This window comes from Varanus komodoensis, unplaced genomic scaffold, assembly GCF_004798865.1.
Source record: "Varanus komodoensis strain SLA01 unplaced genomic scaffold, ASM479886v1 scaffold35, whole genome shotgun sequence".
Classification (NCBI taxonomy): domain Eukaryota; kingdom Metazoa; phylum Chordata; class Lepidosauria; order Squamata; family Varanidae; genus Varanus; species Varanus komodoensis.
This window is the reverse complement of record NW_025335856.1, coordinates 1,157,349-1,285,702: the sequence shown is the minus strand read 5'-3', so window position 1 is coordinate 1,285,702 and position 128,354 is coordinate 1,157,349. Positions and strand designations below refer to the sequence as shown.

The 128,354-nt window shown below is 44.8% G+C and overlaps 4 protein-coding genes across 7 annotated transcripts in view; 2 read left to right on the top strand and 2 right to left on the bottom strand.

Annotated features, from left to right (window-relative positions):
- The window catches only part of LOC123028036 (stimulated by retinoic acid gene 6 protein-like), a 31,632-nt gene extending 25,901 nt beyond the window's left edge, over window positions 1-5,731 (bottom strand). The window contains exons 1-3 of the mRNA XM_044439480.1: window positions 5,712-5,731; window positions 2,988-3,060; window positions 2,804-2,904 (exon numbers count right to left, since the gene is read on the bottom strand). Of these exons, the coding sequence (XP_044295415.1) occupies window positions 2,804-2,904; window positions 2,988-3,060; window positions 5,712-5,731 (194 nt within the window). The remainder of the gene's footprint in view (window positions 1-2,803; window positions 2,905-2,987; window positions 3,061-5,711) is intronic.
- A 2,871-nt stretch (window positions 5,732-8,602) lies between these two features.
- On the bottom strand, window positions 8,603-57,820 carry LOC123028130 (stimulated by retinoic acid gene 6 protein-like). 2 transcript variants are annotated; one of them, XM_044439669.1, is made up of 19 exons: window positions 57,638-57,820; window positions 46,098-46,173; window positions 43,409-43,509; window positions 42,131-42,270; window positions 39,620-39,740; window positions 33,622-33,667; window positions 30,466-30,594; window positions 29,190-29,260; window positions 27,830-27,941; window positions 26,492-26,639; window positions 23,966-24,041; window positions 20,630-20,711; window positions 17,891-17,939; window positions 16,930-17,047; window positions 16,004-16,123; window positions 14,427-14,590; window positions 14,123-14,275; window positions 12,321-12,536; window positions 8,603-10,811 (listed from the first exon to the last, which is right to left on the bottom strand). In XM_044439669.1, exons 1-19 carry the CDS (start codon window positions 57,640-57,642, stop codon window positions 10,696-10,698), a joined length of 2,043 nt encoding a protein of 680 aa, XP_044295604.1. In that variant the 5' UTR covers window positions 57,643-57,820; the 3' UTR covers window positions 8,603-10,695. The 2 variants fall into 2 exon arrangements, with proteins under 2 accessions (XP_044295604.1, XP_044295605.1); XM_044439670.1 differs by lacking the exon at window positions 12,321-12,536.
- Window positions 57,821-70,426: 12,606 nt separating this feature from the next.
- On the top strand, window positions 70,427-78,702 carry LOC123028035 (perilipin-3-like). The gene is made up of 8 exons (XM_044439479.1): window positions 70,427-70,489; window positions 71,150-71,345; window positions 72,768-72,829; window positions 74,504-74,569; window positions 74,612-74,777; window positions 76,261-76,469; window positions 77,479-77,607; window positions 78,337-78,702. Exons 1-8 carry the CDS (start codon window positions 70,427-70,429, stop codon window positions 78,700-78,702), a joined length of 1,257 nt encoding a protein of 418 aa, XP_044295414.1.
- Window positions 78,703-90,793: 12,091 nt separating this feature from the next.
- Window positions 90,794-128,354, top strand: part of TDRD7 (tudor domain containing 7) — a 50,432-nt gene continuing 12,871 nt past the window's right edge. Inside the window, exons 1-11 of one of the 3 annotated variants that reach the window (XM_044439577.1) lie at window positions 90,794-91,067; window positions 97,879-98,091; window positions 98,553-98,697; window positions 99,470-99,668; window positions 105,345-105,430; window positions 107,155-107,372; window positions 109,940-110,511; window positions 119,887-120,073; window positions 124,864-124,975; window positions 127,734-127,936; window positions 128,024-128,158. In XM_044439577.1, the coding sequence (XP_044295512.1) occupies window positions 97,885-98,091; window positions 98,553-98,697; window positions 99,470-99,668; window positions 105,345-105,430; window positions 107,155-107,372; window positions 109,940-110,511; window positions 119,887-120,073; window positions 124,864-124,975; window positions 127,734-127,936; window positions 128,024-128,158 (2,064 nt within the window). In that variant the 5' untranslated portion in view covers window positions 90,794-91,067; window positions 97,879-97,884. Of the gene's footprint in view, window positions 91,068-92,927; window positions 93,185-97,878; window positions 98,092-98,552; window positions 98,698-99,469; window positions 99,669-105,344; window positions 105,431-107,154; window positions 107,373-109,939; window positions 110,512-119,886; window positions 120,074-124,863; window positions 124,976-127,733; window positions 127,937-128,023; window positions 128,159-128,354 lie in introns of those variants that run through there. The other 2 variants (XM_044439576.1, XM_044439575.1) reach the window with 2 other exon arrangements.

The following is a 128,354-nucleotide window of genomic DNA, read 5'->3' as shown; positions in this document are numbered from 1 at the left end:
CATGTAGATGTTGAATAGCATGGGGGACTATGGCTCTGCGCCATGGCTGCTATGCCATGGAGTTCCGCAGGGGTCCATCTTGTCCCCCTTGCTATTCAACATCTACATGAAACCGCTGGGAAAGGTCATTAGGAGGTGTGGGCTGCAGAATCATCAGTACGCTGATGATACCCAGCTCTACCGCTCATTCTCAACTAATCCAGTTGAGGCGGTCGCTGTACTGAACCGATGCCTGGCCGAGGTAATGGGCTGGATGAGGGCCAATAAACTGAGGCTCGATCCAGACAAGAAGGAGGCCCTGCTGGTAGGTGGGTCGGGCTTCAGGATGGGGGACCTGGACCTTGTCCTGAACGGGGTTGCACTCCCTCTTAGGGACAGGGATCACAGCTTGGCAGTGCTCCTCGACCCAGAGCTGTCATTAGAAGTTCAAGTAACAGCAGTGGCAAGGAGCGCCTTCCTTCAGCTTTAGCTGATCCATCAGCCATGTTCCTACCTGGAGAAAGTCTGCCTGGCAACTGTGACACATGCATTGGTAACTTCCCGATTAGACTTCTGTAACGCACTCTACGTGGGGCTGCCCTTGAAGACAGTCCGGATACTTCAATTGGTGAAAAATATTGCTGCCAGGTTGCTGACAGAGACTGGGCATTGTTCTCATATAACCCCAGTTCTCCGTCAGCTTCACTGGCTCCCCATTGAAGTCCGGGCCCAATTCAAGGTGTTGGTTATCACCTATAAAGCCCTCAACGGCTTGGGACCTGGTTATCTAAAGGAGTGCTTGCGTCCATATATGCCCTCCCGTCCCCCGAGATCGGTGGAGGAGGCCCTTCTCTGGGAGCCTTCCGTGAAGGATATTAGGAGGGTGAGTACCCCGAGGAGGGCCTTCTCTGCGGTGGCGCCCCACCTATAGAATGCACTCCCCAGAGAAGTCTGCCTGGCGCCATGGTTATTTGTTTTTCGGTGCCAGGCCAAGACCTTTTTATTTAAATGATATTTTAATTGTTAATTGTTGTTTTTATTTATTGGTTTTAAACTATTGCCGAGATGCTCCGAATTTTTAATGTTATTCTATCTTACGTTGTTTATTTTCTTTGTAAGCCACCCCAAGGCTTTCTGCGATGGGGGCGGCATAAAAATGCTATAAATAAATAAAATAAAACTGAGGTTTTAGTTTAGAAAAAACAACTCACAGCCAGTCCAAGCATATCTATCTATCCATCCATCCATCCATCCATCCATCCATCCATCCATCCTTGGCAGTGCACTGACCGGCCATGAGAAAGCTCGAACGAGTCGCAGCTAATGAGTCGTGGCACGTGATGTCATCGCCTGGCACCACTACTCCTTTCCAAGCATGCGCATGGCCCCTATGTGCACTGTTATTCAATGCTCGGTTGCTGGGGCGATGTTGGGGCGACTTGGCTCGCGTGCTGACAGAGAGGGTTCTACGTGCCCGCTGTGGCACATGTGCCATAGGTTCGCCACCACTGCTCTATAGCATCTAGGAAGTGACGTGACCTGGCTGTCACCGCTGAGTGAGTCTCCCAAGTAATATCCGGGAGATTGAAATCTCCCATAATTACTGTGTCCCTCCCCCGAGATATCCTTAGAATCTGTCAGGACATCGTCCAGGGTCTCAAGTTGACCTGGAGGGCGATAACATACCCCCATTGTCAGGTTCCTCTCCCCAGTCACAACCCTTTAGTTTCACCCAGACTCCCTCTAACAGATCCCCACCTGCACTGCATTCTATCTCACTGCATCCTATCCCTTCCTTGACATATAAAGCTATGCCCCCACCCCTCTTTCCCTTCCTGTCCTTTCTAAACAGGTGATGCCCCTCCATGTTTACATTCCAGTCTTGCCTTTCATCTCACCAAATTTCTGTGATCCTCACCAGGTCATACCCTCCTATCCCCAGGAGAGCTTCAAACGCTTCCTGCTTATTACCCAGGCTCCTAGAATTTGGTGTATATGCACCTCAACTCCTTCCCACAGCTTCTTTTCTTTAGGATCCCCAGCCTCCTCCTTCCTCCCACCTTCCCTGATACCGGCCCCCTCTTCGTAGAAGTCCTGCCAGTTCCTGCAGTACCTCTAACACCCTGGTCCCAGAGCCCTGATCCTCTCTCCACACTTGTCCAATGTGGACAAGTTTCCGGGGGGGCCTAAACCTACCCACACCGGCTCAGTTTATAGTCTTCCGGACAAAGCTCACTAGAGCATTTCCAAAGGACCTTTTCTCCATCCTTGTGAGGTGCAACCCGTCCCTTGCCAGAAGTCCACTGGCAAGAAACCAGGTGCCATGGTTAAGGAAACCAAAACATTCCTTCTGGCACCACACCCTAAACCAGTCGTTCACTTTGGCGACCCTCCTTCCCTGCCTGGCCCAAATCCCCAGACCAGTAAGATAGATGAAAAGGCCACTTGGGCCTTTAGGTCCCTGAGTTTCTTCCATAAGGCCTCAAAGTCCCTGGTGATCCTGCCCACCCCCTGCCTATGTCATTTGTCCCCACATGGATCACCAGAAGCGGCTGGTGACCCCCGAAGCGAACAAGATGCTCCACTCTATCCTTCACATGCTGGATGCATGCAGCCGGCAGGCAACAGACCTCCTTTGATCTTGCACATGCAGGTACAGGGATGTAAGATCTGTCCCAGCATAAAAGACAGAAACAAGCTTTTTGCTAAGGTCTGCCTCAGTTAAATCTATAATCTTGTCAAAGGCTCCACGCCTCTATTTTTGCAGCTTAAAACCTGGTGTTGTGACCACACAAAATGTTGCAAAACGGCTCTCTAGACTCACATTAGGACTGCACACCTCCTGTTGAGAAGGTGACATCTTTCATCGATGGTGCTTCTCCTGGCTCTTTTTTCAAGGCAGGACAGCACCACGATTATGACAACCTACAAGAAGGGAAGAAAAGCGATGAATGTGCCGCCTTGTCCTACAACGCCTCTGCCATTTGTAGCAAGTTGGGTTTACTTACTGAGGGAAGAAGCGAACAATGGAAAAAGAGTTCCAAGTCTATTGAACTTGTGCATGTTTCATTTTTTGTCTGCCTAATCAAGAAACACAAACACAAGTAACAGTTATATCAGAAAGCTAGATGAATATTCCAGTTTCCAAAAATTATTTCAGACACTTTATCTGTACTTGGAGTTTCTGCTGAGAAAATGTAGGGAATGGCAGATTTTCTAGAGACAAATTAAGACAGTCAGTAATAAACCGTATTTGTTTTTAATTAACTCCCTTTAATTCATTCAGTCACTGTCCTTCCCATTTTTAATTTTTCCAATAATATGACTGATTTATATTCTTGGCAATAGTGGAAGTAAGGTCAACTGTCCAAAAGGGCTTACTCCTAAGTAAATGCTTCTAAGAGTGCAAGTTCAGATGGACTGTGTGATATGCTCCCAACCATAGACTGAATTTCTGGACAGGAAAGATAGGATTCTCCTGTGGTCCATGCTCTTGCTCATGATGCAATGAAGCTCAGGCTATTAATAGGGTTGTTCCATTTTGTCCTCCCTACAATCACGTGAGTTAGAGTAGGTTGAAAGACTATGACTTGGTTCAGACAAAACAAAAACCCACACTCAAGGGATTTAAATGTGGGCTGTCACTGAACTATGTGTTGTTGCTGAAATATGGCTTATTGTGATGTTTGAACCCGGCCAAGATAACAAACCAGGATAAATAACCCATCTTTCATGACCCAACTAAAAGCATGGATTTTCTTTAAGAGTCATTCATGGTTAACGAGCCATGACTTGTTAGCATAGCTGGTTTCATATAAAATGATAATTCATGGTTTAATGACAACCCATACTCAACCCTTGAGTATGGGCTGTCACGTTGTCTGAACCCAGTCAGTGCCTTACCCAAAGCTTACCCAAAAAAGTCCTCCATTTTATGACTGAGGAGGAGTTTGAATGTAGATTTCTCCAATCTTAGGTCAATATTTTGTCCTGAGTATACCAGTGCATTCAATTTAATTATTAAGAAACCCACTGTAGACGATTTTCATCTGTTTTTCTCTCCAGGCTATTCATGATCCTTCTGTGGGTGTTGATGACAAAAGACAGCATTCCTATGACTGAAGACCTGAAGAGGGCAATGGCGGGCCACACAACGCCATGCTACTCTTATTGATCGTGCTCATGGGAAGGTGGTCCACCGCTTTCATTCAAGTCTTGGCTCGGTGCACTGCATGCCAGGACCGTGTGCCCTTCACTTTACCCCTCCCTAGGCTGGAAGGGCTATCAGAGGGTGAGGAGAAAATGCTACCAGCCAAAGCTCAGTCATGAATGAGGCCTCACGTTGCTGCCTGTGCAGAAGAGCCCACAGAGGACCAGGCAGCTCCAGGATCACAAGGGAAGGAAGATGCATCTCCTGTGTGTCCCTCACCATGCCAGGAGGGGATTTTGTCAGAGGGCAGGAAGACAGGAGGCTATGGAAGTCAGCAAAGCGGCAGGGGGGTTGCTTAAAACAGCAGGGTCCGTCGCCCTGCTTCTTCTGCTGCCTGGGACAACTCTCCTGGTGGTGGGTGGGGAAGTGGGAGGAGCAGGGTGGACATATTGCTCCTGGAGATGAAAGACAAAGTGGTGCCACGCTTCCTGCTCCTCATTCAGAGGCCAACCAGGCTGGTTGCCGAACTTTATTTCAGCACGAGTGGCAGGGCTCTGTCTTGCACCAGTGCAACAGCTTAGTTCAGGGGATGATGGACAGGCCACGCAGGACGCAACCGCCCTGTTGCATCCTCCAACAGAAGGGCTTGTTCTGGGGGACTCAGCATGAACAGCTGGAGGAGGTTTTGCTGTGGCTGCCTGCTGTCTTCCAGCAACCGCCACTGCCTGAGACGGCGGCCCCACTTTGCTTAACGGTAGGGCCAGTCCTGGGAAAAAGTTCATGCTCCCACCTCCCCATTTTCCCCTTGGCTTCTGAGGCCACTGCAGTGAGGACTCAATGGACAGAACAAGTGGGCAGGAGGAAGGCTGGGGGAAGAGCACTCTGCAGAAAGGGGCCTGCCTCACCCAGCGCTGGCCCAACTGCCCATGCCAACCACAGCAGGATAGCAAGGGAGAGACAAGACATGAGGGCCGGGCCGGGCCGGGCAGTGCACAATGCACACTGCTTCCGTGTCCTCTCCCTGCCATTGCACTTACTGAGCCTTTAACTGGTTGAAAATGAAAGAGGCATTGTTGCGGGAACATGGTGCAAAATCTAAAAGGTTCTTGGTGCAACATGTTGCCCAATTCCTGACAATCCTCCAGAGCAGACCTCAACCACCCTGTGTACGTACGTGGAAAAGCAGGAGGAACATTTGCACAAGGGAATCTGGGTGGGGGGGTTGTAGGCTTTCATGCACCAATTCTTCTCTGCAGATGCCCTCACCCTCATCACATTGTTCTCCCCAGGCAGGCTTGTTTGGGGGGAACATTTGCAGAGGGACATAAATGCATGTGGTGAAGAAAGAGGCTTACGTATCCCAATCCCACCAGCCAATTATCCACTCCAAATGCCCCCTTTCCCCCTGTTGTAATTCTGAGTCCATGACCCCGTATTTCCTATGCAATATATCACTCTGCTCTTACTTCCATGATCTACTGCCAGTCCAGTTCATTGCATGAGATGCCTGCAATCCGGAACTGTTCAGTGCAGTTCAACTTGCCCAAAGTAAGTCTCCGTGTTGTTCGCTGTTCAAACTTACCACCACTCCGGGACGACCATCCTGGCAAGGCTGAGAAGATCTGGTCCACTCAGATATATGCAATTCTAAATGCACTGCACATGCCAGAGATTTTGGTGTCTCTCTGTGTCTTCTTGGTTCCACATATCCTGTACTTTTTGCTGTTACCTTTGACCATTCAGTATTGCTCAGACAGGTATGCGGCAATTCTCAGCTCCCACAGAGCTCTCCAAGGACAGAAAGCAAACATTCAGTTAAATATTTACCTCAAAATCCTGTGAGCATAAAAAGGAAGCCCACAGGTGGAGAGGTAATCTCAGGAATTATCACAATTGAGAGGAATTAGTTTTAAAAAGCCCCTCTCAGACAGTGACAGTTCAGCTGAAGTGACAGAAATTCAAATTGGGATGAAAGAGCAGAGAGGGTACACAAAATGTTAGTCTGTAGGGCTTAAACAGCAAGGTCGGGGCAGAGGATTGCAACAAGTGCTTGCATGTGTGACTAGACGTGCTGGTGTTATCATCACCTTGCATTGTCCTTCTGGAAGCTGGAAGCAGCAGACAGCACACAACAATGTAAGTCATTAAGTTTGTAATGAGAAATTAACTCTGAATTGCACCTGGATTGCAGGAGGAGGAGAATCCATGTTCATTTCACTGCGCACTGGAAGCAAGGACAATATAATTTCTAGGGCCATCACAATGACCAGATGCTAGGAAAAGCACTGCTCCTACCCGGACTAAAACACTGCACACATTCAAGTTTTTCTGGATTATAAGTTAAACTTTTCATCTCCTCCTTTGCTGTGAACCTGTGTGCTTAAGTGTCAAACTAGGATCGGTTATGGCACTACTGTTAACCCACAAACTCCATGGGGAGAGGAGATAGCCAAACTAGCTAAGTCTGTGACTGGTTCAAATAACACCTCAGTTTGAAGTTGAATGTGGGCTGACATTCAATAGTAAATTGACAGTAAAAGATGAGTTATCTTGCTGTCTGAACCAAGCCAAGCTAACAAAGTTCACCAGTGGTACATCCTTTTCATGAGTTGTTCATGAGTAACGAACTGTGGTGGGTGTAGCTGGGTTCAGGTAACACAATACCTCATATCACCCTGTCAAAACCCAATTTTAAATGAGACCCTAAATTTTGACAGCTAGCTGTCAAAATGCCTTTCCTCAAAAAATGGAGTGGGACGTCCTTTTGCATTTTCCCAAGCATCTAGTCTCAGAGAAAAGCACACACTGCACAGGGCCTGGAAGAGAGACTGGGCAAAAAGAAAAAGGATCTTGCCAATCCCTATGATCTGGACAGGCACCTGGGTTCAGACACAACAAACCATTGTGGGTACAATCCCACAAGAAGCCATGAGTTGTCAGGGTGACTTACTGCCCAGAAACAAAGCAACCAATCAAAAACAGTTCACATTCACCCCCATAACCTGCCAAGACATCCTGTGGTAGGCTGTCCTGTTGTGAACTCAGTCATGGAGAGCGGAGTCAGTAATGCGCTTCCTCTTCCTGTCATATCGCTTGTAATAGCAGCAGGTCTGAATGCTATATAGGGCTATACTGTACCAGAGGTGTTGTGTGGGGAAATATCAGCCCTCACAGTTCACGTCTAATAAAAAAAGAACTGGAAAGGGTGTTTTGCAAGGCTCTTTCAGCCAGAGGGCCAATTCCATTGGGGAAAGCTTCTGGGGCCTGCTTTATATTATATTGCGATTTATATCCTGCCTTTTTCCTACAAAGGGCTCAAGGCAGCTTACATCATCTCTCCTCCTCCATCTTATCCCCACAACAACAACCCTGTGAGGAAGGTTGGGCTGAGAGTCTGTGACTGGCCCAAAGTCACCCAGTTGGCTCCATGGCCGAGCGGGGACTAGAACCCAGATCGCCTGAGTCCCAGTCCCATGCTCTTAACCACTACACCTCACTGGCTTTCCAGTGGTGATGAGGAGCCAAAGCCAAAGAGGGAAGGGTAAAAATATCAGCATATTTTAACTTAAAATATATCTGGCCTGCAATTAAGTCATAGCAGAGACATTTGAAAAGAAATTGTACAAAAGGAAAGAAGCCATCACAGAATTTGTGGTCAGGGAAGTGAGAAGAGCCATGGGAAAGGGATGTGACCATTTTGGTACCCACCAGGAAAGCCTGGACTTGAGATAAAGACCTATCGATCAGCTATTCACTGTTATGTAGGATTGTGTCCTAAAGATGTGTTTAGATAGAAACAATTCCCAACATTCCCCTGCTAGCACAGCCAGCTTGGGGATGCTGGAACCACAGGGTTTTTTCCTGTCTAAATATCCACAACATCGTGCCCTTAGATCAGGGGTCCTCAAACTTTTTTTACCAGTTGAAAGCCGCCGATGCCGGGCGCAAGCCAGAAAGGTGGTGCTGTCACTGCGTGCAGGCCGGCGCGGGTCGTGGCACGCGCACTGAGGCGGGGGCGGGGCGCGCAGCGAGGCGAGGCATGGGCGTGCGCGCGCGGGGTGGGGAGCGGAGGCGAGGCATGGGCGTGCGCGCGCGGTAAGGGGAGCCGGGAGGCGAAGTGTGGGCGGGCGCGCGCGCGCGGTGAGGGGAGGGGAGGGGAGGCGGGGTGGGCGCGCGCCACGAGGCGGCGGCCTGCTCGCTTGGAAATCGTTTTCTCCGAGCGAGCAAACTACGCGTGGGGTGAGGTGGGTGGCGGTGGGCGCGCGTGTGGTGGGTCCAACTGGACATGGTAGGCCTTAGTTTGAGGACCCAGATGATTTAAGCCAGAATTTTATACATAATAGGAACACATCTCGAATGTACCAATATCAGAAATACAGAAAAGACAGCAAAGATTTGTGTATGTTTTTACAAGGTCCACTGTTGTCTCTCTTCACAAATATAAAGAAAAAACAGTATAAAATGCTCCTTCCCTGATATTTTACATCTTCTCAACAGTGCAAAATGTATAAAAGAACAGTATCTACCTGAGGGGATTTCTGCCTTATTGCCTTATCCTGTTTAAAAAGAAAATGTGAGAATGTCTCCAAATTAAACTTTATTGGAAAAAAGTTGTGTATCTTGTTGGTTTGTTGGTTCTATATATGATGCCTTTTTACCCATGATTTATTTGCTCAGAAAGTTTGAAATAAGTTTCAAGCTAGATCATAACATTTGGCAGCAATAATATTAATAGCAAGTAAATTGCATGACTAGGTTCCCGAAGGTTAATCAGAAGCAACAAACAGCTTTCCCTCTCTCCCCTCACCCTGTTCTTTAAAATCCAAGAAACTCAAAGATGTGATTCACTGCCTCATCTTTCCTGTCCTGTTGCATCTCAGGCAGTTGAAGATTTTGTAGGGTTTTGTTTGTTTATGTTTTTAATAAATCCCAGTATAATTTAATTTAAACATAAAAGAATAGCAAAATATGCAGGAGTAGAAATCTACTGAAATTAGACACCACATGCTTCCCAAATCAAACCCCCACCTCCAGTACTTTACAAAGTTGGTGAAAAACCTCCATGCATCAAGATACTTAATACAGTCAAGAGGAACAGAGAGAAGCATTTCTACTTGCAGAACAGATCTAGCCAGATCATGCTTTATATGGAAACATTACCTTTCTTGAATACTGTGTTTTCTACAAGGTCTGCCAAAGAAGGATTGCTTGAGGACAGGAAACTTTAATTGTTTTTCCCAATGGGGCTTTCAGAAAAACAACAATGTTTAGCAGGAGATTACAAATGGGTCCAATACTTCTTTCAGCAATTCTAGTGCTTGATCCTGCACTCCAGCAGATGTCAGGAGACCAGACCAAAACCCAAAGATCCCAGAGGTTAATTTTCTCCAGTTTTTGTTAGCCTCAAACCTAGTTCCTTCATTTCTCAGAACCTAATCCCTTCCTGCAAGACTTTCAGTATTGTGTTCTCCACTTACTCCTTCCCTTCAACTCCCCCTCCACTTTCCCCAGTCCCTTTTCTTACACTTCCAACTGCCTCCCCTTTCTATATTTCACACACTCCTTCAGTTCTCCACCTTTGGGAAGTGCAAGTTGGCAAGGGAACCTTCCATTTACTATGCTACCATCATCCAGAAAAGTCATGTACACCAGGTAGGGAACCAGCAGCCCTCCAAATACACTGGACTACAGTTCTTGTCATTCCTGATCATTGCTCATGCTGCCTGTGACTGATGCGAAGTGCAATACAGCCACTTCTAGACAGAGGTCCACAGTTTACCTATTCCTGAAGTCTGTCTTTGCAGGATGGACAATAGTACACTATTGTACTATTGTATATACACTTCCACAAAGTGTCTGCCCAGCACCACCACCAATAGATTATTGGATAACTGGATATGACTCACATCCCATTCCAGTTGAACTTAGCAGCAGAAAGCAGAAATCATTGTGGTGAGGCCAGATCCATTGACTCAGCAGGACTGGCTTCAGAGGCACCTGCCACTTAATGCAAAAACTGTGAGAAGAAATGACCTGACAGCACCTTTGTGATCAGGCAAACACCACTTCCATATCACCAGTTTGGGAAACAAATATGCCAGCTTGGTACTTTCTGGAAAACTTGTAATTTTTGTTAAACACTGTAATCTCCTTCTAGCTTCATTTCCCAAACACTGTCTGGTATGGGCAGGATGTCAGAGAAAAAATAATAAGAGTACTTTCTTTGCTGCCTAAATCCACTCAATGCTTGTATACATTTTTTAACAATTCCAGCAGACAGACAGTCGAAACATCTAGGAACAGGACATGGGTGCAATTTCATGGCTTGTAAAATACTGGAAATACATCAGTTTAAAAAATAATGCAGCAAAGAGGTAAGGAAGTAGCCCACAGTAAGTGTAAGCTGGGCGTCTTTGTCACTGCACACACGGTGGAGCTTCTCAGCAGTCCATATCCCAGTCAGTCACCATTTACTGACCCAAGGAGGCTCTCTGAAGTGCAGCCAGCCAGCTTACCCGGAGGTTCCACTCCAGTGGCAGAGTACATCTGGCCAAGCCATGCTGTGGCTACTCCATTAAATGAAACCTTAGTTTTAGCTTCCTGTTTTCCAGGAGACTGGGGTTGTTCATAAGTGTGTAGAGCACCAGCCATCTTGTCCTGGCTCTGCTTGACACCCTGAAAACTACAGCAAGACATCAGGACTTAGTTTCTAACACATCCTGCTTCCATATGACCCAAATTTGTTTGTTTACTGCTTTTGCATATCATTCACACCTAACAAATATCTCAGAACAGTTTAAATCAAAACAAATTACAGTGTAACAGTACAGAATTTAACATATGTATGCAAATAATCACAACAATATATATCAATAAAATAAAATGGAATCAATAAAAATAAAATCTATCTACAACGGCCCTTCTAGCCTTATACCCATTCCTACACCACAGGGCCCACAAGAGATGTAATGGTGTTCTTACTATAATCAAACTAAATATGCAAACAACAAATGGCAATAAATAAATTCAATTAAAATCAATAATGTTAATTTTTGGAAATAATTAAAATTGGCAATTAATAATTTGTAATTATTCCACAGTATCCTCATGTCTTTTCCCTATTCATTACAGAGAAATCAAGGGATTGAATACACAGAGGATGCATTTGGAATTAATGTTATGTGGTTGTAACAGCTAACCACACCTCAATCAACTACCAGCCATCCTCCAAGTTAGAAGAATAAGGAGCAATTAATTTTTTTTCTCTTTCTCTGTCTTTCTCTCTGTCTCTTTCTTTTTCTTAACCAAGATGAGGTTTAACAGAATATATAAGCATTCTGATAATTCAGGGGAAAAAACACGATCCTGGCATGCATTTATCAGCACTTCAGTCTGTATGAAGCAGAAGGTAAAGCTTCTCATGGCACAGAAATAAAGAACATTACCACTAATGTCTATAGAGCAAACTGTTGTTAAAGGCATAGGAGCAGAGGGTTAATGAAAAAGCTGGCAACACTAAAACCTGGTTCAGACAATCAAACTTGTAAGGGGATGCACACATGCTTCCACATTCAATTAACAACTCAGTGTTCTTTTCCTGGGATCTTCCATGATGTACAAACCTGGACTTCTGAGTTGTTCAGGGATTAAACAGCCCAGAGTTCACAATTGTCCATGGTTTGTTGCAGAGTTAATTCTAGGTTGCTTAACCCATGAACAACAGGTAGTTTTTGGGTTCAGAAATTACAAAAAACCCAGAAACAGAATGCTTTGGAGTTTGCATATTTGGAAAGGACTCTGAAACATGATTAATGATGCGTTATCTGAACTTTTACTGGACCTTAACAGCTGTAAAGTTGTCTGATGTCTCTGCTTAAGAAATTGAGAATTGTGGATGGTGAAAATTGACCTTGGCATGGTTGAGGATATTAGAGCTGGAAGTGTTTTTATGTTTATTTTGTGGCTTCTGAATTGTGATGAAGGACAATTGTGTTTTCCGCACAGCACAGACATGAGACTGAGATTTTGGCTACAAATCAGATTCTTAAGGCATTTTGCTTACGTACTTGAAAGGAACTCTGAAACAGAGACTTTCTTGATGTTCTGTCTGAATTTTAATAAGACTAACAGTTGTAAAGTTGCCTGATACCTGTATTTAAGAAACTAAGAATTATGAATTCTGAAAACTGACCTTGATACTGATTAAGCTTCAGTGCAATGGAAGAGATGGCTGTCGCCGTTCCTTCATTCCCATTTTTTATATGATGGGAGTTGCTGGATGTTTGAGTCAGGGAATTGCTTTCTTTGTTGTCCTTTTTGTTGTTTTCAAACTGATCTATAGATGATGCATTTCGAAGGACAGCTATGTCTCCCAAATAGCTCTGATTGAAGTTGGGACTTTGGGAAGCTGATACATAAAGATGGCAATGATCCCATGTTACCATATTCTTACTGTCCTATCTCATTATTAAATGTGGGTTGCAATTTTCTTACTTCAATAATGGCAGAGAGACTAAGAAAATGTATAGAAAAACAGGTTCATACAGATCAGACTGAATTTGTCCCAAAAATATATATGAAAGATACTGTACATTTTGTTATTGATGCAATTGAATGGGTCGAGAAGAAAAAAGCTGCATTTACAGTGGTACCTTGGCTCACAAACTTAATCCATTCCACAACTCTGGTCACAACCTAAATTGGTCGTGAGCCAAGTCAAATTTCCCCATAAGCTCCAATTTAAATAAGGTTAATCCATTCTGTAACTATTTTTTTTTACTCACAAAAATTTGAAATAAAGTGACAAAGAACAACAAAGATCGTGGCCATCTCCTCCCCCTGCCCGCAGGGAGACGGGTGCGATTGCGGGCGCGCTGGGGGAGGGAGACGGGCACAATTGCGGGCGCGCTGGGGGAGGGAGACGGGTGCGATCTTGGGCGTGCTCGTGCAGGGAGGATGGATGTGATCATGGCCATCTCCCCCACCCCCAAGCATGATCATGACCATCTCCCCACCCCTCAGCACAACTGTGATTGCACCCGTGTAGGGAAGGCAGGTGTGATCGCAATCGTCACCCGACATGGAGTTTGTGACCTGCAGCAAAATTTTTATGAAATTTCTGTTTGCGACTCGATTTGACCATGAACTGAGGCATTTGTGCGCCAAGGTACCACTGTATCTTTTTAGAAGTGAAGAAAGCTTTTGATAACATGTCTTGGCCCTTTTTAATGGAAACTACAATATTGAGACTGTAGCACAAGCTTTCTGAATTGGATTTAATCAATTTATACTGAACAATGTGCTAAGATTTTAGTAATGGCATATTAACTGACAGTTTTCAAATGGAGAAGGGGACATGCCAAGGATGCCCTTTATCACTTCTTTTATTTTTTCTTGTATCGGCAATTTCAGCAAAAAAGATAAGACAAGACCCCAAAATAAAAGGTTTTAAAACAGATGGAGAAAAATACAAACTGAAATGTTATGCTAATGACATAGTTTCAACAGTATATAATAGAGCAAATTAAAAAAATCTGCACTCTATTCAGGGTATAAGATCAATGAACAAAAAATTGTACCAAAATTTGCAACAAAGCAGAAAGAGGAAAGTATAAAAAAGATTTCAGGATGTGAAATAACCTCAAACCCAGTTTGAGGCAACAGTGAGAACTTTGGCAACAGTGAGAAAAAAGAAACGTGCCTCACTGTCTATAAGCCTCTCTTATCCTAGTTACAACTTTCTTAAAAATTGTGCTCTTCCTCAGGTCACAGCATTGTATACTACCTCTGAGCCAGGCTTCAAATTTGAGCAAGGGAGGGAGGATTCACAAGTCAAACCACTGCCATGAAGTGCAGATCAAAGAAGTTAAAAGTTCTCTCACATCACCTTGGGACACCTGCAGTGAGTTGACCTTCACCAACTGGAGATCTGTTCCTTAGCTTTCCCAGGATCCCTGTTCCTTTCCAACTGCTAGCATCTGTGGTACAGCTTACCTGATCCATCCCAATCCATTATGGCAACCTCTGCCATGGCTTCCCGCTCTTGTCTTTCTCTGTTCGCTCTATGAAGAATGTAGCAGAAGCAGCCAAGGATGGGGTTTGTGTGGTAGTGGTCCAGAGCCAGCATTTCAACCCAAGTACAGAAACCTGCAGTGAAACAGGGGCTCATCCAGGGCTCCAGGGCTGAAGCCATTGGCATTCTGTTTCTGGCCAATGAAAATGACAGGCTATTCTGCCTGGAAAGCTCCCCCGAAGAGCTTTTGAGAACCGCCCCGCAAAGAGAATTCCAGGCACTTGCCTTTATCGCAGGATTCAAAGCCCGCTGGCATTAGCGGCCTGTCTAACCGCCCAACCAGCCAGGCTCCCAGGATGACGCTGCGGAACAGTCGCATCAAGCAGGAAAGCAGTCCCACCACCACGGAATGGAAGAACAAGAAGTAATTGAAGTTGACAAAGGCCCTCCTGCAAGGATGAGAGATCACTGCTGAAGCATTTCACAATTATCGCCCACACCCGCTCCAATGTGGGAGCAAAACCAGGTGATTTGGGGGTGGGGGGGAACTGAACTAAACAGACGTGACTGAAGCCTAAAAATTCATTAGACACCTCCTCAATCTAAATGTGCTGAAATACTCAGGAATGCTTCGCGATTGCTTCTGGGGGTACTTTAGGAAGATCTGTAAGGCACAAATTACAGTACTGACTGAGGTGTCATCTTCTCCTGAGTGGAAGTTTTTCTGCATTTTTCTAGAGACAGGGATCCAAATTTGGCTAGGAGGCTGGATGACCTGACCACCCCACCACCCCAGCTTCTGTGGGCAGAAGGATGCCACCCAGAATGGCTTTCCCAGTCCTGTCCCTTCTCCCACTGGGTGAGGACATGGGGTAGGCGAAGGCTCCCTTGGCCTGGATTGGAGAGCTGGACAGCCTGCTTTGCTCCTGCTTGTCCTTGGCTGTATGTGCGTGGCTGACGCTCACGTGCCCCACAACAAGCAAAGGCGGAATGCCCTGCACAGAGGCTGCTCCCCAAAGGCTCTCCTTGTATCTCAGGAGGTGATAAGTCCCAGGTAGCCTCCAGGCCAGTGGGGAGAGATGTGTGGAGCCCATGGAAGAGCTCCCCGAGCTTAGTTGCCCACTCTAACCACTAAACCACACTGCTTGGTTTTATTTGCACCTGTCTGGGCTGCAGTTTGGCACTGCCTCGCTGACACTGAGTGTTTTACAGTAGTGTGCCTTCATTTATCTTTCAGGTTTATAGCCTGACTCTGGCATTCCCTCTTCTGAGGGGGAGGGGGGTGCTTTTATTTGCACTTGCTGTGCTAGGGAATGAAGCCTGGTGCTGCCTGCCACATGAGATGCTGGAAACAGCAGTACAAAAATGCTGACCAGACACTGGAGCGCCCAAGCTCTTCCTAAACTGCGAGGGAAATGCCAATGTTGCTGGCACTGCTGCTGTAATGTGTGGGTCAGAGAACAAGCTGCGGGAGAGGGCGAAGGAGTTCACTACTGAGCTTCCAAAGATCTTAACATGCAGGGGTGGAAGGTGGTGTCCTTCCAAGGCCCCCGTCATATTGACCTCTACAGGTTTGAAATCAACATACTGGTCAGGGCAATCCTACATACACTTACCTGAGAGTAAATTCCATTAAACGCAGCAGAACTGACTTTGAGTAAACTTGTATAGGACCTTTTTGTAAATAAATTCACGTGCAAATAAGTAACATGAGCGCTATGGGTAATGCTGCCTTATAAGGGTGCCCAAAGCTCACTGGCTGCTGCTTTCTTAAATATCCTTCAACTATAAATGCCATGCAGTAGAAAAAACTTTATGCTAAAAACTGAAAAGCAAGAAGAGTAACACTTCTGGACACTAACCAGTTATCCAGGGCCAACGGCTTCTGCTTGTCTTGTGGCGAAATTTTTGGCTGAAGAAAAAATCTCCCAGCAACAACAACTTGCAGCTGCCTGATAATCGTGATGATAACCAATGAAAGGCTGAAAGGCAGAAAGCAAAGGGAAATCTCTGTGTTACATTTAAAATGAAAGGAAGTGAAGATGAAGCCAGTCGGAAGCTATGTGAGGAGAATAGAGAGATGGATTTAATTGCCAGCTCCTTACTCTAAGACCCCAAATCCCTATATTTGTGCAGTCATTTTAATTGATATAGTATTTCTGTTGATTGTATCTGTTATTATTTGCTGCTTACTGTTTGTTCATTGCGTATTTTAATGATGTGAACCATCCAGAGAGTCTTTCTGGCTGATGGATGATATAAAAATTTCGTAAGTAAATAAACAAACATGCTATCCAAAAAGCCTGTTCTATCTTTGAAAAGCTATCACTGAAAACGAAACGATAAGGAAATGATGGAGATTTGGCCAGAGCCTCCTGCAGGATTTCCTCCTGCCAAAGAGAGGAGCTGATTCGAAAAAGCAACATCATCTTAGCTGTTGCCACGGAAACTTCTAAAGTGGGAAACGAGTTGTGTACACAGTTGTTTCCTGAGCATGCACATTCTTTCTTCGGAGCTTGGCCTAGGATCATATCTTAGCACAGATGCGATTTGCAGTGAGGTTCCATCTACCTCCACAAGGCAGTTTTTAAAGGCAGGTAGAAGATGGAGACAATAATCTGGTGCTCCCCAGTCCATAGTGACAAGCCCTTGGTTTCTAGCCAGGCTGCCTTGCTGATCACAACAGCAGTGCAACTGACTGGCACAGGTCTGTCTACTGGCTTATGCCCACATTTATCAGCCTGGTAGTTCTTAAAAGCAGGGAGAGCAAAGCTGTTCTTACACTTACATTGTCGTTCCCCAGTTGTTGAGAAGATTCATCCACTCCCCACGCTTCATGGGCAAGATGAAAAGATAGACAAGTATGATTACAAACACCCACTGTATCAGATGCATGATCAGATAACCTAGAAAAGAGGAGAAACATTGGCAAAAGGTGGGAGGGGGGGGAGGGAAACATCTGCCTCACTGATAATTTATGCCAAATTCCCACAACAGATATTCATATACCCCATATTCCACCCATATATGCCTCCCTTTGGTTATTATGTGGGTAAATTTTGGATTGGGAACTCCTTTATTCTTTCATATGTACCTTTCCTACTTAACCATCTACTCACTTCTTGGAATTTAATGCAAGGTTAATTAAACAGTGTTCCTGTGCTCTCCTGATAGCCATCTGGTTGATACTACAACACTGAGAGGATAAAAGAGGTTAGAGAGAAAAGATAAAAGACAGCCAGCATGGCACGGTGGTTAGGCTGTTGGACTGAGGATCTGGGAGATCCACATTCTAGTTGTCACTCAGCAATGAAGCTTACTGCGAGACTTTTAGCCTGTCACTCACTCTCAGCCCAACCTACCTTGCAGGGTTGTTGTGAGGATAAAGTAAAGCTATGCAAGCCATCTTGGGTTCCTCACAACAGGGGAAAAGGCAGCATATAAATGCAGGGTAAGAATAATTATAATACAAAGCGATCCTTGTTAACACAATGAATCTATTAACCCTTTCAACATTTGAAGAAGTGGTATACAGACACAGCCACCTACACTCAGATAAACATAAGGATATTTGTCTTGTCTTTGCTGAAACTTGCCTATGCACGCACACAGAATACACAGGTTTATTAAATCCATGTGTTGATTACAATTAATATACTTAAGCTTTATGCAATGTAGGTTTTTTTGAGGAAAGGGTTTGGTTAAAACTTTTTGAAATGTACAATAAAAACATCATAAAACAAACATACCCCATATTGTGTATGCAACTTGCCACGAAATATATTTTCCTAAAGCTACCTGTTGGTAAAAAACAAAGTGTTTTTAAAGTGTTTTTAAAGCAGGAATCCCAGAATCATAATCCAAAAGAAAACATCCATATGCAATCTAAGGGGCAAAATCAACACGACAACAAGACAGGTCAGAATCAAGTACTGCCATTTCTTTCAGGGCAGGTGGGTGGAATTTAAAGAGCAGCAGAAATGAGGGGCTGCCCTTCCTCACACAAAACTCCTGTTACATAAACATTTTGCTCCACACAAGGCTCCGAGACTGGAGTGGTATACAGCAGGAGAAGAAGGTCCTGGTAGAAGCAGCTTCAGAGGACAACATGGATGGAAGCCTGTTGTTCTCAACACATGATGTTCTTGTCATTGTGAGGAAGGGAAAGAAAACTTCAGATGCCAGAGGGAATGGCATATCCTGCATCGGTTCACCCCACCCATTTTATATTATTCACCAAAGGGACAGAGAATAGCTCAAAAGATCTGACAGACATATTGATCATTACAGAGATAATGAGTCCTTTTGTCATTCTCAGGGGAGAGGCTGCTGTCAGCCTGCCTAGATTTCCCACAGACTCCACAGAGTTTATCTTCCTTATTTATTTTAAAAATGGACTGTGAGGTGAAAGCAATTTCAACCACTCATGCCTTCAGACATTTCCCAACCTAATACACAAATGTAACACATGCTGTTTCTTAGGCTGTCACAGCCTCTCTCATAGAATCATAGAAGAATTGAAAGGGACCATGAAGGCCATCGAGTCCAACCCCCTGCTGTTGCAGGACACCATGTTATACCATCTCCATAGCTGTGTAGGAAAATGGGCTAGAATGGCTTGCAAGGGCTTGAGGTCATTTTCCAGCTCTAAATTTAAGGCACAATCCTATCGTAATGACTGTAAGCCCCTGAACTCAGAAGCTTTTGATCAACCCGTGTAGGGTGAGAGGAGGACCAGCAGAGGCACTCTCTACCTACCTGCCGTCCAATTCTCCATTTTCGTTAGATTATGAATTATGAGATGGGCTTTTCTGCCAGTATAGCCAGGGCATTTCAGAAAGGCTTCAGGATAGCTCATAATCCTGCCCTCTCCAGTCTCCTCCCTCTCTTCTCCTCAAAATTCCCCCTATCCCCTTCTCCAGGCCTGCATTCCCAACCTTTCTGTACTGGCTATGAGTACTCGTATTCCCAAATCTGAGATCAGAGCCTGTAATCAAATATCTTGTGATGGCTCAGAGGCAGATTGTCCAAAATGTCCGTAATGATTTTAAACCAGATTGTCCATAATGATTTTAAATTATTTTTTAAAACTTGGAGTTGTATCTCCAAATACACAGGTATGAAAAGGGCACAAAGTCAGCAGCTAGAGTTTATCAGGTCTTCATGGTTATCCCCTTCCACCATAGATATATTCAATATTAAATTGTAAAGAACAGCATTGCATGCTATGGTTGTTTCCTATACTACATAATGACTAGAGGTGTAGGAAACATTCAGATGAAGTTTTCATGTTGTCATCACCTATTTTATGGACATTTACAGAGGATCTGAATGAAGACATCCCCTACTCATGATCTGCCTTGTGTTTTCTGACCACCACTTCTGGCATTTCCTTAACATAGCAAACCAGTAAAGGAAAAAAAGATGGAACAGTTGGCCACCCAATGCCTTCTGATTGCTAGCATAACAAATCCCCAAGAAGCATTCATAAGCCCTTTTCAGGCATTCATTTAGAAACATGTGATTCAGCTGCATGAATGCAGAGGTAGCACCTCATCCTTGGTAAGGCTTAGTCCCATGTTGTTAAGACCATATGAGATAAGTCTCAGAGCTGCACAGGTGCCATCAAGGGGACATCACACGTTCTCACAGCCCTTCTGTGTTTGTAGATGAACTCCTGAAGAGGGCCATTGGTGAACCTAATGGCATGTGTCCTGCATAGGGCCCATAAATACACATTCTGGAGATTATTTCAGAGGAACTGAGCACAGTCAACTCTGTCTATCTTCTTATTCCCCTTCAGAAAGCAAACTCACATATTTTGTAACTCTGCCATCTGCAAAGCAGCTTTCCAAAATATAACTTTCCCTATGAGCAGCATGGCAAATTCTGCTGGCTTTTAGAAATTAATGACTAATCTTATGAATTGAAATGACTCCATGCTTTCTGTAAATAGAAGATCTTATTTTTCTATATTGCGTTTATGGCTATTAATCTTGATTCTAACTTCAATGCAGGGGCTGGAACCTTTATTGGTCCTGAGGCCAGAGACAGCCTGCCCAGGCCTAAATGGTTTGCTGGATGATGTCCGGAGGGGAAAGCTCTCTCTGCTGATGCTATCCCCCCGCATCTTAGCTTTCTTCATGCAGAGACTGGAGCAGAGGAGCTGCTCTTCCAGGTGCCTGCCAAGTTGCACGCCTTCTTTGCCTGTGTTGCACTGTCCTGACTGGGATGGTGTACAAGGAGGCTCTTGGCTGGCACATGGAGGAGCGGCTGTGCAACTCCTCTGGCACAGGAGGGAAATATTGAGGAGAGGGCCGAAGCTTAGGAGTGACGCATCTATGAAGTGCATGGGGAACCTCCATGTGCCACGTTCAGCCTGCAGGCTGGAGGTTACCCATCCAATGTACAATAGATGCAAAATGGCTGCTGACCTGAGAGAATCCAAGCAGTGGGACACTATTCAAGAATAAGGAGTGAAAACTCACCACACTGTGAGAGGATGTCAATGTAGAAGGATCTGGCAGGAGAAAGTGCTTCTTGCCCGACTGCAATAACTTAATGTGTTTTCTAAAATGGAAAGGATTTAAATGGTTTTTTAAATGTGTTCCTTGCACCGGGATACAGCAAAACCCTCACACCCATCACAGCCTCCATCATATCGTCATACTTCGATGATATCCATAAAACATGGTGGGGAGGGATGTCTCAAACTTAGTATCAGCAGATACCTCAAAACAGGATTAGGTGACCTGGGATCCTCCAAACATTTTGGACTACAAGGTAAAAGCCCAGTCCTCACCAACTTGGAGTAAGGAATAAGGAAACTGGTAGTATAAAACATCTGGTGAATGCCAAACTGCCTACTCCGCTGCAAACCATTAACGAACGAAAGCAAGCAAACTTGCTCTCTCATTTGCTCGCTCACTCTGAACCCCTTCACTGTTGTTGATATTTTCAGGGAAAAAACACTTTAAAGATTGTTGCATTGCTAAACATTCAAACACTCATGGCCTCCACCTTGAGCTAGGTACTGTTTTGTTGGGGCAATATTGTTTGTGTGCATGAGCGCACATCAATATACCTGCACACAGGGTGGGAGGAGCAACTGCATCCTGAAAGCAAATAAAATCATAGAAACATAGAAACAGAGTGAGTCAGAAGGGGCTTCCCAGGCTCTGCTCATGACATGCCTGCCATGTGCATGTCCATCCATCCAAATCATCCATTTGCAGAGGTAGCATAACTCTTGAACCACAGAGTAGCAAAAAAGGCATTGCTCTGTTGAATGGTTGTACCTGGAATTTATTGTGGAATCAGCATGGATCACCCACACTTTCCCATTTGAGAAATCCTCTGGTGTTTCCCCAAGTCCTGTTTCCATCTTTTTCCTTATTGGAAAAAGTCTGGTTTCCTGAGAAGTAGTGAAATGCAAAGCAGGCTCCAAAGAAAGAAGATGCCCTTAGTGTTACTCTCCCCTCTTTTTAAAGAGATGTTCTTTCGAACTGACCAGTGATTCTTGGGCAGGTGAGCCTGTCGTTGCATAGCATACATACAGTGTAATGCAGGGGTGGCAAAACCGAGACTTGGGAGCTGCATGCAGCTCTTTTGAGTTTATTTTGCAGCTTGCAACTCGCAGCTCACCACATGTGGGTGCCTCTTACTGCTTGCCACCAGCAGCCACAGCTCACAGGTGCCTCCTTGTCACTCTCAAACATCTGACATTTACCAAATGTGGCTCTTCAGTTGAGCAAGCCTGACCAACCCTGCTATAATGTTTCGAGAGGATGCCATTTTTACTCACATTTTTAAATCAATATTTTCCATAGTGTGGCTATTTCACAAAATAATTTTGAGATAAGAGGGAAATACTTAGTGAGAACATTACAGTGCTAGGGGTCGTATGTGTGCATGCATATGTGTACCATGCCTCCACTTGAGGAGCCCTCCTCTGAAGAGCTTGGCTCAGCCAGCTGCAGGGATGCCCTGGCACCTGAGCATGAGGTAAAGATCGGATCTGGGAAGGAAACCACACTGGCAGTGGATGTGGCCCTCTAGGATGAATAAAAGGAGTGCTCCCCCTTTCCCAAGAAGGCTCAGAATCTGAGTCAGAGATAGGAAAACCTCCCACTTGGTTTGTGTGATTAGATGCCACTGGACACATGGGAGAACCCACCAAGCTCCTGGATAACAGGCTGGCTAGAATTGCCTACAAACTCATTGAAGATGGTGTCCAACATTGTTCCAGCACCATGGACCTTTTTCCTGACTCTCTCCATTGTTGCCTGGACTTGGACCCCTGTGAATGACCCTAGAATAGAACTCGACACCAAAGCTCAACTGGTCACTGGACTGACCTGCAGGGTTATTCTGTAACGGATGCCGGCCACTCTGCAATCTCCCTGAAACACTTGACCCCAATAATTCCAAGATGACCTTAAACGACTGTTTTATTGCAAGGCTTATCCATACTGTTAAGGAGCTGGCTGAATTCCCAAGTTATTATCTGGATATGAACTGAAGCCTGTTATGAATTAGGAAAGTGTGTGTTTTAAAAAATTTGACCTTTCTAGCCACCACCATCTTAACATAGTAATTTTAATGGTAGCAACTAAAATAGAATTTATTTCATCATTTTTGCAAACAAAAAATCCCATTATAAATACAGAGTACTATCTTCCTGTTTTTAAAAGTGTGTTAGCAGTACTTAAAAGACTGATTAAAAAATTAAAGAGCGGCACCCACTGAAAAGGGTAAAGTTAATGTATACTATACTGTGATGGGTTTGACTGCCTGATAAGCCACTACAAATGTCAAAACCATGTCCTTAAAGATGGTTGAAGAGCTGCACTAAGAGAATTGGTGTAGACAGAACACAGCAGAAAATGGACAATATCTTTGGATAACATGGGACCTTTATTGCAATTCTGCATGTAGCTTACAGCAGAAGGTATATCTCCAAATATGTTGGACTTCAGCTCCCAGAAGCCCTTGCTAGCAAGGCCAATGGTCAGGAATACTGGGAGTTGCAATCCAAAACATCTGGAGATCTACTTTTTTCCCACACCTGGCTTACAGCACCACAGCAATGATTTGTTTATGCTAGGAGACATCTGGAGGCACTCCCTGCTTAGCCAAACACGGCAGCTGTTGTACGAAGGAAGAACATGATCAGCCATGATATCAATATGACAAGAGCAGGGACTGCCCTACCCACAGCACAGAGCCTCATGGCTTGGAAACTCTTAAACAACATCAGGACATTGGAGGCAGGACTAGCCCAAGATGCTTTGTAAAGGCTGACTGGAATGACAGCTGAATCTTTCTCCAGTATTGGCACTGGGATAGCGTCCTCTGAAGGCAACAGGATAGCACAGGGGTTGCAGTGCAAGCTCTGTGCCGCACAGCTCTCTCTTCCAACAGGGTGCTGCCACCTCCCAGCACCTGCAGCAATAAGATGGCCAGCCTTTTCTGCCTAATGGCAAAGCCAGCCTGGATTGGAGGACACAGTGGGCAAAGAAAGAATGCAACAGAAAATAATGGGTCACAATGGAAATAGAAGAAAGGGCAGAAATAAACGCTGCTGGTGGGTGGAGCAAAAAGGATCAGCTAGGAATCAAGGTCACCTCTGAAACAGAGGAGGAGGGAACACTCATGCAAGCTGGGGTGGAGAGGAGCTGTAGTCAGCTTCTCAGATTCAGAGGCAACTATGATTCCTCGCTGATCTGTTTTGTTCCAGCCGGCAAGCAGAGACTCCCAGTCATGACTGTGCAATAATCTGGTATTTCTGCACCAAGCCTTTATAATCCAAAGTATGACCGTACCTGTAGCAGACTAAGATGTTAAACAAGTAGGTGAGACTTGTGATGCAGGAAATAATGGTGGTGACAACCCAAACATCTGTGGAACAAGAAACTAGTATCTTTATTTAGAAATCGCTTCCTCTGTCCGCTACAATACCAATGTGGAAGTATTCTAACCTCACAGTAATTAGAATATACAAGATATTGTGATTTTATCTTGTATTTCTCCATCTGGAAAGTTTCTAGAAGACCCCAAGGGCTCAAAGGACTGAAAAGAATCCTTTCTTTCCTCCCTTGCTGCACTTTCTTTTAATCTCCAGCTTCCACCAAACCCTCTCCAAACAGCTTAATGCCCCCCAAAAGGAGCAAGCTCTGTGGGGAGATCTAGAGATCAGAGGCCGAGGACCCTGCCTCACACCAAGGAGGCTCCAAGAAGGCCTGGAGCAGAAAAGCCCAGGAAACAGGGCAGAGATTGTTCCCGATTGCCCTCTCACATTATTAGTTTCCAAATCCTTGTAAGCTTTGGCAAGGACAGAGACAATGAATGAGGCTCCAAGGGCTATAATCCAAACTGTAAAGGAGTTTCCCCCAACCTGGCTGGCAAAGGAAACCATAAGGTCTCTGGAGAGCTGCTCATGTGCTAGTGATCATCTATAAGGAGCTCATCTGCATCTGGAAAAAACAGCTTTCTGTAGAGCAACCACTGGAACATCCACCTTGGGAACAAGCAGGTCTTGCATGGCATCCTCTGGAAAGAAATCGATCCTGGGAGCAATGATGGGATTTGGCTTCGGAGAGGTTTGGCCATTCCTTGCAAGGAAGTTATTCAAAGCACTTCCAGAATGGAAGTGAGAGGAGCAGAGAAACTGCTAGAAAGGCAAGTGCGGTCCTGGGGACTTTCCTGGGTTTGGGGTTACTTGCTGCCTCTACTGTGCTGGCAAAGAGAGCTCCACATCCTCTCTGGGGAAGGCTGTGACCCAGGAGGAAGGTGTGATCTCAACTGAACAATTCTGGGAGAGAGAAATCCAGGTGGAAAAGAGTTTGCTTGGCTGCTCCCTGCGAGTTCCTTTACCTTTGGCCCTCAAACCCTAAAGAACCTTCCTAAAATAGGGATTGCTGGGGCATGTGGGAAGGCAGGATTGCATCTGGCTCACCAGTGGCCCAAGGAGAGAGGACACCCTTGCCATGTTCTGCCAACTCGCCAGTCCTGGGTTGCTCCAATGCCGTGTTATGGAAACCCTTCCCCTGAGTGCAAGCTGGACTGGCATTAAGAGTGACAGGCACATCTGGATCTGCTTGGTTTCCTCTGTTTAGGAGAACAGGGGATACCGTGCTTCTGCTCCTATTCCTAAGCAACCACAAAAATGGGTCATTGAAAAATCTTTCCCCTCAAGCAAGGGAGCCATCAAGCCCATGGCCAGTAGGATGGCAAGAGAAGAGTCTCTCCCCAAATCTTACAGGAGAAAATGGAAAGGAGATGGCTGAGTAGTACATCTTGGTACAGCTGTACTCAAAACTGGCCTTGATCTGCTTAATAAAGGCTGGATAAATGGATTCCCCTCTCATTTATCCAGAGAAGAGGGAAGACAATGAGTCCCCTTCTTACCCTCCTGATAGCTTGTGCCATAAGCAATCTGAAAGGGAGGGAGGACATGAGGAGAGATACTTGCCTTCCAAATTTCCAGACTGTTTGTCTACCTCCATCTAGGGTGTTCAGCCACAGAATCAGTAGCTGCCAGTTCCTCTTCTGAGCCAAGGTAAATTAGCTTGAATTCTCAGAGCTGATCTAAAGTGCTAGTGCCGCAAAGGCGCTGTGAGCTAAGTGGCAGATGTGCCCTTGCAGCGCCATCCTTAAATTGTCTCACCTTTGACTGAGGGATGAGGGGAGAGGAGCTAAGGCAGGAACAGAAATTCCCCTCAGGAGAAGGCTGAGGGAAACTGGGTGGGGGTTGCCTTTCTGCCCTAGATAAAGGAGTAAATATTTTCTCTAGTTACCTTTGGGAGAGGGGTTAAAAAGGCAGGCTGGTCATGCAGTTAGGCACACTGGGCTGAATCCACTTCTTGGGATGGAACAAGAGGGGAAGCTCCTCCTCTTCTGAGTCATGCTTTCTGAAGCAGGGCCCCCTCCCTCTAGTTGCCCTCTTTCCTTCAAAGAGGACAAGCGTACAAGCACTTCTCTGTGTTACCCACTTGCTAGCAGCCTCATGTATTTGTCTAAGGCAAGGATGAGGCGCATACAGCCTTCCAGTTGTTGTTGGGCTACAACTGCCATTATTCCTAGCCATTTTCCATGCTGCCAAAGACTCATGGGAGTTGCAGCCCAACAGCAAGGAGAGCCACCTTCCCCAGCCTAGCACCCTCCAGATGTGCTGGGACTGCAGCTCCCATAATTCCTAGCCAGAACTGCCATTGGTCACATGTTCCCCAACCTTGATCTAAGAACTCGGTTGATAAAAGGTTTCTCACCCATTTGTTCCTATGCCAGAGTACTCTCAACATATAACAACATTATTTTAAACTGAGAGTAATAGAAAATCATGTCTGTACCAAATGTGATAGTAGCAAATTCTTCCATAGCGCTTATGAATGTATTTTCCGTTTCATTGACCGATAGAGCCAAAATGTTGAGGGAGTCAGCCAATTCTCTGAGTTTACTATTAAGGGCCTTGAAGATTAAAAATTCGAGTATAACAAACTGCAAAAGAAAGACAACAATGGTGGGTTTGAATATTGCAACTGAAAATGATAGGATGTATCAATGTAATTCTGGACCAAAAGTACTATGAAATAACTAGCTATTTGTATACATGGAACTAACAAAGCAATTATTCAGAAATAATTATGCCCCTCTCCTGAAAGATATAAAGGAAGATATTTATCACTTTCCCCAGTCTGATGCCCTCTAAACATTTTGCACTCAAGTTCCCATCATTACCACCACCAGGCTAAGGTCAGGACTAGAGGTTTCAGCGAATGGGGCGGCATAAAAATGTTTTAATAAATAAAATAAATAAATAAAGGAAGCTGTAGTTTAAAACATCTCCAGGATGGCCTCTCCACAGAAACCTTAAAGGGTTCAATTAACATCACTAAAGCGGCCATGTAATTCTTTCAGTGGAAATCTACGTAGTTTGGTTTAGGAGGAACAAGCAGCAATGGTATTTTTGTTTTGGATAGTTTATTATAAACTAAAAAGAAGTTCAGATGATTGGAAATCATCCTCAACACATCCTGCTAGCGTCAGTCAGCAGGCAATATTTTGTTGGGCTTCTTTCAGACTGATGCTAGGCTGTTGCCAAGCTGCTGATTTCAGACCTGTGACTGATGGACAGTGGTTAGATCAGCTCATTCCCACTTTTGCCTGAAGTGGGGAAGATTGGAACAGCTTCAGTTCAGCAGCAGATGCTTCAGCAGTCCTTTTAGCCTACAATTCCCATCAGCACTAGCTAGAGTAGACCATAGTGAGGAATGATGGGCCCGCAGACACATCTCTTGCACTCGCCAGGTTATCTGCCCCTATGAATTTTTCTATTATTTTTTAAGACTAATTTTTCTATTATTTCTTAAGATTACACCGGAGGATGGTAGCTAAAGTGAAGTACTGCCCTCTCACTCCATCTTTATTTGGGTTCAAATGAATAGTTTTGTGTTTGAATGCTCAGAGCACACCTCTGCCTTTTAATTAGGTTACTAGGCAATTACTTCTATATTAGACTCATCCATTCGCCTTCTGAAAAACTCTCATTTTGTGACCAAGCACAGAAATTATTTTTTGAACAAGCAAACTACCCCCCCAACCCCCATCCATGGCAGTCATTTTGCAAGAGCACTCCTAAAATTCCAAATGTGCTTAGCAGCCTAAAGTGTTTGGGGACCCCAACTTACCGTATAAAGGCACCTGATGACAAGCACAATTGTACTAATTAATCTGGTAGGGAATTTAAAGTGAGGGTCCCAGTGATATAACTTCCTCTGAATCCAGGATTTCTGATCTGGCCTATTGGTAGGGAAAACATATACAGCATCAGGCAGAGGAATAGTATAATAGCAGAGGAAATGGAAGTTCTTCTCCCTCCCTTCCTCAAACATTCAGAACACCAGAAGAAAACTGCCATCCCTGGGTTTCTTCAGTTACCAGTTTCACGTAACATGGCATCCCAGCCTGTTAAACCATGGGTTACTGCTGAATCATGGTTGATGTACTGTGTGAATCCATCCAAACCATAGGGGACTCACACAGGGGACTCAAGGATTGTAAACTATGGATCATTTACTTAAAAAAACAAAAACAGAAACAGTTGCAAATTTAATGTGTGCCACATAAATGGAAGCAAAATGTATGCAAATTGAATGGTAGTAAAAGGAAGGTATGTTTGCCCAAGCTGGATTAACTGCTCCATTACTGCAGAAGCACAAATTTCTTCTCCACTTACTTCCATTCAGTTTGCATAAATTTCTGTGTTTTTGCTTAACTTCAGAAGGGAGCTGCTAAAAGAAGGGAGGGGGGAACTTTGTGCAAATTGGCAGGTTTCCCTTTGACAGCTGAAACAAGGAAGGGAAATGACCAGGTGAGACTATACCTGTTGGATAGCCATACAAGCGAAGTGTAAAAGAATGACAGAAGTTGTGAACAATTTTAGGGGCAATTTTTAGGGGCTGATTTTTGTTTTAAAGGACCCCAAATTGGGCTTTTTTGACATGAATGAAAAGAGGTAGCAGGGATGGGGAGACAAGCCTGGAAGGACAGGTGGGTATGTCTTGAACGCTGCTGCAGGGACTGAGTGCAAATTGCTCAGTATGCATGAGGATGGGATGGCTTGAGTGGGCCTACATGGGGTGGGGGCACCCCTTCACTCCTTCCTGTTCCACAGATGTAGATTTCATAGCCACATAAATGGAAGGGAGGTTTGCAAGTTTCCAATACCTTTCATTCACTGCCCAGCCATGAGATCTGTCTGTACTTCCCCTCACTTACTGCTCTCCGTAAGATCTGTATATATATTTCTCTGTTAAATATAGAAGTGCAAACCATACAGACCCTGAGTTTGCTCAATCAGGGACTGTCATCAGATCCCAAGGAAAAATAATATTGTGAGCTATGCAGAGATGCCAGATATGGGCTATTGTAGCAGCACATTGATTGAATGAATGAATGAATGAATGAATGAATGAATGAATGAATGAATGGCTGCAGTGTTCTTTTTCAATTAGACAGGGAAATGCCCCAAGAACTGAAAATCCTCACTGCAATGGGCGCTTCCTGAACAGGCGGTGGACATATTTTGCCTGATATCCTTCCATAAATGAAATCTCCTCCTGTGTGGGGAAAAAGAGAACAGTCACAGAGATTCCATTCTGCAGTCACAAGGCTATTCTTATTCAGCCACACAGTAATATATTTATATATTTATATGTTTTCATTTTGCTTCTGGATGGGGAAAAACTATTTTGGGCACATCTGATACGCATCATACGGACACAGAAATTGTATCAGGCTTTGCTGGTTCATGTGGTTGAAAGAAGCACTCTGGAACCGGTGAGCACTGGCACTGCAGAGTGTCCCTGGCTGGGACAATTCTCACACTCCCACTGCTGCACAGTAGCACCAAACTGTCACGGGATGTGCCCTGAAATGGACAGAAGGTACCATCTCCAGGTATTTTAGACTTTGGTTCCCAGAAGCCCCTTCCAGCATAGCCACTTGTTTGGAATGTTAGGAATCAAGTCCCAAACATCTGGAGATTTCTACCCACACCTGCTTTAGGATCAGGAAGACCAAGTCAAATGAGGACAGGTCAGGATGGCATAGTTTGCTTCCAGATGAAGCTTTTATTACTGCATCACCTTGACTCATTCACCAAATTTTGGAGGGAGCATCTGATGCTGTCTTCCATGCACAGCCCCCCCCCCAACCACAAGTCTTCTAATTGCGTCTTCCATCTTTTTTTTAACCACAGAATGGGAAAATAGTATTACTAAATATTGCTAAATAGAGTCCTTTTTCAATTAATAGACAAATGGTATATATTTTATATAGAAATTTTAGTTCTCTGTGTTCTCAAGAAGTCTTCAGAAAACTTGCAAAGGAGCTTCTAGGAAGCTCTGAAGAGAGGTTAAAAAGCCAGGAAGCAAGGCAAATGAAGAGGGATGTCATTAGATTTGGGGACTGTCAAGTTTTCCAAAACTTATTTTATGCCAGATAGAGAATGTTACTATTTTGTTCCTAAAACTGCTGACTTGAAACAGAGAAAAGCGGGTGAGAAATGAACAGCTCTGCTGGAGCTCATCTTGTTTCTTCTAATAGCATTTTTAATCTTCCAATTCTTAACTGTCCTTTTCAATCAGCTGCTGAGCTCCATTTTTGTTCCTTGGATTATAATATTATTTGGGGTAAACCTGAGTCTTTTTTTTAAGAGTAACTAGATATAGTCCAATTTCAAAGTGCAGTAAGAATCTAGAGGGACTGAATAAGTTTTTAAAAGAGGCATAATAGGAAAAAGCTACTATCAAAAGGTACTCACATTTTCAGAAGCCAACCCACGTCGAATCCTTATTTCTTTCACAAATATAAAAACAAATCGTCCCAGCAGGAAAAGGTAGGAGAGTATGGAAGGCCATAGGAAAAACATTTCGCTGTGCTCTCCCAAGACCTATGCACAGAAAGTACATTGATCCAAAGAACTTGTACACTAGACGCCATACACCTAAATACTTTGCAAAATGTGCACTGCGAAGCACACAGGAGGTTGTGCACCTGTCTACCATCATAGCACCAAGGTCATGAACCTGAGAAGACTGAAACTTGGCGTGCATGCTAAGCAGGCCCTAGGGATGCACCCCCCGAGTGATCATGTATTTCAAATGCCTTCATTTGAATATACTTAGAGATGCTCGTGTGCTTGAAGATGTGGTGACATCTTCAGCCAGCCATCAGGGGCAGACTTCCCTAGCTAGCACAAAGCTTGGCCGTCCATATCGTTTGAAGCCTGGGGAGATTAATAGGCTGTGGGACAGAATGAGAGACCTGGCCTGGCTGTGAAACAGCCCCAGCTGTTGGGAAATGGGGTGGGGATCCCTCTTTCTCGGGAGGTTGTAGGGTTCACCCTAGTAGGGGCCATGCCCAGGAAGACCAACTGCTATGCTTCACTGAGATGCAGCAAATACTTTGGGAGGGTTTGCAAGACATGTCAAGTAATGGTGGGGTTTTTACCTTTGTTGGTGTGTTGTGTCATCCGAACCCCATCAGGATATTTCCACATATATCATAGCTTGGTTTTGATACACCATAAACAGAAACAATGACCCGTTCTACGGTTCTGTGATCCCACAATTGCTTGTTGGTTGTCCAAACTGGAAACCATAACTTCTTGTGGTACGGAAGCCAGAACCATAGAGTTGCTTGGCAAGAGCAGCCCATTGTTGCTCTTGCCAAGCAGCTCATCAGAGAGCTCCACTGACAGCTGCCATTTGGCACAACTGTCAAAGATCTTCTTTTGTGGGAGGAGCAGGTGACTAGCTGATCGGCACAGAGGGAGTAAGCAGTGCTGCTCAGTGGAATCCCAATCAATGCTCCCCAAGAATCCTCTGGGCAGCAGTGCTGGGTTGGGGGCTGCATGCTACGGCAGATCTCCCATGCTGCCCCCTTGCTCACCAGAGTAAAGCTCCTCACATGCACAACAGAGTCAACAGCAGGGCAAGAGGCGGCTGGATACCAGCAAAGCTGGCGCCCAGTCTGGGCCATGCTCACTCTGGCTTGCCAGAGAGGAGTCCCCCACCTAATGCCAGCAAGGCCAGAGCAAGAAAGGGGTGCAGCAGGGAAATCCGCAAAGGCATGCGGCCCCCGCCAAGCACGATTGCCTCACCCAGCTGCTTCTCACCCTGCTCCCCACACATGGGAGAGGCTTTCCCTCAGCCACTCGTGGAGGGGGCACAGCTCCTTTTGGAAGTGCTCCCCAGCTGCTTTCCCTCACTTTTGCCTGAGTGTGGACTGGGCACCCCCTCCTGCTGAATAAGTCCCCTCTGGAGCAGGAGAAGAGGGGGCCTGGCCTGCTCCTTGTCCTCTCTGCTGAGCTTCACGGCTCATGATTGCAGCAGTCAATCATGGCCGTCAAGGTCAGGAGCCCCATTCCTCCCTCAGGGACTCCAGGGATACCACCTGGAGGATTGAAAGGGCAGAATATGGTGGATGGGAGGAGTTACCACAATGAGCCTGAACTTGTTTCAGGCACATCCACACACAGAAAAGAGGGAGGTGAAAGCTGCAAGATTGCCTGTGATGACATGCAAACCTGCCCACATGCCTGACAGTTGCTTGAAGGTGTCACTGTATCAAAGAAAAAGCTATTCCACCAGCCTGCATGAATGCTGCCATTAATGTACCTGCTTGCAGGTTTTGCAGCTCAGCAGTGGTAATGAAAAGAAATCTCAGCACCGATGAGCCTTAGGGATAAACTGCATTTCACAACAAAGCTTCGCCAAGAATCCATAGCCGGATGGTTATTTGTTTGATGGCAAAGGACCCTTAGCAGGGGAAGAGAGATACTGGAGAGGGGACTTAACTCCCACATGCAACTTTTACTGCCAGCAGCAGTTTAATCTGGGAAGTGCTGCAGAGGGGAAACTATATGAGTGAAAATGATTCATTGCTAAGTCTGTGTATGGAGGGATAACTTCCCTCCATTTCTAAGGAGCATTGCTGATTGCTGATGCTACTTGTGGATCTTCATTGCATCCCAGACACTGGATGTGCATCGGCAAGGGCTAATTCACACTTGCACCCTCCCCCCCCAGAGTAAGCTTAGCTGGTGCATGCTGACAGCAACTTCAGCCAAAGCGGAACCCCTGCGGACAAAGATGGAGATGTCGGCTTGCTTGGAAGAGCTCCAAGTTTTAGAAGTACAAAAAGGGTCATGGAGGGAAACTTCTGGTGCAGTTGGAAGCAAAAGTGGAGGAAGGAATGGAGTATTCCAGAAGTCAACATGGCACAGGAACCCTCCCTTGTGGTAGCATGTGGAATCTGTGTTATTCTACGATTTAGTGACAAAGTGGTAGAAAGGGACTTCATTTCTGACTCAAAGCCATTTTGGGAAGGGCTACAGCTCAGCAGCAGAGTTCCTGCTTTACATGCAGAAGATCCATGAATCCATGGCATCTTGAGGTAAGAGTCAGAAAGATCCCTACCTTAAACTCTGGAAAACCATACTGAACTAGAAGGACTACTAGTCTGTGTGGGTACAGGAGAACCTTCCCCAGCCTGCCATCCTGAAAGTGTGTTGGCCTGCAATTCTCCACACATCTTGCAGGGTGCCATACTGGGTAAAAGTAAACTGCAGGGAGCAAAGCAGTAAAAGGGAACTCTGTCAGTGCGCAGGGTATGCTCTTTCTCTCAATCTAAGATACACACTCTGAGGGCAGCAATTTTTCCACTGGCTATGGATTACATTTATATTACTCTTTTCTTTCTTATAAGGAGCTTAGGCCCACATACATGGGGGTTCACAGGTGTTTCTACCATCCAAACACTGACCAGGCCCAGGTCTATAAAACTGGAATAAGATTTCTCTATAAGGTATCTACAGGCTAGACCTTGAAGCCAAAGCTCCCCATTATGAGCAGTTTCATAATGTCCATAATTGTCCAAGATGAAATGTCCATGCGAATCGCATATATGCACTTACATCAATCTCAGAGCAAAGGAAAATATCTAGAAGCGTGATGGCCAACCTGCAGAAGGGAAGGGAAAGGAGGCTGGAGTTACTGGGTTCTGCAGATGGTGGCTTATTTACGCATACATACAGTATCCTGCCTTTTTCCTTTCAAGGAGACTTAGATACTTCTCCTCCACTCCATTTTATCCCCACAAACAACAACCCTCTGAGGTAGGTTGGGCTGATAGACTGTGACTGACCCACAGTCACCCACTAAGCTCCATGGCTGAATGTGGATGAGAACCCAGATACATGCTCGTCCTTTCGTTATGCCAGGCCTGTAGAGCAACATCCAACTCTCACAGTCCTCAGACTGGATCCACATCAGCATCTCTGTCAATGTTTGGCAACATTTTAGGCCAAGGGACATGATCTTTTTGTCCCGAGGGGCTGCCTCTTGTGCTGGTTCAAGTCACATGTGGCCTCTGCACACAAATGCATGCAAAGCCATGTAATCCCAATACAGATCACTTTGTCCTTGCTGCTAGCAAGGAAATCTCCTCCCAGTCTCACCAGGGGCACAGACTTGTGGCTTCCACACTCTGAAGGCCAGCTCATCATCTCATCAGGAGCTCCCCATGGGGACTTCTCTTCTGAGAGAACGTTCCCAGGATAAGTGGATGATCACAGGAAGGGGAAAGACTGACAGTAGTGGCAATTATTTATTTGCTACATTTATCTTTTCCCCTTTCCTCCAACGACCCCAATTATCCTTCTCCTATTTTGTACTCACAACAATTCTCTGAGGTAATTAGGCTGAGTCACTAGCCTAGAACCCAGATCTCCTGAATCCAGGCCCACAACATCGCATGAATGGCAGCTGGTAGAATCTGGATGGACAAGAGTAGAACTCATGGGGGCAGCAACTACTACTGTCATAAATAAGCAAGTAGCGACTGGCAGATGTAGCAGAGAGGTTATAATGAGCGCACTTTGCAGGCCAGGGTGTGTGGTGTCGTGGTTAGACTGCTGGACTGGGGATCTAGGGGCTCCGAGTTCTGGTCCCTGCTCAGCCTCTGGGTGACTTTGGGCCAGTCACAGACTCAGCCTAAACTACCTCACACGGCTGTTGCTGTGAGGATAAAATTGGTGCTGAGAGGGGGGAGGTTATTAAAGCCACCTTGAGTTCTTTAAATGAAAAAAGGTGTTATATAAATATAATAAATAATAACATTACAAAATCAGGACTAAGCATCAATTCACCACCTGCCCCCTTACCATCCATGTTTATAACAGGTAGAGGGAGGAGGAGAGTGTATTGTTAATTTCATTTCCCCTCTGAGCACTGTTTTTCCCTCCCCACCCTCAAAACCTTGTACACATACACCTGCAAATTTGGGATTATACTAAGATTACAAATATAAAATTACCATTGAAGTGGCAAGCTGGCCACAAAATTTTCATTTTTCATTTCCCTGGCTCTCCCTCACTAACTTTTGTTGATTTCTCTGACTACCATTTAAAAATAACCTGACGTTACAAGAATTCATAGGCTACAAACCCCTGAAATTTCACTGACTATTCCTTTAAAATGGCTTAATTAAACCTATATTATAGCATATCTAGATTAGACTTTGCAATAAAAATTAAGTCAGGGTACACTACTATAAGGAAACTTATAAGATTTCCTCCTGTAAATCTTATAGAATTTACTGGTACTGGGATCAAAGCAGTGCTGGGCTTCGATCTCCAGTGACCTAGCCAATCTCGCCATCAGTTCCCCAAACGTTGAATACGACTCCTTGGGTGAGTTGGGACCCTGTGTGGTGATCACCGTGTCCGGTGAGGTGGATGCTACATCCGAATCCCCCAACTTGGAATCGTAATGGAGCAGAGGACTGGAGGAGGAGTCGGCCGGTGAGAAAGGGCCACAGACGTCGATGGAGCATCCCTCGGGATCGGAGACAGTGTACGCTGGCATACCGATGGATAGTATCCATATGGTGCATAGTCATCCCATGGTTCACAATGGGCTTGCACCCATTCTCCGGAGGGACGGACGGAAGCACGCTGCTGGTACCGCACTTGCTGAGGTGGGGCCCTCGAGGAAGCCTCAGGCGAAGGCTGCGTTGTAGGCGAGCGTGCCATTGGAGGAGCCATCTGTGGAGAGTCCCAGATCTCTCTGTCAGAAATCGATCCCAGTATGGCTGCTTCCTGATGTTCTGGCGAGGACAAGATGGAAGGAGCAACCCATCGCAGGGATCCTGGTGGGATCACCTGCATTGCCAGTTGGAGAGCCAGTCTGGTTGGTGTCGGTACTAAAGCAGCCGTTGGGACCGACTGAACAGATGATCCCAAATCACGGAGATGGGGCTGATCGGCCTTCTTGGTCTTGTGAGCCGTCTTGTCTGCCTTGTCCTTCTTAGGCTTCTTATGGCCTGAGGACTTGTCGGATCCGCTGTGCTTCCTCTTCTCCTTTTGTTTGTGAGGAGACTTAGTGGAGAGTTTGCCCTCCTGCAGAGTAGCACCATCAGCCGATGGGCGGGGTGGAGGGGCAGCCAAAGAGGAGGGGTGCGCAGCGGATTGGGCCGCCAGTTGATCAGATGCGACCAAGGCCTGGTCCCAGAGAAGCTTGCGCAGGTCGTTTTCCCGGTTTTTTCACGCCTGCTGGGTGAAGGCCTGGCAATGGCCGCACTTATCCATCCTGTGACCTTCTCCGAGCGGATCAGTGGGGGACATCTTGGCCCCACACTGAGAACACTTGCGGAAAGCCACACGCTGAGCCATCGAGATTGAAAAGGAGAAGATAGTGAAGACAAGGAATGTAAGAAGAGAATAAACTTTTTTTGGTGGGGAGGAAGGGGTAAAAAGGGGGGATGTGAAGAAAACGTCTAATGGGGAGGGATGAGTAACTTGGAAATCTTAACAAGAAAGCTAAGAGAACAGAGAGCAACAGTTCAAAGGGGATCAAGATGCACAATATAGCTACGAACTGAGAGATGAAAGGCTCAAGGCACAGCAAATGGCGGTCGCAAGGAGACTGGGAAAATGGCGGGCACTCCGCCTTCTTATACTATCGGGGGGGGCGGGAGAGGTGCAGAGTTCCCACCAAAACCATTAAGCTTTTAAATCTTCCTGGCTACAGGCACTGCGCAGGCGCAGCACCCATATGTGTGATGCACAGAGGCCATGACGAAGAACTGGATAAGGCTCACTCTGATACCATTCCATAGGTCTGAGAATGTCTTGCTGGGCACAAAAACGCCACTCTAAAATTTGCCAAGTCCAACTTTTTTTGCCACGCACACTTGAAAGTAAGCCTTGAATTCACTGTTGGCAGCTGTAGTTAAGGCAGTCCATTGTTGCTTTGCTGTTTCAGCTGTTGTGTCATCAATTTAATTTCCTGAATGTGGAAGTTCAACAGCAGTCCCTATTCTGGTAGTTCTAAAATATTGTTTTTGTATAATGATAGCAGAATTCCACGCTGATAAGCCATGCACCATCCTGAATGCCAAAAGACTTCTCAACCAACTTTTCTACAACTGTTACAACCAGGGCTTTTTTTTGTCATAGAACGCACCGGAATGGTGTTCCAGCACCTTTTTTTGATGGATTTTTCCAAGTGATTGTGAATCGCCCTGTTGAGCGTAGCAGATCGGTGGCAGAAATCATTAACGTAGTGCCTGCGGGCTGCTTGTGTGTCGGCGCTGATTGTTGGCACTGATTGTGAGGGCGCTGCTCAGGTTCGGACACTGCCCGGCTTGGGATCGGTTGTGTGGTCACGTGCTGAGTGCTTACTGCCAGCGGCGACCATTGTGTAAAAGTGTGACCCCAAGACGTGAGTTCTGGCACCTTTTTTTTTTTTTTTTACCAAAAAAGCACTGGTTATAACCATATTTCAAAATTCCTGCTAAAATGTATTTCACATTCACTTAGTTTAGTTTTTTAAAGAGCTTCTTTGCTTGAAAGGCAATTTCAACCTTTCTTCTGTCAGGAAAGTTCTCTGATAACTTCATATAGATTATTAATAGCTGAGATGTAGATGACAATTTTGCAGCTTTTGTTTGCCTTGATTAGTTTGTGAAGCTCTGCTTACAAAAAAGATCCTGAGAATTTTCAGTTTTGAAACCTGCCTAAGCATATCCAACAACTTTTTGCATTTCATGAGCAGTTCTTGTATTGCAGCTTGCACGTTTACTGCTTGGGAATTTTGCTTCTTCCACATTCTTCTTGATCTTGTCTAATACAGTGATAACCCCATGTAATGTTCTTCATTAAGAGAACAAAGCATCTAGAGAACTGATGTGCTTCCAATCATAGTGGTGCATGAAGCCTTCCTAGGTGGGGAAACTTTGAACAGATAATACATGTTGCACAAGATTAATTAGGTCCCATTTTACTGCCTATATGCCTGTTCTTGAAGACCCATGAAGCTTGCATGTCCCAAAGTCAATCTATTCTTTTTCTTATTCTCTCCAGTCCAATCTTCTTTCATATTTTTCAGAAAAAGTAATTTATATTTTGCCCATCCATACAAGTGGGAAAGAACACATATCACCCTGAAACAGCTGAACAGCTTCAGTTGTAGGAGTTGAGGGAGTGATCTTTGGTCCGGTATGGCATGGGAATCTTTTGCCACTATTTATTCCAAAAATGTCCAATAAAACCACCCAACCTTTCTGAATCACCTTGCTCAGATCTTCATCAAAATACGTAACATATGACAAACACATAACAAACATTTAGCATTTCTTCAGAAATATGGTACCAGAAAAAAATACCATATCCTTTGCTTTGGTTTTCATTGAATAGAATAGAAAAAAATAACAGCTGAGCTATTTGGCTAGCTGAGAGCACTCACTTAAAAAATGATTAATGTTGCTGCAAGAGTTAAATGACATCTTCCCCATTATTAGCTCCAAATCCCACAGGCACTCCTCTGTCATAATGTTATTTCTGATTACAGAGAAAGCCATATGGATTTGTGTGGCAAGAGGTTCTTTGCAACGTTCATTATCCTGAACACGCTTTTCAGTGCTTTGCTCTTCCTTTGGTGTTTTCATTTTTGACCTTATATATGGCTTTGAACCCATCTCCCTCCCTCACTTCTTTTTCTTTTCTTTTTCTTCAGAAAGAGAAGCTCATAAGTAGAAGCTTTTATGATGTTAAAGTGGGCCAGACAGGACTAACCCTGTGATGCAAAGAGGGCAGAGCAAAATACACTAGCAAAATACATCCATCATGTTAATGAGCCAACTGATGAGGGACTGAGTACTGCTCATGCAAGAAATTAATTACAAACTGAATTCTTCCCACTAGTGTTAGCTTCACCCTGAGGAAGGTTCCTACTGCTGGCAGGGCATGGGGTGTCAAACTACAGGACTCATTAAATCATATCCTCCACCTCTGACCCTCCTTGCACCACAGTGTCTCCCCTGAACACATGGGGTGTCTGGGTTGTTTTCACCAGCAATCAGACATCTCCTTCACTGAATACAAGGGAATGGCAGTGACTGTTTCAGTAGGGGGGGGGGGGTTATAGGGTGGGGGAGGTTGTCCTGCTGAGTCTCCTGTGCTATCCGACCCTATGTTGTTTGATGATGATGATGATGATATTATTAGCATTATATCAATATTATATTATTATTTGTATATTTTATTATACATCATATATAATTTGTATTACATTGTATTATATAATTATTATTGAAATAAATACATAGAAAACATTATATACAAAGATAATAATAAATAGCATCTATCTGGGGGCTTCTGATGTTCTTATTCCTGGCAGTTCTGATCTGAAGGAATCAGAAGGAAGTTCACAGTGCAGCTCAGACCTCATGAGAAGCTGCACACCTAGCCAAACAGACAGTACTGTGAGCCACGCACCATTTTGCCACATCTGTTCCCTAGCAATGACTGCAACACTACCCTTGGGCTCCCTTGCAGCTAATGCTCCCACAATCCCTGCCATGTCTGTCAGTATCATTACCAAGCTGGTATCCCAAATTAATGCCCTGCTCACCAGGTTGCTGTGTAAAGAAATCCAAAGATGGCTCCTGTAAGCCTGTGTCTTGTTGAAAGGCACACAAAGAAAGGGTATGAGGAAATGCCCACTTCGATGGCTATGAGGAGAACCCAAAACACTGCAAAAAAAGAGAGCGTGCATTCATTATGTTCTCTGACAGTTATGCCATCTTGAGGCCTAGCATTTTCCATGTAATTGTTTGCTGCTGCTCACTTAAAGAAGTTATGCCCTGAGAACTGATAATGCTGCTTTACCTTCACAGCTTTATTTTCAATTGCTAGGGAGAAGAAATGCAGAACCAATTACCAGTGAGGACCAACCGTACATTTCTGATAAACTGGGTTTTTTTGCTACAGTTTCTCTGACTCAAAAGAATGAGCCACTCCCTGTCAGTCCAAGTTTCTGCATCCTGCCCAAACATATCAGCAATTGGATAAATCTTCCTTGCCTTGAGATGGGGCTCCTAAGCAAGTTTACAGAGTGCCCGACACAATCCGGTGGACAAAAAAATAACAGCAGAAAAAATCAATCCAGAGTCATCAGTAAGTCTGTAAAAATAGTTGGAGACTGCTATGGCAAATCTAGACAGCATACTAAAAAGCAGAGACATCACCCTGCCAACAAAAGTGCATATAGCCAAGGCTATGGTTTTCCCAGTTGCAATGTATGGCTGTGAAAGTTGTACCATAAGGAAGGCTGAGCGCAGAAGGATTGAGGCCTTTGAATTGTGGTGCTGGAGGAGACTCCTGAGAGTCCCTTGGACTGCAAGGAGATCAAACCAGTCAGTCCTAGAGGAGATCAACCCTGACTGCTCTTTAGAAGGACAGATCCTGAAGATGAAACTCAAATACTTTGGCCACCTAATGAGAAGGAAGGACTCCCTGGAGAAGAGCCTAATGCTGGGAACAATTGATGGCAAAAGAAGGAGGGGACGGCAGAGGATGAGGTGGTTAGATAGAGTCAGTGAAGCGGTTGGTGTGAGCTTGGGTGGACTCCGGGGGATGGTGGAGGACAGGAAGGCCTGGAGGAGTGTTGTCCATGGGGTTGTGATGGGTCGGACACGACCGCGACTAACAACAACAACAAGCAATGCCCCCAGTATGAATCTGCTCTTATACAGTGGTACCTTGGCTCACGAACTTAATCCGTTCCAGGACTCTGGTCGTGTCCCAAATTGGTCGTGAGCCAAGTTAAATTTCCCCATAAGGTTAATTCGTTCTGTAACCAATTTTTTTTTAATCAGAAAAATGTGAAGCAAAGTGACAAAGAACAACAAAGATCACAACCATCTCACCCCCCCACCCCAAGCACAAGTGCAGCCATCTTCCCACCCCTGCCAGCACAACCGAGATCGTGCCTGTCATCCTTGCATGCGCCCGTCATCCCGGCGGGCTGGGGGGGGCGGGGGAGATGGACGCGATCTTGGCCATCTCCCTCCCAGCACGATCACAGCCATGTCCCCACTCAGTGGGGTGGGGAGATAGCCGGGATTGCGCCTGTCTTTCCTGCAGGAGCGTGCCCGTGATCACACATGTCTTCCCTGCATGAACGCAACTGTGATCCTGGCCATCTCCCCACTTGGGAGGGGGAGATGGCCACGATAGCAGTTGCCACCTGATGCGGAGTTCGTGACCCAAGTCAACATTTTCATGAAATTTTTGTTCGCGACCCAATTTGGTCGTGAACCAAGGCATTCGTGAGCCAAGGTACCACTGTACTATGATAATCATTTGAGACCTTCTTCAAAATGCCTCTCTTGGAGGATAGCAACAAGGGAGAAGGCCTTTTTAGTAGTGGCCCCCTGCCCCATTATGGAAAATTTCCTCACTAAGGTCTGCCTGACAGCCACACTGGCAGCTTGTTGGTCCTAGAGTACATCCATCCTCTATGCATACAATAATAGAATAGCAGAGTTGGAACGGGCCAGAAGGCCATCAGTCCAGTCTCCGGCTATGGTAGGACACTAAGCTACACCATACCATTTAGATGACTGTCCAGTGCTTTCTGAACATCTCCAGTGAGGGAAAGCCCACAACTTGAAAATTTAGTGAAGTATGAAAATCAATTGCAAAGATATGGCTTTGGGAAACTCTGGATTTTAAAATAATTGAGATGCAGCGGGGAGCAGTTAAATTAATCAAGGAGACATTTATTTGAGATGGCATCTGTACAGGAACATAGCTGGTTTGACCTCTGTAAACATCTATTGTATTGTGCTGCAGCAGCCAACATGGGAACAAAAGAGTAGCTCATTGACAATTGCCCCATCTTTGGTCTGAGGAAATGAATTCCTCTTGATCTAGTCCCATGGTGGGCAAACACTGGGGTTTTCATTAGCCATCACAGACCCCTGCAATTGTGTGAAGCAAGAATATGCACAGTGCATATGCACAGTGCTAAAAGGGAAGAAAGGCATTAAATTCCACCCTACCCAAGATATTATTATTATTATTATTATTGTTGTTGTTGTTGTTATTATTATTATTAAGCATGATTAGTTATGCTTACCTTTAGCCCAGCCAGGAATTGTAACTGGGATGTACATGTCAAGAAACAGGAACATCACTTTATCTGCAGTAACACCAAATGCAAATCCAACTGACCATCGGTTGCTATACGAGCCATTCAAGTCGACAAAATCAAAGGGTCTGCAAATCAACAAAACAATTTTTGGAACAAAACTCTGGTGCACATTAGAGTAGTTACAGGCAACCTACAGCCATCCAGATGCTGTTGGGCTACAATTCCCATGACTGATTACTGGCCATGCTGGGCAGAGCTGATAGGAGTGGATTCCAGCATCATCTCAGAGCCACAAGTTCCCCATCCTCACATGAAAAGGTATGTTCCTTGTTTCAGAATGATTAAAATAACTTTCCATCCCCAAACTTAAAAGGATCACTCATTGCTAGAACTTTTGACTGGGCTTGCACAACTGGGGTAGAAAAAGAAGTTACAGAGGTTTCTTTCCCCTTCCTTACATGTGCTGGTTCATTTCCATAATTACCTGTTGGACACAGTTGAATCCAACAAGATGGGCAGTGAGGGCTTTTCCCCAGTGCCCCAGGACTCTAGAACAAGCTTTGGCTGTAGTGGGGGCTGCAATCCGCCCATGCCAACACCAGCCAACTCTCCTCAACTGCGGGCCAGAGAATGAGCTGATGCTGCAGAGCTTCCTTTTCATTTCTCTCCCCTTTCCTTCCTTCACAAGCTTCCCCTTCCACTGCTCTCTCTCCCGGTTTGATCCAAGGCCTGGCTGCTGTGGAATCATGTATCCTCTAACATTTCATGGGCACTCTCACAAACCTGAAACAGCCTTGGTGTCACAACAATCTCTGCCTGAGACTGATGCACACCACACGCAGACACAGACGCACACATATATATTAGGTTGTTGGTGGCTGAATGGTGTTGCATTTACTCTGCAATATATTGTCTTGCCCCATCTTCAGGACCTTGGGCGAGAGAGGCCTGGTCAACTCACTAGAAGAAACCTGCCCAGAACCATCTTGGAAGCATTCTCCCCCTCGGGCCTTTTGCCACTGAATGATTCTACAGTCAGAAGACTTGGGGACCAGCCCACAAAGACGGAGGCCAGTTGCCCTTGTGAGGTTTGTCCTTCCCTGATGCAGCGGTAGGAGACTGTTGTTTTGGGTGGAAAGGGTAGTTCCTTTCAAGGATGCTATACCTGTCCCTCCTAGAAGCCTATGGTTAGATCTGGAAAAATTACTACTTTCACCCAAGGATGACCCTTGCTGGATGGGCGCACAGTATTCTCCAACTCACATCAACACCCCGAAGCGTCTGCTGAGTAAGGAGAAATTTTCATCAAAGCAGCATCTTCTTGCTCTCTTTTCAAGAAAGGCCAGGACTATAATGATGATGAACTGCAAGTACAGGGGAAGCATTGAGAGGGTAAAAAAGGCATTGAAGTCTTCAGAAATTAATGCAGAATAGCAGGACCCAATAATTCAGATCAAGAAATGTTCCCCATCTACTTCCCTCCATGTTTGACTACAGCTCCCTTCATCCCCAGCCAGGGTTTCACATATGTCTGAAAAATGTAGGGGAACCATTACAGTGCTACAGTTTTGTTTCTGCAGAGACTCGATAGCATTGCAGAATAGGTAGCCACATCTCTGAGTCAAGTGAGATTAATGCTCCAACATGTTAAATCATACATGTTGTGCTACAATTATTATGGGATCTCCAAAGATTGCTAAAACCCACCATTAAAACATACCTCCATACACCCTGGCCTGATTTGCCTGATGAAAGAGCCCACATTTTTTAAATCATGGATTGTTTGGGAGCACGTGGGAATGAGGGGTACGCTGCCCTCCGAATGCACACCCACCTCCAGTCTGCTGAGCAATCCAGGAAAGCTCTGATCTTGCTTGTTCTGTAGGACAACTGAACCCAGAAATCTGGGCTGTTGAGGGAGAACGCCCAAATATATATCCAAGGGGAAAAATACCCAACAGGCATGCAAGTCTTTGAGGGAAAATATTTGGATATTCAAAAATAAGTGAGGAAGAAAATGGTATTAGTGTCAGAGGCAGACTAATTGGTAAACATCACAAGTGCACTGCAAGGGAACAGTAGATATTCTTTTCCATGGTTGTGAAGAAGGCCAGTGCTTAGCAGGGCAAGGGTAGAATAGTACAGCTTCTCTCTCTTAGCAGATCTCTGGCCTGGAATGACCCGAAAGGACCAAGATGATTAACTGCCAGCCTATTGCAACTATTCCAGGCAGTGCTGTCCTGGAGACACAGCCTTGCTATACTGCCCAGACCAAGCTGTGTTTTACAATCTGAGAGTGGAAGAATTGTTGGATGGTGCCCAGTGAAATGGTGAAGCTTGAGGCCTTTGTGTGCCTCCTGGAATGCTAATGGACTGGAGGGACTTTGCTGGCCCATTTGGACTAGACTTCTGCTTTTACTGGAATGGGAGGCATTCTCTAAGCAATGCAAAAGCAGGGGTAGCTGCTGGCTGTTGTTCTTGAAGGTGGTGTATTGTACGTTCCTGGGTCTCGTGGTCCTTTGCCCTTTTACCTAATTTTTATCCTTTTTAATCTCCCTTTCCCCTTCTATTAGATAAAGTGGTTAATTAGCTTAGGTTCTCTGTGGTTCTTGAGTTGGGTTCAGTACTGACTCCAGTGCTTAAGCATAGACTGGTAAGTACCTAATTTGGTTTCCGAAGAGCAGAGGCAGTGGGGGTTGCTGGATTTCCTCCTCCACCTGCCACATACCCAGCCTCAGCCTTGAAGCATCCAGACGTCTCAGAGGGAAAGGGCATCCCACTGTTAATCCAGGTCCTGCCTAAATGGCAGAAAGACTGGGCTGTTGTCCTTCCTTCCTCCACTGTAGAAAACCTTTCCATACAGCTACATCCTATCTTATATGGAAGGCTCAATTATTTTTACTTGTCACATCCTGTTCAAAAGTCTACACAAAGGGAAGCAGGGTGGTGAATGCTACAGCAGAGCCTGTCCTAGCTGGACCGTCCCCTGCCACCAAGGAACCTGTGGAAGAGGTCCCAGAAGAAAAAGGGAAGTAGGCAGCTGAAAAAGGACACCTCTCACCATCTGCCCTATGGGGACACTCCTGGTCACTTTTTTAAAATACTACTTATTGTGTTTTTATGCATGACTGCTAACTTAGAAAGCCAACTAGGAAGGAAGGAAGGAAACCAACCCCAACAGAAGCCTGTGAAGAGACAAGAAACTTGCACTGCTAAGCAAAGCATTCCATGTGAAACTTGCCTTGCTCTTATTTGTTTATTATATTTATATGCCACTTTTTTCCTTCCAAGGACTTCAGGGCAGCTTACATAATTCTCCTCCTCTCACTCTGACAACAACAACTATGTGAGGTAGGTTGGGCTGAGAGTATGTGGCTGACCCGACGTCACCCAGTGAGCTCCATGGCTGAGCAGGGACCAGAACCTGGATTGCTCAAGTCAGACCCACACTCCAGAAAGCTGGCCTCTTTTATGAGGTAAACATAACACTGCACGTTTCTACGGTTAGATGCAAGGATGTCTTATTGTTAGATACCTCTTGTAACCATATTGTGAAGAACTGTGTGTGTGCCATGATTCAACATCTGAGAACCACTGTGAGTAAAACTCCTTATTTCTTGGGGAAGATCCAGAAATCTTTGGCTATTCAGACTCTCTAGGTCATTCAGGGCCTTAGACTGTGCATATAGCAAATTCCTAGGAGGTGTGGATGGATGCAAGTAATTCTAACAATCACAACAGTTTCCCACAGTGTCACTCTGAGCCTGTGACAATCAGAATTTCAGGAAAGCAGAAATTTTCAGTGTGCAGAAAGGTTTCAAGAAAAGCACCCAGTGAATCCAAACATTTGCAAGTTTTCCCACATACCAAAATGGGTTCCTAAGTTAGAGGTGCACAGTTTAACTGGGAAAAACTAAGTAGTCAATTATTATCAAACAGGTAGTTTACTTACCGATGGAATAAGTGAATAATGTAGAAAAAGGCTCGACTCTATTGGCTCTATACAAGAGTTATTTTGGGCGTTTTTCCTGTAAGGTAAAAAAACCAAATATAAGCAATATTTTGCAAGAGGCAGATTTCAGCACTCTCAAAACTGTTCTCCAAACTTCCTTTTTTGTAGAAAGATCTCTGCTGGGAATAACACGTCCAGCCTTCCCCAACCTGATGCCCTCCAAATCTTTTAGAATATGATTCCTCGCACACCTTGGCCAGCATGCTGGGATTTGTAGCCTGACACACCTGGAGGGCATCAGGTTGGAGAAGCCTGGTCTAGAGCAACGGTTTTCAACCGCCAGTCCACGGACCAGTTCCAATACTCCGGAGCTTTCCTGCCGGTCCATGATGGGGCCGCATTCTACGCACCACAGACCAGCACGGGGGCTGGCTGTGTTTCACCACCTCTTCCTTGGTTGGTATTGCATTCACTGGGAGTACACCAGTGCCCGGGGGTGGGGGACAGGGAGGGGAGAGATAGCTGGGTGGGAGCCAGCTGGGAGCCGCGCTGCACTGATTTCAGTATGTTGTTCTTTTGTTGGCATTTTTTGTTGCTTGGTTTCTGGTTGGAGAATTTTTTTCTTTTTTGGGTACTGTGTTCAGAAACGAATACACAGAATATTGTATTATGTGTACGGTGCTTTTGGTTTCTACTTCAGTGATCTCCAAGGTGGTTTTCCTGTTTTCGCCGCTCCCCAGCTGTGAAAAGCTTGAAAACCACTGATCTAAATAACACTTTCTTTCACTAAAAAGGCAAGCTCCTTTCAACCAAAAGGAGTTATTTTAACAACATGAGAATGCACTGTTATTTTAAAAATGTCTCAATCCAAGCAGAATTGAGAGCATTTTACAAGACATAAAAGTCTATTGATAGCAAGTACAATACTATAGAAAAAAGAAGAATGTCATGTAGTAAACGGAGCAAGTAAAAGTAAAGCGGAGCAACAATTAACTATGAAAAGAGGCAAAAGTGAAGGCAAAATTTTTAAAAAATTAACCTTATTGTTTTTAGAGACTGAAAAGGGCAGCTTAAGAGCTGCCTTTCACACACCCCATTCTGATGGCCACTAACAGCCTCTTCTAAATGCCCAAGTAGCACCTTAGTAGGGGACCTTTCTCCTTGCCAGCCATGGGCAAGGAAAAGATGTCGAGCTGCCTATCACAATCCCCAGGAAAGAAAGTTAAAATCCAAAAAAGCCAAAGAAGGGTGGTGACAAGGGCAGGCTTGGGAAGGGTGGCAAAAATTCTTGCTGAGCACCTTGCCAACCAGTGGGTATTCTCCATGGTTACTCAAACTCCTAGAATAGTCCATGGTTCTCACAGTGGTTTGTTTCAAACGAAGACACATAATGAAAGAAGAGGTCACGGAGGGTAACCTGGGCTGGCTTTGGTTTGGTGACACAACAACCAACTGTGGCTCACTGCTCATGAGGTGTGAATCATGTCAATATAGTCAGTAAAAATGCCTGAACAAATAAAAAAGATCTTGATCTGGTGGCTGAACTTAGATTTTCAACAGTTAGAAGTCTGCCCATGCTCAGCTTTCAGTGAATTAGGAAAAAATGCCACCTCCCTTCTCCGCTTTTGCCAAGGAATGGTCTGCTGGCTGGCTGGCCCACACACGGAAGAAGCAGACAATCGGACAGCAGAATGCCCTCGATTGTGTGCACAAAAAACTGAATGGATGTTTCATCATTGAATAGCAGGAAATATAAGGGGAGATACGATAGTACTTGATAGGCTGTTCCAAAGAGGAAGGGCAGGATCTCTTCTGGATTATCCCAAAGTGCAGGACCCAGAATAATGGGCTCAAGTTACAGGAAGCCAGATTCTGGCTCAGTACCAGGCAAAAATTCCTGACTGTTAGAGCAGTAGGACAATGGAACCAGTGGCCTAGAGTTTGCGGGATCTCCCATCCTAGAGGCATTCAAGATGCAGCTGGACAGCCTAACCTTAACCCCAGCTAGGCCAGTAGAGAGGGATGCAGAGAGCTGCAGTCTGACAGCATCTGCTGCACCACTCCTTCCGCTTCCCAAATGTACAGGCACAGAGGTAAAAATTTCTCTAACAGAATATGTAAGTGAACCTTGTTTAAGCAATGAGGCATCCCAGAAATGAAGCCAGAAGCACAGCCAGAAGCTCTGGCATGCACTGGTTTGACTAAGTTTAATCCTCTTGGCTTGGAAGGGATGCTAGCTTTCTTACATTTTGGCTTGACCCGCTGATGATGTCCAGGAGGGAGTGCCTGCAGCAGATGCCCAGGGCCCGATTTCTCCCTGCAATGGCTGATGGCTCCCGACTCAGGGCAGATGAGACCTTCTGCACCCTCTGTGGGTCTGAGGGCCAGTGACTGTCATCCTGCAGTTGGTGAGCATCTGTTTCCATCCTGTGTCCATCTGGAAAATGCCTGCTTTTGAGGATGATGGAAGCAGCCAGGAGTACCCAGTCGGAAGCATAAGCCATATGCAATGGGGAGTGGGGTTTGTGTATCATTTAGAGAGGTGCAGAAGGAAGGTTAGGAGGTGCAGCTTGTCTTACCAGATATCCAAAGCTGCACTTGCCAAGGCTCGCTTTGGTGTTGGGGAAATTCAAATAAATCTTCATAGAGAACGGTTGGTTATATGTGCCTTTGTGATATAAAATCAAACCTGCAGTGTTCTTGCTCCTCTTGCCCAGAAAGAATCAGAATTCCAAGTCAGGATCCTTTGTTTCCCTGAAGCTTTTTTAGTCATCTGTTTAAGAGACTGAGACCCTAGGCACCTGCTACATTTAGTTGCAAAGTTAAGTTTGTTCCATTGTTAGCATTTCACTGCATTGAGGCTTTTGTTCTGTTAATCCGCTGGACTGCAGCAAACTGTACTGACTAGTTTCCTGCAAGTCAGTACCCACACCCAAACCCACTTGTGATTCATGTGCCTTTCCCTTTGCCATATCAATCAATCACTGATATTTACTGTACCATTAGGTCATGCCCCCTCTGAAGTTTCTTCACATTGTTTTGTTCATGAATACATTATCTGTTGGTATGTACCCATTCTTTGCTCATCATCAACCCCAACTCCTGTGTATGGGACTCAAAACCTATAAAACACTCAGCATATGTTCTGGAACTTGTAGTTGGTGCGTGTGCCTCTACCCAACAGTGCTGTTCATGAAGGCTTACCTCTGCAGAGGGGTTTCCTGGGTGTTGTTACCAATAAAACTGCTGAGGTTCATAACATAATTGTCTCCCTGTGGATCCAAGCATACATTCTCACAGGCTGCTAAACTGAGATTCCCTGACAGTGTACATTATTAGCCTTTCCCAACTTGGCTCCCTCCAAGACATCTCAGGATGATGGCACCAGTAGGCCAACCTTGCTGGAAGGCATCCAGGTGGGGAATCCAGTCAGCACAAGAGCTTTTTAACTCTTTGGATCTGGCCATTCTCATCAGCTGCCAAAAGAGCTCTAAAATATACGTTCCACACTTGATGAAATGTTCACCAGCAGGAGATTCCTTTCCTTGTTTTAGCACTATTTGCTAACTCCAGGCAATAACTAATCACAGAGAACTAGTGCCAAACAAAGTGATGACACTCCCCCCCCCCCCGGCACAGCTTCTGGATGCCCCCATGTGTCTCTCTGCTTCTCGTTTCCAGATCTGTATTACATGGATATTTGGACTGCGGCAAAGAGCAGCCAACAGGCTGCAAATGTGCAAAATCGAGCATGCACATAATTGAGCATGTTGAACACAAGGTTGTGGATTACATTAAAGCCCAACCCAAAAAACAACAACAATGCTGCAGTATTGCTATTGTTGTGAAAATTCAGATCAATCCTCGGAGAAAAAATTGCTTATATGTGCCTTTGCGTTATAAAATCAAACCTGTACCCCTTTCTCAGAAAGCAGCAGAATTCCAAGCCAGGTCACTGTTTAGTGTTGCTGTTGCCTTAAGAAGATAGCATTCTTAGCTGGACTGAGAAGCTGCTGGAGGCTAATACTTTTAGTGAGGAAATACCTGTGTTCTCATCAGCTGCAAAAAAACTGAAAAAATGATGTCCATTTGTTTCTGAATGGACCCACCTACGCATCTAGTCCCCCAGAGGCAAGCCCCTGGGCAGTGTAGATGTCAAACCAGATTTCCTGAATGGTTCCTCCATTAGACACATTTGCATGTTTAAACAGACAGACTGGCTGACCTGAACTGCCAAGAATTTACTAGAATGACCTGTCAATAAAGCAATCAGTAATGTTTTCCATGCTATTGTTACCAGTATTTCTGATCGGTTTAGAACATTATGTCATGCCTAAAGACATCAAGATGCTGTACCAACATTATCTGGAAACATAACACTCTGTATTGGCGTATGTCACTAGCAAGTTATAGAAGTGTCTGTACGTGGGCTGTGATTTGTAGTTGAGTTTGCCTCTACTCAGTAATATATTATCGTTAGCGAATGCAGGTACTGGGCCACCGATCAATAAAGCCGCAGAGGTTCAACCATTTGATCTTTCCCACAGATCCAAGTGTTCATTTCCTCGCAGATTGAAAACTGAGATTCTTTCACTATTCACATGAGCCACTGTTATCATTTCATTGCTTTTATTTCCCACTTTTCTTCCTCTTGCACGGAATCCAACGTGGCTTTCCATGTTATCCTCACAACAACCTCCCTGTAAGAATCTGTGACTGGCCCAAAGTCACCCAGTGAGTGTCAAGGTAGAGTGGGAACTCTTGCACCCAGTTTGGCACTCTTAACCACTGCGCCACACTGGCTCTCAACACAACCATGTCTCTACAGAGACCCTCCTGTGTGTTCTCAAAAGGATTCAAATGCGGATTCAGTGTGTCGCCATTTCGAACACACCAAGTAGACTCTTCCAGAGTTTTGGTCCTTACTTCAGGAATGCTAACGCTGCAATCCTATACCTATTTGCCTGAGAGTATGCCTTGTTGCACTCATGGGATTTACAGCTATGTCAATATCTACAGGATTGCTCTGCAAGAAGTCTGAGTTCTAACATATTTCTCTGCATTTCTAATCTGCCCACTAGCTAATATTCTCTGGGCAGATTACAGCAAAGAAAAATGTCATTGAACAGTTAAAAATCTAAAATACAAATATTTAATAAAATATAAGATAATGCAAAAATATCAACACCACAATAATAAAAAACTGCTGTAAATATTTAGAACTAGATCTCTAAAATGCTGGAAGAAAGGAATCCTCTTTGGGGAATGTATTCCAAGGCCCTGTGAGTCTTAAATGCAATAAAATGGGCCAAACTGGTGCTTCACTGATAGCCAATATGCTTTTTTCTGAATTAAAGGTGGAAGAACACTTCAGTCCAATAGTCCGAACATTTTAGAGCATGACAGGGGAAACCTGTGGCATTCTGGCTACCCTCTCACTCCCACCAGTCCCAGCCAATGGTTAGGGATTATAGGAGCAGTAGCCCAGTACCAAATGGAGGGCCACAGGTGTTCCCACCTCATTTTAGAGGAAGAACTTCCATTACAGCTGGGAATCTCTGCATTTAGAGCCTGAATGTCTAAGAATATGCTGGAGACAACAGAAGAGAGACCTACATCCCTCTTCAGGCCATGCATATGAGCTTCTCAGAGGAATCTTGTTGGTCAGTGCTGGAAATCAACACTCAACTAGATGGGCTTCATTCATGGTTTAGTAAATATCTGGGCCAGATTTCACTCAGTGAAAAATCAGTTCTAATCAAAATAATCTCCACTGGAAACAGTTTTTGTTTTGTTTTGTTTTACCACTAATAGGTAAATTAATAAGTAAATTAATAGGTAAATTAAATTAATACCACTAATTCAACATCAAGCTACACAGAAATCCTTTGCTTTACAACGGGGAACATTATAATGTTGCTAGGAAAAATTATTTCTCCCCAGCTAATGTGAGGGTTGTGGCTAAGCTCAGAGGGAACAGGAACATGGAGTGGGGGTGTCACATTACATGAGCATGCCTGATAATAAGGGGCAGCTGGGGCTCTGTCCTGCCCTGACCTGGTCCCACCACACCGCTTGCTCTCCCCCAACAGTCACAGTACTGCTCCTGGCATTTTGCCTGCAGTAGCCCAAACATTTCTGATTGGGTGCTCTCCAGCCAGGGCAGGCATCAAGGCTCAGCGTATCCATTACATGCAATGATTGAAAAGTCTTGTGCCATCTTTCTGCACACGTATTTTGCTCACAGACACTTAATTCTTCCTAGTGTTCCATTCAGGCTGAGACTCTGGGGCAGACGCCTTCATGCCCATTTAGCAGAGTGAATAAAACAAAACGATAGACCCAGCTGATTTCTCACATTTTGAAGTATGGGAACATGACCATAGGGAAGGGCTTAAAGCCCTTTGAGGTCAGTTATAGACTTTAAAGCACTCTGCCCCTTGTTGGAAATGAGTTAAATCTGGAGTCCAAAATTAACCTAAATGTTCCAGTAACCCCGAGCTAATATACATGCCTCAGGGGATTTGTATGAAGCTAGAAACAAAATATTTACAAGAGGGGGAAACTAGACTAGCTTTCTTGATTTTCTTATAGAATATAGTGCATACCAACACCTGCTTCCCATGTATGTAATTTATAATAATTGATTTTCTTTTTGCCAAGGAACTCTGATGGCTCACTGCTTCTTTTAAACAAAAACCTGAACTACACAAGGACTGGAATTAGGCAACTCGCATTCATAGGCTATTATGTATTATGTATGTATCAATATCTAAATCACTCTGAATGGTTCATAGCAATTCATGAACACAAATACAATAATCAAAATAGATAATAACAGTATAAATGCAATAATAACTTCCCAATATATAAAATATAAAATGGTTTAAATGACTAAAGCTGCTTCAGTTAAGATCTGACCTGTTCAAACATGCCCCATCTCATGCTATCAAGTGCCTGGGAGGATAGGCGCATCCTGGCACCAAAAAGGCAACAGTGTTGGGACCAAGCATGGCTCCCTGGGAAGAACGTGGGGCCGGGGGACCTTACCTCTTCTGCCACTGCAATCATCAGAGGGAGCCCCTCTGAGCAGGCCAGGTCCTCTAAAAGATCACCTCAGAAGCAACTTGTACCAGAGGATTCAGTGTTGCAGCCCACATCCCTTGGGGCACTCTGCCAATCAATAGGGGACAGGCTCCTACAGTTCTGACATTTGAGCACAATCCTATAGAAGTTCAGACGAGGAGGAAAACTTCCAATGTCTAAACTCGCATAGGATTGCATCCCTTGATGCCTTCTTAAACACCTCTTTTTATAATAGCTACCCTGATAGGACCCAGCCAGTGATGGCTTGTAGCACATATAAGTTTCATTGCTAATTTGTATTGCATTGTTTCTATTGTTAAGTAGTTGCTTTGATCCAATTGCATTTTACGTTCTGCTTCTTCTATGTGAAGCAGCATATTCATTTGAAAAATAAACAGTATGACAACCTAGACCACCATGCTAGACAGCAGTAGAAGCAGGAGTAAATCTTGAAAACAGGCTTTTTACTGCCTTATCCTGTATGACTGACTATCTCAAAGGCCCCTCTTCTCCCTGGTCATGCCCTCAGGCAAATCATAGCTTGCCACCAAACCAATCCTAGAAGCTCATTTCAATGGTTCGGTGGTAAACCGAGGTTTTCCAGAACCATGGTTTGCCCCATGTTGACACCTCCACACCTTCTGAAAGACTGCAGAACCTGCTTGTTTGGGTTGGCTACAGCCTCACAGGATCCAGGGGATTTGGTTACATTCTATTCTGCTCAGCTTTGAAAGGGTGGGGCGTTGTTATGTACCCACGGGATGGGCCAGCCTAAATAAACCAAGCCACTCCTGCAGTTCAACGTGCAACTGCCAAATTGTATATCCTCTCATAAGTCTGTGGGCAATTGTTCTGTCAACGACCTCATGCTTCAGAGCAGCTTGTGCAAAGGAAAAACTTTGATCCTGGGGCAACAACCTGGTTGTTGAGGTATCATATGTAGCAGTCCAAGGATTTTTTCAAGATGCAAAGGCCTAGTTCATTATCTGTCAGGATATTGGCAAGGAAAGGATAGCACTATTGCATTTGAGAACAACTTGTGTCAACTCAAAGCTCTAGGCCAGACTTGCCAGGGCAGGGTGAGTACCCGGAGGAGGGCTTTCTCTGCGGTGGCGCTCCATCTATGGAATGCGCTCCCCAGAGGGGTCCACCTGGCGCCGTCATTATTTGTTTTTCAGCACCAGGCTAAGACCTTTTTATTTAAAACTTATTTTAATTGCTAAATTATTGTATTTATTAGGATTTTAAAATTAGCCGAGAATGCACCAGGGGTTTTAAATGTTTTTTCTTCTTTTAAATTGTTATATTGTTATTGTTTATGTATGTTTTTCTGTATTTTTTGTGAGCCGCCCCGAGGCTCTGTTGCGATGGGGGCAGCATAGAAATGTTTTAAATAAATAAATAAAACGCAGGCTGCATGCAACCCTGAAGCTCCATTCTGTGCAACTTAAAGCTCTGGGCCAGACCTGCCAGAGCAGGGTGGTCCAAAACGCAGGCTGCATGCAACCCTGAATTCTGTGCCCTTCTTGCAGCTTGGCACCCTTTCTCAGTCCAGATCCCAGTGACGGCATGGGCACAATTGCACCAAACTCTCGCAGGACCACCAGGCCGTCCTGGTCTTTTTCTGAGGCTCAGGAAAAGAGTGGGCTGGGCTGGCAACTTGCGAGAGCACGCCCAGCTGTGATGCATTGCTCTAGTTGAGACGTACAAGTATATTTTCACTTTGTAGCTCAGTCCACCCCAAAGGATCAAGTACGGAACAAGTTTTCTTCATTGAGTAACATTTCTGATAACTGACACTGCCTTGGGAAGACAGAGATGTGGCTAGAAGCAGGTCAAATTCCTAACACTCCCTCAAAAGGTTGTCTCTTAGCTTTTCTGGTGTTTTTTTCTTTTTAAGCAGTTTACTTTCTTCTGAGCAGGAGTTGCCATGGAGTGTGGAAGGCTGCTTCATGGTGCCACTTATTTCCTGAATGTTTAATATGGCAGAAAAAGCCATGCATGGCCAATAGCAAAACCGATAACTCGGTTTTGTGAGGAATTAGAATAAGGGACTAAAATTTGACAGAGATGGCATAGGCAACACCAAGTATTTTTACACAGTCCACAAATAGTGCTGTTTAGTACAGGCTTGAATTCTTCCAGTGAAAGAAGCATACATTCCCACAGTGTTTTGGAAAGCTAGATTCTAGGAGCATTGGAAGCTCCCGTTCTCAGACCTTTGGTCCATTTCTCCCAGCATCATCATGCAAAATGGGCCAGACATAAAGACAACCCATTGTGGCTTACTGTGCCAGGGTTGCAATGTGTCCTGGCCGCCATTGTGGATATGGAAGCCCAAGCCGGGGCTTGTCATATCACAAAAAACCAGGGGGGGGGGGGTGCGCATGCGTGTGTGCGTGTGCAGGGGGAAGGCTTATTTGAGGGTTAAGCAACCCTCATGTATCCCCACATCAGAACATAGGTTATCTGATGACATGACAAGCAGCAGAATCCTGAGCTGGAGCTTGCATATTCGTAATGGCAGATGACATGTGTGGCACCCAGAGGGTTAATTAACCCATGGTGGGCTGTCATTTTTTTTTTTAAACAGGTCAGTTCTGGCATATGAATGGGCCTTGGGTGGAAACCGTCTGCCTTGTATCCTCTCTTCCTCAGGTACCTTCGGAACCAACACCTGCGGTAATACCAGTACTTGCACTTGCTTTAGCCGCCTTTCTCATGCAGGTTCCCGCCTTGCAAGTGCCGACGTGGCCATTCCCCTCTAAATCCTCTCAATCTACAAGCAGGTCCTGGCAGAGGTCCACAATGAACCTTCACCCTCCTGAGGACTTGGTCTAGCCAGAGGTTTGAAGAACCTCTTGCTATAATCTGGGCTTTGAAAAAGGCATTCAGTGCTTGCCACTGCTGCATGTTTTCATGAAGCAAAACCAATCTCTTCACCCCTCCCAGAGAACCTCAGGGGAAAACATGCCTCTTTTTTTGCACAATTCAAAGGAATAGGTCCCCTCCATTTCCATTCTGCTAAGGAAAATGCGGGAAGACTTTTTCATTGTATGCTGTGGATCTAGACACAAGATTAATGGCGGCTCTTGCCAACCCATCAGCTCCATTTTGAGGATCCTCAGAACCAGGAAAGAAAGTAGTACAAGTCTGGGGTCTACAGTATAAGAGGATTAACCTGCCAGGCCCTGCTCTAATACATGCACTAAGAAGTGTACACATGTAGGAGGGATGGAAAGCCTACAATAGAAATGTGTAGAACCTGATGTGGAAGCTCCTTACATAAAATAAAGGTTGGAAGCCAAAGAGAGCCCAAGAGAATAGACTCCAGCTGGCAAGGGAGTAGCAGAAGCAAGCAAGCCTCAGTTCCTTGTCCAAGGTGCTTATACATTCCTGTGTTTAATAATGCAAACGAGCACCCATTTGATTATTTAATTGAGCCCTGTCAACCTCACTCTGAAACGCACAGAATCAGAACCTACCTTTCCCATTGAAGCCTTTGGCTCCATCCCAGTTTTCCTCTACCAAATGTAATTGAGTCTGCATCCAAGTGGAAGCACTCCTAAAGGTAGAGCACCTTCACTTTCCCAGTCTTCCCTTTCATTAAGGGAGGGGAAAAAAAACCTTGGACAGAGGATCAGAAAGCACTGTACAATTCCCCCCTCCTCAGTGGATTTTCTGTGGTAAGAAGGCGGAGAGAAGCTGCTACAGGAAAACATGGAGGCGGATAGACAGGCCTCTGGTCCAGATGCCCTGTGCCATTCCATTAATTGTGGGGGGAGAGCAGAAGGAAATCAGAGGGAGTCCAAAGCCAAACTCGCTCTCCCTGAGCGCTTCCGGATTATTTATTATTTTAAGCTTTTATTAAGGGATCTATCTGCCTCATCCTTGGAATTAATTAGGGAGTGAGAGACATTAAGAGCCCTCCCACGGTTTCCACTACTTTTTTCTGTCTTGTTTTCTTACTAGGAAAAAATGTTATGCAACAGGTTACAAGCCCTCTGCCAAGAAGTCCTTCTGTCTTTTATACAGCCCCAATATATGTATATACAATTCTTATGGAGGGGATTGATTGGAACAAAAGGCGAGTTGGGACACGGTTAAGCACCGTCCCCTCCGCTCATCAGTTCAAATGCAAACTCCGAGCCCTCCAAGAAAGAGCGGGAGCGAATTGGCCTCCAGCTATGCTTCGCCTCCTTCACAGTCTCCTGCAACTCTGTTCAAGGTTGGCGAAAGCGCGGTTGGGCGCCCGGGACCCCTCGCATGAGCTGCGCCGTGGCAACTCTCCAAAGCCGCCAGGCCGAGAAGTGGCCGGCGGCACTTCGCCCCGTCAAGCGGCGCTCCTCATGCTCCGCCAAGAGACGTCGAAGGCGCCCCGGCGCGGATCGGGAACGCATCCCCGCGGGTTCGCGCTGCGGCAATCACACCAAGCCCTGCCGGCTCCTACTTACCCCATTTCTTCTCTGCACTCCTGCGTGGTCTGCTTTCCCAGCTTGCGCTTCAGGAGAAGATCGCCGTTGCATCGGCAGTCAGGGAAGGCGCCAGATCGGAGCCCGGCTGAGCCCACCCTCTCCGCGTTGCTTAGGCGGAGGCTCCCCCGGGCAGTCTGCACTATGCAAAGAGGAAGTGCTCAACAGGGCGGCACAGGCATTGCTGGTGAAGCTGATCTCCTCCCCTCGCCTCCAGGAGTACGAAGTATTCCTCTGTCCCAACTGGGCAGTGCTCGGTGTGATGGTGACGGCAAAGTGATTTCCCCTCGCTCCAAATTCTAGTGCTGAAATTAAGTGTACAGTAGGAGTGAAGTTTTGCATAGAAGGATCCTAGCCTCTGTTCAGTTTTCATACGCAAACAGTCCAGGGCTCAGAACAGGTTTCCATTTGGTGGATCTCAAGTTTCCAATTTAAAAAAAAAAAGTTCATCTCAAGCCTGAAGTCTTTTGTGAGCTAAATTTGTTCTAACATTCCCTAAAGTTGAGTCATCATGTAGAGAAAATTACTAAAAAGTTGTCGCGACGTTCTTCACACACTGACAGCCTTTCTTCCTGAACTACTTCACAGGGTGGTTATATTGAGGAGAAGGAAAGGACCATGTGCACTGCCTTTGCTTCCTTGAATGAAAGGACAGGATAGAAAATAAGCAAATAGATTAAAAACCTACTGCAGCAGAATGTCCTTTGGATGGCAGAGCTGGTGATCTATCTTGCATTCACCCGGAAAAAAATAGTGGAAGCAGAGTTCTTCAGCATCGAGGTCCAAAAAGGAATGGACAACAGATAAGTAAGCTCTATCTCTTGCCATGGCAAAGGATTGCCTGCCTTATTCTCCCCAGATGCCATCCTTTCCCCACCTTCTGAAGGGCATTCCTCTCAAGCCCCACCACTGACAGGTAGATCAGTCACTGGGGAGATCATCCACTGCCATTCAGGAAACGTGTCCCTTTTGCTTAATATCTGGACACTGGATTGAGAAAGCCAGACAGTTTCAGAGAGGCTGCTCTTGCAGAGGGTTGGAGGCAAGTGAGTTCAAATCAAATGTCTGCAGCTCTAGGTTGAATGCGAGCCTCCTTGTCAAGGCTTCCCCTTCCAATACCTTCCCAGTGATCACACAGCAACCTCTGAGTTCAGCAGCGTGCCTGCTGAAATGCATCTTCCTGTTCCGCCCACAGGTGCAACCCACCCCTACCTCAGGCTACATCATGGGAGGAAAGTGGTTTGAAGCAAGATGAGCTGTCGCGGAACACAAACTTGGCACTGGACTTGACCACACCCCAAAGCTGCTACCATGCGGTCTTACAACCAGCAGAACAACTTTTTTTCAGTAGGGCTAAACAAAACACAGCATACACAGGTGGAAAGATGCAAAGACCAAGGAATTGCCATTTAATTCAAACCAGCACATGGAGCTACAATGGGGCAGAAAAGCAAAGAGCATTGCTTAAGAACAAACAACTTTCCCTACAGCAGTGGAATGAAGTACCTCATCAGAAACAGTCAACTGAATATGTCTTTTTAACATTCAACTTATTGCAGGGAAGGAGAAAACCAAACAGTTTAACAAAAACTAAGGACTGGGATCAAATCTCTGCTTAGCAATAGATACTCTTCCTCTCCAGACAGTGTGCATTGTGATCACTCCTCTCTAGTACAGACTGAAAAAACTAAATGTCAGAGGCACAATCCACTAAAAAATTACCCTGCCCAAGCCCCACTGAAGCCTCTGTTCTTGTACAGCAACCCTTCCTTAGGAGAAGGTTATGAAGGGGAACACCTATCACACTTTGTCCCAAAATAATTCTGTAACAACCCTACGGACCCTAGACAGTGTCCGGGAGGCCAAAGGATATTTCATATTTCCAGATCCATGGTCAGAAAGAGTGCCCCTGGCTTGAAGTAGGAAATCCGAGTGCCAACCTTAGTTCCCCTAATCCCTTGTAGTCGACACACTGAGAACCGCACTGGTTGCCCTCTGGGAGTGTAACCACAAAGAGTTGGGGGGAAAGAGGGCATTTCAGGGGGACAGAGGCAAGGATGCAAGGTATCCAGAACCCTCTCTGGCACCATCTGTCCCCCTCTGAGACAGTTCAGCTAGGCAGCCAAATCTAGTAGAAAATGCAGGGCAGGAGGCTGGGGAGGCAAAGATCACCTCTACCAGCCCTCCCACTCTGCAGTGGAAGGCTGTGATCCTCTTGGAGTTTAATTACTTGAATGCTGAAGCTCAGTCTGCTACCAAGGAGGTGTGCTTAGCAATCAGTAGGTTTCCAATATGAGGTACTACTTGCAGGTCCGTTGTGTAGTTGCATAATAACGTCCACAACATGATCCTGCTGGACACAGTAGCTTGGGCACACAATATCTGAAGCCTGCTGATTTCTAAATACACTTACAGGCTTCCAGCATTAACCCAGAACACTCCACCAGATCTGTGGTCTACTGCTAAGCCCTATGATATCTGTTCAGATTCCTCAGACAAAAACTCATAACTTAAGGACTTATGTCTGCCATTGCTCAAACTACAATATCTGCTCAATGAAGCACAGGAGAAAGATTAACTGGGCCATACCAATACTACTTCAGAATGATACATTGCAGGGTAGACCCAAGAGAAACAACAAGGCATGATTTGCTGGCACTTCTACTTGCCCGCCAAAAGCACTGAAGCAGCTCATCAGTTCTCTACAGCCCACCCGAAACAGTGATCCTTCCGCCTCTCTGCAACAGACCATGCAAGACCATACAAACGCGAGCACCAGACCTTGTGGCAGGCTCAGAAGCCAACTTCGTCCCCATGTCTACTCATTACTACAGGACATCATAATGCCACCTACTAAATCGGGCTCGTACATCCACTCAGACTCCTAAGTTATGTATGCCATCATTTGCCAACAATGCTCTTCTGCATTGTACTTAGGACAAATGGCTCAACTTCTGTGCAAAAGAATAAACATACAGTCTGTGATATTTGAAAGGGGGGGAGGGCTCGAGGGGACACATTTCAGCTTCCCAGGACATTGGAACTGAAAGTAAAGTGACCATTCTTGAACAAGATTTAAAAAAAAAAAATCAGTGCGAAACTACTGAACTAAGATTCATCACTTCCATCTCAAGTTGCTTGAACTTGGACAAAGTTTTAAAAAATATATGTTAGTCAGCTCTCTTATGTAAGGATGTATCCATGATCACTGAATAATTCTTTCATGAATGGCCAAGGTTAATAAAGTAAATAACTCTATACTAATTTCTGTATATCTGTAATTTCCCTCAATCCTTGCTTTTTAGAAAGCTGCCTCCTGCCCCATGTCCATGTTTGTAACTAAGCTTCACACTTCTGATGGAGTGGCCTCTAATCCACAAAAACAGCAACCAGAACACCTTCAGGAGTCTTTCAGAGGCCATGAGATTCTAGCTCTGTTTGCATGTAACAGTAATCCCATCAATTTAAAAACCAAAGCGTACCCTCCCTGCCGCATTCCTGCCTCTTCCCCTTTTACTACTCAGCCCCAGTTAGCTCCTTTGCAGTTAGAAGAACATGCCGCACAAGCCTGTACTGCAGGGCTGTTTGGGGATTAACCTACCCATGATTTGCTGTTAGGTGGATCTCTGGATCCAGGTTTGCCTGGCACGTCCTGCAACATGCACAGGAACAAATTGTGGGTTGTGTAGTAAAAGGGAACGAACAGGATGCACGGCTGTCATCCTGTCTACTCATTCCAGCTCATGCATGACATCCATTGCATTTTAAAAGAATGGACTGTCATTATGTACAAATCAGGTCTCTGTGTTTGTTCTGCTGCAGCAAACTAACTTAGCTACCCCTTGGAATGCGCTTTTGCTTTTCATTTTATAGAGGAGCTCGATTAGCTGCTATTGCACTATTTGGTTATGGGCCTTAGTTTTGCAGCTGTTAAAAATCATTCCCATTAAGGGAGCACATTTCATTGTTTAAAAAGCAAGGAAAACAGAAAACCAGGAAGGAGCTAATTCCCATTATTCAAAAGCATCCAAAGAAATCCCCTAAAAAGCAAAATGATGAGAATTGTAAATGACAAGTTTTCTGATGCAAACCATGAAAATACCTGGTTATTCCATGATAGTGAGAGCCAGTGTGACATGACTGCCAACTCAGACTGGGATCCAGAAGATCCCAGGGTTCTAGTTCCCTCCTGGCAATGAAGCTCACAGGCAAAATCGGATCAGCATCACCTACCTCACAGGGTTGTTGTGAGGATAAAATGAGGAGGATGGCTCTATAAGATACCCTGGGGTGCTGATGAAACAGAAAAGGTGGGATATAAATGAAATGTAGTATTATAGTTCATACAATAGAAATCTTCTGTGATTAACTGTATCCATCAGCTCACATCCTTGCCAAGAGCAGGATCACTCGGTTGCCCCAGAGCCTGCAAGATACCCAGCAGCCCAGGGCAGGGGTCCTGGGGCACCTCCGCACTGGTCTTCCCACAAGTACCCCAGGGGACATTGTGGGAGCACTGAGATTGCTCCCACTATGGCAGTGCTGCTGAGGTGGGGCAGAAACGGAGAGCTCTGATGATGCTCAAAAGTAGGCTGAAGCAGTCAGTGCCGCCTGCCTACCACCACACTCAGCCTGAAAGGGCTGGTCATGGCTGCAGACAGCCAGAGAAGAGCGTCTACTTTGCCACTCCAGCCAAAAACAGCGGGCGGAGATACTGAGTATGATCCAGCAGAGGGGAGCTGCACATGAACAGCCCCTCTCTGCTAAGATCTGAAACAGGCTCCCCTGGGCTCCTTCCAAGGAAATGCAGGAGAATATGGCTCGCTCCCCATGGCAACCATTCAGAGGCAGTGGCTGCAGCTGTAACAGCCCAGAGCAATAATGGCCCCGAGTATGGAAAACGGCCCCAGAATGGCTGTATTGTGAGGAGACAGCTGGCAGGAGACTGTTTTTCCCACCCTGCATCTTTTGGCACGGCTCCCAAGCTGAAACGATTCGCAGGTGTTGTATCTTATAAAAACGTGTTAGTTTAGAATGAGAAAAGAACGTGTTAGCTTAGAATGTGGATAGATTGTGAAGCTGCCACTGTCCTTTCACCTCAACTTATCTTAAGGGAAGCACAAGACTGTATTGCTGCCATCAGACTGCTACACTGATGTTCAAGACGGATGTGTTTAATTGTGAGATCATCTTGGGCTTCAGGAGTTGCAGATTTCTAAGTCTGAGAGCACCAAAGGTGATCCACCGTAGAGGTGTTGTGTGCTGCCTGTCATTTGGGATGTCTCAGTTACAACTCTTCTGGGGTTCCTGGTGACAGAAAAGATAATTGATCTGCTCTGCTCAACAATATTGTATGTATGCTACGTCACCCCCTTTTTGGACTGCTTCCAGCTAATAATATACTGTGTAATTTAATCTGTTAGTAAATTGTTTGACCCTCATCCACTGGTGTACTTATTGCTTCCGCAGCCCAATTAAAAAAACCTCTTGCCACCTGGCAAGACAATCGGCTGGGTCTCCTCTGGGAGACATTCAGCAGGATCTGCTGCCTCTCCATGCTGCCTCCTGGAGTTCCGTGTGGGGCTTGGGGGAACAGCATCGCGCAGCAGGGAAGCGAATGACAGCAGTCCAGAAGGCTGCTTGGACACTCTGGGTTGGCTCATCAGAGCTGTAAGGATTTCATTCATTCTTGCCAACTAGCTCTACAAGGCCCTTCACCTGAGCTTACTATATCATCTGGGTTCAGAGGACACAGCAAACCCAGGGCTGGCCACAAAACCTTCCAACAAGTCATGTCTTGTTGGGGTGGCTTCATGATCACCACAAAGCCACTTGGGGAGGACACCAGGTTTAGAGAACACACTGTGAGGTTTAGCGTGTCGTGTTAACCCAAGTTAATGGGTTGGTTCACAAATAACAAACAACAGCATGGGTTGAATTCTGGATTGCTCTGATGCAAAACCATGAGTGCAGTAATAACATGCATTGATGAATTATGAAGAACCCAGAAAGGGAACTCATAGTTCATTGCTGGATATGAACTCTGGGTTGTTTAAACCATGGATAATCATTAAGTGTGACCACAGAAGTGTTTGTGGGTTGTTCTGCCAAGGTGGCAGGCAAGAGCAGTCAAAAACCTTGAGCCACTCCACCTGCCAGTGCTATTCTATCTCACAGGCATTTGTGATTCAGGGAATGAGCAGGCAAAGGAGGAGGGAAACAACAAATCATAGTTTGTTCAATAATCTGCCAGACAAACCATGGGTTAAATCAGGGGTCCTCAAACTTTTTCACCAGGGGGTCAATTGAAAGATGCCGGTGATGGGCGTGGGCCGGAAAGGTGGTGCCAGTGGGGTGCGCGGGCCAGCAAGGGGCGGGCGCATGCACACGGCGAGAGGCGGCGAGGCGAGGTGGTGCGGGCATGTGCCGCAAGGCGGGCACGAGGCACTGACTTGCTCGCTTGGAGATCGTTTTCTCCCAGCGGGCAAACCGCTGCCTCCCCGCATGCAGGGTGAGGTGGGCGGCAGTGGACACCTGGGTGGGCATGGGCATGCGTGGCAGGTCCAAATGAGCATGGCGAGCCAGATCCGGCCCCCCCGGGCCGTAGTTTGAGGACCCATGGGTTAAATCATGGGTCCTCAAACTAAAGCCCTCCGAATCTGGCCCGCCGTGCCCATTTAACCGCCCCGCCACGCAGGTTTTGCTCTCACTGTGCATGCTGGCAGACGGCTTGTTTGTGAGGAAGTCATTTTGGACTAGCTTGGAGAAGACAATCTCCTCGCGAGCTAGCCGGTGTGGTGTAGTGGTTAAGAGCATGGGACTGGGACTCAGACGATCTGGGTTCGAGTCCCCACTCAGCCATAGAACCAACTGGGTGACTTTTGGCCAGTCATAGACTCTCAGCCCAGCCTACCTCACAGGGTTGTTGTTGTGGGGATAAGGTGGAGGAGGAGATGTAAGCTGCCTTGAGCCCTCTGTAGGAAAAAGGCAGGATATAAATCAATCAATCAAGCCAGGGCCTCGCCCTGCAGGCCCTGCCCCCCCCCCACCCCCCCCCCCCCCCCCGGCAGCACCGCCTTGGCAGCCCACGCCCACCACTGGCACCTGTCAACTGGCCCCCTTTAGAAAAAGTTTGAGGACCCCTGGGTTAAATTCTCCACCAGTCAGCACTATGTTCAACTGATACATTTTGCCTCAACTGGAAGAGGTCACAATTAAGCTACAAAAAATGGATAGGAGAGAAGGCATTTACTTTCGTACCTTATTATCTCTTGTCAAAAGCCTGGGGAAAAGAGAAATTTTCACCCGGTGCCAAAAGAGACAACAAAATGGGTACCAAGTTAATAGGTCTGGGCAGCACCTATTTTCTACCTGGAAACAAAGCCAATGCTGTTGGTTAATCTGCCTGCCCTGCTACAGTTTATCTTCCATCAATTTGTCTAATCCCTTTTTAAATACAAGAATAGGGAAGTTCGTGGCCATCACCAGCACACAAGGCTATGACCACGCCACCCAGAAGCAACAGCTCCGAGACAACCTGCCACCAACTTCTTCCCTCCCTGGGGATGTTCTCATAGCCCACACTGGCAACAGACCACCGTGGAATGGTTGCTATACAAATAACCTAGAGTGAGCCCAACAGACAATTGGCTTCATCATGGTTAGTTACCCCCTCCCCCTGCAGATATCCCAGGGGGCACTGTAGGAAGAACAATTTTTTCCCACCTCCCTACATCAGCTGCTTTGGGCTCACTACCTCCTTCTTTCCTTTATTTATTTAGAATTTTTGTATGCCATCCCATCTCATAGCCTCTGGATGGCTTACATAAAATAAACAAACACAATACAAATAATACAAATAAAATCCAGATTCACCCTGGCCACAAATTAAAACCTATAGATGATATTAAAAGTTATTAAAATATTGTTTAAATAAAAAGGTCTTAGCCTGGCACCGAAAAACAAATAACGACGGCACCAGGCGGACCTCTCTTTAAGCTTCTTCTGCACAGGAGATCACAAAAATCAGCTGTCAAGCCAGCTTTTGCAATACCCAGTTTGTCAACCAAGAATTGTCTCTCCAAAGTGCTCCAGTGAGATGCTGGAAGGGCTACCCATGGTTACTCAGCTTTATTCTCTCTGTTTGTGTGAGCTACTGTGGAGATTTGAAACCTCAGCCAGGGAATGCCTGCAGAAGGCCTGCTACCAAGGCTCCAAGTACATTTAATTTTTCCTGAGGACCATCCAAAAGCTAGCTGTTGAGAGTAAACAAAGGTGTGAATGATTCTGAGCTGCAAAACCAGGTTCCTGGAGGATGCATACCCCATTCACATCTTCCCCCACAGAGAGAGATCGATAGAGTCTTCAGTTCTCACCACGCTGCACATTTTATACTTTGCCAAAGTCTTTAGGGGCTCAGGAAGTCCCACACCCTCCTCCAAACTGTGCCTGTAATTGATAGGTTATAAAAGCATCCTGTACAGACTCCATCTTGGTAGCCCCTTCACACACGCAGCACATATTTCCCGTATGTCTGAATAAACCACAAATGCTCTTTCGATTGTCCACTCCCAGCAGGCTCTCTCTGGTTTTTCCTGCTACCACCCTGTGCTCACCTAACAGGCCAAGGTCCACTGAGTAAGCAGGCAACGAAATCTATGGCTCCTTCTCATGCCTCCCTCTGTTATCTGGGGCAGATGGACAAGGAGGTTGCAATGATGAAGAAGAGCTGTTCTGGGGGGGGGGAGCTTATCTGTGGGACCCTGCTGAAGTGTGGGTCACTGGGACCCTTCCTATCCTTCACTTCAGCAGCACACACAGTCAAAAAAGCCCTGGTCATATCCCAACGGTATGTCAGGTGGGAAGGAACTGTCAGTATGCAGAACAGAGCAAATGAGCCGGGCTCTATGGAAGGAGGTTCCCTTGAGAGATCTTGGCCCCAGACCTTTCAGACCACCAAAGTTAAGCTCTGCATACAGGCTTGGGAACATAGTGATAATCAATGAAGGTGAAATAAGAGCTGAGTCCTACATATAGGCATTCAATGGAAGGTTGGAGGAATGTGAATTTGAGGATTGCCTGTGCTCCCCTCACCCTCCAAAACAGTTCTTCTCCTCATGAGGAGGAGAAGCAGGGGCACCACCACGATCTCTCAGAGGTCCTTCATTCCTGTCCTCCCCATGCCAGTCCCAAAGGCATCTTCAGAGTCAAGATGGCACAGAAGGAACCATGCTGGGTGTGATGACAGAGGGCAATCCCTCCACAGCTGAAGTCCTCAGTCTGACCTCTTAGTGGTTTTCCAAGGTTGGAGGCAGGATTCTGACTTATCCTATTCCCCCCATCCCATCCCAATGTCAGGCCACACGATTGTACCCTTAGGTACTTTTCTAAACTAAAAAGCCTATTATCCATAAGTTTATGGATCATCTTGATATCTTGGAGATTGTATTAATTAGTTTTCCATATGAAAAACATGGTCCCCTGTAGAAACACATGGAAGAGCCACCCCAGAAAAACTTGCCTGGTCAGATCTCTACAGGTTTTTTTTTCTGCCCCAGGTAGAAACCTCTTCATTCAGCTGGGCCTTGTTTAACAACTCATGCTATGTAATCTGTGTCTGGCAGTCAAAGCAATAAAGTAAGTAAATAAATAAATAAAACTGTAAAAAGTAGTACAAAGAGTAGATATTTACACAGCTGCATTAAAAATACCCACATGCAAAACAACCCACAAACAGAATACACAGAAGCACTAAAGGACAGAAAGGGAAAATCAGAATTGGAAACCAGGGACAGAAGTCAAACCACCAAGCACAAGACAAAGCATTTCACATAAACAAGAAACACCCAACATCCTCATAGTCTCCCTTATGCATCTAGGCACAAAACAAGAACTAAGAAACTCAGGTTGGAAGAGAAAGCTATAAGAACAAAAGTTACTAGTATACAAACAAAGGCATATCATAAGCAGAAGAGAGGGGGAAATTCACCCACCCAGCCACCCTTTTTAACATTCACTATTCTTTATTTAGCAGATCACCATAACAAACAGCAGGACAAAGGAAGAAATATTCTGAGCACACCTTTCATCTGTGTAAAACAGGGAATTTCAGTAGGTGCAGCTGGTCCCACAAGCTGCAGCTGCTGAAAGTTCCTCATCTGCCCACTCTTAAAAGTGCAGGGCCCCTCAGTGGTAGCTTATCACCCTGCATTGGGCAGAAATGGAGAACACAGGTAGTTATAGCACAGGGCATCAATCACTCCTCCTATAGGTACTAGGAGCTCAGGATCCTCACCTTTTTGTTGTTAAGACCTGAGCCTGCAGCAGTTTCATGAAAGGTGGAGATTCACCAGGTGCTGCTTTTCTACACACAAAGAAGGAAAGCTTCACCTGCTGAATTTTTGCTGTCAAGTGGCTTATACATGAACTGGAGCCCTGTGGGTAAAACTGTGGCTCTCTTATGATGTCCAGAACCTTTTCCCATGAAGCACTTCTCTATTCAAAAGCAGTACAAAGGGCTGGCTAGTCATCGTGCATGGAGAATTGGGCAATAAATGTGGGGCAATCGTATAAAGCACCTCAATAGACTGTGTAGACAAAGGACTCGCGATATTATATGGAGGCAACATTACAGGGCAGGGCAACTGTTCAATATTGCATTATTCTGTAGGAAGGGGTGCCATCAGATGTTCTGCCTCCCACATCATAATGTTCTCAATTTGTCCTCCTTTGTCTCTCCGTTGGCAAAATTTAGATCAGCCTTCCTAAACCTGGCACCCTCCAGAGGTATTGGGCAATACTCCCATCATCCCTAGTCAGCAAGTGGAATTAGACTGCAAGCTCCCCATGGCTGGGGGGGGGGGTCTCTCTTATGCTTATGTAACTCCACAAAATGTCATGAGCACTGATATGATCTGTGTTAAATGAAATCTCACAAAGACAGCAATCAGGATCGATGCCCAAATGTCAGTTATTACCTGGCTCTGGATTAACCAGGGTTGTGTACCAATCGAGGGTTGCCGCAGTCACACACACACACAGCCAAGATCCATTTGCAAAGATGGTTGGCCACTCCATGCCAATCCTGATCATTAGAAGAAGAAAAAACAGAAACAACCAGCCACATGACTCTGATGAGCTCAGCGGGCCTCACTCTGAGAAAGGAGCGCTTTCCACAGAACAACTCCTACTACTCTCTCCCCCTCCTCCAACACTTTTTGTATTTTTTTTAAAAAAAGCTTCTGGTTGCTTTTTGCGGGATCCATCACGGCTGGCCTGCCTCTTCGTGACGTCATCACTGGTATATAAGACCCCAAGCAGGGAGCGGCCGCCTTTGTACTCCACGTGTCCTTGGGCAGTAGAAGTGGTTGTTCAGGTAAGTAGGCGCTGAGTTCATGATAGCTTGCAATTTTAGTGTGTTTTAGCTTGAAATGTGCTTCCAAGTTGTATGGCGCTGGTTTTTAAAATGACGCTTTAAATGGATTTCATTTTAAACTTTGAATGTTTCTGTTCAAAGATATAAAGTTTTAGTGGTGAGCAAATCTAACAGCTTTGTAGAGTGAAGCCTTTATATTCAGAGGGCGCATTTCTCTGAAAACCCGATGTTGGCAACAAGTAAGGGAGAGACCTTTGGCTGGCTATTACGAGCGGTGGGCTACTAAATAAAGTGGCCCCTAGGCTTGTATTCCGATTCTACTAACTCAAGTTAGTAGGCTTGTAACTCAAACCATCATGCAAATCTTGGTCCTGCTAGTACTTTTAATAGAGCCCTTCTTATCGCGTTGAGAGCTTTTGGTCTGAAGGGGATGCATGAGATATGTTAATGGAGATAACTTTGGGGTAGAGAGCTAGTTCTCAGTAGTTTTAGGCTTCCAGAAGCGTCCCATTTTTACTCGGGGTGGCCGTGAGTGAGCTGGGAGTCGACAAAAGTCTTTGCGTTCAGCCCCTTGGTGGCCTTCAGCAAGCTTCTCTCTGCTCTGACTCCTGCTCTCGAGATAATATCGGCCTAATTTACTTTGGGGGGAGAGGGGGCTGCTAGGCTCACAAGACAATGGGGAGTGAAAGCCCCCGAGAATAACCCACGGGGAAGTCTTATCTTTCAGCCCTTGGGATTGTTCCAACCCCCCTTCCGCGTATTCTGGGGGGGGGGGGAGGACAGTTTGGCCTTGCTAGAGAGGCCTGAACCAATGACTACCTTTCTTTTAAAGTAATGATAGTGCTTTTAGATAAACAAATGTTTTTCTTGGGTGGTTCGTTTGCTCATTTGCAGTTCCATCTTTTGGCCATGAATATTTTTGCATAAGGACTAAGTACAATCTGTTGCTTCAAGGTTGTGGGAAGGCTCTATTTAGGAAAGCTTTTGTTTCTTCGAAGTAAAGAATGAGGCCTGTTTACAGATGCCGCTGAGGCTGTGTTCTAGATAACTTGGGCTTCTGATGGCTCCTGCTGAATGGATCTCCATAATCTTCAGAGCACACAATCAAACTCTTGGTGGGGAGACAGCATTCAGCTGTTGCGGTAAACAGCTGTGGTACTTTACCCAAGACTAAGTCTACTGGTCTTTAATCTTTTGTGGACTATGCCTAGTCCTCAAATGTTGCTAGAATCTAGCTGGTGCTCTTTAAGGTGCCATAACAGCCCTTGGAGTTTTTAAAAAATCAAAGATTACAATCAGGATGCTAAGTGTGTGTTCTTGCAGGTTGTGTAAGTGGTGTGATTACCAGCATTTATCTTGATTTTCTCCACTAGTGGCTGCTGCTCATCCTCCTCACCATGTCTTCTACTGAAGAAGAGACACAGGTTACAAGCCCCAAAGACACAGAACAGGAGAACTGGGTAAGTGGTCAGTGGTGTTTCTTTAAGACTAATTACTCTGAGCCAAATTACATGTAGGAGCCGTGAGCATTGCCTAACCTTCCTGTTGGGAGGTAGCTAAGCTTCAAAGGTGGCCAGAGGTGCTCCTGGACCTTTGGGTTAGAGAATGGGAAGTGCTGCTATGCCTCTGTTCTTGAGAAACTCAGCCCAAAAATTAATAGCATCTACAAAAGGAACAGTTTCATTCAGAGATGTTTGCCACACTGGTAGAGTTATTCAGTAACTCTTTATTACAACTATTGATATGTCCCCATTCAAGAATAAAATTTTCCCAAAGCAACTTACAAGAAATATTAAATCATAAAATCACAATAAATCTTAACTAATTTTTAAAAATGGAACTTGATCTTTAGAGTAATTGACAGAGTATGGGGATTTCAGCCTAGATCATTGCCTCTCAAGGAATTTCTCCCACTGGGTACTTTATCAGATTGTCAGCACAGTTTATAAATATGGCTTAATTAAGGAAGTTACACTAAGGACAGGTATGAGCCCCACCTCCAGTAATGAACTCTGGCCTTATTGGCAATGCCTTCTATCTGGGAGCTAGGAAAAATTACTAGTCTAGAACCTCCAGGATTTAATGCAGTGGTGATTCAGTCTGCTCTAACTTTTTTCTAGTGTGTCATCAAAAAGGTAGCTGAGCTGCCCTTGGTCAGCTCTACCTACGAGATGGTTTCTTCAACTTACACATCTGCCAAGGAGTCCCATCCAGCAATCCAAGCTGTCTGTGATATGGCAGAGGTGGGAGTCAAGTCTATTGCTACTTCTGCAGTGAGTGGTGCCCAGCCTCTTCTGGATAAATTTGAGCCTCAAAGTAAGTAAACATGACAAAGTACATATAAAATCCACACCCATAGGAGTGGGTCCAAGCTCTTGCTGCTTCCTAGCCTGGTCCTTTAGACTTCAATGGGCTTTTCCCAACCTGTGACTCTTAAGATGATTTTGGACTACAGATCTTTTCAAACTAAAGCCAGCATGGGGATAGTGGGTGCTCCTACAGGCTTCAAAACAAAGATAGACAGTCCAACTGAAACACAAGAGACAGATGGGCAGTTGAAACGGCATTTGGTTTGAGTATCTTGCTTCTTGACTGCAAAGCCAGGATAAAAGTTCTCCCTGCATCCCCAATTACATAGTTTGAGCCAAGAAGCCATTGCCTAGGGCAGCTTTCTCCCAGCTCACTGTTCTCCAGGCAGAGGAATTCAAGTAAAGTAATACAACACTTCTGGAAGGTACCAAGCTAATCTAACCTAATGCTAGAGTTTGCATTGTGGTCTTTGCCATATTCCTTCCCTCTCCTCTAGGGGATGCAACTTGAGTTCTTGAAGATAGTCTGCTAGATTTTCTCAAGAGTACTTCCAGGCTTCTTTCCATGAAAGGGGTGAATGTGTACACCATAAACAACAGAAAGGAAATTGTGTAAACAGCCACTGTGGGGAAAGGGCCCGAACCAGCCCTCCTAGTGTTTATTCCAGTCCTCTGAGGTTTGCCAAGTTTACCCATCCTCCTTGCCCTCAACCATCAGGCATTCGTTGTTTACTTGCTTGTGTGCAGGTTCCCCACCCCCCGCACCAATTCTAAAAGATGAAATGCTTTTATCTTATGCTGTAAATATGCCTTTTGGGGGCTGCATTCCTGTGATAAGCAAAGCTTAAGGACTTTCCTAAAATGGAACTTAGCCCTTGGATGGAAAGAGATTCCCAGCTGTTGGCCAACTTGGTATACCACCAGATGGTTTGGAGCACAAGTCTTAGTATTTCTGACCATTGACCTGGCTGGCTAAGGCTGATGAAAGTTGGTCCAAAGCATCTAGAGCTTTCTCCACCTCTGGTGCAGACCATACTGAGCTGGAGGAACCAGAAGTTGCAACCTTTATAAAGCTCTTCCTGTATACTTGCTGGTTATAACCAGAGTGAAGAACAATTTACCTGGAATAAACTGGTTAACTTGTAGTGTGCACCTCGCTTTCCTTGTCCATGTGATGTGCACATGCAGTGGTGGCCCCTGGGGCAAGCTGTCACCTGTGTGCATGTTGCATGGCTGAAATGTGTATTGCCAAATCTTTGTGACATAGTAAATGAGAACACTCCATTCCTAAACTTCTCTGTCCTACTTTTAGTGAGGAACTGCATAAACCAAATGCAAATAACTCTTGTGCTAAGCTCCAGGTGCAAGTGTTGACCATGATGAGATGACTAGCCAGAACTAAACTGCTCCTTCCCCACTTCATTTGCAGTTGCTGCTGCCAACAACATTGCTTGTAAGAGCCTTGACAAGCTGCAGGAGACTGTGGAAAAGGTAATGGCATTGTGCTGCTGGTCTGTACCAAAGCTGGAGGAACCAATAGTCTTACCTGGACTAAGTCAGCTTTGTGGGGTTGCACCTGGAGAATAGCAGCAACTGCATCCTGACACAGCTACATTTTAAAGCTGGTACTAGAAGTTCACTGATGCTTAAGAGAATGTGTATATCTTTGTGTCCATTTCTGTTGGACCTTGGATAGTTCTTTTCCATTCTGCTTCCAAACCACCTATCGGTGCTATATTGCCCTAGTTGGCATGATGTGGCAGTCCACCATTGACGATGGCTAGCCACTGGTGGTGGTGTCATGCAAACCCAACCCAGCTTACCCATGGTGGGTTTTTTCCAAGCAGCCCACATGGGCATTTCTTGAATTCTTTACTCACATTGTCCAAACTTATAACTGATGGCACCATAGACAAAGGCCTGTGGCCAGCAGCGAGAACAGTAAGAAACCAATTGCTGCTTTTCTTGAGGAAGTCCTAACCATAACCAATACTGGCTGCCTTCCTGCAACTTGCTTTTCACTTCTAATTTTTCTCTTTTTGGAGAGAACAGAGAGGAGATTACATAAGCCAGTCTGTCTGGGTGGCCATAAACATCCTCTTCAAAATGCCACAAAGGCACCTTGGAGGGGCCTCCCATTGGCCTCAGAACTTTTTTTTCCCTAAAAAAATAGTCCTGTTTGCATGAGTGCTTGTTGGCTTAAGTGCAAATGGGTGGAATTCAAGCCTCAGCTGGAGGAATGTTCAGAGGAGTGGTCACTACCAAGAAGTGGCAGGTACCTACCCCATATGTTGTCCATGTGAGACTTGAAAAGCACCTCTTCCCATTTCCTTTGACAGCTTACAGAAGATCTGTCAAGAGAAACCTAAGCCACAAGGCATCTTGGTCTGAGAAGGGAGTATTTTGGAAGATTTTTCAGCAAGCTCCTCAAGGTTTTCTTTTTCCCCCTACAGTCCCTATAAGGAAGTTACTTTTGCACTTTTCCCTGACCCTTCAAGGGCTTGGGAAAGTGTAAAAGTTTACCCCCTAGTAATTTTAAAGAGAATGCAAGTTTGACAAGTTGCCTGTCTTATTTGCAGTCCTTTTAAATGGGGTGTGTGGGAGGAATCTTGGAGATTTTGGGGTGTGGCATAGACAAATCATCTGCCAGGCTCATCATGGGTAAGTTGCTGAACTATCATCCTACCATGGTGGATTGCCATGACAGCAGGTTTGCACATAACTCCACCCGGAACTGCTAGAAGACCTTGCTGATAAATGTTTCCCCTTATGTAAACACAGGTGGGCAGAAACTGTGTCCAGTTGTTCTGGACTTCCAACTCTCAGCATCCCTGACTTCTGCCTGTATTGGCAGCATCTTTTGAGGGTTTGGATCCCAGATTTTGATCTACCTTCTCATCACACTGGTGAAAATATTACAGCAGTGAGTACCAATCCAGCTGTTGGCTCTAATGGCCAAGGGATGCTTGGAATGGTGGTCAAGACATTTGGATGTTCCAAGTTGAAGTCTGGTTTAATCCAAATGAGCATCCAGGAACTAGAGATCTTCCGTACCTACTTGAAATCTGAAAGAGGTGTTCTCTGGACCTTAATTTTGTGGATTTTCCACAATCTGACTTTCATGTGGTGCCTTCAATTTTCCTTTCCTTGGTTATTTTCCCCCAGGTGGTATCAGATGCCAAAGGCCTGGTTTCAGAGTCCTTAGGACCTGTTTATACTAAAGTCACAGAAGCAAAGGATGCCATGTCAAGTATGGTAGATGTAGCCAAAGAGGCTGCCCAGGGAAGCTTGGAGATGGCCCGGACTACAGTGATGAGTGGAGTGAACACCATGATGGAGACAAGCATGGGACAGATGGTGGCTGAAGGTGTTGACCACATGCTAGAGAAATCAGATGAACTCATAGAAAACTATCTCCCCATAACAGATACAGAGCTGGGTAAGACCATTGCAGATTTCCTCAGAATTCTCCAGAGGAATTGATTTGTCATCTGAATGTATAGACTAAGAATATTTATCACTCTTGACTGTGCTCTGCTGATATGTAAGTGCCCAGCCAGTTTTTGAAGCAAATTATATGCACAAGTTCAAGGGCACTGCAAAATGAGGTGGACAGAACACCTGTGTAAAAGAAGGCAGTTGGAAAAGATGGCCCCCTCATCACCCCCAGCCAGGGATTCCCTTTTCCTGATTGAGCAGTCTACCCCAGTCTGGGCACTGGACTTAGCACTGATTGGCCAGGAATAATTATAGCAAATTGGTGGGAAAAAGTTTATTTATAAAAGGGAAGGGAGCAGAGGGGTAAGATTTAAAAGGGAAGAAGAGAAAAGATTTTAAGGTAAAATACTAACACAGATTCATAAGAGTATGTACTGTTCAGTATATCTCCTGACAAAATAACAAAACCGAGTCTGCCCTGCATCACCTCAGTCGTGGGTCTGAAGAATAAAGGTCCAGCAGGGTCTGTCAGGCCCGAAGTCCCCAGGCAGAGACAAGACTCACTCCAAACACCTGTATTACTCCCTCCTGGGCATAGGGTAATTCTGGGGATGGCCAAGCATCTCACCTGGCATCTCCCACCTAGTCTTCATCCCAGTTGCAGAAAGGCAAGTCCTCCAAGGCAAAGGCCCTAAAACCTGGCTGGTCGATAAGTCCTGAGAATGAATCACTCAAATTCCCAACTTTTACTGTCATGAGCCATCAGAAGATGTTAACAAAAGACGAGCCAACCCAATTAACCCTTTGGGCTCCCATCTCCAGACTACAATCCAAAGTTGCCTTCCCAGCCAGTGTCTTCTAGAAGTGTTGGGTACCAAATTCTAGCATGCCTCAGCCAATGTGGGCACCAGCTTAAAATGCGGCCCAGCAGAACAGGCAGGCAAACAGAGGAGTAATGGAAGAGTTCCAGCCAATGCAAGCCAGTTGAAGTTGGTTTCAGGTCACTAGTGACATCCAAGGCCTGCCTAGCTGTAGCAGTCCCATTAAAACTGCAAATAATCCATGTGGAAGTTGCTCTGGAATGTCTTATGGCAGGCTCCTCTGGTCTCATGCCCCCTCAACATGTTGGATTCAATTCCCACAATCCTTAGCCAACATAATTGCAAGACACTCGGTTTGGGAAGGTTGGCAGGGTGACCAATGTGAGTCAACGCCTCACCTAACCTTTTAGCTTGCCACGGTTCAGAATTGGTTACGCAGTTTGAAAGAACAGTCTGGGCCAGCCAAAGCCAGGAAGTTTACATGGTACCTCCGAGCTGCAGAGCAAGGTGATGGTCCCCCCGTTTTGTTGCGTGTCATTCTATTGTCATAGCCAAAGCCTTGGAGCTGCTCAGTAAAGGGATGGGCCTCTTGGTAGCAGTGATGGCTGCTTTGACTGTAGCTCAAAGGGAAAGGAGCAGGGCTTTCTTTGGTCTCTTCTCCAGCTGCCCTTGCGGCCTCTGTGGCACTAGATGAGCAGGCCGTGGTCGCGCCCCTTCAAGTGCAGCAAGAGGAACAGAGCTACTATGTGCGTCTGGGCTCCCTCTCGGCCAAGCTTCGTTCCCGAGCCTACCAGCACTCCCTGGAAAAGCTGCGGACAGTCAAGCTAGCTGCTGAGGATATACTCTTCCACCTTGAACAAACCATGTTTTTGGTAAGAATCAAAAGGCCACATCTGACAATTCTAAGGTCAGTGAAAGGGGTTCTGTATTCTGTAGGAACTGTTGGGATCACAAGAGTTAGCTTGGCATAATAGCATGTATTTTTCACACAAACCCATGATCCTACCCTCAGTATGTTTCAGAGATGTGCAAGCCCAAATCCAGTATGCTTCCCATGGAATCACTTTAGAGATCCGTATAGAGCACAACAGCTAAAATTCCTGGGCATCCTTGGCTGCTTCCATTGATGACAGAGTTGCTTAAATGTAGCCATTGTTGACTGTCTTGGTTCCTCTGTGCACTCATTGCTGGAAATGCTAAAAGTTCAAAGCATGTCTGTTTGGAACATACAGCTAAAAGTGTCCAAGAATTACTCAACTTTTCATCACTTGTTTAACTGCTAACAAGATACTTAACTGAACTGAAACTGGGAACATGTGTTCCTGCAGCTCTCTACTTTGGTAGCATTTGCCCTGATCTAAAGTGATCAGCATTTGGAAGACAATTCACAATATGCATGTGGAAGCGGTCAATGGGATGCTCTTCAGAGTGTATTTATTAGGGTACTCTGTTAGTCCACCTACTCCAGTTTTCCACTCCCCTCCCTCAAAGTCAGCATTCTTTGTGCACTGATCTTGCCCAAACTTGCTGAGCAATGTTTGGGGTTGGAGGGACCTTCTCCATGGGAAGGTGAACTAATTATTTTGTACTCCAGCAAACTTAATTTTCCACCATGCCTACTAACACCCCCCTCCTATGCATGGATTGTGCTTTTTTTGACTACCCAGGCATTGCCCTGTGTTCTGTTCTTTTGCTGTTCTGAAGTGTGTAGTGGAACCGGCAGAAGTGGCCTATGTAGATAGCTGTTCAAAGAGGGGCTGTATCCAAGGATGGAATAGATGTGACCAGATGTGAGTGTGCTGCTTCAGAGCCAAGGGCAGCACAGCCTGTGAGCCTCATCTTCTTGCATTAAGCATTGCTGTTTCCAAAATGCTCTTCCAGATGAAGTATCTCAAAGGGAGGCTGGATTCAAAAGTTCATAATGGCCAGGAGATGCTGTTGCGGATGTGGAAGCAGTGGTACCGTGGTCCAGCAGGACAGAACCAGACTGGTGAACTGACTCGGACAGAGGTATGTTGGCAGTATTAGAAGAAATGAGGAGTTGCTTAGACCTGGGCTGGACAAAAATAGATCTCCAGGTGTTTTGGGCTTTCCAGCATTCCTGACCATTGGACATATGGTCTTTTGACAGTCGGTCCAAATACCTTCTGTCTGCCTGGTCTAAAGAACGGGAAAGGGCCTTGGCTTAGTGGTTGAGTACATTGTTCACACATGAAAGTTTTGAGGTTTACCTTGGCAGTAACTCTCCAATGTAGGCAATACCGAGGTAGATGGACTGGTGGTCTGGCTGTGCATGAGACCAGTTCCTTGATTTCACTGCCGAAATGCAACACTGGCCAATGTCTAAATAGCCCGGTGCAGACTACCTAAAGAGTTGTGTGGGGGGGATATATATATTAAATAAGGCTGGGTGAGCATCTCAGTGAAGAAAAGCCAACACCAAGGACTGGATCAGATCTCTGACCTCAGACAAGAACAAATGACATGGGTGGAATGTGCCTTGATTTCACCAGAGAGCTGGAGTGACGTGCCAGGTAGCATGGAAAGGTGAACCTAGATAGGGGAGAGAAATCGGTGTTCCCCGGTACATAAACAGGCAACACTTGTGCTGGGCATCTCTGGATCTACCCAGGTATTACACAGCTTTTGAAAAGGCCAGCGCTTTCCTTTGGTTATATTTTCAGGATAGTGTGCAATAAACATTTAATGTGATCTCACAAAGCCTCTGCTCCATAACAGATGGAATCCCAGGCTCTGAATGTGTCCCAGAACGTTGCGCAGCAGATGCAGGCTGTCTGCAAGAACCTCCTGTCTAACATGCAAGGCCTCCCTGATGCCCTCAAAGAAAAGGTTCAGATAGCTCATGATGACATGAAGGAGTTGCAGGTTGCCCTCTCCAGCACCAAATCTATCCAAGACCTTCCTGGTGGCGTCCTGAACCAGAGCCCAGAGAAGATTGACAAGGCGCAAGAAGCTGTACATGAGGTCATGGAGTATGTGACGAAGAACACTCCCCTCAACTGGGTCGTTGGGCCCTTTGCTCCTGCTGGTTCTCCTGCAGCAGAGTTACCAAAACCGGAAGAGGAGGCCAAGGTGGATGCCTAAACAAATGCTGCCTCTGTTTGGAGCTCTCAACAGTACTTACCTACCTCTCATGGAACCCATCTGTAGCTTGCAAGGATTCTACTACATATAAAAGGGGTACTAAAATTCATTGCTAATGGTCAAGAAGCAGTGACTCTTGGAGGGGGCTGGTGCACATTTTTGCACAAACATGGTGGCAATTGTCTCTTCTAGAGAAGCTTCTACTGGACCAGCCTGTTCAAAAACTAGGCAGCTTGTGGGATGTCTGTATTGGGCTGAGTGTTATTGGTAGAGCAGGAAGAACCATGTCTCCGCTGACTTTCTCGCTCAAGTTGTCGCCTACAGAAAAGGAAAAGTGTAGTACATGGGAGGCAAGTAAAGATGGAATACCTAGCTGTATCTGGGCTTTTGTATGCAAATAAAATTCATATGGCAATGAAAAGCAGTTGTAGACAATGGTCTTTGAAGCTTGAGTGCCATTTCGAAGTAGCTCAAGGGTTTAATATCTGTCCCTTTCAGCAGAATACTACCTGGTGCTTGGTACCACACCTTGTTTGTGTGGGTCCTTTTTTTGCTGGAGGGGTGGGGGGGCAACACAACTGCAAAGTTGCATTCAATAACTAGGGATTAATAGTTGCTAACAAATTCCCTCTCATACCTTGTCTTCTATGCCTCACTTCCACAAATAGAGACAAGTTCCTGATCAGTTTTTATGCAGTCATTTTCCTTGATTCAATTGCTTGCAGGCTTCCCAAGACTAACCCATGAAACTACTAAGTACAGGGAAGCCACCTCTGGCTTATGAAGGCCCTGCTACTGAATGTGCCCTCCAAGGTGTCCTGCCCTTGAAAGCCTTACTTAGATTTTTGCAAACTCAAAGCCACAATGCAACTGACAATTCGGTTGTCTGTATTTCCCAGCCCGCTACACATAAAACATTGCTCTTGGCCTGCATCTTGGCTGCTGGGTACTACATAGGAACTCAAGCTGTGCTTCTATTGGTCTCTTAGCTGTTCAGGAGGTGTATATAACCCTAGAGAAGTTTGTGCAACAATTGGTAGAGAAATTATTCATTGCAGTATTGCTGGATGTGACACTGATGCTTGAAATGTTGGTGGGAGTGTGGCATAAGTACTTGGTGAACACAAAAGATGCCACAGTTTCTTTGCACTGAACTTAGCTGCAATCTTCAGCTTCTGGGAAAGGTAGGAATGTCTTTTCCCAGCAGCAGTATTGTAATGCAAAGTGTTTGGCAATGGCTTGGTCTTTATGGCCAATTAAGAGCTATTAGTGCCTAGTAGATGAGTAAGCACCCAGCGGGTACTTGATGGGGTAAAAAAAGATACAGATCAAGGTCTCTGCCTCCTGTCCTCCACTGTCATAAGCACCTGCTTTCAGGGCTACAGGCTTGTCAAGTGACTGCGCCTGCACTTTGTTCTCATTTTCACAGCTTAATCTAGTAACAACCTGGCCCCATTCCTGATGTGGTCAGTTTGGGGGACCCTTGAACAAAGATGAGCAACAGATGCTGGGCAACCCAAAGAGATGCTGTAAATAAGGCACCTGAAGTGAAATACCGCCAAGAAGAGTGCTTCATTGTACCTGCAGTAAAATTAAAGTCTATATAACAAAGCATAAGCTTATAAACAAAATGGGGAGGGGAGGGATAAATTAAACCAGGACTGAGTGTACAAAAAATTAAGATGCATTCTGAGGATGCATAGATCAAAGAATATACAGGGAAAGGCTCCTTGCCCTGTAGCTTTTCTGTTCATCTTAGATGTGTTGGGAAAATTTGGATAAATCCTGTCTGAAAAACATTACTTCTTTGTGCTTTTTGCATTGTGGGATCAAATCCTGTCTTCCTTCTCAAAACCAAGCTGTCACTGTTTAAAATGGCATTCCCCTGCTCCTTTCTCTCACCTTTAGCTGTAAGCTATAGTAGACAGGCCATTTTAGTCCAAATATGCATCGTAAATAGTCATTGTTGGAATTCAGTTTACAAGGAAGCATCTTTTGATAGCCCAGAGGCTCCATGTACCCTGGCCAATTCAGAATGCCTAGAGTAGATAAGAGTCTTGAGTTCATGCATAGTTTCAGTAGCTTGAACTTAGATGTCTAAGCAGACCTGGAAATGGGTTCAGGCTACTGAACTAAAGTGTCAATACAGGCAATTAGAAATATTGTAATCTCATTGTTACTGTGTGATTGACTGACATTCCTTTATCTGTTCTGTATGTGATGACCTCAGAATCTTACTGTAATCTCTGCATTCTGTCATCAATTGCCCTGTACCTGTGTACCGATAAAATACCCTGCAATGGTGTTGAAGCTTTGCAGCAGAGTTCACTCTGCCTACCTGGTAATGCATTATGGTGAGTATAGACCCGCAGGGAACCTGAGTAATACAATAAAGCCTAGATGGTCTGGACGCTCGATCTTTCCTATGAACCCGAGTTTTATTCCCTCTTCTCAAATTGAGATTCCGGGATTCTGACAGATGTTACCTAGTGGTAATGTCAATTCTTCCTGCATTACACAAGTTTCCATTCTATCAAGGCCAGATTTTTTTTGAAAAGCCTTGCTTGCTACATTATCAGATGCTTGCTTTCTTTGTGCCAAAAGACTGCTAATCATCGAAGACAATAGATGGGAGGTGATGCAGACTGCAGGGTGTGTGGTTGTCCATTTCCCCATCTGCTCCCTGGTCTGATGGATGCATCTCAGCTAGAAGTTCAATTGCTGTAGGAGGTTGCACTCTGTGAGAAGGGTTAATCTGTCTCTGGCAGCAAACCTCCATTATAGTTGCCCTGTGAATTAAATGTGTGTTGCAGGTGGGGGGGGGACTTTTCATGGCTATAAATTACAACGTAGGGCTCTGGGGAAGGGAGCCAATGGCCCCCGCCAGGGAACTGCTTTCCTATGAAGTTGTGCTGATTCGTGGGAAATTTCAACTGGGGGCAGCAGCCAACAAAGAGTGGAGCCAGCACTGGATGGCTGGAGCTTTAATTGCAATTAAAACAGTGGAAGGAGGAGATTACAGAATAATAGGGAGACAGATGAAGTGCATGAATTCTGACTTAAGTTCTTGAAGCAGAAGTAAAGAGCACTGTTATAACTGACTAAAGGATTTTCACTGTAGCTCTATTTAGTGAATCCCTGAGTTACATGTGTGCACAGTTTGTCGAATGCCAAGACCATCTCCATACTTCTGGAGAATCTAGCAATGAGCATGCCAGAAAGAGCTGAATTGCCCTTTCTCAGGGCTGGATTGAAGGGAAGGAATAGAGTAGATTATATTGTGAGGAGTTAATTGACCATGCATTGGTATCATCTAGTGAACTAATCCTGCTTGTAGGTTACCAAGGAATGCAGCCCTCCTTCCATAATAAAGGCATTGACAGGAGCTGTCCTGAGGAAACCCCAGTTTGTGTTCAGCGCTGGTTGCCTGTATAGATTTACCTTGGCTGTGGGTTGTGCTTGTGATCCCAAAGGTGCGGGGCGGGTATGTTTGTGTATTCTGAGCAGCTGCTGTTGGGTGTAATAGAAGAGGCCGTGCCACTTCAGTCCATAGGTCTGTTGGCTCTTTCAGTGGGCTAAAGGGCCATGGCTAGAGGTAAAGCAGGGGGCATAAACCACAGGGAAGCTTGCCTCCAAAATCTGGTTGCACTCACTGCTGTTTTCTGTGAAATGTCCAGGGGGAAAAGGCAGTCCTTGGAGAGAAGGAGCCTCTTTTCCTGGTAGGAGGACTTGGAGGCCTAACTGAAGAAAGACTGTTTTGAAACCAAATAATTTATTAGGAAATGATAAATATGATACAATCTATAGAGCAGGAGGTACAAGGAGAAAGTGTCTCCCTTAAATCATGATAGGCCTTAAGGCCTATGGCAGTGCTAGCCTATGACGCCCAACTACGAATCACAGTGTAACATTCTGTGTCCAATCATAAAAGAGTTTATCAAATATAGAGAACCTCCTGACCGTTTGCACATGTGCAGAAGTTACTTGCAGGCTCCTCCTCATTTCATGAGAAAGGCTTCCCCAACAAAATCTGCCATGGCTTTTGTGGGGGTGGCTTACCCAAAAGCCCATAGCTTTCCTGAAGGCTGTGGTAGCTGTCCCCAGGGTTGTCATGATGTCCAACAAGGCAACCGATGGGCTACTTAATGAATTTTCCATGTCAGAAAAACAGGTGGAAGAAGCTAGGAGTGGAAGATGAAAATGGCCGCACTCCTGTAAAACTCCATGAATGGGGCAGGGTGATGGCACAACCCACCCCCTTCATTTGGAAGCACCCATTTCTTTGTGCAGGATTCTCTCTCCAAACCTCCTGTCCCCTAGAGGAAAGCATTTAAATGTGCAAACTCATCTTCCTTGTAGAATGAAGTAGCAGAGTATGTCAACAGCTGAGCCTCCTGACAAGTTTGTATGGGCCAACCCTGATTCTGCACCAGCCAAGCTCTACAGTCCAGTGACTGGTGTGTGTATGTTAAAGAATCCCCATCTCTACCTTCAAAGCCTTCTGTGCCTTTGCTCCTCCTCCCCATTTACCTTTCTACTGTGTTTCCCCAAAAATAAGACCGGGTCTTATATTAATTTTTGCTCCAAAAGGCACACTAGGGCTTATTTTCAGGTGCTGTCTTATTTTTTTTCTTATGAAAGCTGTAAGATTCTTGCCCTGAGAGTCCTCCACAATTCCTTTTTAGTACTCCACAGAATAGCTCTTTTTTTTTTGCACCCATTTTGCATCCATGCATTAAGTATGTCTGTTACAACACACAACGTATTGACGTTATTCGTGCATTGCGTCTGTACTCTGGTCATTCGGCAATAAGTCTCATGTTCTTCTGTTTACATAGGCATTTACCTCTCATCCAAAGAGGCGCCCACTGTGGTATTTACAAATACTTAATTATAATGTATATTCTTCATTTTAAATATCAATGTCAATATTATTTATATTTAATTATATATTAGCATTATGTTATAATTCAATACATCTATCATGTGTTGCGGTAGACATACTACTGTGTTTCCCTATACGTCTGGCTGACGATCCTAACTGGGGCTTATTTTTGGGGGTAGGGCTTATATTACGAGCATCCTGAAAAATCATGCTAGGGCTTATTTTCCAGTTAGGTCTTATTTTCGGCAAAGCAGGGTAGCTTCATATTCCAGTATCTTCCTTGACTTGTGAGCTTTGCTCCTTCCACTTCATCACTTTAAATTGTCCAAAGGTCTTCTGCTCCCTTCAACATGGCCTTTTCACCTTTGTTGCTCCTTAATCCTGCAATTCCCTCTCATAAAACCGACACAGTACTGTCTCCCCCTCTTCCTTCAAAACCCACCCATTTCGGAAAGCCTTCTAGTCCTCAGTCATACTTCCAACTGGAATTAAGACAATATGCCTGTAACTGAATTGATGTATCTCTTTCCCTGTCCGGCCTTGCCTCTACCTCCTAGCCTACCCCCTACTGCTTTCCCTGTGTTGAATTTTAGATTGTAAGCTCACTGGGGCAAAGCTTGTCTTTGATGTTTTTTGAGTTCTGCTATAAAACACCTACCTTGCAAATTGCCAAGAGTGAGAAAAATAAACTTGCTGGGGATGTACAATCAAATACAGTTTATTAAGACATGCGTGTGTAGGCAGTCCCCCAGAGGGACCACGAAGATGAAGTCTGTACAAGAAGCTTTTTAAATACATACAGTTTGAAGGAAGGGTTGGGGATAAGGCGGATGATAACTTATGCAGTATGCTTAGAAGCACATGGGAATAAAACAACAGGGACTTTCAGGAAGGGCAGACACTTGCATGTCCAAGGTGTGCCCCAGAGGATGGGCCTTTTGGAGGAGAGGTGGGGGAATCAGTATGCTAAAGGCATGTTAGAATAAAACAATGGGGACTGATTTGGGGTTAGGACAACACAATATAGACAGAACCTTCGGGAGAGGTAAACCATTAACCTCCAAATGCCAGGCATGCATTAGCATCGCTAAGATAGGAAGCAAGCTGTGCAACATGGATTCCTGATAAGATTAGGAGTCCCATCTTAAGTCTAAAAGCTGTTCTTAGAGTGTCAGGCTTTCAGCAGCCATTCTATGGCAAAGTTTTTGCTCATTTTGTTCTGACCATACCCATGGTGCAATAGCTAAAACAGTTTAGGGCATCACCCTTGTTTCCCAACATTGTCTGCAACCTTGTGCTGGAACTCCCAAGGCTGGGCTCCTGTCTCCCCCCCCCCCCCGCCCCACACCCCCCTTCCACACACAGCAAGAATGGTGATGGATGCCTTTCCAGCATTGCAAGTGTAGCTGAGACTGGAGGAAGGGGGGTGAACTGGGCAGGAGGCTGGGGCCAGCAGCTTAGAACGATCCCTATCAGTGCCTCAGATTCCCTTCTCCTTCCCCTTCCTAGCACTTTATCTAGATGGCGACAAGCAGCCCTCTGGATAAAATATATAGTGCAAGATGCAGCCACAGTGGAAATTGCCATGGGTGTGCCTTCACACACTGGATGTACACAAGCTCCTCTACATTTGGAGGCTTATGTGCATCGGATGGTGCCCTTAATGTGTTTCTTATAAGATGCAAAACAAACAGTGTCTTACACTCCTGGTCACCTGCCTTTGTTGGGAAGAATTTATCTCCTCACATCTATTGTCATTCACTCCGACATTTCAGGGATGTTGGAGAAATCACGTGCACACATGTCTGTCAAAAGAGCTAACCAGTGTTCTAGATACTGGTGATGGCCTGTTAGACCAGTATCTGCAGCATTTCAGCAGTGGGGTGGGTGGAGAGTCCTGCAGAACATTCAGGGAGTTTATTTAAAGTATTTTTCAATCACTTGTTAGTGCTATGCCCTAACATACAAACAAGATTGGGATTAAAGAGCAGACAGGGTAGAATGAGAGTGTACTGAAATGCATGTGCTCAGATCTTAGTCCCAGACGCATTGGAGGAACAATTTAAGGTTTGCCTGAATGCTTGGACAGGGGGAACAAGATACTAGTCAGTAGGAAGGCACTACCACAGTTTGGGGGCCATCACTCAGAAGGTTCTGTGTTGTGTGCATGCTGACCTAAACAACCTGAATGGTCCATAATAAAAAACCACTCAGGCAGATCTAAAAGTTCAGTCAATTTGATGGGCAAAGATGGTATGTCAGACAACATGCCCTTAATCCATTTGGGGCTTTAACGATGAAGAACAACACCCTGAATTGGGTCTGGAAGCATGCTGGCAACCAATGCCATTGGAGCAATAACAGTGATATTTTCAGGCATCTCTCTCTAGTAATATTTTGGTGGCAACCGTAGGTGCTGGACCATCTTCAAAGACAAATTCACATAAAGTACTTTATAGTAGTCTTGTCTAGAGGTGACCATTGATCCAAACCAGGTCCAAACAATCCAGATAGGGTTGCAACTTGCTTAGAAGGCAGAGCATGGACTAAAAGTGCTATTGGCTGCAGCTGTTTCTTGTGTTATTACTCAACCCGTGGTTTGCTGGATTGCATGCTGCTGCCGCTTTGCATGACCAACCTCTAACTGGCCAAATGGGAGATAATCATGTGACGTGTGAACCCAGACACGATGGATTATTCCTGGATTAAACAACCCATTAACTTAAGAACCAATTCTAACTTAATTTTGGGTTGTTAACCCATTATCTAATTTGCCATTGTCAAGTGACAAATGGATCGGTGAATATAGGAGTACTCCCAAGCTGCGCACTGGGTCCTTTAATAGAAGTTCAATCACATCCAGAACAGATGTTGCACTATATCATCTAGATCTGCTGACTTCCAAAACTGTTGTGTATACTCATTCTGGCAAGATTCCAAGGTGTGCATAAGAAGCTGACTGTTCTGGCGGGACTGATAACTCCAAGTCTGAGAATGAGGGGGAGTTGGCTGACCCAGACAGGGCTGAGAGCTCGAACTCTGATAATGGAAGTGTTGCTATAATAGACAGGCCTCCACCTTCAGCCACAGTTTCTCAGTACCCATCTTTGTTTGCTCAAGATGAGATAATTTCAAGGACGGCCATGGGGCCCAATGCACCTGCCTGCGGGAATGAACAGCAACAACATCCTGAGAGAGGGGATTTGGAGATGGGCAGTCTCTTGGATGGAGAACTCTGGCCTCCTGAGGAGGTGCACCCAAAGGTCCATCATCACAGCCACAGGGTGGCCAGTTGGGGGCTCACAGTGCAGAACGCAGGCATGCCCTTTTCCACAGTGCCCCTCCTTCCTGAGACAGGCCCAGAAGGGTTCATAAGCAAAGCTTTGGGTAAAGAGGGGCAGAGAGAGCTCAACATTTCACTTTGTGTATGCTCAGGGACTTGTGAATGCTTTGAGACTTCTGTGAAGAATAAAGATGCTTACAAGAAGTGCTGGAGAGTCTGTCTTGCTGGGGAGGGGCCACCTACCTAGCTCACAACACAAAGTATGCAACCTCTGCCTTTCCTGCTAATATGCCAACCGTCCCAAGCAGGCGAAAACAAAAGAAGATGGAACTGTTGCACAATGCCTTCTGATTGCCTCTGCCAGGAGCCCTCTCTCTAAAAGCAAGCATGGTCTTCAGCCAACTTACCATTTTCATGCTCCTATGTACCAGTATGCATCTTTAGCTATCCAGGTCTGAATAGAACACTCCAGGTGAGTCTCCTGATCTTTATTCCACCCTTATCCCCATCAGATACAATGAATTATTAGAGCAGCTTTCCTCACCTGGTGACCATCAAAAACATTGAACTACAACTCCCCTAATCCCCAAGGAGCATGGATGATAGGAGTTCAACACATCTGGAGTGTACCAGATGAGAGAAGGCTGTACTGGGGCTTCATCAGGCCAATTTCCTGGTCGTCCTTTCCTTGACTTCTACCAGTACAGCTCACCCGTCCTGCATTTTCTGTGCTTCATTCCCTTAAAAAAGTAAAATGCAAAACAGGTTTGCAGATAAAAAGAAGGAAGATTATTGTTTCATCTAAGGCAGTCTTTCTGCAAGAAAAAGCCAGTTCCTGGAGTTACAGATAGACATGCAGTCTCGCACATGACCAAGACCCGCTTCTCTTCAAAGCCTGAACTATATTAAGAGTTTCCACAGATCAGTACTATGCGATGTACTATACAAAGCCTGGAATCATATTTCACTGAGGGCCATCAAGGTACTTTTGACTACTGAGATGTAATTTGAGTAATTTCCCAGCTCATTTGCCAGAAACCTCCCACTCTGACAGCTGCTAAGGGAAACACAAGTGCAGGGTGCCCAAATGCAGAAAAAATGAAAAGAAACATTTGAAAAAGGACCCTATATGTCACAAAACCACAAAATTGTAATGGGAATAAGCAACATGCCTATTCTGGGGAGATGCTATTTATGTTAAATTTACTATTTTAGCCAAAGGAAAAGCAATACTCCATTTGCTACAAATCACAGAGCATTTATTGCGGTTAAGTTAAAGAAGCCACAGTTGAATCAGGTGTGTGTTACGAAGTAAGAGTCAGGAGTTGCACACAACTTTGGTGCCACAAGCCTGCTGCCGCACCCTTTGGGACATTCATGCAGAGCCCCTCAGGCCGCCTTGTTCAGACCCTGTTGCTGACTGACACACTGGTCAGTCTCCTCACTCGACACTAGTTCAGCACACCACTGAAAGGGCCTCACACGGATATCCACAAAAAAGGGGGTGGGAACATGGGTGTCAGACTCTCATCCAACAGCCCAAACCGTGGCCAGCATGGTATTAGTAGCAGGGGACACTGAAGCCCATCCCATCCCGCTGTTCTTTCAGTGTGTGTATTTGTTAAGTGAACGCTCCTTGTATGACCTTCTGTGCTCTCAGAGGTGACCATGTGCCCTACTTTGCAGGCACAGTTCTCTATTTTATTTATTTATACAAGCTTTCATATACTGTCCTCCATGGCCAAATTGGCATTCTGAACAGTTTTCAAAGTTAAACAATACAATATAATGATCAAATAACAATATAATAGCAATATATTTCAGCACCTGAGCCAAGCAACCAAAATAAGGAATAAATTAAATTAAATAAGCATAAACTAGATAAACAGTTAAATAAACAAATTAAGCTAAGGTTGCTTTTTAATCTGGCCATTGCTCTGCTTCAATTATAGAATTTTGCAGGGCTTCTAGAAGTCATCTTTTACTTGTAACCTTCCTGTGTTTTACCACTGCTTCTTCCATCTTTTCTTTTACCCTAGATCTGTTTGAGAAGGAGATAGAACAAGTATAAACACAAGAAGAAAACTATAGCAAGCAAAGGCTGAAGGAAGTATGTTGAAGCATTGCAACTTTTAAGTTTCTTATCTCCTGGGGCATTCAGTAAAAGGTAAGTTCCATCCATCAGCAAAAAGAGTTTAGAAGGGATTCCAATATGAAAGTGGTCGGTCAGAATGCACCTGTAGATTCGATACTATCTGATTTAGGCTGGAGTGGGAATGGAGAGCTAATACTAAAAATATTTGCCCCTCCTTATATAAACAATGAGGTCTTAGCACCAGGGTGAACTTTGCAGGGAGCCTATGGCTTCCACTCTGCCCCCCAGCTTCTGCCACACCTCCACCCTGTCCCCAACAACCCAGGGGACACCCCACAAGCCCTGCTCCCCTCCCACAAGGACCTACTGGCAGAGTTTCCCAGGACACACTTGGGGAAGTGTGTCTGGCAAGGTGTACTCCCTCTGTTCCAGGACTGGTGCCTGCACAGCTTCCCTCCATATACCTGGTTGCTGGGAGGATGCAACTCTGACAGCGTGTGCAAATTGGGCACATGGGCAAAAAGGGGGGGGGGGGGGGACAAAGTGTGCTGCATGGACACAAAGTGTGGCAGCAGCAGAAGGGCACTGCTCCGTTGCTCCTGCTCCTGCTACACTTTGTCGATAGTGGCTCTACAGAGCAGCGGGGGGGGGGGGGGGGTGGCAACTGAGTGAAAACATGCCTGGGGAATGTGCGGGCAATGGGGGAGTGGCAGGCAGTGCCGGAGGAATGGTGCACGGTGGGATTGATTCCCAGCCGCAGGGGTTCATGGGGTACATGCTGCCCTTTGTAGGAAAGGTGGAGCCATGCGGAAACCATGCATGAGTAGCTACCACATGAATGTGTGGACACGGGACAAAAGGTGTTCATTTACTACATAAAACCCATGAAGTCTGGCTTAGCATTATGTATGAACATAGCCGATGTCTGAATGGGTCAGTCTCTGTTTTTTTCCATTTTTTGTCTTTTGGCTGAAACTTTCTTAAAATTTCATTATTGTGGGTTGATGGACTTTTCAATGTCTTGAATCCAGGTCCCTTCTCCGAGCCCTTTTAAATTTCTGAGTGAGATTGGGCTGGGATCAGTGCATTTTGTATGCAGGCAACAAATGGTGTAGTCATGTGCCTTGTCATCCAGCTTGTTGTTGCCATTTCATGTGTCAGAGACACTCATTTTAATTTTGAACGTTTGGAAACTGATCATTATGAATGACAGATGTATCTTTAATCTCAAAAACCAACACCTCCAAAGTTTTTTAAATGTGTTATTTCCTGTTAATTTAATGGTGGATAAGCATTACAAAGCAAACAAATATGGCACAGAATGGAGTATTGCCTCCAGCAATGTATAATTAGAGGGAGGTTAAGCAAATAAGTCTTGGTATGAGAATAAGGTGACCAGTTTTATATTGTATAAAACACACCAGTTGTAGTGTGTTTCCTCTTCAGGATTCCAGCCTCTCCATTTAAGTCCCCTCACCACAGTTTTCCTTCCACTGCACCAACAATTAGTTAGCATTTTGTCTCCACAAAACACTGGGATTTTTTGGAGTTCCCCTGAAGATATTTTGATTCTGCCATAGACCTTGGCTGTCACTGGAAGCATCTGGTGCTATTTGGGCTACACGTGGCACTCACAGGCGGAATATCAGAAAAAAACAAACAAACGGGCCTGGGAAAATAGAGGTATTGTACACTCAGCCAAGCAGTATACTATTTCACGGCTAGAGGGCTCACTCTCGCTTTCACGCTCCACTCCTTTTCACTTTCGATTCCTGCAGTAGCTTGGAGTTTTAATTTCTAGAGCAATTATCTGTTGGTACATTCATTTCTTAAGAAACATTAGGCTATGCTAACATAGGAAGAGGTGTGGCTAGGCTACTAGAGAGAGAGAGAGAGATTAGGATAAGGCAGACTTTTTAGGCCGTGGGCACATTTGGAAATTTTCCTGAGCACCACCACAACATGGCTACCATGGGAGGTGTGTCAAAGCACATATGACCTGCTGGGAACAAAACAGTGTGGGGTCAGAGCCCAAGCCAGTCCTTTGAACCCACACTTTTCATCTACAACAGAAAGCCATTTCACAGCCATCCCAGCTACTGGTAAGAAAATGTTTGTTTTTTGCTTAAGTGAGCAGGTTAGAGCATTTTGGTGAGTGCTGAAAAATCTGTTGAAGGGGTTGAAGGGCTGGAAAATCTCACTAAAGCTAAATTTAGGAGTGGCCAAACCATTAATTCATAAATAAGGAACTCTTTGCAAAACTGTGTTTGAAATGGTCTTTTATACAGTGGTACCTCGTCTCACGAATGCCTTGGGTCACGAACAAAAATTTTGACTTGGGTTGCGAACTCCACACTGGGTGGCGACCAAGATCGCAGCCATCCCCCCCCCCCCCCCCCCGGGGGGGAGATGGCTACAATCACAGTTGCGTTCGTGCAGGGAAGATGTGCATGATCCCAGGTGCACTGCTGCAGGAAAGACAGGTGCAATCTCGGCCATCTGCCCTGCGGCTGTGCTGTGCCCGTCTTCCCTGCAGCAGTGTGCTTCTGACCACACACGCCTTCCCTGCACAAACGGAACTGCAATCGTGGCCATCTCCCCACTTGTGTGGGGGGTGGGGAGATGGCCACAATCGCAGTTGCTTCCCCACCCCCGAGTGGGGAAATGGCCGCGATTGTGCTGGGGGGGGAGATGGCCGAGATCGTGCTCATCTCTCCCTCCCTCAGTGCGCCGTTTGCGCCCGTCTCTTCCTCCCCTAGTACACCTGCGATCATGCCCGTCTCTGCCCCTCCCCACCCTCCAGAGCGCCGGGATGACCGGCACATGCCTGCAGGGATGACAGGTGCAATCTCGGTCATGCTGGGGGGAGGGGCGGGGAGAGATGACTGCGATCTTTGTTGTCACTTTGCTTCACATTTTTCTGATTTAAAAAATGGTTACAAAATGGATTAACCTCATTTACATTGAACCTTATGGGGAAATTTAACTTGGCTCATGCCAGAACGGATTAAGTTCGTGAGCCAAGGTATCACTGTATCCTGTTTTACTATGAATCACTACAGACAATATTGCAAACATAGATTGTACTATAAATGAAAATGCACCTAACACTCTTAGGTAATTTGGATATATTACTCAGCAACTAATTTTTAGTAAGTCATATTTTGAACTGAGCAAGACTGAACTTCAGTTATGGTGGCCTTACACTCAGACTCGCTCTCTTGACCTTCATGACTGTAGGGGAAAACCCTGGTAGAATTGCCTTTCTGTTTCCCCCTACAGAAGGCGGGTTAAATAGGTTAGAAATGAGTCTGGACCGCAGCAAGAGATTCAGGAAATGCGTCCTTAATCAGAGCTATGCAAAGGTGGAACAAATAAAACCAGTAAAACAATATTCTCTCTTTCTCTGGGAGAAGACACAGGCACTCCACACATGCTCATAGGTCCTCTTCATTCTATAAGCTCAATTAAAATCAGATTTAGTTTAAGCTCCTCCGGGAAGCATTCCCATTCCTAAGGCAGGTTTTATTGGGCTTTTGCCCTGTTCTAGTGCGGTCGGAGGAGGCCCGCTTAGCGCCAGCTCTCTTCCGGCTGCTCCTCTCCTGCCCGCTCGGCTTAATCCTATTGGTGGCCTTCACGTGCAGGGGAGAGGGCGTGCCCGCGGTTGTCGGCGCCAGGGCTGGAAGGAGGGTTCGGGGCGCCGCGGCGCATGCGCGGCCATTTTCCTCGCTGACCGCCGTCGTGGGCCGCTGGCCCTCCCGCGGGCTGGGCAGGCGCGGCAGAAACGGCTTTGCGGAGCGGGGCGCCTGCTCCGAGGGCGGGGTCGGCGAGGGGAGGGGGCGCGGCTTAGGCGGCCGCGCAGCAGCACCGAGGGAAGGGGGCGTGTGTGGTGGCGAGTGGCCCGAGGAGGGGAGGCGGCTGCAGCGGGAGGCGCACCGCACCGCAGCGCGGCGGACTCACGCCCTGCGGGACCGCCGCGGGCCTGGTGAGTCGTGCCTTCCCTCCCGTCCCCGGCTTCTGCTTGCGCTTCGCCTCCCCGGGGGGCGATTGAGGGGCCCGCCTGCCTGCAGCCGTCGCTGTTATTGCTTGCTGGCGAACGACGCCTGCGGTGTGATGGGGTCTCGGGCGCTATCCTGATCGAGCGAGAAAAATAAATCAAGCGCGTCCCACTGATTCCGGGAGGGAATGAATTAAGTCCATGCGAGGCTCTTCCATTGAGGTCAGTGGAATTTAATCTGGGATCCGTGCCTCTACTTCTGTTTGTGTCCCTTTTCTAATTTCACTGCACGGAAATGCTCCTTGCCACGTTGGGAGGACCATCCTGACGACCTTCACCCCTCATCTTTCACAATCCCTCTTGCCTCTGTCATCCCAGATTTTATTTCCTGCTTTCTCAGTTTTCTCATCTCTGCTTCAGTGTGCTGACTTTGTAAAAATAGGATATGTGGGGGTTTGTTTCTCTTATTTTGTATTTTGGTGGGGGGAACAAGGAGGAAGTAAATAAATTTATTTCCATATTTTTATCCTGCAGTATAGCTGGTTTTTGAAGGTGGCTGATACTAAATAGAAAAATTAAAGAGTATTTTAAAATTAAAATAAAATATCTCTGTTTAGGACAATGGTACAGAACTGTCTGAAAACAAGTGAATGTTTGCCTTTTTGGAACAATGTTCTTCTGTATCATAAATTTTTGTTATGTCAGCATTTGCCAGTGTATGCCTGATGAGTGGCAGGGGCATATAACAGTCTGAATTTGGGAGAATCCTGTTGGATGCATTCCAATGAATGCTGACAGTCCACTTTTCAACATCCACTGGTGTAACTTGGAGTGTCTGGGATTGCCAACATTAATGTCAGTGTGTCAGCATCTGCTGTTTCCTGGATGTTCACAGTTAAGGCATGGTAGGGTTCTGCTCAGGTGTTACATGCATGATGTCACATGAACAAGTCTCAGGATCATGAACTCCATTTCCCTCTTTCCTAAAAACTTTATTATTTGTTTTAAACAGACCAGTTATTCATTATATCCAGATTTGAATCAGTTATGGTTAGTCTTAATTATGATTTGTTTATTTATTTAGGATTAGACAACCAGGTAACCTATTGATGTTTTTGACTAGAACTCATATAAGTCTAAATTATTGTGGCTACTGGTAGGGGATTATGGAGGTTGTAGTCCATGATCCAGAGCATCTGGAGGGCATTAGGTTGCCTACCCCTGGGTTAGGGAAATAAACCAGATTCAAATTGTGACTTACAAAGTTAGTCCGTCCCCAAGCCCGAGTTTGAAATGAAAATTCTCAGTTCAAGCATACTAGATTGAGGGTAAGTAGCCTGGCGCTTTCTGATTGTTGTGAACCACAATTCCCAGTATGGCCAATTGAGGATCATGGGAGTTGTCCAAACAGCTGGAGGACACCAGCTCACTGCCTCTGATTGTATCTTACTTGCACATGATTGGCACATCCTGAATGACTTAGAAAGTATATGTGTGTTCCCATGATACTTAGAGTGCAATCCTGTGTCACCCTGACCTCATCAGGGGGGCAATAGGATTACTGAACCCTAGATCCCAGGTTGTGAAATAGGACCCTGCAGTGCCCCCAGCCCACCCACCTTGCAGCAGGCACAGAAAAAACCAAGCAAGTTATGTCAAAAATGAGGTCATAAAAATAAGAATTTCTGGACGTGTTGTAAATTTGCCACAGGTATGGCATCAGTGTGTTTAAAAACCTGAAGCTGAGTGCATATTACATGTTTTGCAAACCTTGGACTGATACAGGAAAGAAACGTCGTGTTTCAGCACCCCATGCATTTAGTTCCTGTTTTGAGCTGATTTGTAAAAATCTAGGCAGAACTACCTTTCTCTCTAGTTGTGGTAGGTTGACTAAGCTATGTGGATTTTTTTCCTTACTCTTTGTGTGTGGTATGGTAGTGGGGTATTCCTAAAGCAGGGATTGTTTCTTCTGCTAAGTTCAGTTATTGATATTTCAAGATACTTGCTTCCATCTTGAAGATTAGCATTGGCCTCTACCACATACTGCTTGTATAGATAGATAATATTCCTATTAAATTTTATAAATCTGCATGCATATGTGGTAGACATAACGTTAGACAACTGAACATGGCCAGCATTAAGTGTCCACTGCATAAACTTGAATTCCATAAACACTGCAGCAAATTCATCTACAACATGCTAATTGCTATGGTTCAGACCATTTATAGGGTGTGCTTTGCATCTATTTTATAGAGATTAGTCTCCTTACAACAGCCATGAAACATGGAAACTTTTATGATGAAAAAAAAATTGCTTTATTTACATCTGTTCTTTATCATTTATCCCCTGTAGAAATTGTCCCCTGTAGAAACGGTAATAAATACAAAGATGCAGTGTAATGATTTCTACCCTTAAACAGATATAACAGCAATAATTACATTGGGATGGATTTTTAATTAAAATCATTTCTCTTTGTTCACCCTGAATTACATATTCTTCTTCTTATTATTTCTGCTACCTTCCCCCCCCCCCCCCGCCGCCTTCTTTGGTTGTCCTTGTATCACTTGCTAGATTACAGTGCTAGAACTCTTTTATTACTTGTCAAAAAGAGATAGTGGATGGCACTAGCTCTTTATCTTTTCTTCAACTGGGTTTGCAGCGACATGGCAACCCCACTGAAGCCTTTAGAAATACTGCTCTACTGGTGGAGATGCAGATACACTAGCAGGACAACACACTTGGCACCAGAGCACCCCAGGACACTAGTGGAAAGTTCCATGGGTATCTTCTACCATTGTTGTCCTGCCAGCAAAGGCAGGCCGCAGTGGGGAGAATTTGACTGAGTGAGAGGTGACTATGGATCCTAATCATTCCTCCATTTCTCCAGCACATCCAAAAAACACATCTAATGCTATGCCAGCGCTGGGCCTGACATAGGTATTTTCTTCCATTGGAGTCAGCTGGGAGGAAAAAGGCACTGAATTGCTGCAGCGATCCACCAGGGCTATTGATGTGTTGGACCTGCTACTATTAATCTCTTCCCCCCTCCTTCCCCCAGTTGATGCTTAGGATTGCTCTGATGGCTAAGGCACTCTTCAGTTATAATCCCTCCAAAAATGCATATTTTTAGAGCATGTTAAAAAACCTCTACTTGCTCCCAGAAGAATAATCTATCTGCTAAGGTTCTGCATGAATGCTGGTTTGAGCATGTCTCCTGGTTGGAAAGAGAGAAGCTCCAGAGTAGTGACTCAGGCAAGGTGCAGCAGACAGCTACATTTCTCATACCTTAAGCTCACAGGAGCTGTTCTTTTATGATAGCTCACAAATTCCGCTCTGATAAATTTTAGACAATTTCTGAAAGAGAGGGTCGTTGAGAAGGGACATTGGCCAACTGGGATTCTCTTTTGCCTTATAACTTGAGAATGTAGCCAGGCTTCTCATGCTCCCTCTACTGTTTGAGTAGGAACATGAGACAGCAGTCTTGGAAGTATGCAAAGAATTTTATGGAAAACCGGCAAAGTCAACCTGCTTGGTTCAATAGATGGAGGATTTCCTTATCTTCCACAAGTTAAATTCTGCTTATATTGGCTACCCTGCAATGATACTTGCAAAGAAAATACTAGCCCAGCATTCTGACTAGTAAGACACCTACTTGTTTTCTGTAAATTGCTATTCAGTTTAATAGTAGCTTAGAAACTGTATGTTGGCATGCCAGGATTAAAGTCTGTAATTGAAACGCTACCTATTAAAATTGTTGTTCAGAAAATGGAACACATCAATGGAGCCAAGGCTTAGTTTCTCCTCTTTGATTAGTCTCACGGAATGTATTTGTTGAAATTACATTCCAAAAAGGTTTTGCACACCTGTTTTTATAAAAGCTTGAGAAAACTTTTCTTATGGAGAACTATACAGGTTTGTTGTTATGTTTGTATCAGATTTGGATTGGTGTAGATGTGCTTGTGCTGATTTGCATGATCTCTGGCTTAAGCTACAGTGGCTTGTTTAATCTGTGGTACATGCTGGGTGCCATTTTCCTAATAACCCACTACAGTACTGCTTTTTGTGTTGTCCAAGTTCAGGCAGCATGGCTTGTTAAGAGGAAAACTGAACTATCAAATAACCCAACTCCAGGCCATAGTTTATTTAAGGGTTGTTTCCCCCCCTCCTAACAAGCCATGTTTCCTGGGCTTAGAAGGCATGACAAGCCACGACCAAGTGGGTAATTAGGCAAATGGTGCCCAGTACAAACCACAGCTTAAACAAACCACAGTTATTTGTTTAAGCCATGGTGATTGTATGAACCTGGTCATTAAGAATGGCCTGAAAAACAGCGTGGCTAAGCGAGAATTTGAATCCCCGCTAATGTATTTAATGTAAGTTACCCTTGTCTGGTGGCCATGCTTGTATCCTTGAAGCTTATTGGCAGTAACCGACAAATCACTTGCTGAGCAAAGGTTGATCTGGTCCACCTTCTGTTCACACAATAGTCATTTAGAGTCTATAGGAAGCCAACAAGTGGGACTTAAATGTAACAACACCTTTGCATTTGTGCTTCCTATAACTAGTATTGAGAGACATAGTGCTTCTGAAATTGGAAGTAATATATGTTAGCCAATGATGGCCTTACTTTCTTCTTCCTTTTGAAAGCTGTTCAAGTTGGTGAGCATCACTATATCTTGTCCTGGTTTACCTGTACTCTGCATGAAGAATTTCATACTGTTGAATCTCCCATAATTCACTTTCATGGGATAATGAAAGAGGCTGAGCTACCGAAGCAGGGTTTTTCTCTCTTTTATTAGATGTTTGACACTGTGAAATCACTAATCAGTCATCCTGTGTTGATTATTTAGCCTCAAGTAAGTGGTTCAAAATAGAGAAGTAATGCCAACTTAAATGTAACTGCTTTTCTGTTGTAGGCGAAAATGCAGGAAGCGGATCTAGTTGCAAAAATGCTTCGAGCTGTTCTCCAGTCCCATAAAAATGGAGTACCCTTTTCGCGTTTGCAAGGCGAATATAAATCTTTAACTGGAGACTGGATTCCTTTTAAGCAGCTGGGACATCCTACTCTAGAAGGATATATAAAGAGCATTCCTGGAGTTGTTAGGATTGAAATTGGTAAATCTGGTGAGGTAAGACATTCAAACTTCAAAAGAAACCTTTAAAATTAACTTTAATTCAGACTTTTGTTCCTTCAGTGCAAAAAGTAAAAATGGTGTCTAGATACCTGTGGGCAATTATTTAGATGCTGCTGTTCTGTTATCGTGGTCTTCAACCCTTGGTAGAGGATGGGTTTAGTATCTTCTACTCTTTAGACTTTTCAGATCTTGGACCTCACACAAAAGCATATCTTGTGTATTCATGTACCTGGTAGTGTTCACCGGAGCAACGTTTCTTGTGCTACTCTGGCAGATTCCCAGACTACTGCATGACAGTGTATTCCTTTGTTTGCTTTTCCACAGTCCAAGCATAATGCAAAGAGTGGGTGGGGTTGTTTCCAATTGACAAGCATCTCCCATCACTCTGAATGTTTGAAACTACTGGTAAATAATTATCTAATCTTCTGTTGTTGTGTTTTTCCTTCTTTCTTAAGCAGGTGATCTGCCATGCTGTTGTTTGCCAAGAGACTGCAAGAATTGCTCAGCTTGTAGCCTGCCAGAGAACTTCCAAAAGAAAATCAAGCCGGCAAGTGAACTGCAGGATGAGACTGAAAAAAACTGCTCCACTCACCTCAGTAGGTAAGCTGCAACACACTGCACTGGTATATGCTTAATTAATCAGCTTTGCACTAATCACTAGCAGAGCTTCTCTATTGTGTTGGTTCTGCTTACTGCAGTGAGCTGTGCTTACTCTTGAACAGTTCATGTTATGCAACAGTTTGGCTGACCATCCACATGTGCTTCACACCTGTGTGTAAGGAAAGGGATACTGGAAAAGAAAGGAAGAACAGACATTATTTCTTGCAAAATACACTAAAATGATAAACAGGCCTATTCCACCAGCCTTGCTGAGAGGTTTTTTCCCTTCTCTGTTTCCTCCCATTTCATTTTCCTTGTGTGTTGTGTTTTTAGCTTGTAAGCCAGTGCCAGGGACCACTGGAATGTGTTTGGCTGAACAATAGAATGAAAAAAAACTAACACTAGATACATAAACAATTGTGTATATTGTCATTCTTGATTGTTCTCCATGTGTTTCATTTTATTTTATTGTATTTGGATATTTATCAGCCATTCTTCATGCTGCTTGTTAACTCCATATTATTTTGTGATGATGGGGTATTTATGGATTAAAATGTTAATTTCTTCAACACATGTATTTGTGTTTTCAAAGGGGCTATTGTACAAGCAAACTTTTAAGGCACTCTCTGCAGGAAAAAATGTTGACCTAAATGTGCTAGTTATATTTTTCTTTGTTCTGGTAAAATGAAGAACTTTGGTTGAAATGCTTCTAAGACATTGCTACTTTGAAAATAAGATTTAACCCATTATGTCTCATTTCTTTGTGTTATAGGCAAGCCAAAGGGCACCTTGAGGAAGCCAGGATTCATGAATTTTGCAGAGGAAAGCAAGAGGCCTGCAGCCCCACTACTGAGAAGCAAAGGAGGTTATGCAGCAGTTAGACCTACATCACCATATCCCATGCCGTCAGAATTTGGGATGGCTGCACCCAAAGAAGTCTTAATGCAAGGACACATGACTGTGATGAGCAGGTTAGAGCTTGTCTTAGAAAACATGCTAGTATACACTGCACTAATGCTCTACAATTGTGTACATACAAAGGAGAGAACTGTGTTCCAAATGTATACAGAAGTGTCCGAAATACTGTGTTAGCAATGTGAAAATATTGCAGAACTGTTTGAATGAAATATGCAATACTTTTGCATGTGAATCTTCTTTTAATTGTCTGTGTTCTTGTGTTTTTAATGATGGCATGGGTTGGATAGTGGAAAAAATTAGCAAAGAGAATATCTTTGGCCTTTATTTCTGTTCATTTAGCGGAAAACCATCTTGAGATTGGGTGCATGGAATTACCTGCTCAATGTTTCCTTTTTAACTACAGTAATCCAGTTTAAAATTAGTATGGCTAATTACACTGCTACACAGCTCCTAGAACGGGCTGCAAAAGTAGTGGTATAAATGATGATAGGATTGCTAATATATGCATCTACTCTGCTAAAGAAACAAGGTTCTGAGGATCAGATGAAGCGCTTATTTGAGTAGATGGTTCCTACAACATGTGGTGGCAAGGCCTTTGTCCAGTAGAACTTCTGCAGCCTCTAATTTTTGCTTCAGATTCCTCTGTGAAGTGAAATAAATGGCGGGAGATTCAAAACTGCACGTGCACAATTAAGGAATGAATGTGTAAACACTGAAAAGCTGCTCAGTAATTTAAATAAACATTTCAGTTTTCTGTGGTCCATGAAAGTTCTTTCAGACCCTGATTAGAAAGAGATGCTTTTGCTGGTATTTTCAGGAGTCTGTTACTGCAGTGAACAGCCAACTATGAGAGCTGCAGCCTGCTCATGTAACAGGGTTACTCGTAAGTGAGTTTTACTGAGTAATCGTGCACACTTATTACATAATGAGCATGAACTGCAGCCTTAATGTATATAATGAATGACATGCTAATAGCAAATTAATTGCTCTTAATTATGTTATATGCATATTCCCTGAGGCTTCTCTCTAAAATGGTAAATTTCTTTCTTCTGTCATTTGATGTTGTGTACACACACACTTAAATCCAATATTAGGTGAGCAGACCTATTTGCACAATTGGAACTTCCATTCCTCATCAAATACGTGGCCCCCAGATCTGCCCCAGAGGGTCCTTTAATGCTCTGGAAAAGATTTGGAAGGTTGCAGAGAGGGAAGGGGAAATTTGATCTCCCAGAGGCATTCACTTTGTTAATGAAAGGATATTATTTCTATGCCCAGATAATTAAACCTTCTTTTATCAGTATTGAAGATTTCAATTTATAATTTCCATTTTATTCTTTTCTAAGAATGGTGGGGACAGCTATTTGAGGTACGGAAGTTTGTAGTACCATTTCAATATTGGGTTTATTTGTAGTTTAAGTGAAGGCATTTACTATTAAAAGTTCATAAGTGTACCGTATGAATATGTAGTAGGTGAATGCTTTTCCTACCACTTATTTCCATGCCAGGGAAAACTTCACTGGTTAAATGCCAGTATGTTGGGCTCCTAGGTAAGTAGAATTCTCTTCCAGTGTCCCACAATTGATATTCTGCTCTACTTGGGTTTTACTTGGTGCCATCTTTGGCAATTGAATTTTGGGGTGGTCCCAGTGTCCTGAGGCATCTTCTGCCAACCTTGATTGGTGGCCCATCTATGCCTCTGTATGAATGTTGCTATTTGCGAAGTCGTGTCCGACGCATCGTGACCCCATGGGCAACATTCCTCCAGGCCCTCCTGTCTACCACCATCCCTCGGAGTCCACTAAGCTCACACCGACTGCTTCAGTGACTCCATCTAGCCACCTCATTCTCTGCCATCTCCTCCTCCTTTTTCCGTCAGTTGTTCCCAGCATTAGGCTCTTCTCCAAGGAGTCCTTCCTTCTCATTAGATGGCCAAAGTATTTGAGTTTCATCTTCAGTATCTGGCCTTCCATATGAATAGGATTAACCATTTGCCTGGTAACCTTGAAGTTAGGTTATTTTGATTCTCTTTATATGGGGCTGCCCTTGATGGCTGTTAGAACCTACAGCTCATTCAAAATGCTGCAGCCAGATTGTTAACAGAGACAAGGTGGTCTAAGCATACAACACAAGGGTTTTCTTAATCCCTCAATTATGGAATGGTCTCCTCAGTGAAGCTTGCCTGACACCAACATTGTTATCTTTTTGGTGCCAGATTGAGAGTGCCCTTTGTTCTCAGACTTTTAGCAGCATATGGTAAGCTTTAAATCAGGCCCTGATTTTCCTTACTGTTGATTGTTTAAAATAGTTTAGATATTTAAGATATATGTATGCATGTCTTTGTGTGGTCTGTTTGTATATAAATGGTTTTGCATTATGTATAATAGCTATTTTTAAGCTTTTCAATCATCATAATCCACCCAGAGAGCTTCAGCTAATGGATTGTATAGAACTGTAATAAAGGAAATTAAATAATGTCATGGTGGGGGAAGCATGAGGATGAAGAACAGATCCCCACATTTCAAAGATGGAGTAATGCTTGTTCCTTGTTTCTTGAACGCATGCCTTGTACTGAATCGATTTTTTGGGCTTTTTACTTCTTTAAAAAAAACAGATTAACATTTACTCAGTTGGCAAGGAGTTTTCCAACTTTAGAAAAGAAATGTTTAAAAACCACTTCACATTTAAGTCCCTCCCCCCCCAATTCTAGACTTTAGACCAATGGCATTTTTCTTCTCCTCCTCCTTAAAGCAATGCTGTTACAGACGTTCTTGCACAATTGGTCAGTTGTATTTAGGTCTTCAGTGTCTTAGATAATGTCAACTAAAAGGTTATATTCAAAGCTGAGCATAGAGAGACTTCAGACATTGACAATGACCTGTTCTTGAATTTCAACAAAACTGTACTGGTGCATCTAATTTCCGTGTATGTTGATGCAAAACAAATCAACATGATGCTGAAGTTCTGCTGATACAGTGCAATACCGCCCACACGCATGTGCACGCACACTATCCTTTCAGCTAAAACCCAGCTTGACAAGCTCAGCTGCTGTGCCATCACTTCTCCGTGTATTGTTTGTTGCTCTTCTGGATCAACAAACCATGATGCAGCTAATGTCCTTGCTGGCCCAGCCACAATGATGGACTTAGCAGAATAGTTCAGATTACTTGAATAATCCTCCTATTGTGCTATTGTGGCTGACAAAATGTATTTACTGAGGAAGCTGCCAGGAAAAGCAGCATTTTCAAACTGCAGTGTATTTGCATGGATCTGGGAAGAGTATTGAATGACAAGAGACCCTTATACAAGGTGGAATGTCTTCCTTGAAAGGAAAGGTTTCTTAAAAGAATGCACAGTGCCAGGTTTATTGCGAACATAGATAAGAGTGGGAATACCCTGCAGTAGGGGTGAATTGTATGGATATCCACTGCCTTCACCTGAAACACCTGGTGGTTGGTAGGTCCTGATTTCCCAGTTTCTCCATGATTCTGTTTCATTGTCAGCCCATCTACAGAGCAGGAGTGGTAGTGAACTCTACTATTATCAGCCACAGGTGTGTGTGTGTGTGATTTATTTATTTATGGATTTATATCCTGCCTTTTCCTTACAAAGGGCTCAAGGCAGCTTACATCTCCTCCTCCATCTTATCCCCACAACAACAACAATTTGTTAGGTTTTTGAAAGCTGTCCTAACAAATAAGTTATTTGTTATGGTTGAAAGGAACAAAATTTTTATTGTCATCTCCCTGCTGTGCAGAGATCTTTTACATGCAAGGGAATATTTAAAAATGTTTCCAACCAGTTGTCCAAACTGGTACAGTCTACTCATTCATTTCCATCCCATGCTACTGCATGATCCAATGTAAAGACAGCTGTGGAAAATCTAGCAACTGAAACTCCAGCCCTTTCCCCTTTCACCTGGAAAGAATGACTGGGGGGATTCCTAGGTTCTCCAGGCCCCTGGAGGAGGGGTCTGCTAAGGCAGCAGCTATGAGTGCTAGTTCTGGTTTGGTTTTTAATCTTACAAAAGTGACAAAAAGCAAAAGATGTAGCATAAGTCCTGCTGGCAATACCTTAATTAGGATTAGTCGGAATAGTGAGCAAGCTTTCAGGTTCTCCAGAAAAAATCAGCAGGCTGTTTGTGAAGGAAGGTGGGAGAGAGAAAGTTGGCTTGATCTGGATGCCATGAAATCAGTGTTTACTTAGTCACATGATGGAATGCAAGAACAGACTTAATTCGGCTTGGTTCTACCATGAAGCAGACAGCTTCAGGAGGTTTGGGACTGTTTAAGCTGCCCAGACAGCCCTTGGCTATGGAGCAGTATTTTATTTTTTTATTTATTTTATTTATAAAATTTGTATGCCATCCAATTCCTTGTGTCTCTGGACTGCTGACAACATAAATTGACAATCCACTCTGACTGCAAATTAATAAAATGCAACAATAAAATTCAGTATTAAAACATTAAAATATTGATTAAAATCAATCAATATTTTTTATCCAGTGCAGTACTGAATTAATGTACAAAATTTAAATTCTGTGTTGGATTGTCTTTAGAACCCTAAAAGGATCAAGTTAATTATGACTTCTTTTACTCCTCTGGATGCCAGTTTTTAAACAAACTATTTTTACAATTTTGGGATGCAGTATTGCCCATCCTCTTCTAATAGGTGTTATACAAGTTGCAGATTGCACTAAAATCACCAAGAGAAAGGAAATAGCAATGACTGCTCCCCCATTTTTAAAAATCTGAAGTCCAGCTGTTCCCTGGATCTGGATTTTTTAACTTGTCAAAACTGGAGTATTAGTTGTCACTACATTCTTTGTCTAAATGGGCCAGGGTGCAGTCTGAAACCCAATAGCACCTACTAGAACCTAATCCAATTAATAGTGCAACTCACTGTGTTTCATGAGACATGCTCCCAAGTAAATGAACATAGAATTGCTGACCAAAGTCTGCTAACTTTTGCGCTCTAGGAACTAGACTATAGTCCATGACAACTTGTAACCAAATAGATTTGTTAGTTTTTAAGGTGCCATGAGTCTCATTGTTTTTGGTGCAAAGGACTAAAACAGATGCTCTTTTGAAATCATCTTAAGACTGACTAAATGCAGGTTTTGTAGCTTCAAACACACCAGTGTTTTCTTTGTTCCCTCCCCTGTTTTCATCAGGTGCAAGAGGGTAAAAGTTCTAGAGGATTCAAAAGCTTTCTTGTTCTATGACAATTTAGTCAGCATTAAACAGAGGCAAAGTTATACTGTGGGATTGATCAAACAGAGCCATCTGGTGGTGAATATTATTTTTTAATGAAGAAAGAATGTCCTGCAAATACACAAGCTTTCAGAGTGAAGTAGTTGTGTTGCTTGTAGATGATTAGTCATTCGACTTTTTCTTAAATTCTGGAATGAAGTGAAATCTCTACTAATAAAGGCATAAATCTTGCTGCTGTGATAGGTAGATGCTTAAAGGTGTGCTTAATTATCTAGTTGAAATGTCCCTTTTTTCCATGTGTAAACTGTTTTGTTAGATGAAGGAGTCTTTTCTGGGCTACAGGATCTGTGGCATCCAACATGCAATAAAATGGTTCTCTCTTGAATAATGTGATTACTGTCCATTAATTCATACAGATATAAGACATGGCAATAGTCTTATGTTGAACATATTAGCTGATGGTATTTAAGTGTGTAAATTAACTCATAGGGGTATATTCTGCTCTGGGTTTTTCAGGCCTGAGAAACGACTAGTGCTTCCACCACGGTTTCAGAGGGAGCTTCAAGTTCATTTATCAAGAAACTTGTCCTTGGATGTGAATGGTATGTTACCAGGGCTGCACAAGTGAATGGCTGACTGCAAAGACCATACTTTCTGCTAGCTACTTGTGAAATAATTTCTATTTTGGTATTCTAGCAATATTATATGTACTTATCAACACAAATACTAGAACTGTAATTTTATTAATTCATGTATTCTCTAGATCAGCCTTTCCCAACCTGGTGGCCTTCAGAGGCATTTGGACCAAAACTCCCAGATTCCCAGCTCACAGGACCATTGACTTGGCAATTCTGGGTGCTGCAGTCCAAACGTATCTGGAAGGCACAAGATTGGGGAAGACTGCTTTAGGTCAATTGACATGCAAAGTCAATTAGTTTAATCTGTGATTAATTTAAAAATAATTGGATGACAGTCCAAAATAAGTGAACTGTTACTAGCACATTCCAAAAATAATTGAGTGCTAGTACTAGCCAGAGTAGACCATTATCCTCAGTGTTCAGCTCCCATGACTTTCAATAGTTCCTTTTTTTCAGAACTAGGTCTGTTCTTCCTTGGTAAATACATAATTTTCCTGAAAAGCTCAAATTGTACAACATTGACTTTTGTTTAATTAGCATTGGTAGCGTTAGCTTTGGTGCATCAGAACTCATGATAAACTTTACTTTTGCTGTTTCTTATCCTTCACCCAAGTAATAAGAGTTGAGTTTTTAATGTCCAGTGAGGAAATCCATAACTTGGCAATGGAATGTAGAATTAATTTACATGGATCATCAAAAAAATTAAACACTTTCTTAAAGTCAGTGAAGCATTTCTAAGCATTTCTTTTTAAACAAATTGTCTGTTCAAAAGGGGAGAGGGAATCTGTTCTTTGTGGTCTCTGTGCATCACAGATAGGGGCTTTGCATCTGCCTAGCGGGAGCTGCTCAGTGAAAGGAAGGAAAGAATCCCATCACAATTATGCAAGATTTCTTATTGTGTAAATATAATGTAAATATGTGCCTCACGCACATGCACATATTTACATAGTTTCTTTTAGTTCAGGTTAGCATTTTTAAAACCTCTTACACTAAAGGTTTGTTTGGTCTGCCCTGTGATTGGAAACACGAAAATTGAGAGGCACAAAATTGCCCAGTCATGTATTTCCCCTTCTCGCTGCCACCCCGCCATGCCCCTTGGTATTTAGTTTGGGATCCTTGCTTATTCTGATGTGTGAAGACCAGTTTGCCAAGCTTTCTCTACTCAGCTCAATGATTTGCTCAGCTTTCTGTATCGCTGCACCTTTCAAAGGGTAAGCACCTGTTCAAAACCTTGGTGAAGGTGTAGCACACCTGAGCTGTCTCATCTCCACTGCAGCTTCCCACCCCAGTCAGGAAGGAAGGAAGGAAAGAAGGAAGGAACCTTCACGAACAGGAAGGGCTAGTTACCATGGTAACAGTTGCTAGGGCCTAAGCTACTACTTGTATGTAAACACTGACAGTGCCGGGCATGTAAATTGCTGCAACAGTAATCTTCAGCTGGACATCTGAAATTACTCGAGGATTTTTGCCTCCTGAGTCTCTGTATGGACATGAAGCTAAAAACAAAGGTTTTGAAAAAGGAACTTGGTTACTGGGTTTGGGGTTTCCCATAATATCTCTCCCACTCACACCCCAGATGGAAAATCTAGTTGCTAACAGGCTTCCTACTTTTGGCTATAATGATAGTTCTGCCATATTTCTTTTTCAAAAGAAATACAGGCTTCAGGATTGTGTGCTTGCTTTTGCAGAAAATATGAAAGAAACAAGGCAGTTTATGCAACCTCCCTCTTCTTATCCTTCAAATACCAATATAAATGAAGTTCAGAAACGAATTAAAGAGATTGTGGATCGCTTCAGCAATGGAATTTGGTTATCGAAGATACCACATTTGTACAGAGAGGCCTATGAAGAGGACTTGAATACAGCCTTGCTCCCACAGTTTGAATACTGGCCTCATGTTTGTGTGGTAGGTGCCAATTTCATCACAGCAGATGAAATTTGATTTTTAAAAGCCAGATTTCTGATTTGAACCAATTCAATTAATTCAAAAAGCTGGTTTATAAGGGAACTTAAATGGAACACACACATCTTGAGGTCTACAGCAAGGTTTTCAGGATCTTCATTTTTATAAGAACAATGAGCCACATTTCAGGGATATGAACTTGCTTTGTATCCTTGCGCATGTACAGAGTGATACCAAAACTTCCTCATCCCAGTGGAGATTGAATTTTGCTGTGAAAAAGCAACACAGGTTGTATAACAAAAGGTTTTAGATTGCTTCTGGATTGCATAAAATGGGGGGTATAGAACCTTCACCTTGTAGGACAAACTCAGCCTATGCCACATGTGCAGTTCCTTCAGGGGATGAAGCGTAAGATGTCAAGCCCCACCACAGCAGGACTCCCCTCAGAAGGCATTCCTGCTGATATCTCTGAACTGATATGGGCGATAGCAGTGAGCAGTGGTGCAACCCAGCCATAAAACCCCTGCCTTGAGAGCAGTGGGTTTGAGTGGTGGTGGGGACTTGCCTGCTTCCCTCCGCATGGGTGGATCTCAGCCACCACTTCCCTACATTCCTGTTACTGTCTCCAGTGGAGATAACAGTGGAGGTGGTGGACCATAAACAGCAGCTCTTCTGGTGGGTGACTCCCACTGCCTAGTTTGCGTTACATCCTTGCTTGTGTCCCCAGTGGAGAGCAGCAGGGTTGGGAGCACAGCTTGAGCTTCCTACACACTGCCTTCAGCACAAAGAAAGAGAAAGAGAGATGACATTGGGGGTGGTGTCTTACCCCTGACATTATGTGAACCCTCATCCCAAAACAGTATTGCACTCCTGGTATACAGCCTGTGTTTGATCCTTGTTTGGGTGTGCTGTTCACCCAATTTGGGCATGTAATATATTCAGTCAACAATTGTATGGAGCAGGGCTGGCCTCCACCGTCATCTGCAAGTGGTGGCTGAGGAGGATACTCTGCTGTATGCATATGGGCGGCTCCTTTGTGACATGGAGCCCTACACACTACAGGGGTCCCAAGATGCGTAGAGCAAGCTACTCACTGCAGATAGGACACATACCTGTTCATGAGTAATGGGTCCGGGTGTTGTAGCGATGCGTCTCTACCAGATTGTTAATTGCAAGAATTGAAATCTGATATGGGAATTACCGTATTTTTCGCTCTATAAGACGCACTTGACCATAAGACGCACCTAGTTTTTAGAGGAGGGATCCATGGAAAGCTTCCTGATAATCACAGGCACGTTCCCCATCACTTCCCCATGGGCTTCATTAAAAGATGGGTTGCCATTTGAAAACACACACCGACCGGTGATTAACAGCTCTCACCTACACCGGAGGAGGGGGGCGGAGCAGGGCACACCGAGCGCGTGCCGGCCAGGTGTGGTGCAGCCAGGCCGGCAGTGTGCCGGTGGTGGTCTTCCAGGCGGCGCAGCAGCGGTGGCGGGTCTTTCTGGGCGGTGGGGGTGGGCAGTCTGTCTCTCTGTGCGGCTGGTGGGTTAAAGCCCACGGCTCCTCCTCCTCCGCACCACTCCCCCTGAGCGGCACAGCTCTCACCTGCGCCGGAGGGGGGGTGCGGAGCAGCGTGCGCCGAGCATGTGCCGGCCAGGTGGTGCCACGTGGTGCAGGCGTGCCGGCAGTGTCCCGGGCGTCGGGCACACACACATTTGCTGTATAAGATGCACAGACATTTCCCCTTTTGAGGAGGGGGAAAGTGTGTCTTATAGAGTGAAAAATATGGTATTACAGCTCATTAGAATGCATGCTTGTTCAGGAAATATAGACATTTCCAAATGGGAAATAAATGGAAAGCAATTTGAATAAATGATTTCACATTTTCTTGATTATTACGTTAATCCACCATGACTTTTACAATATAGCTAATGTTTCTTCAGGGAGTGATGTAAGATGGCAATAATCTAGAATCTTTTAACAAGGTATTTTCAAACTGCGCCTCTTGCATGTATTTTCATTTTGCATACAATGAATAAAAGTGGTAGATTCCACCTTCATTTTTTAAATTGCAGACTAATTACACATTTTGGTTATGATGGTCAGTGTGGGTAAGGAAGACTATCTGAGTAAGTTAAATTACTCTCGTGGAAACTGGATTAATGGTAGCCAACTCTCATAAGGAGGAGATCTTGCCTGTCTTAATGAAACAAAAGTCTAAAATTTTCTACTTAATCCAAATAGTAATAAGAAAATAAAGTTCTGCTGTTGGAATAAGATAATGCAGATTAGTTAAGCCTGCATTGATCTTGCAGTCTAGTTCTGTTGCATAGTTCAAAGTCATTTCATGTATGTGGGGCAGCAGGTAAGAATAATTATGCAGGGAAGGGTGAACATGCATAGCTTGAGGTGCTAAGGAAGATGGCGGTGGGAAACTGAATGGTGGCAGGGGGATTTTCAGCTAAATGGCCTGGTCACAGATGCTTCTGGAAACCGGCTTCAAATTACCTGAAATGCTCAAGTTTCAGTGATAAGTATTTTTAACTTGCACTCTTCTTCCCTCAAAGGCAGAGAAGGTATGTTCTGGTGGCCATAGAGATATACTTCTCTACCCTGCTGGAAAACCGCATCATTCCCTAAAGGGTGTCTCAAGCCAAGAAGGAAGGCCTCAGCCTCCAGTAATAAGACAGAGCTCTGAAACCAAAACAGCTGTACCCCCTGGGGACTTGAAGCAGAGAATTGCAGCCATCTTGTTGAAATATTCCAGTGGCCTTTGGGCTAATGCACTCCCAAAGGTCTACGAAGACACGTACAAAGCAACTTTGCCTCAGGATCTTCTGAACAACCTTGACTCGCTCTCGGATGTATGTTCAGTGGATTACATATCCGGCAATCCCAAAAAGGCAATCCTTTATGCAAAGTCAAAGCAGCACATCAATGAAAACCGGAATGTTAATGCCAAAGACCACAGTCATGGCAATCTGCAGAGACCAGTGGAGCAGCAGCACACTATGATAATGCGGGAGTCCCAAGAGGAGCATGTAGAGGATATAACGGTGCCTCCTTTAATTGTCCCTGTAGAAGCCTCACCATCTGTGTTGGTAGTGGAACTGAGCTCCACAAATGAAGTTGTTGTCAGGTAAGGTTACTGTCACTGTCTCTTCAAACACTGACATTATGCATAGAATGATGTGGTTTGGCTCACTGCTTTGACAAGAGGATAGATTAAGTATTTTTTTAAGGATTGTATCCATTTATGTCTTTCTTGCTGCTGAGTGAAGAAAAGGAGAGGTGACAATTTTAGCAGATTCTCTTGGAGGCCCTCTGCCTCCCTCCCAAATCTGATCTAGTTAGCCGGGGCATCTTTTGAAAAACCGAGGTGAGGCAAGAAAGAGGGAATTTGCAAAAATCACCTTGCTCTCCATTCCATTCACAGAAGCTTCTGTTGGAGCAGAGGAATGCAATACTATGCCACTCAGAGAGCTTCCATATTTCATATTTAAAAATAATATTTAAGTCTGACAGGCAGTTGCATGCATATTGCCTTAGAAGTAATCCCCATGAAGTTTGTGCAGGATTGCTGCCTGAATTTCTCTGTTAAGGCTGTACTTACAGTTCCATAAAACTGAACTTATGACCAGCTTTCAAACAATTAAAAGCTTGCTTTTCTGTGTGAAGATGGAGCCAGGGGCGGGAGCTCATTCTGAGATTTTTGACACAAGAAGCCAAATACATTTTATGTATTCTTTGAGACTTCTTATTTAACCTTACCTCACTAGGATCATCTGGTGGTCATATCAGAGTATCTTGGGTGAAAGCCAAGAAAGTAGTTCAGGTAAAGGAAAGATTCCCATCATGTAACTGAGAGAGACACAATTCCTCCTCCACCCATGCCCCCCCTCATGCCTGCACAATTTGTTCCAAGGGATTGAAGACTCTCCAGAACAGATTTTCATTGATAAAAAGGGCTGCTGGGAGAGATGGGGAGGGAAAACCAAGGAAAGTCTCATCGCATGAGTGGACTTCTTTACTCCACTCATGTGACATTGGATTCCGCCCACCTTTGTCCCTGTCAGCTCTCTGAGCTATGTAATGTGTTCAGCTGAGAATTTTCAGATTATTAATATTCCTCACTCTACAGTCCAGCAGCATGCATGGTTCACTTGGAGAAGCACGCCTTTTGCTCAGCATCTACTGTCTGGTTCCTGGAAATTTCTGGACAAGTGCCCAGTCCAGTACATAGTTACTCAAAAGTTAATCCTACTTCACTGACTGGGACTTACCGTGCATAAGATTGTGGCCTCATCTTTCTTGTTAATCCTCTTTCTTGGCATGCAAAGTTACTGCCACACCTACTCTGCAAGTAAACACACAAAACAAAAGGCATAGTGCTTCAGGATTTCACTTCTATGTTAAATAAGAATTCTAGCATACTTAATCAATACAGTAACAAGATAGTAGATATGTTTACACAGGTCATAAATAAATTTGTGTTTCACATATCTAATGTTGCAAAGAATGCTTTGGATTTGATAGCCCATGGTCTGTTCCAGCCTTCTAGGAAGTTACGTACATTCTTGAACCATACTGACAAATATGCACGCACTTGCTTCATGCACACTGTTAACTGTTAAAACATGATGAATGGCACAGGCCATCCTGATTGTCTTTTGCTTTTAAGGATGGATCATGAATAGCTGCCTGGCTACAGTTTTGACATCGTGAATGCCAGTTTTGACACCAGCTAAACATCAGTTAGCCCTGCAGTAATCACAGAGAAATTGCACATTGCAGTCAAGGTGTAATGGCCACATTCAGAAGGTCCTGTATGGTCTAGAGTAGTGGTTCCCAAACTTTTTCACCCATGGAACCTTTGTGAAGACATTTTTTTTCCTGCAGAACCCAAACTCTATCCCTGATTTTTACTAAGCATTGTGAACTTACAACATCCATCCTTCTTTCATCTGCTCCTATTGCCTGAGTGCTTTGCACATAGTAGGTTTGGAAATAAAGAGAAAGCATTTTAAATATAATGAATGAATAAAGCAATTATATGGTAGTATCTCAAATGAATTCTTTTGATTAGTCCTAACACTATGCAATCGAGTCCTAGGAATTAAATGATGTGATGCATTTCCTAGTTTGCCGCTTGGATGCCAACTGACAATTGAATAGTTGGCCTCGTGTTGTTTCATTTTAAAATCTGTTTTAACGTTGATTTTTGAGATTTATTGCAGAACCCCTACAAGACTTTTTTTCATTTTTTGCCAACTCCTAATACTATTTTTTATTTTTTCTTAACATGTGCAGTTATATTAAAAATGTAAAATAGAAAAAACTAGTATAAACAGAATGAAATAATGTGAACAAGATAAACAAAACAGACAAGATTGCCAAGGGAATTTTAAACAGATACAGTCTATATTACAATCTCCCAAACTGAACTCTATCTTCCCATACTTTATGAGAGTTTACTGAAAAGAGATCATTAATCTATGCATCAACAGATACTGCTTTCCTCCTTCTTTTCCTAACTGCCAATGAACTTCCATTAATCATGCTAAGCACAATAAAATTTCCATTTATCATTAAATTCTTCTAACAGTCTTCTATTTACATAGTTGGTAGCTTTGCTATCACTGCATATTCTGCTAATCTGTTTCTCCATTCCTCAATAGTTGGGGGCTCTGGTGATTTCCATTTAGAAGCTATTGACATTCTTGTTGCCGTAGTCATATAATTAAATAACTCTGACATATTTTTCAAAAGGGTCTCTGGGATGTTATTCAAAACCATGTTATTCTTCATGGTCTCTGTGCACCACACATATGGGCTCTTTGCGCATGTGTGGAGCAGTTTTCTGGAAGATTCTAAAGCTGATTAATTAGTATTTGGCAGGAGCCCAGCCCCAAACGTGGCTAGTGTGAGGGTGAGGCTTCCGCTGAGACCTCAGTTCTTCTTCGACTGCCATCACAAGCACATTGGGAAGGTCATCTCCGATTTACCTTGCGAGTTATACTTGAGATAACTCCTGCCTGGTCAGGTCTCTTCTTTCTTCATTTTTTTCTCCATACTGCTTGAAGCAAAAAAGAAAAAGAAAGGGTTAGAATTATTACACCAAGAACAGCGGTATACCACTGAAGCCCTATTTGTCGCACCTTGTTGGCCAGACAAGATGGCACTCAAGGTCCCATTTCACAATTGTACCATGTGCGGTAGCAAACTCTTTGTCTTTTCTGCTTGGGAGAGTTGCACGTTGTCGAATCTTGCTATCATTGCCAGGGTTTTACTAAGCAGGCAAGAAAACACTGGGCTGACCGTTTAAAAGCTGAACTTTGGAGTCTTGCCTTGCACACCGAGGACCCACAACTGTCCACCTCTGTGGCTTTTGCTCCCACAGTAAACAAGTCACTAGCCCCTCCACCAGCAAAGATGCCTATGGTGGCAAAGCAGAAAAAGGCAGAAAAGAAAGCAAAGCCACCAGAATCACTCACCCTTACTAAAGAGAAGAGGAGTGCGAAAAGCACCCAAGCACACTCGGAATCGTCATTACCAAGTGGCCTCCCATGTTCAGAAGACACGGTGCCATCCCAAGACCAAAACAAACCAAGACATTTGCTGGACCCATCTCAGCCTCCAAAAAGCACTTTGGTGTCAGAGGGAGAAATTCAAGAATCACCCCCAGTTCAGCTCGCAAAATCGGACCATCCCTTGGTACAGAGATGGGTCTCTCCCTCACCCTCGATTCCGAGTGTTTTTCTCCAAGCAACAAATTGCTAGACATCATTTTCGATCTCCTTTGGCTCAAACTTCTCATAACAAACATCAATCTCACACAAGACACCAAGGGGATTTCGATACCGATTTCTACATGGAATGATGGGGATCCATCGATTCCAAACAAGGGTCACACTGGATCCCTTTGGGCTTGGAGTACAACCCCTTACCAGATCCTAGTTCCTACAGCCCACTGCAAGAGTCTGCTTGAGACCCTGCCCACATAATATGATTTTTGGATAGGCCACTTCTGTCCTTCTTTCCTAGCCAGCATACAGATAGGACCAAGTTTCTCTCTGAACAAGGACAATACATTTTGGTTTTGATGGTGTTCTCTCCAGATCGTCATTCTGACATGCTGCCAGGTGTTACTACAACTTCATTTGATTTATCCTGGACACCAGAGGACACTGGACTTTTCACCTCCCATGTCCTCCATATGGCCCACAGCCTAGAACTTAATCCTAGGCAGGAACCTACTAGAGCGAAAGACCCAGTCTTCAAGGCCATTGATGCAGAGTCTGCAGGCTCGGGCACTATTCTGCTCCTGCCAGCCCTGCTTGATGCAATGCACCCTGAATGGAGGTCTCCAGCATCAGTAGCTCCTCCACCTTGCTGGCTTGAGAATATGTATCGGGTCCAAGAGAAAGATGCCAAATTCTTGTTTCAGCACCCTCAGCCTAACTCTATTATTGTCAAGACCACCTAGTCACATTCCAGGAGAGAACATGCCACTTCGTCAGACAAAGAAGGCAGGCGCCTTGATGCTATCGGTTGCCGCTTCTATTCTTCTGCAGCCTTCTCTATAAAGATGGCTAACTACCAAGCTACCATGGCTAGGTACTACCTTATGCTTTGGGACAAAATGGCATCCCTATACTCCTCATTACCTAACAGGGCTCAAGACCTAGCAAACGAAATAAAAAATGAGGCCAGGCAGAAGATCCTCATAACTTGACACCAGCTGGAGGGTTGTGTACATAATATGGCAGGAGCAATAGATTTTCGCCGCTTTGCATGGCTTCGATTTTTGGGTCTATCAGGTGAAGCTAAGGCAAGAATTGAGGATATGCCATTTGACGGTGCTGGCTTGTTCCACGAGACCACGGATGACCATATGGACTCTGTTCAGAAGGCTAGGAATATTGCATGCCATATTGGGCTCAATCAAACACTGCCCGAAAGGTCATATGCTTCGTGTAAGTGGTACAGATCCTCCTACACTTACCAGTCGAGGACTCCTGCCCCCACAGCTGCAAGACATTGTGCTGCCACCCAGCCTAGGTGCCAGGATCCCCTAACATGGATCCATCCATCCCGGAGGTGCCCTGACGATTTCAGGAGGCATCTCTGACTCTTTCAAACACCTTGTGCTATATCCACTACTTTCAATCAGCAACTTCAGCCCTTTTTCCACACTTGGGCTGCCATCACCTCGGATTTGTGGGTGCCATCCATCATTGCCCGTGGATACCATATCGAGTTTCATACTTTCCCTCGTTCTATGGTACCAAAACTGACTGCTCCATCACCTCCCCTCCTACAGGAAATTTCTTCCTTGTTTCATAAAGGAGCTGTGGAACTCTCACAACCACAAACCCCTGGATTCTATTCCAGGTATTTCACCATCCTGAAAAAAGATGGAGGTCTCCATCCTATCATGGTCCTCCTCTCTCTTAAAAAATATATTCAACCCCAACGTTTTAGGATGGTGTCCCTGCAGTCCATCCTCCCTTTACTCTCCAAAGGTGTATGGTTCACATAAGTTGACCTAAAAGTCACCATTTATATATCATATATCCATTGAGGAATATCACCATTGAGGAATCCTATAGACCTTTCCTCCGTTACCAGATAAATAGTAAAAAATTTCAATTCACAGTTCTTCCCTTTGGGTTAGCAACAGCACCCTGTGTATTTACCAAATGTATGGCAGTTGTTTGTGCATACCTCCGTCTCCATGGCATTCATGTACATCCTTACCTGGATGACTGGCTTATTGTAGCTCAGTTGCATGAAGCCTCCCTAAAATCCACAGAATTCACTTGCTCCCTCCTCTCCAATCTGGAAGTCTACATTAATATAGCTAAATCTCACCTTTCTCCTTCCCAGTCGATCAACTTCATCAAAGCCAGCCCCGAATTGATGCCGGTGAAAGCTTTCCTCTCCCGGAACAGACTGTCCACCATGTCCAGAGAGGTCGTCTCACTGATTGATGCCCCTTCACCAACTGCCAGATCAATCCAACACATGTTAGGCCTGATGTTCGTGGTGATTCCAGTCATTCCGCTAGCAGGGCTATTATGAGACCTCTTCAATTGTGGTTTCTGGCATCCTTCGATCAAATAACTCAACCACACCATACCACAGTCTGCCTTCCACCTCGAGTCCAGAAATCCCTATATTGATGGACAAAAAGAACCAGCATGGCCATTGGAGTCCCCTTCTCCCCTCAAGACCCTCAAGTGACTGTTGAAAACGGCCTTTCTAGTCGCTATTACCTCTGCCCGAAGAATGGCTGAGCTTGCTGCCCTCTGAATCGACTCTCCACATACTATTTTCCATAGAGACAAAGTCATTCTTCGACCTTAACCTGCCTTCCTACCTAAGGTAGTATCTTATTTCCATATCAATGAGCCTATAATTCTGCCTTTGTTCATCCAGAATCTGTCTACTCCTATTGAAACCACTCTACATTCCCTGGATGTGAGAAGGACTCTTGCCTTTTATAAATCAAGAACCCATTCTTTCAGGCAAACTCAAAGACTGTTCATCCTGTACGGTGAACCATGCAGAGGAAACCCAGTTTCCCCTCAGAGGCACTCTAGGTGGATTGTCCATACTATTCTATTGGCCTATGATCTCTCCGGCCTCCAGCTTTTTGGACCTGTCAAAGCTCACTCTACTAGAGCCACATCCACCTCCACGGCACTCTATACTGGAGTGTCCCTGACTGACCTATGTAAGTCAGCGACATGGTCAAACCCGTCGACCTTCATTAGACACTACCACCTTGATGTCAAATCCAGAGAGGACTGCACCTTTGGTAGATCCGTCCTCTCCGCTATACTTCACTGAGTGACACCACCCTCCTCCTAGAGGTAAGCTCACCAGTCACCCATATGTGTGATGCACGAAGAATAGAGAAGGGTTACTTACCTGTAACTATCATTCTTCGAGTGGTCATCTGTGCATTCACACATACCATTCCCCATCCCCTCTGATAACTCTCTTGACACATGGGTTGTTTTTTAGCGTCAGTGACGCAATCATGATGGTGGTTTCAGCTGGAATTGAGGTCTTGGTGGGAGCCCCACCCTCACGCTAGCCCTTTTTGGGGCTGGGCTCCTGCCAAATACTAATTAATCAGCTTTAGAATCTTCCCGAAAACCGCTTCATGCATGCGCAAAGAGCCCATATGTGTAAATGCACAGATGACCACTCAGAAGGACAGTCACAGGTAAGAAAACCTGTCTTTCTTGGGACTCATAGGAAACTTAATTTTGAAGATTTTCTGCATTTCAACCCCTACAAGGCTTTTGTGGAACCCTTGGGTTCTGCGGAACACAGTTTGGGAACTGCTGGTCTAGAGGATCATGACTGACCACTGTATCCACACATACATTCCTTTCTGCAGGTAGAGCTTCATTCTCAAGACCATTTACAGCATTTGCTTCCAATCCTCATCCATTGTCTCACTACAGCCACTTCCCCAGTAGGCGCAAATATAACACTGCAGTGTTTATAAAGGTGTAGAAATGCTGAAGTGCTTACAATGAACATCTTTGCCACCACCTTTTAATTGCTATTGTTCAGCCTACAGTGGGATGTCTTGGTGTCTGAACCCAAGAGGCCAATTCCTTTGCAAAGACTGCCTAACAAGCTAGTAAGAGTGGAGAAAAGACCCTGCTGCTCTTCATAACGTTGCCTTTAACATCACCAGTGATAACGCCTCCACCAGTGCCCAAGCAGCAGTTCAGAGCAACTGTCTCTGGTTCACCATGCTCCCCTCCCCGCAAAAAAGGCCCTAAAAAAATTCTGCAGTCATGTTCAACAGTTCTGCTTGCTGCAAAATGGACCTTTATGGCTGTCTAGTCCGTATAATCTCGCAGTGTCCATTGCAACTTTCAAAGGGAAAGAAAGCAGGTGACAGATTGATAAAGTACAACTTCATTTAGACCATGGGTCCTCAAACTATGGCCCATGGGCCGTATCTGGCCCTCTTCCGAGCTTTTGGACTCGGTCAGAGAAGATGATCTCCGAGCGAGTCCAAAAGCTCTGAGCCGGCGCAGGTGAACTCAGTGGGGAGATGGCCACGATCACAGTCACACTCCTGCATGTTTCTCCTCTATTACTTGTCAGCTGTCTGTAATACAAAAAATGTGCATTTTTAGAGTTGTCAGTAAACCAAAAGGAGCCACAGTGCTAAGGGTTCCAGAACAGAGATTTGGAAATGTGGGAAAATGAATGTCTTCCTTTTTTGGAACAGCTGCAGACTGGGGAGGAAGTGATGAAAAGTTGGAGGGCACTGTCAGTTCAGCACGTAAAAGCCGGAGGATTGCATTGCTAAGCAGATTATATTGTTGCCACCCTCTTTGGTGCACCTCCTTTTCCTGACCCCCCCTTTCAGATGACAGCTAAGTAATTGGCAACTCGAGCCAAATTAGCCTATACCATCTTGCTTATTAATTGTTATGTATGTTACCCCTTCCACTTCATTGTTTGCTTTGCCAGATGAAACTTAGGCCCTTGACAAGGAGAAACTGACTCACTAAAATCTGTAATTAAGAATGAACTGTCATAAAACTTATTAATTTAGAAATATGAGTTAAAGACAAAATGGTTCATAGTAACAAACATGGGAGCTGGTTTGTTATGCTCATGAAAACGTACCATGGTGTCACTTGTTGGTCAGCTCAGGCATACCCAAGCCAGTGTGTTCTGGGTTCTGTGCAGTTAGCTTTGCCTTCAGTAACTTGTATTACAGTACTGTATCTTGTTCAAGATGTTTTACTGTGTATAGAAGTGTTTCTTAAGTGTTTTACTTGCATAGAAAGGTATAATGTATACGTGTACTAAGACAAACATTTGGCTTGCTTATGCTAAATTCCACCCGTACATATGTGATCCAACTTATATGCAAATTCAACTTCAAGTTGCTCTAAGGTATGGAGCTCATTTGTAACTCAAGGACTGCCTATACACATATTGGACACCTGTAAGTGTGCACTTGAACACTTGCACAGAATGACAAAAATTTTAAAAAGATGGATACAACTTTTTGAATTTCTGGCAGCAAAAACAAAAAACAAAATCAGGTTGTTCATAGGTTATTGAGCATGACATGTGAATCTGGAGCACTAGGCCATTTAGCCACTAAATAACCTCGTGGGTAATCCATGGATTGTTGTTGGGTTAGCAGTTAAGTTATTTAGCCAGAACTCCATGCTCAACAAGTTACAGTTAAGCCCAACTGTAAAAGGAAAACAAACAATTTAAATATCCAGTCACATGCTGAGAGGCATGGAAGCAGTCAATATATTCCACACTCCCATTGTACATACTTGCAACATAGCCTCTATGCACCTACACTTACTTGCATTGATGCTAATCTATTTTTCTGCCTTAATTCTAAATTGATGACTTATGAAAAATTTGAAAAGGTTAACATTTCTGTATAGCTCACATATTTTTGTTGTCCTTTTGTCCTAACTTATTTCAATCTGAAATTCCACAGATATGTGGGCAAAGACTATTCTGCTGCTCAGGAATTAATGGAAGATGAGATGAAGAATTGGTACTCTCAGAATCCGTCAGTTGTGCAGATACAGTCTCCTAAAGTTGGACAGATTGTTGCTGTGCCTGCAGAAGAAGATGCTTGGCTACGGGCACAGATTGTTTCAACACAAGGCAATCAAATAAAGGCAAGTACAGTGGGTTCGCATAATTAAAAAATGGCATAAAAGCGAGTTCCTCGCATCAGAGTGTGCTCTAATTGTTGTTTTGAACATGTTCACTGCTTTGAGTGCTTCTTTAAGTAGAAAGGTAAGAAGAACATTCGCTTAAATAAAATAATACCTCAGACTCCCCCCATATCCCCTGATTTAGTTACCATATTTCCAGTTAACCTTGGTCTGAAAGGGAAGTTGTAAAGTGCTTCTTTTAAGTGAAAATTCTTGATTTAATAGGGAAAGAAAAAAATGTGTGTTGAGGTTACTAGGATGTATGGTAAGAACAAATCTTCTGTCTGTGAAATTGTGAAATAAAATGCATGTGTACATTTGTATATATGTATAGTGTTCAATATTATCCACAGTTTTTGGCATCAACTCGGGGACTTGGAACCTATCCCCATGGATATAGGGGCCCTGCTGTATGTATAGAGGTCAGTCTGCATGTTGGAGGGAATTTCAGCACAGACCCTAGCAAATGGTGTGTCAGACTCTCATGCATCTCCTCTTCTTGGGGGATCTCATCCTGTAACTGGTCCCTTCCACTTAAAATAATAGCCATTCTTGGCTAATTAGAAGAATAGGTGCAAATCAGTGTGGATGAGAGAGCTTGTGGACAAAGAGATGGTAGCACATTCACCTTGGCAATCTCGCTAGTCTATAGGGTGCGGGTGGGAAGTGGAGGAGCCTGGTCCTCACTTTAGGACTCTCTTGTTTATTTCTCTTCCCCACCTCTCATTGAACTCTTCAAATGCATTGGGAGGTAATATGAGTGGGACGCAGGGATAAAGAATGCATTGGAGACAATCTAGATGCACCTTCCACAGACTGGGTGCCTCCAGATGTTTGGCCTACAGCTCTCATCAGTTCTAGCATGATCAGTGCTCTGGAACAATCATAGTGGTAGGCCAAAGCATCAGGAAAGACTCAGGCTGGGGAAGACTGAGCTGCATCATGATTGCAGCAGCAGAGAGTGAGCTGATATCAGTTGTTCCGGAGAGCTGCTTGGGCACTTTGGGTAGCTGCTTTCCCTGATGGGGCCACCGCCATTGGGGTGGTGATGGGCAATGGGCGTTGTGGACGTTATGGCGTTGGGGGTCTAACGGGTCTGCATAGAAGAAGGAGGGACAGATGGTTAACACCTGTCCCTCTTTCTGGTTATTCCCCCAGCCGGCGGGTTCCAGGTAGACTTGTCAACTGCCCCCCGGGCCTGGCGGTGCTGTTGCTTAGTGCCAGGTCGGTCCAAAATAAGGTAACACTCATCCATGACTTGATCATGGATGAGATGGCTGACCTGGCTTGCATAACAGAGACTTGGGGAGAGGGGATGTCTCCCTCTCACAATTGTGCCTGCCCGGGTACTTGGTCCAGCACCGACCACGCCTGGAGGGGAGGGGAGGGGGGGTCGCTCTGGTCTATCGAGCTTCTGTTTCCCTTGTGGGGCTTCCTGTCCTCTCGAGACCAGGGCTGGAGTGCCTCCACTTGGTGTTGGGCGACCGAGACAGATTGGGGATTCTGTTGGTGTACCGTGCACCCTTCTGCCCAACAGACTCCCTACCTGAGCTGACGGAGATCGTCTCAGACCTGGTGCTGAAGACTCCCAGGATGTTGGTCCTGGGGATCTTCAATTTCCATGCCGAGACGGTTCTAACCGGGGTGGCTCAGGACTTCATGGCCTCCATAATGGCCATGGGGCTGTCTCAACACGTCATAGGCCCGACCCATGAACGTGGACACACTCTGGACCTGGTTTTCACGACGGGGCAGGAAGAGGATGATCTGAGGGTGAGGAATTTAAGTTTGACGCCCTTGTCATGGTCAGATCACATCCTCATAAGGTTTGAGCTCGAGAGCGGCCTTTCCCTCTGCAAGGGTGTGGAGCCGATTGTATCAGTCCGCCCCTGGAGCCAGATGGATCCTGATGGATTCCTGGAAGCTCTGGGGGATTTTCCGGTTGACAAGGCTGGTGATCCTGTTGATGCCCTGGTTGAACTGTGGAATGAGGAGATGACCAGGGCTATAGACACGATTGCTCCCAAGCGTCCTCTCCCACCTGGCAGAGCCCATTCATCTCCTTGGTATACACCTGAATTACGGGCGATGAAGCAGGTTGGGAGATGTCTAGAGCGTTAGGTGGAGGAGATCATGGAGTGATTCTGATCGAACACACTTGAGAGCCCATTATCGGAACTATGCTGTGGCGGTGAGGATGGCAAAGAAGAAATTCTTCTCCATTTCCATTGCCTCCTCACAATGCCGTCCGGCGGAGCTCTTTTGGGTGGTGCAGGGGCTGTTACATCTGGGCCCAAAGAGAGATCTGGTGCCACCCTCGAAGGCCCACTGTGACGACTTTGCCAAGCACTTTAGGGAGAAAATCACTCAGATTCGCCATGAACTTGACTCTGCTATTGAATCAGATTTCACTGCTGAGTTGCCATCAACGCCGTTGAGTCCACAATTAATGGATGAATTTCAGTTGTTGTGGCCTGATGATGTGGACAAGGTGCTTGGACAAGTACGTCCTACCACTTGTTTACTAGACCCATGCCCATCTTGGTTACTTAAGAAAGCCAAGGACGGGATTGGGACCTGGATCCTGGAGGTGGTCAACGCCTCTTTAAGAGACGGCCGGGTACCTGCCCCTTTAAAGGAGGCGGTAGTCCAGCCAGTCCTAAAGAAGGCATCCCTGGATCCAGAGGTGGCTGCCAATTATAGACCGGTGGCCAACATCCCGTTCCTGGGCAAGGTACTAGAGCGGGTGGTGGCGGGACAACTCCAAGCACTCTTGGATGAAACTGATTATCTGGACCCATTTCAGTCCGGCTTCAGACCCGGGTATGGCACTGAATCTGCCTTGGTCGCCCTGTACGATGACCTATTCAGGGAGAGAGACAGGGGGAGTGCATCCCTGTTAGTTCTCCTGGACCTCTCAGCAGCTTTCGATACCATCGACCATGGTATCCTTCTGAATAGGCTATTGGGATTGGGAGTTGGAGGCACCGTGTGGCGGTGGTTCCGCTCCTACCTCAGTGGCTGATTTCAGAAGGTGGTGCTGGGGGACTATGGCTCTGCGCCATGGCAGCTATGCCACGGAGTTCCGCAGGGGTCCATTTTGTCCCCTTTGCTTTTTAACATCTACATGAAACTGCTGGGAGAGGTCATCAGGAGGTGTGGGCTGCGGAATCATCAGTACGTTGATGATACCCAGCTCTCCCTCTCGTTTTCTACCAATCCAGGTGAGGCAGTGGCTGTGCTGAACCGGTGCCTGGTCGAGGTATTGGGCTGGATGAGGGCCAATAAACTGAAGCTCAATCCAGACAAGACAGAGGTTCTGTTGGTGGGCGGTTCGGACCTTGGGATGGGGGACTTGGGCCTTGTCCTAAATGGGGTTGCACTCCCTCTGAGGGACAGGGTTCGCAGCTTAGGAGTGCTCCTCTACCCTGAGCTGTCTCTGGAAGCCCAGGTGACGGCGGTGGCGAGGAGCGCCTTCCTTCAGCTGCGTCCCTTCCTAGAGAATGACTGCCTGGCGAAAGTGACACACGCACTGGTAACTTCCCGATTAGATTTCTGTAACGCGCTCTACGTGGGGCTACCCTTGAAGACGGTCCAGATACTTCAGTTGGTGCAGAATAGAGCTGCCAGGTTGCTGATGGGGACTGGGCATTGTTCTCATATAACTCCAGTTCTCTGTCAGCTCCACTGGCTCCCGATTGAAGTCCGGGCCCAATTCGAGGTGTTGGTTGTGACCTGTAAAGCCCTAAACGGCTTGGGACCTGGATACTTAAAAGAACGCTTGCTCCCATATATGCCCTCCCGCCCCTTGAGGTCAGCAGCAGATGCCCTTCTCTGGGAACCATCTGTGAATGACATCAGGAGGGTGAGTACCCGGAGGAGGGCTTTCTCTGCGGTGGCGCCCCGTTTATGGAATGCGCTCCCCAGAGAGGTCCGCCTGGCGCCGTCATTATTTGTTTTTCGGCACCAGGCTAAGTCCTTTTTATTTAAAACTTATTTTAATTGTTAATTTATTTATTTAACTAGGTTCGTTCTTTTCTTTTCTTTTCTTTTCTTTTCTTTTCTTTTCTTTTCTTTTCTTTTCTTTTCTTTTCTTTTTAAATGTTTAGCCGAGAATGCACTGAGGTTTTATTGAGGTTTTATGGCACTGGGGTTTTATTGTATTGGGGTTTTATTGTATGGTTTATTTATTGATGTTGTGAGCCGCCCAGAGGCTTTATTGCGATGGGGCAGCATAGAAATATTTTAAATAAATAAAATAAATAAATGGTGGATTGGGCAAGCTCAGCAAGGGCAACAAGAGGAATTTGTTGCTCCTGTTGACTAGCTTGCTTACCATTTCCCTTGACCCGTGAAGCGCTGGGTGTGAAAGGGTTGTATATACAACCCATCAAAAGTCCAACAACCTCTAGAACAAGTCATGGGTTATCAGGGTGCTTTGTTGCCAAAAACAAATCACCCTGCAGAAAGTGGTCTGCCTTGGCGTGGCATGGCAATCCATCCATGGTAGATTGCCAAGCCATGCAAAAATAGCCAATGGGACTAAAGCCTGTTTGGTTTCTATTTTTCACTCTGTGGACAACTGGTTAAAGAAGCTACAAGAAGGAAGCAAACATCTATCCTGAGATTCAGACTCTTACAGCAAACCGCAGCTGTAAAATGAAAAGAAAAATCTCCTATAGCATCAATAATGTGACTTCCAAATAAACAAAGAATAACAATTCTTTATCTTGTTTTTGTTATGGCATTAGGTGTGCTACGTTGATTATGGCTTTAGTGAAATCATTGAAAATACCAGAGTATACAGACTTGCCAAACATTTCTATTCACTACCATTCCAAGCTACAAAATGTAAACTAGCAGGTAAGAGATGCACTACTTAACACAACATTAAATGAGGAGAGGAAGGTTGCAAAGTAAGATGGTTAATGGTTCTACCTCACAGTGTCTTCTTGCTACTATGAGGGTGCAACAGCACAATGGTTTTGTCCTTTCATGGGATTTCCTTGCAGCTTGTGCATTTCTGCTTCAGCATAGACTACCTTTTGAATAGATATTTTGCATCATGAAAATTATCTCAATGTTTTGAAAAGGTGCTCTTGTGTGGTGTTAATTCTTACAGACTTTTGTAAACGGACATTTCTGGAAACATTTGAGCATGCATTTTGCACAAGAAAATCAGTGGAACTGCAGTACTGGGCTGGTTCACCCATCACAGTAAGCAATGCTGAAAATAAGCTACAGTGGTTACCTGTTAACCCTGTTGCTCCTAATAGACAACTGGGCACTCTGTGGTCGCTTCTTTTCTCCTCAGGCCCACTGCTTGCTCCTGGCAGATATTCTATGGACCTTTGTGAAACAAAACATACTCTGCTGCTGAGCACATGTCAGGTGAACAGGTCACTGGGTGACTTTGCCCACCATGATAAGCCATGCTGTGAATCAACCACCATGGGTTTGTTGTTTGCTTGCTCACTCATCTACACGCAACAGACATTTGGATGCTCTGTGGTTTATCACAGTTTGTTTCCTCTTAAATCCTGCCTGCCTGCTCCTGTCATGTGTACCAGGGTCCTTTGTGCCACAACTCGTTTTCCACTTCTCATCTCTCCAGAGAAACTTTTTACAGCTGCCTCCTACTGTTCTACCCAATAACCATCCCCTATCCTATAACCCCATTTTGATTGTGTCTGTCTTGAAATGAATCTTGTGAATTGTCTTCTCCACTTTGGTATTTCCCTGACAAAAATTTCATTTGCCACACTTCTACATGTCTGCAGGTTTGAGTGATGGCTTTAATATATCTTGTCTTTTTTATTTACACACTTGCTTAAAACAGTTGTTTTGTAAACTACCGAAGCAGAAATTTGCTTCACAGGCTTCCACAGTAATTACATCCACTGCAAAAGTTTCCAGGTACTTCTTTGGGCTCCTTTCCTCCCCAGTTCACTGCAGAGATTAGTCTTGTTGATTTCCTTGTCTATTACCTTCTCTATATGCTAACTTGAGACTGCAGATCTATATATTCTCATGACAGTATCCTTGTAAATTACCTTCTAGCAGTCCACATAGGATTTCTTTTTCAAGTGTACCCAAAAAAAACACCTTTTTTAAAAAAAGGTAAATTACCAGGGGAATAGACAAAGTGTAGATTTTCTGAAGGAGAAGGAACTTTTGAGGGAGGGTAGCCATGTCCCGAAGCAGGTTTATTGAACAGGCAGGGGGAGAGCGAAAAGTGGGCTTTGTGGACAGGTGGAATTACCACAGGGATCCAAAGCCATTCTCTTCTGCAGCAATCACAGTTCTAAGCATCATGCAAATGAAGAAGGAGCTACGTGCTGAATTGGTCATTTGAACCGGCATGTGGGAGGAAATAAGGACAATAAAAGGAGGTCAGGGGACCTGGAGGACCCTGCCTCAGCAAGCCAAGGCATTGAGAGCACGCCAGCCTGTGTTGTAGGCACAGGCTGTCCAGTTAGATTCCTCCTGCGCAGTGATACGTGTGGGTTCCAGCTCAAAGACCTAGCTGTGAAGTAACTAGTTCAGAACATCATTGTGTATAGCAGGTTCCTCCAGTTAGTTTGGGGGCATCTTGCCTTTGCAGGTTTTCCTGGAGCACAGAATCTGACTTCCTTGCAGGATCAGTCTTAAAACTAATTTTAGGGCAAACAGACACAGGCAAGGAGTGGTGTGGTACCAGCAGACCCGCAGAGCGTGCTGGAGCAGCCTGTTCATGGTACTGAAATGGATCTCTGGTGTTTATCCTCCCAATGAAGTCCTAGTCCCTGATCATCAGCTGCTTTTACAGATGGGCCTCTCTGAGTTTGGCATGGGACCTTGGCACTCTGTTATCCTTACTTTTCCAGAATAGACTGCTAGAAAGTCCCATAGATGCTCATGTACATTATCTTTCCATTAAATTCATAATTGCAAGGCCAGAAGTTAATAAGAGCGGCATAGTTGCTGATCCACTTGAGTTAAAGAAAAAAAGTATAGCCTTTACTGGACATTTAGATGAGTTCATGTAATTAGTTTTCTAATAACACCCTAGGAAAATTTGATAAGTAATGCATATTCTGTGCAGCTTTTTGGAATTTCATTGCTGTTTAGCATGTGTAAGTACTTATTCAGTACCAAATACTACAATTACATTTAGCAAATTTGTCTTACTTCCCATTTTTCATAGTTCTGGCTTGGTATGTCTACAGAGGCATGGAAAGCTTTAAAGAACACTGAAGGTTCAGATCAGGATGCTTCAAAAGCTAATGAAGCCCTGCCTCTGACCACTGGGATCTTATCCAGCCACCTTCACTCTTTCGATGTATCTGCAGCATTGCTTGTGCCCACACATAGATATCTTTATTGCAATAAGGGCTTATTGCAGAAAGGGTCACAGACTTGCTTAAAACTGTTAGGACTTTTTTAAAAATAGACTTCAAATTCATAATGGGTATGTGCATTGAGTGGCTGAAATAAAAATGGAGAGATACTTGAACTGGCAAACCATTTTGCCACCATCTGGCCCTAAGCAGAGGCAGCAGAGTAGGTGTACTGATGCAAGACGTTCTCTCTTGGTGACATTCATGCAACCTGTGCTCTTCCCATGACCCATTTGCTCTAGGGTTAGAAGCCTTCAGTGATGACCCTGTCTTGGTGAAGATGGTGGAATCTCAATTCTGTGGCAAGATATTTGCTGTTGAAATAGTAGAGAAAGGTGACATTCCACTTGTTGTCCTGTATGATACTTCAGGAGAGGATGACATCAACATAAATTCTGCTTGCTTGAAGGCACTTTGCGATAAATCTCTTGAGCTTCATCTTCAGGTACCATCTACACATCTGCTTGAATGCATTGATAAAAGATCAGTGCATTCAGCATCCAAAATGTGTGCTTTGCTTTGCTTTCAATAGGTAGATGCACTCTATACAAATGTCCGAGTAACCAATGTTTGTTCTGATGGAACCTTATACTGCCAAGTGCCATCAAAGGGCCTAACCAAGCTGTCAGAAGCTTTGCAGAAACTAGAAAGCTACTTACACCACAAGGTAAGTCTACTTTTAATATTCACTGGCACTGTTCATGTTCACAAGATTCAAAGGCTCTCTGCGCCGTTAACATAACAACCCTTTGCATAGGAATGAGGACACATTCTTGTTGATTTGCATGGAACAGCAGTAAGCCACTGCCTTTATGAAAGTATGCACTGGACTCGCTTCTGCTGTTCGAAACAGTGGCTGACTG

Excerpts from the sequence above, each read along its gene's own strand:
- LOC123028035 (XM_044439479.1), top strand. The coding sequence starts at position 70,427 with ATGTCTTCTACTGAAGAAGAGACACAGGTTACAAGCCCCAAAGACACA. Across the intron at positions 74,778-76,260 it reads CATAACAGATACAGAGCTGG|CTGCCCTTGCGGCCTCTGTG; the intron begins GTAAGACCATTG and ends TCTCTTCTCCAG. Across the intron at positions 76,470-77,478 it reads TTGAACAAACCATGTTTTTG|ATGAAGTATCTCAAAGGGAG; the intron begins GTAAGAATCAAA and ends ATGCTCTTCCAG.
- LOC123028130 (XM_044439669.1), bottom strand. Across the intron at positions 17,940-20,629 it reads TGACATCCTCTCACAGTGTG|GTAGCTTTAGGAAAATATAT; the intron begins GTGAGTTTTCAC and ends TTTTACCAACAG. Across the intron at positions 16,124-16,929 it reads AACAACTGGGGAACGACAAT|CCTTTCATTGGTTATCATCA; the intron begins GTAAGTGTAAGA and ends TCTGCCTTTCAG.